Source organism: Vanessa tameamea, chromosome 17 (assembly GCF_037043105.1).
Source record: "Vanessa tameamea isolate UH-Manoa-2023 chromosome 17, ilVanTame1 primary haplotype, whole genome shotgun sequence".
Lineage (NCBI taxonomy): Eukaryota > Metazoa > Arthropoda > Insecta > Lepidoptera > Nymphalidae > Vanessa > Vanessa tameamea.
Window position 1 is genome coordinate 5594299 of NC_087325.1, and position 144179 is coordinate 5738477.

The following is a 144179-nucleotide window of genomic DNA, read 5'->3' on the forward strand; positions in this document are numbered from 1 at the left end:
CTGGCTGATCTTGAAAGTAATTATGCCATTATATGATTAAATTGTAAACTTATGAACACTTTAATTAAAATTCGTTATTAATCTAATGATAATTGTATCAATTATCCCAATTACAATAACAATGTGAAATTACAAGTGGAAAAGCTAAATAATTCGCTGCTTATTCACAAGCCCTTATCTTCTTACATACATTATTAAGACACATGTGATCCACGACTGTCTTTTTCGGTTTGTAATCAATTATGTGTAATTAGATTTGGCGGTGATGGTAAATGTTAGTAATCACAAAACGAATACATCTTCATACTTATAATATATGGTGGAAACAAATGAAGTAAGGAAAATATTTTTATTCGTAAAGATGAAATGTTAAGCTAGCATTAATTGCGAAAGGGTTGATTGTGCTTTACAGACGTTGCATAGCTCTTGACTATTTTGCTCCACTTTAAATATTTAAAACGTCCTTATAATATACATTAAAATGTGTACTTATTTTAAAAGGAATCATTATATACTTGATATTGAGTTGATTTATAGTATAGTAATTTTAAATGTCTCTTTCTTCTAGTGCCTAACCATTAAGGTAGAACCCGAGGCTAGGTTTTTAATTTCAGAAATTATCAGTAATAGCTCGGAGTTAGGACATTGGCAGTTTGCCGCGGAAAGAACGCGAAATTTTGCTTCTGTGCCGGGCATACAGGAATGGGGAATATCAGTGTTCGCGCACTTATTTTTGCACTGTAATATGTCCTTCACAGATAGCTATATAGCAGTAGTAGCATTATTTGATCACCGTGGCTGAAATAAGGGTAGAAGCATATTAATATTTTTATTACTCTTTTTGGACTTGACTTCGACTAAGCTACTATCGTTTCAGGATTCTACTGACATACACCGACTCAATACAATTGAATTATTATATATTCTATAACTTATATATTTTGTATAGAATAATATGATGTGTCGATTTATATTTTCTTCATATCTTCTATGAGTGTATTACTTTTCAAATATAATATAGAATTTAATATAGGATTTATACTATAGAATTGAAAATTATGTTGCCTCAGGAAGGACGTATAATCTCTGAAGCGACGCAGCCTTATGGAATCGTGAAACTTTTATTTGGATCGTGACCAATCGCGTACATATCTTCTGAGAATGTGAGCTAGACGGGTTTTTATTAAAGGTTTTTTCTCCTTATTTTGTAACATGTACATGACATTCTTTAATAAGTTTCTTTATTTAAAATTTACTTAAACAATTTGTATCGTAATAGCAAAATAAACGTAAACAGTTTAATTTTTGTAAGTCAGTATGGATATCAAACGTCGCCGGTAATTTAAATGCCTTTATGAAGAAATTTAATTTTCTCAAGAGGAGAATGCTGCAGCATTATTATGATATTCGCGCAGGTAGAATAATTTGAAAAGCGCATTAAATATTTGCTAATATAATTTAATAAGTAACTTGAAATTGTATTATTCATATAAAAACATAATCACGAAAGTCTTATGATCTGACCACAACCTACTATATAAATATAAGGACTGTAAGAAATATTAATCATTTCTTGCATCGTCAATGTGCCACTAACCTTGGCAACTAATATGATGTAATTTTGCCTAGTAGTTACAAAGGCTCACTCACCCTTCAGGCCAGAACACAACGACATTAAGTATGGCTGTTTGGCGGGAGAATATGTAGAAGAGGTCGGTAGCTAGTAGGTATATGTACCTACAATTACATAAAAAAAATTGCAATTAAGAAACTGATGCTTGAAATACAACAAATTTGTTTTAAAATGTTATAATCATAATATTACATCAAAGTCTATGCGAATACTAAAATTATATTGTAGCATAAAACTAAAATGTCTTTAAAATTTCAAGCAGCAAATTGATTTTTTATCGTTCAACTAACATTTTCCTTTCAACACTATAACCGCGAGTTAGCGCTTGAACTGTCATTTTCTCTAAGCTCGTGAACACGTCGTAAAAATTTTTCGCAAGCTGAATACTTTTATCTAGAGAACGAACGGGTTTTATACTCTCTATGATATCAAATTGCGATAGTCAATTTTGAGTAAATACGAGGTATTTCAAATAAAATACGTTGTTTTGACATATGAGCTTACGGTAATATATACGTTTGAGCGTACAACAAACACTTTAAACAATAAGCTATCATAATGTCAATTATTTTGAGTGATTCCACGTAGATTCAAAAACAATAGCAACAATTCTCTTCGTGGTGTTGTTTGTTACGTATAAATATAAGTTTTAATATTTATTAAACATTCTTGAAAATAGTTTAATGTTTTTAATAATTCATAGAAATATATATTCATTTATATTATAAGTAACATTTGCTCTTTTAACTACAAAAGTTTACAAATACAAGTAGCTTAGTTAGGAAGTGGGAATGGTATTTCTACGGTGAGTCAGCGAGTGTATCATCATACAACTGTAACACGAGACTAAGGCTGTTTCTTTGAAAGGTGCAATGTGGTTGGAGTTAATTGAAATCTCCTCTCTAGATCACCTATGATAATTTAGTAGTTAACAGCGAATGAAGACCAATTTTAAAACAATAAATATACCTGCAATAATATGAGACGAAAAGTTAAACAAACAGATTGTCTAATAAAACGTTTACAGAAGAGCAAATTGTTGCGAATGTATAACTTTGCGACGGAAGTTTATTTGTAACTTTGCAAACTCACTCGTTTGTCTTGAAAACTGTATTTCAACTTTGCTAGTGCTAGTTTTGGTCTCCTGAATTTTCGATTATAAATATGTTTAATAATTTAAACTTTTTAGCAAAGGTTTATAAATAAATAAATAAATAAATACAAGTTGCGAATACCCTTAAGAACAATCTTATCGACAACGAAAAGTATGATGAAAGGTGGTGCCAACACAGATATACATATATCAATGTACATGTTTATGAGGGGGCACTTGTCGGATTCAAGTCTTGCATGTTTATACTGACCCCAACCGATACTCAAGACCGACCGAATACTTAAATAATTTCACGGACTAATTGTTATTCCATTGGCACTGCACAGACATCAAATAGTAATTGTACTGTGTTCCAATTGAAGGGGTGAGTGAGTCTGTGTTATTACTGGCAAAAAATATATGTCACCCGATTCACGTATTGATTTACCATTAGGTGGCCTGTTTGCTTGCTTGCTATTATGATTAATATGAAATCTATGCGACCACAATAATAATAATCTATACTTATATTATAAATGCGAAAGTAACTCTGTCTGTCTGTCTCGCTCTTTCACTTCTAAACTACTGTACTGAATTGGGTGTAATTTGGTATGACACAAGCTCGAACTTAAAGGAACGACGTAAACTACTTTTTATGCCTAATAGCTGACGACCGACCCCTAAAACACGAGTGAAGCCGCTGGCGAAAGTTAGTAATAAATAAAACAACGTAAATTAAATAGTAATGAGGATTAAAATTTAACTATTAGTAAAGCATATTGCTGTCATTAAGTATTTTATAGAAAGCTAGATGAATGAAGATTAATATTTTAATATTTTATTAAACTAATGCTAAACCAACGATTTGAAGAAAAGTAATAAAAAATTCATACAAAAGTAAAATGGGTTAATAAACATTAAACAGACTGTTGGTAAGGAAATATGAAGTTTTATTTATTTTCGTTGTAAATTATTGTGAAAACAAAGCTTGCATAACGGAGTCTTCTTTTATTTGAAATACAAAAGGAAAATGAGTGTAAGATTCACCAAAGAAATATTACTGGGAATTATTTTTTTAAAAGAATATAACATTAAAAATCAGTTTCAAAATAACTGTCACTGTTAAATGAGTATTGTAATAAACTTATTTAAAGAAACAGCATTTGCAGTCAATTCTTTTTTATGTTATATAAATCATCATCATCATCAGTATTAATTTTTATAATGGTGAAAAACAGAAAGAATAGACGTAGCGTCAAAATTAAATATCGTGACTATCGAGGTATATTATAATATTAAAGAAACAACAGAATTTTAATTAATCAATGTTATCATTGATAAAAATAATTGTTTAAAAATTCAATTTAGTCATATTTATTTTATCTTTGTTTTGTTTTCTGAATACACATTGGCAATACAATCAAAGCCCAGAATCAAATTAAAAGCACTACTCGTTAACCTTGTTAGCAAGGAAATTGGGTGTATCGAGGCAACACTCGAATTGTTTATTTTGATTTGCTTGACAGTTAATAAATTAAAGTCTATCGATCAAGCGCTGGAAACAATAATCACGATGCCCGTCGCGCCGCGTTTATGGATTTATCACATCGATGTGTAGAGTCGATATAAGGTCTGAAGTTGTAATAGTATTTTGTCTATCTCTTGGCGACTTTTAATGGCTAAGTACTACAAGTGCTACGTTTAAAAGTAAAACAAAAAATTTTTGAATGTCATACAATGAACTATGTGAAAATTTATTAAATTATATTGGTATCGTGCTTTATTCAGTGCGAACAAAGCATTAGGAAACAAGCGGCAACGGTTGCCCAAATTTTACTCTCACTGCAAATTATGTGTCACAAATACCCTCTTTAGAGGAAACCTAGCTTTGCCCAAAGTTGCTTCTTGCATGCGTTAACTTAATCCTTTCCTTGCCGGAACAAAGGGTTACATATATATGTATATCCGTAGCCCTTCATACGAGACGTTTCTAAATTCTACCGACTTTTGTAAAAAAATATCTCGATATATAAAGTATCAGACAAAACAGAATATCTAAAGAGCAGAATAATTTAACTTAGTTCTATTGGGCATTTTGTGGTTGGTAAAATATTATCGCCAGTATTATAAGCGGGAACAACTCTTGTTTAAAGTCAATATTTTGCTAATGGAGCTCGTTAGTGTCGTGAGCAAACTGCCCCTTCGTCAATATTTCGTTACACTGTTTACATTCAAAACTCTAAAGAACAAATTTGCTAAATTTATATTGTATTTAATTCAAATATTACATGCAAAGTATAAAATTTAAATGTAAGTTGCAAGGGTGTGATCGTGGGTTAATTGTGTATATATGAATAATTTTACGTTGCCCTGAAAATTAAATTACATTATTTTCTTATTATGATAACTACTAGATCTTTATAATTACAGCACTGATATTAAATTAAACTAGCGAATTGTCCAGGAAATATGGACTTGTGCAAGGAGTACACAAATATACAAGCTTACCGGGGCAGGGGAGTTTACTACCAACTTAACTTCGATTTTATATTTGTATCTTTTCTGTTAAACTTTCACTATAATAAGTGATATGAAATTGTCATCCCCTTATTGTCTTATTTCTTTGTTTGTAGTAGCTGATTTACTGGCGAAATTTTTGCTGTATTATCAATAAACAAACAAATAATTTAATATGCCTTTCGGATAAAACTCCTTAGTAAATCACAAAGATTTCATTTAAAATAGATGGTATTAATCAAAACCATTCAAGCATATACTCACAATGCTAAATATGCGATTGTTGTTGGAGTAATGAGGTCAATTGTTGTGATATTACTGCGTTTAACATTGCCGAAATCGAGATAATTGTGTAGTGCACGTGCATTCTCGCCATTACATTAGCGATTTTGGTTAAATCATTGCTTTAAAATTACCATTATTGTTAAGCTTACAGGTTTAGCTACGTGCATAAAATGTTGTGTCTTATAGAATCAGTTTTTTTATTAAAAGTAACAACCAGTGAAAGCAAAAGGCTGTGGAAAGGTAGCCCTTACTCTTAAGGATAAGGTTTGGAGTTTATTCTACCACGCTGCTAAAATGCGTATCGATAGATATAAATTTGACAGAAATTCAACCGTTTTAAGTAAGTTTCCTCTGGACGTTGTTTTCACGAAGAACGAGATAAATGATTATAAACACATGAAACTGAACGGTCCTCGCCGAAGCATCTTCGGTAAAGTTTGACGTGTTCTAGCCCTCGGGCCATCTCGGCTTTTTGTCTTGTAACAATGCATTAATCGATTGCAATTTGTTATAATATTTACATTCGCGGTATCAAGTATTATATTACAAAGTAATTGAAAATACTCATCAGAAATCATAATTAATTTCTATACATATCATCATAATTTTCTCTTAATATTTTTTACTCAGTTTTGGTGTGTCAATTGAATGGAAAAATGTGATAGGCTTTCACAGCCAGACGCTGCCACGAATACAACGCTTCTTGGAAAAACTTTTGCTGGTTGGCTGGTTCACTATGTCGGTTGAGACATTTAGGTTATCGATTGATGGTAGGATATTCTTAGCAAAAAAATTCATTATTCGTCGCATAACACTCACGAGTTGAGAAAGGGTGGCTCTATTCTATTCTATCAGAACCTTATGAGTATTTCTTTGTGATTTGTATGTGTTATTTTTGGGTATGTACCGAATATTAATTTGCTAAACTTTTAAATAAAATATTTAAGGCATAACAAGTTACCAGATTATATATATTTTTTCATTTTCTTTTATAGACATGGAATGATCTCATTACCTGTAAAATCCACTGTTTAAATATATTTCTTATATTAAATAAGATTGAACACATTTTTATTTTGTAAGACGTTTCAATAAATCCGACAGAGTTGGAAATTAGAAAATTATGCGTTAACGACACCCTCACACCAGCCCCAGGCTTATTTTATCTTCGATGTTACGTGATGAGAATTTTTCGAAAAAGTAAACCAAGAACGAACCTGTATATTAAATGCAAGCGTGACAAAAATATTAAATATTCATTAGTTTTGATCTATAGAGAGAGAGAGGGATTATATAATAATAAATGATCTTACATATTACTTTCTTATTAAGAGGAAAAGGCTTTAAGGTTACTCCACGGTGCTCCAAATCGAGGTGATGGATACACTTTTTATTTTTTTAGTTTTTGTCAAACAAGATGTGAATAATATAAGCAGAATCAAGAGTTTCTGCCCGGGCTAACCCGGCATAGGACCACATTCTAATCACTTGATCATCTCGGTTTAGTTATAAGTATAGCTTTATGTATTAATAATGCCCAGACAGATAAAACAATGGCCAAAGTAAGAAAGCAATATAACCTATAAATTTATAAATAATGACCAGTGTTAATTCACCAAAAGTAACACTAAATACCCAACAAATAAACTTAAGTACTTAGCTAAACTTAAATTGCTCACGATTTTGGTACAAATTAAATTAAGTGTTTAATTTTGATTACGTTTCATTATTATCTAAGTTATAAAAAATTGCTAAGTGCAATATCATAGTAATATTTTTCTTGAGCTTAGCAAGGATTTTAGTATAATTAAGTTATTTTTCACTTTTTAGTCCTTTTTCTGTTATTTTCAGAAGCGATTCAATTTCTTTTGATAGCTTGGTATATAAGAAATAAATTGAAAACAGAGTAATTCTTACGTTGTCGACGATAATCGAAGCTAGTAGACCTGAAGTTAGTGTCCAAGACTGTCTCTATTTTACTAGTCGGTATTGTTACTTCAAAAGAATAGAAAGCTTATTCCTTTAACTGTTAGAAGGACTCAGCATTGCTGCATTGCTCGTCCTTTTTATGTAATATGCTCGATAATATCCGACACAGTTACGGATTTAAAATATCTTGATACATAAATAGAACATTAACATTCAACTACTCGTAACTTTCCATAATCTTATATTTTCGTGAATTAGTAACATTGTGTTTATATATTTGAATCCTAACAGGGATAAAATTGTCATCGATTCAGATTGTTGCTGCTTGGAAATATTATTACAGATAAATAAATTTGATTTGATAAATTTGATTACAGATTTAAACAGTTTTCACTAAAAAAACCATTCTCAGCCTTTTGTTCGTTTTACATATGCTTTTCGATCTTGTCGTTTTGTATACAATATCTCTGCACTTTACATAAAGAGCTATCAGTGACAGAACTGCGCATGCCATCTTTGTACTATTCCTAGGTACAAGCGGTAGCGACATCAGTGTTTAGATGTAGGGGGATTCTCGTTACTCTTAAATTTTAGTTGATCAAAAGCGCTCTTATCAAATCTGGTCATAATGATGAGTATATAAATAATAACCAATTAGATTGTTTATCGTAATAATTTATAAGTATATAATTGAAATAAAAATTGATCCATAGTGATAATTTTATATTAACCTAGTAAATATACTGGCTGGCTACTGATACTGACTGACTGATACTGACTGATAGACTGGCGCCAAAAATAGTGGACTTTGATCCAAACGGTGCACTAAAGAAGCTTAAAAAAGCTTAGGTTTTGAAAATATTAAGTTCAATCACGCACGACTTAGTTTCCGCTCTAGAAATTTACCGAATTTTAGATAAAAGAAGATCATAAACAATTACGACAAGTGAGTAACGTCGGTCAACGATTGTTTCCTCGACCTGTTTTAGTCCTGCTTTAGATCTTGTATATTATTACGTACTTTGAGAAAAAAATTGCCTTTTACGTTCCTACAAAAATGTTGAATTTACTAAATTATTCGCATGGAAATAAAATTATGGGTGTAAGATGGGACGAGAGATTTAGCAAGTACATCATGCTTTTATGCGGTGTCTGTCAACGAGGGTGACCTGACCTCTTTAGCTATATATGTGAACGACGTTATAGCGGACGATTGAATAGCCACAGTTAGTTGTCTTATATTCATATTATATGCAGATTATACGGTGCTTTTAAGCCTTTAAATTAGGCATCGCAAAGTGGGAGAACATTGTCTAAAAGATACTTTAGCGTATAAAAAAATATTTTTTTATGGTGTTTAGTTAAATAGGCGTACTGTGTTCAATAGAATACAATAGGGTACTGCTACTATTTCAAGGCGTAATACATCGTCAGACTACGCCGATCCTGATATTGTTGCCGAGGTGCTGCATAGCATACACCCGTTGTATCAGCTACAACCAGAGTTAGGCTATTTTGCGATTATGCTAAGATCGCAGTCGCATAAATTTTGGAGTTAAAACGATAAGATCCTGAGTATATTGGTTATGAATCTGAACCATTTTCAAGCAATAGTTTTCAGAGCGCAAGAAAAAATAGATTCGATACAATAATAACGTGTCTTGTACTATTCGTGATCGTATAATGAGCGACAAATATATGTTTTGAGTAGCTATAATTGGCAATTTTGGTTTATTATGTTTTCTTTTTTGTTCTTGTTGTTACTTGTGTTGGTTTTATACTTTTTAGTCAAAAATTACTACTGTTATTCAATTGTTTCTAAATCGACAAAACTAAGAAATCCTCTCTAGGGCAAATTATTTGTTTCTACAATAAAATTCCGCCGATGTTTTTTTAACATTGATGATTCATAAATTCAAAACATTTGTCAAAGGAAACACGAATAAGTAAGGCATATTATTCAACACAATATTAAAAATATATGTTAAAGAAGCGTGGAGCTAATACTTGTTGAATTTCATGAAGTATGTAAATTTCATTGTATTTAACTGACATAATTTTTTATCCCAAATATTTGAAAAGAGTAACTATTGAATTTTTCGCTTGAATCTACTTTAAGAACCGCTGGTAGCTTTATATTTAATACGAATTCGTAAAGTAACGATTCAAAAGTGAAAAATCAATTAAATAAAAATAAAAGAAATCAAAATAAACTTTATTAAAGGAAACTTAATACTTTTAATTAAGTGAATGCATTGGAATTTTAGTAAATGCTAAGGAGACGTATATAAATACAAACCAGAAACTCAGAAGTCAACCTTTTTATTTATTAAATAACGTATTTGACATTATAATTATGTTATGCTCGCTTGGAAATCAACGAATACTAACCCCACGCTTTTTATCATTTACAGAATCTTGCATAGAATAATTGGACTTGTCAGTCAAAAAATTAAATCAATTGATTTCCGAATTTCTATTGAAGTTTTGAATTTGATTGATGAAACGGTACTTAGTCTAAGCAATTGTTAAAAATTAAACTTGTATACAGAGTAATACCATAGATGATGATACTATTATTTATATCAAAGAAAATCTCACAAAGCTCAAACTAAGTAAGACAATATATGTACATGTCTTCTCAAAAGTTATTTTATCACGAATCACTACAACACTCGATGAAAACCAACCAAAAGAATAAGCTGGGTTCCGCAGCAAGTTTTCAACGATCGACCATATCCATGTTTTGAGACAAATTTTACAAAAGTACAACGAATACAATAAATGCTATTACTTAGGGTTAGTAGATTTTAATAAAGCTTTTGACTCGTTGGAACACGATTACATCTGGGAAGCCTTAAACAGTCAGGGAATACAGCACAAATATATAAGAACGTTGAGGAATATATACTCTAGAAGCACAGCACAAGTCAGATTGGAGAAAACCGATGAAGAATTCCCCATAGCGCTCTATGGCATCCGGCAAGGCGACCCTATTTCACCCAAACTATTCTCGGCAGTCCTGGAAATGATATTTCGGAACCTAGATTGGGATGAGAATGGTCTCAATATTCATGGAGAAACATTAAGTCATCTACGTTTTGCAGACGATCTGATACTGTTCTCCGAGTGCCCAAGAAAGCTACAACTTATGCTACAACAGTAATCAGATCAGAGTGCGAGGGCGGGGCTGTCAATGAATATCAGCAAGACGAAAGCCATGACTAATTCCTCAAAAACACATGAAATCATAGTAAATATGCAGAAAATAGAATATGTTGACGAATACATCAACTTAGGACAACTAATATCGCCCAACAAAACTATGGATAAAGAAATAGAAGGATTGCCAACACTTGGAAGAGATACTGGTCGCTTAGCGAAGTTATAAAGGACAGAGATGAAAGCTATAAAAGCTAAAAGAAAAGTTTACAACGCCTGTATTCTACCCTGCTTAACATATGGTAGCCAAACATGGTCATTAACAAAAATCCTAGCAAATAAACTAAGCGTCTGCCAAAATAGTATAGAAAGGAGTAGCATTGGAGTCAATAGAAGAGACAAAGTAAAACTAACACACATAAAAAACAGAACACAATTCAAACAGGCACATTCTGTATATAGAACACTAAAATGGCGATGGACAGTACATATGTTAAGAGAAAGGCAAGAGAAATGGACCCGAAGAGTAACACAGTGGTATCCAAGAGACGGCAAAAGAAGCAAAGGTGGACAAACGAAAAGATGAGAAGATGATCTGAAAAAGGTGGCTGGTACAGATTGGATCAGAGTTGCAAAGGACAGAGAAAAATGGAAATCTTTGGAGGAGGCCTATGTCGAAAGACAAGCTGTTGCAAAAAAAATAATCACCCGAACGGCGTTAACTTAGAATAATTATACGTATATTAAACTTGCATTACTGCTATGGGACTTAGAGACTCTCGTAGATTTGCGGATGATTATCGCATTCTAAGCGCAGCCAGATAATGGATAGGTTAATCCTTCAAAGTTGCCGAGGTGACGAGAGCAGATATCATCTCTGATATAAACGCACACCTCAGACCGTGGTACTCCGTCATAGCCGACCCATTCGGCTACAACCCGAAGATATGCAGTGTGGCACTACCACTAGTAAAATGTATGCTTATAGTTATATAAAATATAGAAAAAGTCTAATTTAATTATTGCAATCGCTTATATTTCCAGTTTCGATAAGTAGAAAACCTAATTTATAATTTAAGAAATCAGGACTACCCCCTTCTTGTCATAAAACTATGTTGTGTATAGACTAATATTATGAACCACCAGGGTCATATTTTGAATATTGTACGCTATAATTGCTTATATGTATAATATTGACTGTTGTTAACTACTGTTGACTTCATAATTATATTGTATAAAAAGGTATTCAAATATGTTTGAAAAAGTATTTAAAAATGTTGATTTTCCTAAAAAAAGCTACAAAAAATATATTTCGGCAAAATAAACACGCCCATGTATTTAAATGAATTGTATTTTTGGGAAAATAACGAATTACAATCGCTTTCGTTGGTTCATATTTTCTAGTTGAACAAATACTAGCATTAAAACTACAGAAAAATTGTTTATTATTTTGTTGATACCAGATGATATTTGAATGAGTGAGGAATGTTTGGTTGGAACACGCAAAACGAGATGCTTATCAACTAAAAATCGATTGTATTTATGTAAGGATAATTTCAATATAAGTAAAACCACTTTATTATAATCTAATAATACTTTGCCCTTTTTCGTGTATATGTTTGAAAATAAAGTTGATAGTAACGAAACCTACAATTACTATGAAAGTTGATAAATATGTACCTAGCTTACACTGAACTGACAGTTTTTGCCTACACAACATCGCATCATGGCGGCTCGTGATTTAGGTCACGTGATATACAGATTAAAAATCGCGACTTTTAATTTTAATATAATAAAACAATAATGTGCTTTTATGATTCAAAATCAGAATTTTTAAGTATAATTCTGTATCATTTTTTTTTTTTTTTTAATTTCATAATTTATTTTTCACTACCGAAAGTACCCTATTACAAAATATTTGTTAATTAAAGTAGAAGACTACCATACTATATTATTATAATTATTAAATACGATAAACCAATCGAACACTAGAGTACCTATTCGTGACGCTTTTAGGACACTCGTGTCTTATATTAAATTACTATTACATTCCATACATATTTTTCATCAAATAGACTATCTGAATCGAATACTTATTATTAATATTGACTGACTCGATTTGTCAATATACATACTGACCGGGTATCATCATCATTAAATAGTTCAAAACAAAGTCGCTTACCGCTGTCTGTCCATATGTATGTTTAGATATTTAAAATTACACAACGGATTTTCATGCGGTTTTTTTTAATAGATAGATTGATTCAAGAGGAAAGTTTATATGTATAATACATGCACAATATAGTAGAGAAACAATGAAGTTTTCAAAGTGATGTAAATGAACATATTTTTGCGCTTACTTTGCAAATGCTGGATCAATCCTACGTGATAGATCAAAATAATGTACTACAATATTATACACCTTAAAAAAGTCTAAATCTTAGGGACAACCCACAATAACTATTTTATATGTTTAACATTTTCGAGAAATAATTTCTTATTTTCGAAGCGATTTTAAGCAATACAGCATTAATCCTTATCCAATTAAGTATCTTAAATATATTGTGCATTTAATTTAGATCAATATGGGCCTTTACAGCATGTAATTTAAATGAATATTTTCGAAGATATTACAAACGCAGGGACATAGCGGTTTGTATTGTCTAACGCAGTGATTCCCAAAGTGGTCCTGGTGGACCCCCAGGGGTCCACGGGAGACTTGCTGGGGGTCTACGTAGGCGTGAATAAAAAATGGGGGTCTATAAGATGTTAATGGGGGTCCACGAAAATTTATCTGCTTTTGATAGTAAAGAGCAAAAATGTAAGCATAGTTTTTAAAAGGGCCTACCTACATTGTTTTAAGTACCTAACTAAGCAGATAATATTTTAATAAGGCAAGCGACTGTTACTTGTCCAAACATGCGTATTCGATATTACGTACAATTTTGTGTACAGACTTGCAAAACGCTATCCGCCCGACAATGCTTAATGCTTGTTCAAACATGAACTTGATCACCACTATAAATACTTGATGCCAAAGGTACCTTTTTATTTCCTTTTTTTTTCGACCTCAGTTTGAGAGAATCACTAACAAATTCATAGATTTTAATTGCTGAAATACTCGTAGGGTTACTAAGGATAGAATTAAAAGCACCAATATTAAACAAATTTAAATTTAGTTCATATTTTAGTGTTACTCTCAATCTGTGGTTACGGACACATGCCAATAGGTGGTCCACGAGAAAAATAAGTTTGGGAACTACTGGTCTAACGACTAAAAAACTGTGAACGTTGTAAGACATTCTGTAGTATAATTAGTGGCAGCATTGCACCCGTGCGAAGGCGGGGCGGGTCGCTAGTTATAAATATTTTACTAATGGCCTAATCAATCACTTGGTACATAACATTATTACCTAAACTTAAAATATAATAAAAAGCGATAAAACTATATAACGCAACAATAAATAGCACTGCGGTTAAGAGAGACGTTGATTTGGTATATAAGGAAATAGACTGTAATAATATATCTGCCGTGTCACGAAAGGCGCTCATATAAAAGTTTGTACAATAGGAAAAAATATGATATATTACCTTACATTAGGTCAACAACGGATGATATCAGGGGCCCGAGAATATTATTCTAGAGACGGTTAAAATTTTTCCAGACAACCCGAGTTTTAAGTATAAAATTATGTAAGTTGGTCAGTTATGTTGTCCTTTTTTACGTAGGATTGTCATGATTTCTTGTCAATTAGTGACAATATAAAATATGTAATATATTTTTTTGTTATGCGCCAGGCTATTATGACAAATACATACGAAGGTTTGTTTTATGGATTATCTGTACCGTACCATTGTCTTATTTTAATAATTTACAATTTTTGTATAATTATATTCTCTATATATAAAGTGTATGCGAAATAACACAAATAATGTCTGATAATAAACTGACTAAGAAAGGTTACAAAATCGGGTAATATACAATTACATGTTAAAAATAAAGAAACAAACATGTTACGTTTATTGACAAACACAGCGTCTTCATTTAACTAAAAAGATATACAATCTTCATAAATATTTATTAAAAAAAAAACTAAAAGAGTGGACAGTTAAAATTTTTGCTCATTCGATTTTTTTGTAGGTTTAAGAGTGGCTTAGTCATTCTTTGAAACATTATCATTTATATAATAAACTATGCTATTTTAGCTATGTTGATTGAATACATCGAAAACTATTTATAAATACAAAAGCTTATTGTGAATTAATATGTAATTATAGCTCCTGTTAGAAGTTCCAGGCGAATTAATTGAATTTATTGCTTCGCTCGTAAACCCGTCAATTGGTCCAAATTATCTCACTCGTAGGAATTCGAAATTTGGACTGGGAATCCTATTAAAAGTCCAAGTTCTCTAAAATTAAATTAAAAGGAAATCGTCTTGAACAATATTACTGTCACGTATAATTTAAAAAGTAAAGTAACAGCGTAATGTATCTGTGTTAGGAATGAAGGTAATGGAGCCTTAGAGCTTATTCCACCGTAAGCATAAATTAAGTACATAAAAACTATTGAGAGTGGTTGATCGGATTTGGACCCGCGTTTCTCGGTTAACATTGATATATTGTAATCATTTCTTAGTCGATAAAAAGTTTTTCAGTCGAAAAATTCTCAGTAATAGCCCGGACTCTGCAAGATTGAAATGGGTCAGGGCGACATTATGTTCTATCAATAAATAGCAAAAAATATAATTGGTTAGTTATTTCCATTGCCTTTAATTAAAAGGGAGCCATGATGGACATCCTAGAATACGTGAACTTAATCCAATATTGTAGGTGCGAGTAACCATAAGATTTTCATGTATTTTATTTATCTTTACACTTCATCCCATGCATGGCGGTAGAGAAAAATATCGGGGAACTTGTATGAGACGGATGAAATTATGGGAATACGCTCCATACTTTTTCCTTAAGGACAGAAATATATTATTATTTACTAGTGACCTCTGCTTTGCATGGGCATAATTTATTAAAAAAGAAATTGAAAAGATCACTTTGTAAGAAAATATCAAATGTATTATATATCTATTTAACTTGTTTTTGTAACGTTTATTTATTTATAAGTTCATTGTTATAAGCATGCCTAAATTGAAATCGTAATTTTGTTGTATAACATTCATAATAAAATGTCCAAGGCCTAAAGATTACAATTTAGGTAATTTTAACTGCAAAGGTAAAATGGAAATTGTTACAGTCAGTTTTCCGACGCCCTGTTTTACAGACATTGATTTTTTAGGTTGCACGTTATTCGGAATAGGTAATAACTTCTGAATTATTTATTCATCTAAATAAGGATTATTAATGAATTGGAGAAAATGGCTTCGCAAGTAACTATAGTTTTTTTTTTAATCTATAAAATATTTAATAGTTATTATGGGTGGGATGAGTGTTACGTGCTATTGCAGACTTTCTGTATGCCTTTTTACGGCTTACAATTCTCTAGGACATGGTTTTCATATATCTCTTAAGGTTTAGCCAGCGTTAGGCGTTGAAAAGTAGGAAAATAGTTTTTGGAATAAATCACAGATTCAGTAATTTTATACAATGCTAATTTAAAATGCTATTCTATTAGTGTAATCTGTTAAAATTCGTCGAGTGGTTTGGGAGAATTTACCGGCGATACCAACTGTTTTTTTAAACTCTTAAGGCAATAATCCCTAAAACTGGCCATTAAAATCATCTACTTCGTAATTATTATCTGCGTAGTGCTATAACAGAAAAATGTAAAAATTAAAAATGAAATAAATCAACTAATAAATAATTAATAAAAGTTAAATGTATTAATCTCCGAAATTATTGGTCTAAGGCATGAATTAGTCATATCAGAGTTGGAGTATAAAATTAATCATCGACGATAAAGTTATTTATTTCATCACCTAAAAGAGTTTTTATTTATCTAATAATGTCATTTTTCAAATATTTTCAATTTACTAAGAGCTCTTCTGTAGGTACCACCTACTTATTTAATATTCTACAACTAAACAGTAATTCTCAGAATTGTTGTGTTCTGTTATGAAGTACAAGTGAGAACATAACTGGTAACTACAGGTACCAGGAACACAATATCTTAGTTCCCAAATTTGGTAGTGCATTAATTATGTAAGGGATGCAAATATTGCTGGGAGGGATTAATATTTCCTACAGTACAAATGCCTATAGGTCGTGGTGACAATTAACGTTTATAGCCCATTTGCCAGTCTGGTCAACTGGTTCATTGCTTATATCTAACCCTTAGACAACTTAATCAAATAATTTGTCACATTTGAAAGACACTCGTTTAACACATTCGATATCCATCAAATCAACATTACATATATCTAAGCAAGCGAATGGATTGAGTGAGCGTTTATGGGCGTATATAAAATTAAGTCTAAATATATTTTTAAGTAAACGTTAATATGATGTCGCTTTGAGATTAAAAATATTTAAACATAAGTACCTAGGTACTTATGAATAAATTGCATTAAATGCTTTGCTAGGCAGTTAATTATATTAAATAGTAAAACAAGTAGGTTCATTAAAGAGATAGGTACCAATTACTTAATTGGAAATTATAGTAGGAACGATTAATATATGGATATAATGACAAACGCCATTGTGAAAGTCAAAAGCCGATTTGTCTATTTAAGATTGTTTTATCATACGTAATTTTTAAGGTACTAGGAAGTTATAAGTAAATATTTCGAATATTTACTATACAATAAAGCTGAAGCGGTTATATGAAATGCTTTTAATTAAACTATTTTATACGCTTAATAATAATGGATGTAATGGAATCCTGCGACTTAATTTTCACTCACTTGCGTCTCTTCGAATAATTTGCTATCTGCACAAGTATTAATAAAAACCAATATTTCTAGTTTTAAAACATTAAATACAGTTACATCGATCATAACAATAACATGAAAGTTCCGTGACAAACAAACATTTTGCGAAGAAACAAAGATATTTTTCCATATTTCTGTACTGTAATTCGGTTATAATAACCTCAATTTATGATAAAATGCAAATCAATAATAAAACAAAGAAGGAATGTAAATCTATTATTGGTTCGAAAAACGAGGTACTATTTAGAAATCCTTGGAAAAAATAACGCAGCAGTGTGTAAATGTGAATTATAAATTCCACATTTTTTATCATTTATAACGTGGTGTATTTTATGTTTTAGCCAAGTTAAAAATATCTTCGGAATGTTATCATGAAAACAAATTAGAAACAGACTCAGAATAGAATGTTAAGCGCATTGCAGAGATTTTCTACTAAATTAGATGCTGATCTTGTAAGCGGTTGCAATTTAATTAGGTTTTTCTTTTTATGAAAATAAAAGGAAAGATTTTAAAACAAATAATCGATTATAGCCACTCAGTTTTATATAATATATTTATTATCATCAAATTATTAAATCCATTAAATATACATTCTTTTTAAAGTGACAATGATATGATACATTTATATTAAACTTATTAATTCGATTGATTAAGAACTTTGTTAAATTGCATCATTATAATTACATAAGTAAGCAGCAGTGCACAGAACTTAATCGGTAGCGCTAAATTTATATCAAACATATGGAAAAGTGTGAAAGACATGTCATGCGTTTTCATCAAAGTCAGCAACGCTCGCGCAGTACTGCGGCTGGATTTGTCTGAAGAAGTAAGAAAAATGCTTTTTTTTATATAAATACCATACGTTTATGAGATGTTATAATTCGTACATCGGGTTAAGTTTTAAGTTTTTGGTAATCCATATTTATAACATTAATAATAGCAAATTTCCATAGAAAGATTCATCCCATTTAAGGAATGAATGTTCTAAATAGCTTTCTATACAAAATGTTATCCTGGTGTATCCAACAGTATAGCCTATGCGATTTATGTTTGTCATTTATTATTGTAATTTATGTTTTTTAAATTTCATTTTAAGTAGATGGTAAACGATTCTTATTACAAAAATATCAGAGGATTCAACAACACAACTTTAATTAAAAGTTTTAGTTGAATGCTTAATTTTATTATGAAAATTCATTTAGGTATAAATCATCGATGAGACTTATTTTTCTTGCTTTGACTAATATTTTGTATAGTAAATATGTAATAGATCTCTATAGTGCACCAGAATCAACGGTGACGCCTTCTAAAACTGAATATATGCCAATTTTTACAATCTCTTCCTTCTTATAGGGAGGATGTGGATTCTTCAAAGGCCGAAAAAACAGTGAAGAACTTGGAGATACAACATCCCCTTGTCCTGTCTCACTCCGGTGCATATGAAAACTTTAGTGTTCAGGCTTAGTGTTGTATTTTAATGCAGCGGCGAATGAACATCTCAAAACTTTGATACGTCATCGTTCGTTTTGGCATAACTGCAGGCATTTCAGAGCTGATTACAAATTGACGGGTTCGAAGGTTTAATAGTCAGAAAATGCAAAACACTTATTATACTCATCATTACTTAGACTTATCCTACTTTTCTGAATACATTTTTCACACTGTGTAACTTGAATGTGGTGTATGGTACACCAACACATCCAAAATTTCGCCTATTCGGGAGGTAGAATTTCGTCAAGTCTACGCGTGAGACAGTTCGTGTTTCGGTAAATAAGGCTAATCGAAGTACATACCAACCAACATAAAATAAAAATAAAAAACAGATGAGTTAAAAACTTTTTAAACTATCGCTCTCAATTACCTAAAGAATTTTCGTATAGTTTGCTTGCAAGAAGATCTTTTAATTGATGCACTTCCCGACTGACTTGGTCCGCTAGTATGCACGGTGTCGACAGAGGTATCAGCTCGATTAGAGTTATTGATACTTTCAGCCACAGATTATCCAAAGTCTGAAATTATAAATATTAATGTAATGAATAATAAAGTATATTGTACTTTCAAATGACATGTAAAAAAATACAATTTTATTTATATGACTGTAACTTACTTCTTTGTTTATAATGTATGTAAACATTTGATATAACAAGACCAGTAGGTTAGTGAAACTCAATATTATGGTTGTTAACATCTGTGAAATGCACATTTGATTAGATCAAAAGTTACCTAATGCCCTTTGCATAGAATAATTTCAATCTAATACTTTTCGCACAGTTATTATTGCTCTTTTGTGCTAAAAAATATTTCTAAGGCCCTTTGTAAAAAATTGGATTCTTTAAATTTCCTTCTACCGGCCAGAGTTTTAGTTTCTCGTAAGGGAAAGGTTTGAAGTTTAATCAATGTTTAATACGGTTTGTAGTTTCTGCAACGATGTTCAATTGTTGGATTTACTGATCCACATATGACAGATTTTATCGAATAAATTAATTGATACCTGTGAATTCTTTAAAGGCGTTTGTCAACATCTCTTTAAAGCTTAAAATTTGCTTGTGTGGTAAATTAATCATTTTTCAAACAAAGGTGTGTGATAGAAAATTTACATTTGAATTGCGTTTTCAGGCTATGTAAGAGCGTCACTGAAAATTTATATTGTCCAATATGGTTTGTAATTTTTATCCCTGATCAGCAATTATATAAAGAATGTGATCTTAAATGGCATAACGGCATCATCTACGAGGTACGAAAGCATTTGTTTTGCTTATCTGACTATATGATTTGAAACTCCGAATAAAATTCAAGACAATTTCATCGGTAATGACCTAATATATTACTATAAAATGTGTAATATTACCTGCCATTTGATTGCTTGGTATAGACAGTTATGTATCTGTAAAATTCTTTGGTATAACTTCATTATTTGTGCCATATCCAGATTTGATTTATTTTTAATGATTTTTTTGAAACGGTTAAGCTCTTCGTCTCTATGACTAATGTTTAATTCATTGCGTTTGTTTTTAAATGGATACGATAATTTCAAATAATTACTTATAAGAGTTATCCTCGGAATTAAAATTTTGAATAAATATCCATAGTAATTCATTTCCAAATAATGAAAAAATTTAAAGAACAACAAAGAAAATAATTGTTTTAGATGTAAACTATACCAATACTTGTAAACGCAGAAGAAGGAAAATATAACAGAGATAAACATCATTATGTTATTTATAACAAATATACGGTTTCCAACGTTTTTAGTTTCATAATTAACATCCTCGTTATATTTTTTTAATTCGACATATAATTTTATTAACCTCGAGTTTAAGACGAACGCTAATATATTACATATTATATAACGAAGAACATCACTCATTTGCATACATAGTAATAAATGCACTTTCCATTTTTCAAAAACTACACAGATTAAAAAAATATAAATAAAAACTGATAAACAGAACATTGGCAAATAATAGATTTTCTTTGTAACGCCTAACAAAGGTAGTCTATTTACACCCAGAAATAACTCAGCGATGAAAAAAATCTTGGAGATTGAATCGATGACAGGCTTGTTATTTACTTTCATAAAAGTATTGATCTGAGGCGCGGGTGGCGACATCGTGCTACCGTGGCCGTTACACTGCTACTAATAAAGTAAGTGCATCGTCGACTTCAATTTAACAAAATGTGTAATATTATTATGCTTCGTTAAATATTCATATTAATTTAAAATAAGCTGTATGATTATATGTATGTGTTACCTAACGTATGTTTTTAGTAAAATAATTATTGTAAGAGATTTGAAGTATTCAGTAAGTTATAGCAATATGAATACGAATTCAATTTTAGAGATACTGTTTGTTAAAATATAAAAAAGGTTGTTTTAAGTATTTTTTTAACTTGCAGTATTTCCCCGTTGAATAGCAATTTTTGCCACAATTTCATGCAGGCATGATTTGTATTAGTAACTATTTTTAATTCTTATTTTTATATTAGTAAATACCTTAATGTTTATGTAATAAATCTTTAAAACCATTGACACTTCGATCATATGTGCATAAATGGTAATTTGATTTTTGATTTACATTAAATAACTGTGGAATAAAACATTTTACTCTATTTCGAAGATGATTGCTGCACCAAACCGAAATGTGATTGGACTCAATTTAGCCTAAAACAACAGACACACGTATATCATTAATTATACGCTTAGAAAGTGTACTGACAACCTAGACTAAGAAAAATCGTCAATCAAGAACAACAACAGGGAACAAGAAAATAACAAAACTAGAAACCTATTAACGATTGTGTTGGTACGAATGCTTTGTAATTGTAAAAATCGGCATCTTATTCACCACTGTTATGTGTTTGTCTTTTAAAATATTGTCATGAAATTATTATTTATACTTTTTTGAGCGCCATTTCATCAAATTTATCGCAAAAGATAGTGTATACTGACAACCTATTTATTACAACGGTTTACAATTTTCATAAAAAATGACATTGATATATATTTCATAGATTCCCAACAAGCTGAGTAACTGTATGCGGTAAATCATACGATTTTAGCAATGGGAACAGTGTGCCAACATCTCTGCCTGCTAACCGAATATGCTAGGCTATTATAATTTAAAATTATAATATTAATTTAATATATATATATATTACCTTATTGTTTGCTATGTCTCCTGTTAAAATATCTCTTATTTAAAATATTTAAGGTACATATCATTCAAAATTTATAAGTTCTTGGAAAATGTAAATGAACTTGTGATGAGCTTAATAGTTAGTTTAACTTTAAGGACCGAACAAAAACTTTAAACGTAAACCTTAAAGTTACTTGGAGACTTAGAGATACAATTAAATGACCTTTTGACGTATAAAGTTTGAACGACGTATGTTCCTGACACATCAGTTCCATTATATTATTTCCTGGTAGTACCTATTTATTAAGGGCTTCTCTCATCAAGTAAGATAGTATAGAATAGAATATAAACTACATATGGTTTTTGGAAAATTGAATTTTGCCTTGTAAAAGAAATGCTATAACTTTCAAATAAATGCGCATATTACAAATTTTATTTTAATAGATATTCGGTGAACGTTTGTATTGAATAAACAAATTGATTAATCTTAATCCAAAAAAGATTTCAGGCTAATATTAAATCAATGAAACTCAATTTATTTAAAATAAATATACACTATTAAATTTTGCAGTTAATAAAAGTATGGCTGCAAGTCCTGATTTTAATAAGCCGAAAATATTTCCATATATATAGACAATTAGTTTATGTCGATTGTTATTATTAAGAATATTTTAGAACTATTTTATGTAATTATTATATGATTTATATTTTTGAATGTAATGATTGCAACAGATATTTTTTTATATTTCATTATCCGTTAAATGTCATTTTAAGGATAAGGGACAAGTGCCCATTATAGTATTTTTAATGACAAAAGTATTCCAACAACGGGTAAGGAAATTCTTTTGTGATCGGGAGACGTGGAGGCTCTTCTTTTGTGCTTAGTATAAAACATTTCATGAATTACCTCCCCTCTTTTTTATTCTACGTGTTTGCAATGACAATGAATTGTATACATTTCTCGGCGAAAAATTATACCGGGACCGATTATGTATAGAACATTACGTCTGATTTACGATTTTATAAACTAGACAATGAGGACCCCATAAACTTTATGTAACGCTAGTTAATAGTCCTCGCGCCTGGAATTAGGTGTTCGTTAACAGCTCAGCGGTCAGACAATAAGTGTTTTTCATTTAAGTATTTTTATAATACTAGCAATGCCTGTTTTTGAAGAAATTACAAATTATCCTATTCTCCCATGAATACGAAAACAATGCAAAGGATTCATATTTTTATTCATATATTTTTGAATTGAAGAATAATTAATACGAATCGAAGCAATAAGTTAGTATGCCAACATCAGCTATAGCTGATAATGTTTATACAATGTTGTGTCTTTTCATTTTGAATTTCAAATCAAAGATGTCGGAAAAAGAGTAAGTAACTATACTTTTTAACTAAACGTTTGTAACGTTGTTTATTTAATATAAATTAATATTTTAGCGATCTCATTTCTATTTGAGCAACTACATTATATCGTATATTAAATTCAACATTTGGAAATTGTTTTATTCAAAGTAAGCTGCAATTTATATAAAAGATGGTTATAAAGGAAATTCTGAAAGCAAAACCGAGAAATATTAACCCTACCTCAGGTAAGATGAATTAAACGTTTGTGACTTAGTATTGAAGTTGCCCATTTCGTATTTCTGATCGTTCACTCAGTATCAAAAGCAGTTCATTTAAAATAAAGTTTTGTGAGTTTAATTGCTTGGCATTTTGATAATTAAAATTTATACTTTGTGTTGTATTTTTACTAATTAAACAGTTGCAACTTTCATTATAATTTTATTTATTTATACTAGCGGCAAGATACGATGGCCGTTTTGACACATTAAAAAAGTGATGCGAAATGTAAATTTATTATCGATATAATATATTCAAATCTTTGTTTTTTTGCAAGTAATTTAATTCAAGTTTTTGTTCCAAGTAGTATCTGATTAAAAAGGTTTAATAAAAATAAATATAAAATAAGTTAAAGTAATATATTCGAACGAAATCAATTTAAATCAAAAATTGGAATTAGAATGAATAACTTTATAAACACATTACATACAAGAAATAGGTTACTCTAACGACCGTAGGTACGTTCTGTTGCCTGTTCTGAATACTAATATTATTTCTATTATCTTTTTCTACAATAAACATATATAAATAAAATAAAATAATATAAATAATTTATAAAATAGATAAAATATTTACTGTCAACACAAATATAACACCGACTACGAGGTCGAGTGTGAGAGTGTGACGTACACGTTTACGCAAAAAAAAAAAAAGTTATCTTCGCGGTACCCTAATATTTGTAGTTTAGAAATCACATTCGATAAATTTTATGACTAACTGCACGTCACTATTGACAATAAAGTACAACAATTTGCTCCTTTGATGTAATTATTTATTAAATACGAAACTTCATGAGCGGGCAAACGTCAAAACGGCCATCATAGCGTGCCGCTACTATAATAAAGAAGGCATTGACATTCCATATCAAATCTTACTGTGCTTATCTTAGTATGCGTGACGCGACTAAGAGTAAAGACAGAAAAATAAAGAGGGGCGCGCCTTCATAAGTGAATAGATCTATACCTGTAATGTTGAATCATGATAACGATTATTGAATTATAAGTCTAACACTTGATGGATTGATATTGGTTTTCTAAAACAGACTTTATTATGGGTCGCTACATGCACTGATTCATTGCCATGTCTCATTTTAGGAAAAAAACATTTAAAGTCAATGAGGAAATACGAAAGCGAAAAAACGGCGCAAGTATTCGTAATATAAAAACGTTACTGATTCCAGATTATATTTTTATGAAGTTTGCAATTAATAAAAATTGGACGTAGGTGTAATAGTGCTAAAACTTTTATAATACCAAGGGTCCTCCGGTTTTGCACGATTGAAAATTATTAATGAAAAAATATGCAATCTAAGGCAAATTTTTATTCGTTGTCATAAATGTCATATGTCAAAATTGGCTTGAGTCGAATTTTATATTAAAATAACGATCGAAACGTATCCACGGCTTATTGATTAAAATAAGGATAATTTTGACTGTCAAGATGAACATTTTATTATTACAGACGGTTATCCGACCACCTGTTTCGTAGTATTGTTTTTCGTTGCACATAATTAGAAAACGATGATATCTTCTAAAGTTCAGTATATCTTCATTCGAATGATAAATTGTAAATAATCATTTTAAGGTACATTAATTTACTAAGGTAACCAAGAGTTTTACCTAAAAAAATAATAACTTATTACTAATATTTTATAATAACTTAAGATTATTATTTTTATATGATTATTAAGCAATTTTCTCCTATTCATTATGGACGGAAATTGCTTCTCAAGTAACCTATTGTATTTTATACTTTTGTTAGACTTTTCTGTAGACTTGAAACGTGACAAAATTAAATGTTTAATCAAATGTGTGTGCTTATTTGTATATAAAATAATAGATGAAAACCCAGCTTCGCTCGGGTAAAATAAATAAAACTAAACAAATACGGTTTATCATTTACTTTTCATATAGTATATAATTTTTGTATATTTAATAACTGACTGACACTTTCTGAATGCACCCGTAAACGTCAAACATGGCCGCCAGTTGAACTTCATGTCATTGAATTTTATGGATTTAATATCGAAATATCACTATTATACGAATTTTGCGGATATCTGTTGTCGACTAAAAAACAATATTTTTTTAATGATCTATAATTGTGAATAGGTATCGATCGGGTCTATCGTAGACCTGCATTAAATTATTAAATATATTTAGTTGCTTGTCAAACGTAATTTTATTTATTTAGTAAAGAAGTATACCTGTAGAAGAAGGCCGGGAAAAGCCACGGGCACGTAGGCTTGTTTCGTGATAAATGTTCAACCGTATAAGAAGGAGGCATCGTTAACGAAGACGAATCACGACACCTTGTGACTTGTGACCAATGTATCTCTTGTTTATACATATTAACGTTTTAAATGAATATATTTTATTCAAATAATATCTGTTTTTGTTTCTAATTAGTTCGCGTATAATAAACTTATGTTTTTTAACATATACAATTATTAAGGATAATTTATTATATATTTAAAAATTACCCCTTGAACAAATAAAGAACATTTATAATTATAAAATTTTAAATGTGAAATCCTTAAAAAAAAGAAAGGAACATATCCTTTTGGAAAATTAAACAACGTACTATTATATTTAACACACTAAAATATGATATAGTATATTGTAATATTACAATTAAATATTTAAAAATAAATGTATTTTATAAACGAGGTTGAGTCTGTTGATAACAAGACAAGCTCACGCTGTTATTACTTCTGTGTAGCATATCTGCTCATTCCGATAACCATTTACTGACATATTAAAATAAAACTTAAAACGTCTAACAAATCGATTTTGTATATATTGTTATTGTAACGGCCATTAAACGCTCCACTGCTGGATTATATTTATAGGCCTATCTTTTTATGAAGAAGGTTTGGAGCTTATTCCATGACACTGATCCCACGCGGGTTGGTATAACATGCAGATTATATAACGGTGTGCATTGATCACCTAGCACATAAGTTAAGCACATAAAAAGTAAGTGATGGTTTGAACACGCTCGGATTAGAACCCGCAATCAATCTGCGGTTAATGTTAATGTTTCCTAACCATTGGACCAGAGCGGCTTATATTTACGAGTACACATCGTTTATATTTACGTAAATAAGAGGATTCTGTTTATTCCCTTGATATCATAACGATTTATTATGCCTGAATTCTCGTATTTTGTTAGTAATAGTGCAGCTGCAGCTTGCTAATTGCTTATCGATTTGTAGTTAGCTATGAATTTATTTTTAATGAATATAAATGAAATATAAAAAAACATATACCTATAATGGATATTTTTGTTTTTAATACAAAACTTAGTTAAAGGCTGAATTTTATGTTATATAAGTAAATTGACAGTCATTGATTGATGACATTGACAGTTAATGTCATTATGCATGCCTGTATCATTCAAATGATGACTTAGTTATTACAGGAACATGAATATATGTGTACTTTATAGTTTGGCTATTCATTTTTTTTTTTATAATTATTTGTTTATGCCTAAACTATCCCGCCCATGCCTATTTTGTTTCGCTGTGTGGTTTGCCACGAGTTTTGTTTTTGATTTGAAATTACTACTTTCCAATTTAAAATTGAAATTGTTCAATATTATAAATTTATCTAATGTTTCATTTGTTAGGGTCTTAGATAAAAGTTATAATTTTGATATATAAAAACCTCTATAGAAGGGGTATTTATTGCAAAAATAATTTTCAATTATTCGTTTCATAAAATTAATTTATATAAGAATTCTTTACATTAAACACTTGAGTACATTTATACAAATTAAAAAATTAAAATAAAATTACCTACTGAAAAACTTTTTCCCTAGGCAATTGAATAAAAAAAAAAACTTAAAACTAGGTAACTTAAGAAGTTGCGCAAACGCAGTTTAAAACTTATGTTCTTAAATCTTCTATCCAAACAAGTGATTATGATATTTGATTAATAAAAAAATTAAAAGTAGTGTTTATTAATTTATCAAATACTTGAAGTGGATCAAGATTTAAAAATGTTAAAATTAATATAAAATGCAACTAACAAGAAAACTAGTTAATCATTAACTAATAAATTCTCTTAACAATCCCTATAATAGCTCACGAGAGACGAAATAGAACATTAACTTTACCGCATAGAAAATTTAATTAAGCCTCAGTAATGGCGAAGGAGAGCATGGCGAATAAATTATTATTATGGCTACAGACCGAGACTATTACTTGTGATATGCTATTAACTAGGGTTTAAGTCAAGTAAAATAAAGGAAGAAACCCTCTTAGATTGAAAATTAATTGAGATTCTTAATTGAGGTATATGTTACCATATAATTATATTTTATTATCAAATTTAGTATCGCAAATTAGGTTCATTACTATTAGTCCTATAATTTTATTAAGGGAATTTCTTTTAACACTCTATTAACAATATTTATTACATGAAATAATGAAGAAAATTAATTATTTCTTTAGTAATTAATTAATTTAAGTAGTAGTTATTGCTGATTACTATGTTATTAATAATTAAATGTTGTTTTAATTTACAACGGAATCTCAAATCAAAGATGTCATTTACAAGAGGTTATAATTTTACAATAACTAAAATCTAATATATTTTATTGCACGTGCTTTTGGAACAAAAGTAGAAAATGAGTGAATCGTCTGCTGAAAATACCCCTCGATAAATTTAAAAACACTATTCAGTATTGTATCAGTATTACTGTTTGTGGTGTTACGAATTAATTTTTCATTCGTTGAATATAAATTGTTAAGTGTATTATAACTTCTTTGAAAGATGGAATACAAACTTTAATTCTAATTAATTGTTTTTCCCCTTGTAAGCTTTTTCAAGAGATAATCTTTGGCAAATTGCGGGAAAGAGCAGAACCTTAATTGGACGAAAGCTACTGTGCGACTAAAGCCGGACGTAATAAATTTCGTTTAAAAAACTAATTTACGACGAGCATTTGTAATGCTAATTATATATTTAATATACTATCTGATTGGAATGACGTATATGATAATACCTATGTGCTTATAATCAATAAGTAACACTATTTGCTCATTTACATATACGTTTAAGCAAAAAGCACATTCAATTTGCCGTTTTACGATTTAATTAAATTTAACGCTATCACTGGCTCGGAATGTAGACTCAGAAATGTATATAAAAACTCTGTTGTGAAATTTTTGCGGAATAAATAATATATCAAGATCGTAAATTTTGCTTACAGAAATGTTCACCCTACATATTCAGAGTTACCTGTATGCTTCGAGACTTATGTGACGTATGCAGGCAGCTGCATAAAAGCCAGGTAACTGATGTCTCGTTGAGATTGAAGTCTGCTGGTGTGAAAATGAATACTGAACGTATTTGACTTGCATATTGCAAGTTGAATACTCTTTGGGAAAAATTTAAAATCTAGAATATAAATTAAACAAAATGCAAACGCTAGGTACGTTTTCATTTTGTTTAATTTTTGTTTTAAAATATCCTATGTAAACATACACATATCTATCTAATAAGGACATTTACTTACGTATTTCAGGTAAGAAGCAAAATAATTAATTACCTATTAAGTTAAATCGTCTTTATTTAACTCGATATTATTACATGAGATCAATTTTATTGTTAGTTTCTAGTGCTATTAATCATAATTTCTGCTATCATTCTGATCGTGAGGACAAGCAAAAATATTGCAGCGGCGTCACCGCCGACCGGACAAAAGCTGCCCGTCCAGATGTCGCGGCAAAATATGATTAATGATCGATGAGGGTTTAAACATCTTTCATGAAATATTGAACACGTTAATAGATTATTTTGACAATTAAGTGATTGACAAAAATAATCGAATTTCGATAATGATGCTCAGGTTTATGTCATTTAAAATTAATACAAATACACATATTCGAACTTTCAGTGCTAATATAGCAAGGAGCTTGGGCTTATTGTAGTTTAAATGATGTTATATATGTATATAATAATATAAATATTACACAGATTACTTCCTTAGCGAGCTTACAAATATAATGCCAATATGTCATAAAAATGTATAATATTTTCTTTTTAATATATGTATTTTAATTAATCTTATAAATCATCATTTATTATGTATAATTTACTATTAATAAGATTAAATTACAAAAAGTATATATTAAATTTTAATCGTCATTTATAATGTATAATTTTATTTCAATGTGTCGATGTTACTCTTCTGATAAATAAGTTTCAACGATTTAAGTAGAATAGTTTTCAAATATACGTTATATTAAAATAAGTAAGAATTTTGTTGAAACATTTTGATTGGTATTTGTATTTTTATAAGCACGAACGATACTTTATCAACATTAACGTATTAATTTAAGCCCTAAAGGGTTGCGTAAATTTATTTATGACGTCATCGCTCAATGTCAAGTTACTTTTGTAACAGAATCCCAGTTTAATTATGTTAATGTTTGTCAAGAATGCAACATATGGGAACATTAAGTTACGTAATATCAAGTTAGTGATCAAATACTTTTGATTCTTATATTATAGGAACTATGTGACATTAAAAAATAAATAATATTATTGCAAATATTTTATATTAAGTAAGGCAAGATTGGATTAATAAAGATCTATATGATGATTAAATACACAAAAAATAATTAGATTTTTTTTGAAGATTTATCTGTTTTATAACCACAAAATGCTCATTTTGTAAATAAATTCGGTTTTCAGCTAAATGATAGGTCGCATTGTCTGTACACAATAATTTATTTTAATATAAAGCAAAGGAAGTAATGTTTAATTTTAAGTCCAGGAAATGAAGAGAAATGTCGCTTTTGATAAAACGATTTCAATGATAATTCCGGGATAATAAATATCAGTGACGATTATTATCCTCCTAGTATAATTTAACACGTGAAATAAAGCTCGTTATCTTTGGTATTTACAGTTAAAAACGTATTGTTTGGCCTAATGAGGAAGATTTATTGTAAAGTCAAGTCAAAGTTTTTGAAAAAAACAGCAATTATTGGTGATGAATCCAGATATCCCAAGAATTGGTCCAGGTTTCATCTTGTAATCCTCGATTGGGGTACATTAGGGTACATCCATGACGCTGTCTGATGATGTGATGGGGGTTCTACGCACTCCACGCCAAACTGAACAATAAATATAATTGATGTTCGGAGGCCAAAACCTTGCCACCAGTGAAACAAATTACAGAAATATGTAAAACTTTACATTTAAAATTAACAATTACGCGCCTTAAAATGTGTCAAAGACATTTGTTGTATTAAGATACAAATGCTTCTTTTAAGGCTGAATATTATGTAAGCAAGCAATGTTTGTTAAGTAAGCGAATTAAGTGACTTAGAACACGCCAGCTGCTGTTTTAACTGCCTCAAAGTATTGTGTGTAAAGTAACTAAAATATATACTTATTCTCAGTTTACTTCTACTATATTTTTCGTTAATTTTACATTAAGATATATAAACGTAACATTGCTCAAACCGTGTAGAGTTTGATAGAAGCGTACATATGTTTGTATGTATGTTCGTAAGTAAATAAAATCGTTTTTCTGTTACAAAAATTCATAGATTCAATGGCTTTAATAATAAAGAAAAATAACATAGATGAAACATATATGAGAAAAAATCCAATAGCATTTGAAAGTTGAAGTATTGAAAGTGATCGGGTATTATATTTGATTTAGCGCTTATTTTCACATTTGAATTAATGTTTCTAGTATACTTATCCAGCTGTATTCCTAACAAATTTGCAAATTCGTGCCTAAAGAACTTGTTGATAATAATGAGATGAAATGCTATGAAGTCTATCAAACGAAAACTCAATTAAATGATTATATATGTAAAATGCAGTAGAATATTAACTATTTAGGAATGAAATGAAAGGTAACAAGAGCCTGTGAATGTTTTATTGCTTAGCAAAGGCCTTCTTTGTTTTTGAGGAGGAGAACGTTTGGAGTTTATTCCAAAATGCTGCACTAATCCGTATTCGAACATAAATACACACATAACATTTTATCTGGAATTTTCCAAGGTTGGTGGCGTATTATACATGTAAAGGATTGTTAATATTCTTCTCAGCACCGATGTCTATGGACCGTGGTGTCAACTTAGCATCAAGTGGCCCATTTGTCAATCCCTTTAGGGATTTCCTTGTAGTCTTTTAACAAGGAAATCCCTTAACAATTTGAATGTATGTATGTAGAAAATATTTATGGAATAATTTTATAAATTTTTATTTTTCACCGTTTAATGAACATTTAACGTCTTCAATGAAAGTAATATTACATGTATTACAAAGTACATACGTTAAGTTCGTTGTTTTAATATTTGCTAATTCTCGAAAAAACGACTTTGTGGATTTCGATAAAAATAAGAATACAGATATATCCTGTCTCAACACAGACCTAACCTAACCTAACATCTGATCCCCCACACCTCGAAGATAGTAAAAATATTATATGTATCACCTGAATATGAAAATATATGCATATGTATATATATATATATATATTCAGTCTTTAACATTCTTATTAATATATAGATAACCCCAGTGAAAAAATCATTAGAATGGGTTTTAAAAAATATATGCACATATGAAGGGAAGCGAGAACTTTTCGTTTTGTCGTTGAAGATACGAAGGCTTGTATATCGTGTTTATTCAGTTGGTTTTAGCATTTGCCAATTATATATTTACTCTTCTACCGTACTCAACATGAAAAAAAGAATGAACGCGCAGTTTATCTAATTATATCAGGCGTGGCGAATAAAGGGCTTCCCAAGGGCCTATACAAATAATAATATATAAAAAGTCATCAAAATCAGTCCAGCCGCTTCGAAAAAGTTCAGTGGCATACATATAAAATAATAATGATATTTACGTAATAGCTTTACATTTTGTAACTTGATAAAAAATAGCATTAAAAAAATGTAAAGCTCTTTTTAGTAAAGTAGTTATAAATAACACCTGAATTGTGGAAATGCAAGCGATTCGGTAACCTGGTTTTGAAGGTAGACTAATCTCTTATCTTCATTTTCGTTTTGTGAACGAAATGTCCACTCTTGCAAAGCTGGATTTACTATTTCCATTGAATAATCTTCTTAGGATCAGTTCTTTATTTATTTTATAATAGCTTCTATAATTTAAAACGTGACAATTATTAATAATATTTTAACTATTGCTCATTTATGTTTTATTTCGTTACTATTAGATTATGTTGAATAAGCTATCTGTGTTTTGCTAAACCATTATAATTATTTTATATCTAGGGAATGTAAATTTCATGTCCCTTTTCTTAATAAAATAACATTCACGATTCCAATTATTGAAAATAGTTCATTAACTTGAATGTGTTTTTGAATATCCCGCAATGCTATCGAGTTGATCAGCTGATGGAGGTAGGGGAAGGATAGTGAAAATCTTCAGTGTCTACTAGTAAGTATTTCGATTTCTGACTAATTGGGTTTGTATTCGCAATTCCCATATCCTACACAGACAAAACAAAAGGTTTTTTAAAGTTTTTATAAACTATAATTTGAATTTTTGCATAATTTGACAGCATGAAAACTTATACTTTTAGGAGCATTAGCATACAATATGCTACACTTTGTGTTTAATGTAAACTATTTTATCAGACACGTAATTATATAAATGAATAATCGGTTCGTCGTCGGTCCAGACTATCTTGGCGAGCGCTGGTAAAACCATAACAAACTTTTAATGGGAGAATTGTAAATGTCACGAAACACTTAAACTTGGTAAACAAGAGCTGTACTGATGTCATGGAAATTTCACAGAATATTAAATTAGAGTATTTCCATCGTCTATGATAAATCTGTCAAATTAATATCCTCATTCTTTCATAGTTATATCCATACAATTTGTATATAGTTTTTATTTGTATATATTTATTATATATTTTTTATTGAACATAAGTGGTATGTATCTTTTTGTTCTTTTATATATAAAAGTTTTAAAATTGCTTTCGGGAGGCGGTAAATTTAATAGATATCACTTTAGGCGATAGCTTGCTGTGTAAGGGGATTGAAAGCGGTTGGGATTATTGATTTATTTATTATTTTTGTATTTAATCTTACATTTTATTGTAATAAAAATCATTGCATTTTTTACTGCATAAATAATTATATTATGAAACAATTAGTATCGTAATCAATATCGTACGTTTGTTGTAAACCTTCAACAACAAACTCACGTACGTTTTACATCAACAATACTTTGATTTAATTGAGATATATCTACTCAAAAACTATGCCTGGCTCCAAAATGAAAACAGAACAACGAAATATTAGTATGGTCTAGTCAAAAGTAGTTTTTCTCATCCAAAGTCGACGCAAGTCGCTTGTTATTAATATTTATACAAAATCACAGTTGTTTTTAACTTTAATTTAAAATAATATTAGCAATTTAAAGTTGCCGCTAATGCAGGTTATTATTTATTAGGATATATTAACGCACGCTGAGTACTAAGATTTTTAAGGAATATTTTATGTATATATATATATTATACGTATTCATAATACATGTACATTATACTATATTATAGACCTCTATATAATATACATGTATTATTATTGTTTGTCTTTGGACTTCGATCCAAAAGTTCTATATATACCCTTGTTGTGCCCATGTAAAGCCTGGTCGGGTAGTTAGCTACGTATAAAAAAATGTTTCATCAGTATTTGCAAGTTTAACAGGTTCGATTTCATTTGTTTTTTTTTTTCATTATGATTATAAGTATTTCATTAAACAACGAAAACAATAACAAACCAGCCAACAAATATCATTTTATAACATCAATGTTTTTCTAAGTTTGAGTAAAAAGGCAAGCGTGTTCTGCTCTTTGAAAACTAAGGAGGCGTGAAAATTCAAGGAAAACCATCTCACAGTAGTGTGAGCAAACAAGTGTAGTTAGAGCTTTTTTACGTATTATTATTTGCACATAATTCCTATTGTAGGTTGACAACTTTGTCATAATGAATCTGATTTTTGGAAGGATAAAATATTACATAGTCGTTTATTTTGAAGGACAAAAAAGTTTTGTTTATTTTTGGGAAAGGTACATTCACGGGCTATCAGATAAATACTTTAGACTTTAGAAATTCAAAAATACAACCATAAAAACAAATTATATTTATTAAGAAGACTATACATATTAATAGTAACCTAAAAAATGATCGTAATTATGAACAGAGAACAAAGTATAAAAGGCACGTTTATATCTGAGGCGTTTTGCATTCCAAATATCCAAAGTTTTACACATAAAGTATCTGTGTATATGATACATATACACAGAACATTTTTTTTTATTCCATGCGTACATACATACATATGTATGTACATACATATGTACGCATGGAATAAAAAAATGTATTATATTTCGATGCGGATACATTTTAATTACATTTAATATGCCACACTGAACTAAACTTTCATGTCATTAAATTTTAAAGTTTCTCATACTTAACAATTAGGAGGATTAGCAGATAATTAAGCTAATCTTTCACAAGCAATGACGATATAGTCTATTTGATAGAGTAATAATGGGCCTGGTACATACATAGTTATCGGGATTTTCTGTCAAGATATACTCATTAGTTATTCCCAGTGTAGCTATGTTTATACTTATGTATCTGTCTCAAGTCTTTCCGGTCGTGTCGCGATTTGTGGTCCTAATCGTTTCGTCGGATTATGCGAGTTAGTTAATAGAAGGTTCCTTCTATTAGCGCTTATACTTGTGAATTATATGTCTATTTATCTAGTCGCCCTTGAGAGTAGCCGCAAAGGCAGATATTGTTAAAATCGTTATATAATTTCCATTATAGTATTAGTTTTTTTTATATTATATATATCAATATATCTATCTATTGGACGTATACCGATATGATATATATATTTATTTGCTTATGACAGTTTCAAAATGTCATGGCTTAGACCCATATTTTACCTGTGGAAATTCGGGGCACATATCAAGTAAAATACACACTAAAAAAGATATCCTCAAAATATCTTGCATGAAAGTTTAAGGTACCAACTTTCATTATTTTTTAGCATCGTCCGCCATTAAATCCATATATATATATATTATAACCCACATAGCGTCTGGATCACGTACGGCATACAAATATATTTCCCAATAATTAAGAGTGATACAATTTTTAATGAAAAACGAGAATTAAAAAAAAAAGTTAACAATTTAAGTTTAATTGATAGTTTATATTAATAATATATATTAATATTTTAATTTTAATTATTTTTATGACAGTTATGTATCCAATATAATTTGTATCATAACTGGCTTATCAAAATGTTAATCACGTGAAAGGCGCTATGCGGCTATATGTGGCTTTACTGCACAGATTTATGTTTATTAAAACATTATACATATAGGAAAGGGAGTGCTTTACTATTATGGCGGCTGTGATGGGCACTTTGGATGAACTGAAATAACTTATTAATAATAAACGAGTATGTTCACGACACTGTCATACCGAAGGATATTACACAATAATATTATTGAAACAAAACAATATATTTTGACCATACGTCTAATCTTGCACTTTCTTAATATATTTTTAATAGCGAGATTGTCTAAAATAACGTAAAAGACCGAAACGGTATGATAATATTTATTTGCAAGTTTTTAAAGTCCGTAATTGTTCTGCAATTGAGGTAAGGTATCTTTTGCTCATACTAATAAGGTTAGAAGTATATACAAAAATCATAGCCAACTTGAATAAAAAATATTTTGATTTTGAATTTTATACATGCGCCTTAATTTCGCATAAAACCTCTCTCTAGTCATATAAACTTTAATGCCAAGCTCGAGTTGGATTATAAACACAAATAAAACATGTGCTAGGTATTTTTAGTATGTCCTACGAGGAGAAGTTGAACCTACGGTCGTCAGTTAACATCCAGTTTACTTTTCAATTCTTTATTATAAATGTAATCCTAAACTACCAAACAAATACTCACTTTTTGTATCATTAGAATTAATTCGGTGCTGGGAAGTACCGTCTAAACGTCTTTTATAAAGAAATTTTGGTAATAAAAGAGATCAAAGCTTCATTACATTATGGATTTCAAGGCGAGCGCTACTTAAAAATAATGAAAATTGGTACCTTCAACTCTCATTCAAGGTATACTAGATACGTGCCCCGACTTTGCACGAGTAATATTTGAGTCTTAAGTCGTGACATTAAATCATCATAAACAAATAAATATTTTTATAGAACTATTAATAAGTTAAATACTCAAAAGTATGCATACATAGTCTTTTACGATGTATGGTAGACGTTTCATAAATTATGTTTTGGTTTTAGCTGCGTTCATAAAATACATACACGCTCTAATAAAATAAACAAATGATCGCTAAAACAAAAATATAATCTATTGTAAAAATTATAATATATTATTTTATTATTTTTATTGTTCGTTTGTGAGTTATACTTGATAAGTTACTCTTGTCGTGATTATTGCTTTGTTTCGAATCGGTGGTGTAAAACTTTAGCGGTAAACAACAATGTTAAGTAACTTTACTTCAACTCACACGTAAGCTTTGGTTTAATTCTTGTATTACTCAATGTAGCTTTCATTCCCGCTAACATTAAGTGTAAATCTTAAGAACACGTTTACTTAGTAATACGGTATTGTCTACATTTATTTTATAGAACTGAATTTTGTATGGTTGAACGCATTAATCTCAGAAACTGCCGATTCCATTTGTAAAAGGGTTTTAGTGTAATACGGCCCTCGAATTGAAAATTGTTATAAGCTAATATAACTTTCGCAATCAATTAAAATCAAAATTAACAATTAAGTAAAACCACGGGGAACGATTAGTGTTTTATAAACCTCAGGAATTTTATGCGAGGCCAAAACAGAATAGGATTTATTTTGTATGGAAATACCACACTAACCTTAAATTGTTTGATACAATAAAGGGCTTGAACGAAACAACAGTATTTCAAAACGCCACAGACAGATATTTATCCGTGGTTGGCTTAAAATTAAAAAATATATACGTATATAATGTATACAAGTATTGTATTTTATAAAAGGAATGTATAGTGTCATGTCATCTAATACGATTTTTTTTATTACTTGTTAAAACTATTCGGTTGTTTGTATATTTGTAAGTGCCATAATACATTATCGAGGCATGTCGCGTGCGAACGCGGTGTAATTTTGAAAATGTAATTGACAATTGACGCGTATCAAAAATGCGCTCATAAATCGCGTGTGGATCTACAGCGTGCGAAATGTCGCGTAAGTGGGTTATGACTCCAGTCGCTTCTTCACACGACGGCGAAGAGTTATATTTTTAGCTAGGGCTTCGTACGATATCACGAGGCTATTCCGGCTGCCGCCTTCAGATTTAGGAAACGCAAGGACTCTTTCCCACGCATCGTACGCGTTGGCGTAGGCGTTGTGAGACGTCTTCATCGTCTCCGGCGAGCAATTTCGGCCCGTTCACATTCCCGCTCCTCCAACTCCTTCTGGATTATGGCGGTTACAGAGGAGGCTCTTCTGGACTATTCCATACAAGCAGAGAAATGTCTCGTCCAACCTCGTGGAGCGGATCTGCCTCTCCATGTCCGGATCCAAAATAGAAAGAAAAAGACATAAAACATAACCTCCCTTTCATACGTGGACGAAGCCGCGGACGGAAACTAGTAGTTGATATTTTTATCAGTGCTAACCATCACGTGATCTACTCTACATCCGCCCTATCTTAATTAAAAACATAACAAAACTGAAGCATTAAAAAAAATCAAACGACGAGAAAAATTATAAATATTAAAATTCCAAAGACTTCTAATGACCGCAAAATATTGAAGGGTGAGGAGTAAATATATTTGTTCTTTGAATATTAATTACTTCCCTCGGTGGGTCGTCTAAGAAGCGAATAAATTTAAATATAACTCGGTGAAAAGACACTTTTAAATTTTTCTCATTTGAATTCATACTTCTTACCTTCATTAGCCAAACTTATTTAAATAAAAAAGTATTAACGAGTCTTTTGTACTTTGACCTAATTGAGATTTTTTAATTTCCTAATGTTGGAAAACATTATAGTTACATCTAATATATATCGATAGATAGGGAAAACTATATTTTGCTTGTATTTTTTTTTGCTGAATATTATTTTTCGTAAATATAATAGACATGTATGAAAAATTATGATTAGTCTAATATCTTCATAAAGTATGAATTAATCGCCTTTGGCATATTATATGTTATTCACATTAATAATGTTATTAATGAAAACTAATAAACTAAATATATATTTTGAAACACTTGGACTAGTAGTGCAAAAACTTTCATTAAAAGTATATCACCTCGGCTTATTGCCTCCACTGGTGACAGGAGGGCTGGTTCATTTTTTGGAATTCGGATTGGAATTGCGATTTAACGGAGAAATGCTGCTAGAATTCATGCCACCATTCCACGCGGTCATGATTTATACAGTTAACGTTTAATAATTCGATATTTAAAAATAAATAAAAAAAAAACTAACTATGACTAACAAAACTTAAGAATGAAAACATGACATTAATTCGTGCATTATTCATATTCATTATTAATCATAATGAAATATGATAAAAATCCACCTGATTGCGGCCATGGCGGTCATTTCAAGGGAGACAAGACTTTTATTTGTATTTAAGACTAGCTTGGCGAGATAAGTGTAGTAAATTAATATACGAGAGGAAAGTTACTTAAACCATACTTCTGCACACTATTTACTTTAAAATGTATCATGTATAAAGCGACCAACCCGAGCTTCTCATGAGTGAAAAGTTTGAAAGTAAAAATTAGAGCACGCATTTGTTATAAAACTTCACCTATTAAGTCATCGAATATTATCCGTAATAGTATATTCATCTAAATATTGTTGTTGTTGAAAATATAATTTAAATTTTTCGAGTAGTTTATGAGATTTGCGTCACCTTGATATCAATAATAAGAATTTAAAATAGTAAAGGAAATAACGAAGATCTTTGTGATGAACCCGAATAAGTCCCGTATGACTTAAATTTAATTAAACTTTTATATCGAAATCGCTATAAACCCACTGAGCTTCGTTCGCCGGTTCTTTTTAGGTCTGGATATTTCTTCTCCGAACGATCAGTATAATAGCTACTATATTGTTTTAAGTTTAAATCCATTTTGTCTAACATATTAATTTATAATTATATATCTTATTTGGCCTCACTCGTAGTAAACTATTTGAACTTAACATTGCATATTGAAGAAATCTGTTAAGTTAAATTTTTAGTAAGTGTTTGTTATTTTTTTGTGTACGTGCAGAGCAGAACAATGTAGTAGTTGACTGGTTAGGGAGCTAAGTTGCATGTCGTTTGGAATTCAAGTTCAGCTAAGCTATTATGTAAGAATTCACTTTATATCTATCGTATATTACTCTCTGATATTTCACGATAATATTCTGCAGTCAGTTTAAGAGTTTTTTAACGAATTAATGTATGCAAAGTGATGTTGAGTGGAATACAAATACGTCACTTAATTAACAACCGAAATTTCGATCAAAGGCTAAATGACAAAGAGATGGGCGTCATTGCAGGTCGATGTAAAAGGCTTTTTAGAGTAATCACAGGGCTGAAAATGTGGAGATTGTGGAACGGATGCTCTTAGTGAACAATTCGTTACATATATTACATATAAAAAAATAAACGATTGTGCACATTTCTGGTTCTCCTTTTTTCTTTGAATTCTTATTCTTGAGTAGTAAGCAATAAGGAAAGGTTTCACAAGGATGTAAAAAGATGAGATAAATTTTCTTGTTCTTTTGATCATATTGTTTATTTTAATGTATTTCTTAATTTTTATATGACTTTCCATAACCATCCTGCTTTCACACTGTGATGCAGGATCCTCCGTTAAGTCAATGGTGGTGATGTTGTTCACATCAAGCAAGTCACAATTAAGTTTATGTTTTTTATATGTATTTAATTATAATTCCTGTAAGTAATACATTCTCATGTATTCGAAATGTAATTTATTATGTATATTTTTATATTAAAGTCACGTATTTCTTATGTTACAGATTTGTCCTTTGTTTGCCGTATTGTAAAAATTCTTGTCACGTTATCCAGAGGTAAATATCTACAAATGTGACGCTTAAAGGTAAAAGGACGCTCATGTAAGTAACTAATTCGTGGTTTTCGTCATTTGAAATTGTATTCTTAATTCGAAAATATTACAACTATTCTATTAAAAATACTTAGATATATTATCGTTATTATTCAAGTCAAAATAAAATAATTTCAATATATTAGTAAAGTAAAATAACAAGCTGTAAATGACGTACTGCTGGTGTTTACTTACTTTGGGGCTACTACTTTTATCTAATGAGGGTTGGATCTGACACATCACTTGACACATGTAGCTTCCTTCACAAGACGATTTACAAACTAAAATTAAGCTTATTTCGTTAGTGATGCTTTGAAACGAAGATTAAGATTTGTATGTCCTAAGCCATATATGTAGTCATCTTACATCTATCTGATCCTATCCGATTAGTCGAATAAATTTGTAAAATTAAAAATGCATTAAGCTATTACAAATCATCATTGATCTATATGCCATATATTATGTATAATAAAATAAGGCCGTTTTTGTGTCTTCCTTGCGCTATACGTCAATTGTAGATGTAGACAAAGGTTTACCTCCACTGTCGTTGTTATTGGGACTAGCTCTTTGCATATTTTTCCATGTTTCGAGCTAATGTTTACAGTGTTGCTTCTGTGAAATCGATCAATGCACACGTGTCAACCCGCATCTGCATTCCAATAAACGTTCGTGTTTTTCAAGATCGATGTTTTCGTTTTACCATTTGTCATATTATGTAATATACTACCTTTAATACCTTTACGTTAGCGGTTTAAAATAATGACTTATAATATTCGTATCATCTAGATTACTCTACTATAAAAATAATTATCATAAATATCTTTATAAAATAAACAACACAAGTATACAAGTATTAGTAATAAATATTCATTCAGTACCTACTTATAAAAATATAAGCATCTTCCTCGCACAACCACTCTGTGAAACTAACATTCACCGGCATTTATTCCGAACTGATACAATTTGAAACCTTCAAGAAAAGATAATACGCATTTCTTAAAAGCCAGCAATGCACCTGCAAACCTTGCGGTGATGCAGATGTCTATGGGCGGTATGCAGGTGGTAGTCACTTCCCATTAGGTTAGTTAGTTCTAGATCATATAATATTTCATTATGCTATCGACTTCACGCACATTTTTTTAAATATAACGAAAATATGAGTATAATAACCAAAGAAAAACGAGATAATTTATCTTTTAAACCAATTTTCCAGCTCGAAGACAGGGATTTAGCATACGTAATACAAATTTGGAAACAGAGTATACGATTTATGGAAATTTAGCAAAAGGCGCGCCGGAGTGAGACGCCGTGCTCGATGGATACAATTTGTATGATAACTAAGGGATGCGGAATGATACGCATTTTCTTCACTCTTGACATAATATTCATAAGAACGCAAATTTTATGATAATGAATAACAAAGTTTTAGTTTGAGATTAATAATACGTTATGGTATACCAAACTATATTATTTGTAAAATATAATTAATAAACAATAGAAAGTTTCTAACATCAACATAGACGTTAAAATAAAAAAGTTGTATCCGTACAAGCCCTTTTTAATCGTAATTTTATAAATACCCGGAAGAGACCAAAGAACTTATTGCTAAATCTTTTCTACTTAAAATAAACGATAAATAATAACGCTTCTATGTAACCTTGTATCAAGTTTTGTACTTAATTGAATAATTGTTATTGCATCAGATTTACGGTTATTAAATTTAAAGATATGTGTGATGGAATTAACTTAATCAACATTTGTAAATTGAAACAGACCAGTGATGATGACTATAAAATAATATGAAATAAGGCATAATACTTGTACATACTATAAAATGAGCAAAAAATGCTAATAAGACGGGTATCCATACCTTTTTCTTCTATATTCTTTCCTTATTTTTATATTGCTTTATCCACGTTTTAAAGCCAGGACCTCCTGATCTGCAGCTTTATAAACGAGCTACTAATAAGCAAGTATAACACTACATAATTAACAGAACAACATACAACCATATTAAATTGTTACACTTTGATGTAATCGTAAAATTATAATAATGCATGCAGCATAAACATATTTCGAAACAAATTATTATTATTAAAATGCAAGCAGAAGTTCCGAATTGTCATTACTGGAACAGGCGTAAGCAAGTCTCGAGCCGAACTGCGTTCTGTAATCCTTAATACATGGGACCCAGCGCGTGCTGGTAAGCCTTTGACCTATTTAACTTAGTTCCTAGTTAGGAAATGATTTAAATGCAAATTCCATGTACAAATATATGGACGTAGCTGGGTGCAATTTGCGAGTATTATTGAGGGTAATTTTAATAGAATTCTCATGTTCGTAAACATCTCGGCGAGTTTAACGAGTAACTTATAAAACGTAGACTCGTTTTTACAGAAGTTAGAAATTGCAATTTAGATGTGTGTTATTTACTTCAATTGAGAATTTTACTGTTCAAGTAAATTGCGTCGTTGTTTTAAATATAAATAAATTGGTATAGGAATATAAATAATAGTATTCATAAAAAATAAATATTTAAATTAAAAATTTACAATTAAAAAAGGCAATCAATTCCTAAAGAGGTAATTATTAAAGATTTGGTATAACTAAGTATGCTTACAAGAATAACTTTATATCTAATTTACAGAAAACATAAATTTCCTTTGTTGTGTTGTATGTTTGTATAAAAATGGCTATATTTAAACAAAATAAGTTTTACTTGTATACATGGTATCGTTACCAGAATGAAAAACCTGTGGCGCAAACCTTAATCGGTACGAACTTGTTTAAGCCTTAGACGTAAATTATTTAATGTTAATTTTATTGCCTGATATATACGTAATTTTTTATATAATTATTTGTATTTTCTATCATATAAGATTCGTTAGAATATATATGTATTTGTAGTAAGTATTTTTAAGAAACAGAAGCTTGTAACATTGACGGATCAACGCTCAAAGTAAGCAAGATCATTGTATAGTTAAACTCAGTCTTTAAATATATATTTTTTAATCTTTGTACTTATATTGGATTTGTATATATTTAAATATATACAAATCCAATATAAGTTATATATTTATATATTTAAATAAAATAAAAACTATCTTTGTCAATAAATACAATTGAAATTATTACCATAACACTATCTTACTGTGACTGATAGTCTATATCCTATATTTTAGTTCAATATTTTTAAAAACATATCAACATACAAGACTGAATAAGTCAACAAACTACATTTCCAGTTATCAATTCGTTTGGAAACAAATTTGTTAATTAATTTTGTTTATAGTAACAATTGTATGTGTCCCTCATTCATATTATACAAGAAAATACGGTCTATTCAAAACGTCCTCCTTTGTCTCCTGTTTGTACTATCCATTAACAGCGATCCATTTCGGTACAGCTATCTTACTTAGGTTATGCCAAGAGCCATTAGTCTTGCTTTCAATGTGATGACTGTGTTCACGGTTCGTATCAATCTCGCTGGAATTCTTTGTCATCGCAATTATTTGCATAATACACTTTCAAATTTATTTTTAACTCTTCTATTTGATTTACACAATGAGATTCATATTTATGCTCGTATTCTTCGGGTAGTATTTAAAATTAAATTTTTCACGCTGTAATACTCCGCGTTGGATGGTTAATTTATGTATGTCTTCAAGATATCTTCTTTCGCAGTTGCGCATAAAATTAATTGCTTATAGAAAATGAACATTGTAAAACGGACCCTAAACGTAGAGCGTAATTGTATAAGATGTAGTAAAAATATACTTTATTCAAAGACATTAGATAAATACTACTAACACCGGTTCGAAATGTAAATCCTCTGATTCTACCGAGAGGAAACAGTAAGAAACTGTAGCTATTTTTTCAATATGTAATAATTGTATTGTACATTAAATTTATTTGTATTGTATGTATTGTAAATTAAATTTATATATCGAGTATGAAAATCAACGCTTACTAACTCTTACCCACTTTATCATCTATATAATCTTGTACAGAATAATACGCCGTATTTTTTTAATACAAGCTTTAAATGTTTTTTTTATAAATATAATATGGTCTGCGGGATTTTATAAGAGAATCGAATACCCTGCCAGGAAAGATGTATTAACTTTGCGAAGTTCAAAATTTGGTGTCACACCTGTTTATCTTTACTTCTGGTGTTTATAGAATGTGTGTCTGTATTGTTTCAAGGCGTTTGGATAAATCTATAGCAAAAAAATATATATATAAAAACTTAATGTGGACAGACTGGTTCAAAATTAAGATAAGACAAAAAGGTTATCCACTGAAGGGATTCGCAGTTGCGGATGGTAATAGCATCTTTAGTGCAGATGGGACAGTTTCAAGATTCGATGGAGGCGAATTACACACTGATTCCCATTGAAGGAAAAGTACAACTAATATTGATACGAGTTTGAACCCTTTTCCCATGTAAGAAGGTTTATTAGCGAAATCAATATCTATCGTATCTAGACTGGAAGGTTTAAAGCTGGAATTTCCTTGTCGCAACTTCCCGTCGTGGAACCAGAGAGTATGTTCGTCTGAATTTACGGAACTATTGGCGAGCACATAAACAATGACACGGTCTCTGTTTTTAGGCACCCGTAGTTGCTTTTTATTTAGTTACACGTTGTCGACGTATATGTTTTTTTTTTAAATCAATAGATAATAAAATGTCTGTACTTTTTAGTTCTCAATACAAGCCCAGTAGATAATATACGTATTTAGATTTTAACCGATAGTTAGCCAAGACATACCAATTTTTTATGTTATTTGTGTTTAAAATGAAACTCGAGCTCGGTGTTGAAGGAAAATTCGAATAAAGCTGCACGAGTAAGATGAAATTCTGCACGTGTTTCTAACAACACGCAACGTAAAAAACTCTTAATCTAAGCCCCCTTAACAGGTGTAGCTAAAAATTTCGCGAACTGTTTCTTCGCTTAACAATTAAGATACTCGTAATCTAATATTTATGATGATAAATTGTTTATGTGTTTATGTAATTATTCAGCAATTTTAAAACCTTCGAGCGACGAAGACTAATTAGGTTTTCAACTATTCAGTCAAACGAAAAACTGAGTAGTTTGTAATTAAGTTCTATATTTTGAAACGATTTGCAAATTAAGACAATTAAATAGCATCTGTACCGCACCGCAGCGAAGCAACTTATTTAAAAAAAAATGTCCAATGGCATATTATACTCAAAATATCACTACAGCGAAATTTTTTTTTTATACAATTTACTCTATAATATTGAATTTTTTGTTTAATCAAAAATGTTACTAATGTCCAAAATAAATAAAGATTACATACACTGTAAATTGTATGAGAACGTGTATTGTCTATTTTAATCTCGATGAAATGATCTTAAGCTCACTTCGATTCAGTTCACACAACAAACTATTCCCAGTTAACCGTCGCAATATTCGATTCAAACGTCTGTGAAATTACGTTTTCGCTATTCAATTAAAGCCCTCGTATCTTAATGGTTGCTAGGACCTCTAGCTTCGTTCATTTCCATCCAAATAATCATATTGTAAAAACATTCTAATAAATTTTGGTTTTCAAAACGATTTAGTTCTTTGGTATATATATGAATATGAATATTCTGTGGTATATATTAATACTTTTTTAATAATATACATTGTTTAAACACATTCCAAAATTCACCTAAGACGGTTTTAGTTTAAGTGGATTTAAAAAAAAATAATAAATCATATATTTCCTTAATTCTTTAATTTGTTTTTCATCAATAAAATAGTAACTGGCATATAGCAAAAAACAACAAATATCGCAACACTTGAACATTGACATCCAATATACATAAAATACATTGTAACAATAATAAAATAAAAATCTTTAAAAACAATTATAATTATCTTTAATAGTATTCATATAAGTTACTAAAATTGACTTTTATTTTTATATGTGGTACATTTTCATAGTATTTTTTTCTGATATATAATAGGAAGAATAGTTAATTAAAATGTTTATTTAAAATAATATTATACATATAGAATTTCAACAGGAAACGACTGTTTAGAGAATTATTTAAAACGGTACTTCATTGAATACAATTTATAGCTACAATATTAAAGGTCCCACATTTATTTCAAGAATTAGGAAAGTTTTCTAAAGTAGCCTACAACATTCTATTATAATCAATGTTAAATTTTATATTACTAATGAACAATTCTTTTAAATTAACGTAAATATAATGACACGTATGGATTAGAGTGAATAGATTTTATTTGTACCAAATATTCATAGTTATTTCACCAATAGTACGGATATACTAATCTTAATCATTTACTTTAATATTAATGTGATTTCATTTTTGTATATAATTTTAAGGTTTCAAGAAATAAATTTAATCCCAAATTAAATGTAATGTTTATTTTCGTAAGATTGGTAATTATTTTAATAGTTAATGAATACAAAATATGCTAGAATTAAGAATTTTAGGAGTTATAAAAGACATATTTTATCTAAAATAATTAACGTTTTGAGAAAGGTAAGAAGGTTTTAACGAAAACATGAAATTAATCATCTTTAAGTAGATCAAAAGAAAGAGGCTCACGTTTGTTTTTTTTAAATTTCCTTTACTAAAATAAACATGTCTGCAGGGATAGGGCAGATTTCTTTTATTTACTTGGGTGGGACTCTCGTAATAAGACTGTTTATTGCTCTTATCCGATCCGATCTATCACATTGACGTTAATTACAAATAACTACTGACAAAAATATTTACAATTCATTATTTTATACAATAATATCTATAGTTAGTTCACTCGTACATTAAATAATTAAAGATATCACTCAAAAAATGTATTAAGACGAAGTTGATGTATCATACAGATGTAGTGATCTGTTCTATAAGATGATGTTCACGACGATGGCAAGGAGCTTTGCAGGATCCAGAACGACTGAATGTACTTCCACGGCGTGCGAGACCTTCGGGCACGCTGCGCGACGGCCGCAATAGCGCTGCGCGACGACAACATTCGGGGTAATGCGGTGTGCAACAAGTGCGGTTAAGCGGCGCGGCGTATGAAAGAGACTTCGGCAGACGGGATGAGCAAGTCGGTCCCGGCCACGCGCAATACGCCGTCGCTCCCCCAGCGCTGCACGCACACCAGGCCGGTTCACATCGTGGAGGCGGCGTCATACACAAGCAAGCTTCCGATATTGTTGGAGCCGGAACCGGCGGAGGAGGTTCCGGGTCACGTTTTGAGAAACCTACAAAGAATAATAGGAGAGCCCCAGCTAAAGTAGCAGCTGTGGAGAAGTAAAAACCTGCCCTCGGCGCTTGTTGGTTGATATAACCTGTCATTGGTACGCCGACAATAACAGGAATTGCCTCGGCTCCTTGGACGAAACCTGGTAAAATAATGTGGATTACTTCTTAGTTCGATTAATACAGATAATTTAGTACTGTTTATACCACTCACTCCAAACTTTTGTGAAATGTCTTCCCCGAACTCGCTCCATTGTGAGCATCTTCATCGAGTATAGAAATCCTCCTAAACATAAGCCATACATCCATGCAAAAAGTACGTATCCGTGATAACCTTCGACGCTACTTAATGCGAGCATTGAAATTCCTGCAAGTACGCAGAAATTTTGTATTATAATATAATATAAATATTAATTTTAAAAAAATATGTTAAAAATATAATCGGTACCTATTCCTAGCATTGCCGTTTGACATAAGTATTGCTTTGAAACAAGACACTGGGCTGATGGTCGAACTAACACGAGTCCAAAGCCAGCACAGCCTAGTACGGCAGCGAATCCAAGAAATGTCTGAAGCAACACTAATGCACTCTCTTCTAATCCTTCCTGGAACCCTTGCAAGGCCTAATATAAAAAATAAATATATTAAAATATGCTTTTTTTGTATAAAGGTATATTAATTTAGTACATAGGTATATCATTGATAGATTTACTTACTAAAAAGAATACGGGGGTGTAAAGTCCAAATGCTGCTAACCCGGCTGATAGTAAAAGTACTTTAGCGGATCGGGAGTGAAGAGGGCTTAAATCGATGAAAGGGGGCGTTTTTAGGCCTTTCTTTTCTTTAACCTGCAAAAGATTTTTTAGACGTTAATCTTCATGCAATATTTTATGTTGGCCAATACATACAAATGCAATATATTTATATAATATCTACTTTCTGTCTGTAGTTACACTGACTCATTCCGGAACACAACAATACTAAGTACTGCTGTTTGGCGGTAGAATATACCATCCAGAATAATTGACCCGGACGAGCTTGTAGAAAGCTACTTCTATCAAAATGTATTCATCCTTATCATCATAAATAGGACGCGCTCACCTTCCGGCGTTGGTTTTTAAGGTGTAAGATAGCTCTTCGTTGCGGGTGATAGAGGGAGGCGCTGCGGTAAGCGGCACTTAGAAAAAACGCTAGCACTAACACACCCGTCACCGCTTGCAGTCCTAATCTCCAACCTAATTTCCTGTCAAATATATTTAATATTAGAAAATAATTGTAAAAGTCTCATCTCCTGATCGGTTACTCGATCTATAAATCGATTTATTATATTATTTATTTATAGCAAAATACTTACCCCACAGCTTCCTTGTATGCGACGCTAAAAAGTGCGATGCCAACGCCACCTCCAGTGTGCGCCACTAATTCCACAAATTGACGTCGACGCCTGAAGTACGTGCCGAGCACGAGTCCGGCCGCCTCGCGTACTAACCCGCATCCTACGCCTAGAACGACACCTGAAAAAAATGATTGATTTAAATATCTTGAATAGTGTTTTAATTACAACATAATTTTTCTTTTTTATATTTTTTCAAATTAGCATATATTTTTCTATGTGGTCTTTAATAAACTAATAGATAAACGACAGGATACATTATTATAGCAACACATTATTTTATGTACCATAGCTTAAGAGCGTTTGATGTAGCTGTGTAGCAAAGGAAGTGAAGAGACAAGCTAAAGGCAGCAACAGTCCTCCGACCAATGCAGCGAGCCTTGGCGACTTCCGTCTCGCCGACACGAGGGCGCCAGCAGCTCGCGAGACTCCCACACAGATTGCACCCGCCCAAACTAAAGAAATAAATTATTTAAGCTTTCAGAAAAAAAAACATTGTCAATTGTCATTAAAAAATTAAAAATAATCATAGTTAGTGTTTAATAAAAATGAACACACACCAATAAAAATTACGTTCCAAGTTCGAAAAAGTATGTATTGCAAATTGGTTGGATTTAATTATAATAAATTATCTATTAATTAAAAATGTTTATTATCATTCCGTTCGATTATAAACTCAAACAAGAATTTTAATTGCTCTATAGTAAAACGTTTGCTTACTAACTTACATCAGTTGTAATATTAGTTTGGCCCGAAGCAACTGAGTCATTGCTCCAGGGTTTCATTTAACACAATAGCGGTGAGTGCTCGTTATATCTTATAAATAATATGTTTGCTTTGTTGTGGGAGAGGATCATTTATTATTCTCCACTTACTTATGCGCTTAGACTTAAACGATGGATTAGTACATTTGAATAGAATATGAGTTAGGATAATCTGGCTTAAATAGTTTACTCAATTCAAATGTAAGGTTATCCTTTTTATAATAAAAAGCTAACTAGTATTAAATAAAGAAATAATAAATCAGAATATATGTTAGTTAATTAACGAATATACTACTACAAACTGCTACGATAAATATATCAGTTTTGAAATTTTGTCACATGATAAAGGGATGTTATTTAAAAAAGATGCTTCTGTAAAGAATTCTTTATCTACGTAAGCATACGAAAATAGTTTTTTGGATCAAAACCCGTCGTTAGGTTGCCCTTTCTATTAGGGAACACCGGATCAAAATCCTTTGAGTAGTCTGGTTAGTGGAAATATAGAGAGAACCAGAAAACGACTTCGTTTTATACTTTGTATTTAGTGTTTTTTTAACAATTACTTTCTACGTTTGTAGGCATAACAGTTCATTTAATTTTACAGTAGGTAAATGTATTTATAAGCTACTATACGGATAACCTGACAAGGGCTATTTTAAATTGGTTATAATCAAGTTCTAATTAATATGTCAAAGCAAACATAAAATAGAGTGTCCTCGGTCTTTGTGCCGCAAAAGCAATTTATAACTAAAAATACTTCAACCCCTTAATATTCATAACCAGACGTGAATCTTACGAAATTAATTCAATAAGTCAACCCTGTTCACGAACCGGGGTGGACATTATCTAAAATTAATAACTAATCTTAGAATTTCTTCTATGGGTTTTGAATTAAGATCATTAATTATTATTTAATGGCAATTGGTTGAAGGCATTAAATTAAGTCAACAGAAAAGTGTAACAGTTATATTCTAAGGTGCGCAGAAAAGAGGCTTTAATTAATTTTAATAATAGTAATATTGTTTCGCTGCCTTACTTATACACATAGTTTAGTGGATGTTTAAATAAATAATGATTTCTTTCTTTTTGTCATCATTGATTTGTCATTCGAAAAAGATGACACAGTGTTGTTTAACCAATCACCTATTGATATAATTTGTAGTATAAAATAGGATTTGCAACTTAACTTGAAATAATTACTGAAAATTCTAAAAAAAATGTATTTAAATCAAGTGATAATTACTACTACTACAATACTCGTAACTTCTGCAGTTTTCACACTATGAAATTGAGCAGCTGTTATGTGAAATAGTTATACACTATCTTTCATGACAAATATAGGAACCAAATGGTTATCGTGGTCTGGGATATTTGTCAGTATTGTTCGATTTCCTGGAAACATAGTTTGTTACAGTGGTAGCTGTATCAGATGTTGTGTTTGTTTTATTATTATTACAAACTGAATGAAATTCAATTCTAAAAATAAATATTCTACACGGACGGAGTTGCACCTGAAATGAATAGTAATTAGTAGAAGCGTAATATTGAGAATAAGACTGCACCGTTTGCGCCAACTCAATGTTACGTAGCCCTCCTCAATATTTTAATTAAAAGATTTTGAATTGTATAATATATAGACGAGTTGAAAGGACGCTGTTATATATGTATGTATGTTGATTTATATATTTGTTTGAACATATTTCATTATTATATTGTAAGAATTATTAATATTAAGTCTTTAAATATATACAAACTAAAGAAAACCCGGCTTCGCTCGGGTGAAATAAATTAAACTGGACAAACACGGTTTATCGTTTACTTTTCATACAATTTTTTTATGAACATTATGATTATCATCAACATCTATATTTTCTTCTGTTATAATTATTCTTTACACACTTTCTAAACGCACCCGTAAACGTCTTGAAATATCTTGATTATACGAATTATAGTTTGTTGTCGACTAAAAATTATTATATTTAAATGATCGATACGAATACATACGAATTGCGGATACGTTTCGGTCCTGTCTATCGTAGACCTGCACGAAATTATTAATAAGAGAAGAATATTATGAATTCAAATTTGTTATTAATTAGCATTTCCCCGTTGAATCGTATAAATAATCAATAATGTTTGAACATAAAATAATCGTAATATAATATAAATAAGAATTTTTACCGTGTTATCAGTTTCATTGTGAGATCGACTCTCGAGGAATACAAAAGTGCATACTAGAAAGAAATGGAAGTTTGTTTGATTTCGTAGTCTTCTTGTTAGAAAGGATTTGTTAGTGCAACTTTAATGTAAATATTATTTTGTAGTAGTAAAATATATTTATCGCAGTTTTAAATTCTAAAATATTAAAATACGTATTACTTTATTATTACCTTTTTCGACAAGAGAATTTGAATTGCAGGAGAGTGAATTGGAGAAATTCTGTTAGATATCTCACCAGCTCTTGAAATCATAATTTGTAGATAAATTATTTGTAATTTCAATTTGTATATATTTATTTAAGTTCTTACTTTAACTTCTTGAGATGTTATTAAATTTTGTTTATTGCACATTATTTACTTTTAAATATCGAATGTATCCTTATATACTTCAAGCTTCCAGTTAATCACCAGCTTTTCTTTATATTACGTTACCGCGTACGACATTATATTACGTCCAAATACATAAAAATTCTAGTACTTTAACAAATAACAATTTCTTAATAAGTCTTATTACAATTGAATGTCTTATATCTTAAACAGGTGCCAAACAAACGAATAATTAAATTTTATAAAGCAAATATATTCGCAAATTAAATATAATATATGTACGCAGATTCGAAATAAAATATTTTCATTTCTTGTTTCTTTTTAATTATTTCTCAGTAGTTATTTTCTTTGTTTTGACACCATGGATTCGATAAATATGTTGGAAATATTACAAAACCCAATATAAAAAAATTAAATGATAAAATTTCCATCACTCGTACTAATTCATGTAAAAAAAGAATATTAAAATACGCATTTATATTAAAGAAATGATATAATGAAAATTCAAGGTGTCTTCGTAGTAAGTTATCTAGACTTCATCAACTGTTATACGACGACAGTCACAAAGACGAACGATAATGACAGTACTATTCATATTATGGCAGTCTGGCTGCACGGAAATTGGAATACAGATGAACTGGAGCACTAGATCGTTAGAAAATATAAATCGTAAAAGTTAGAGAAAAAAATATGAGATGATTTTATACGTTACTGAATAAAGAGATTTGCCAAGTCTTTAAATTATAATAGTGTAATAATTTGTATGGGTGTGTGTGTGTTCTATCTGCATGTATGTTTGTGCGTGTGTCTGTGTTTGTGTGAGATGAACCTTTAGCCGGCTGTTTAGGATTCAGTTTGTGACGAAAATGCTTCAAGAAATCTTATACAACCCTTCATCACCAACACTATCCCCATAAAGGGTGAAAAAATAGCCTACGTCGGTTCATCGATTAAGTAGCTAAGCCGTTTAAAAGTAACAGACAGACTGACAGTCAAAGTTACTTTCGTTGTTCTAATATTAGTACAGATTAAAAAAAAATCCAGAAATGATTTTATAACTCATATTTATGCCTTTTGTTGAACAAATAACATAAACCGAAAAAAAAAACTTTTTCATCTTATACTTTTTATAATGTATAATGACTTTTTATATTCTACGAAAAGTATTTTACGCGCATTACGTTTTTCTAATCTCAATAAGATATAACTTTCATTGTGCTTGGTGTGTTAAAAAGAATGATACTTTGATCAGATCGACATATTACTTGAAATAATTATATGTTAAATAGGATTTTTGGGTGAACTTTAAGATTGCGGAATTGTACCTTCCCCTTAAAATCATATTTGCCAAATCGACAAACATACGACATACATTTAGGTTTATTTTAACTGTTATAATGTACTGGCATGGGGGCAATGAACGCATACCTCACTACTTGCGAAGGTTGCAGCAAATGATAAATGAAGTGGGAGTCGAGTAAACATAGTTTTATAGTCGTAAGACAATGTCAAACATGAAAAATACTTATGTTAAGTAAGATAAGTTACACAATTACAACAGAATCCCGGAAAGCGTACAAAAATGCTTCTGTTGGCAAATTTAAAAAAAAATGTTAAGGAACCCTTGTGAAGGAAGTGAAAGGAAGTAGTGTACTGCTTCTATATTGAATAAAGGAATTTAAGTTTGTGTTTGAATATGAGTAATATAAAAAAAAAATTTTTTAAACAGAACATTTCAAAAAATATCTATGTTAATATTAACTAAAAAAAGATATTTTTATCGTGTATAAATACCTGTTGCATAAAAATAAATGTATATATAAATACATGTTTATTCCTCAACGTATTATAGCCGCTGTAGTGGACATAAATCTATGTATGCGATAACTCACCTGCGTGGTCGGCGGCGGGTCCGAGGTGACGAAGCGCGTAGACGTGCAGCGCGCCGTAGGCTAGCTGAAGTCCAGTTGACAACAAATGCGCGAGGAATGCAGCACCACAAACGATCCAGCTAGATTTATAGCGCAAGTTGTACTGTTGTGATGTGATAATACTATGATATATCAACGAATATTTCGACTTATTCGAACCGAATGATCAATACTCAAGTGTGACCTTTTTAGTCAGGTAAATTAAATAAATGAAATCATGCTTCTCTCTTTATATAACAAGTTACGATTGTACCAAAACAAATAATAGGAACATTTATTTCAAGGAGCGGTCAGAACCCAGCGCAAGACAATGTTAAAAGGAACCGTGAAGTGGACATTACGCTCTTCAGCTCTAAGATACATTTATTGTTGACTCTGATATTACGTTTTTAGTTTTACACAGAATCGAGTTACTTTTACGAGTAACAATATCTTGACCGCAAAAATATTATTAATTTTTTCTATCGGTTTGTAATTGAATATACACAGTGAAATGTAATTATATGTCTTTATCTTTGTATGAACAACGATATACGTTTATATTTTAATTATTATTCTGTATTATATTTATAATATTTAAGGGTTTATCTTTTTTTTTTGAAATTCAACTTAGTCTTTGTTTCTATTGAAAATAGTAAATTATTCCGTTTTACCTATTACTTTTTACTTTCGCATAGGTACGGTAGCGTTAGGCAGGTAATAATCATACTAATGTACATATACAAAATTGTAATGTACATATTCAAGAACCAACAATAAAATGTATTTTATAATCAATATTTTTTTTTATAAATAAATAAGATATTAATATACATACATTAAATTAAAGTAATAGCCTATGCTTTTCTCAAGTTAAACAATTTCAATATTAAATAGTTCAACTTAGATTGTTTAAGTTATCACTTCTGTCGGGCGTCCCGAGCCTACACATATATTTTTTTATAAAATTGTTTAATCAATGTTAGCTTTATTTTTGGACAACTATTAACGTAAAACCTATCAAAATATTAATTTCATTTAATGATTGACACTTCAAACATTTTTATAAATTTGTTGGGTGTAAAACTAGTTATTTCTACTTTGATTTTAAAATTGAAAATATGAAAGATAAAAAAATAATATCATTTACAATTATAGATATTCATTCTCGTAAATTTGTAGTGAAATAAAATAAAATTTAGATTTTATTTAAAGATTACGAAACACAATTTGGTATTTAGTTGTCGAATCAAATATAATAGAACCTCACCCCCACCCGCCTTCAGGATAAAAGTGGTGTTTGATGGCACGAGTGTCGAGTTCACGACGACGCAGTGCGGGCACGGTGCGGTGGAGAGATCGCAGCTCTCTTTCCCGCAGAGCGCCGCCTGTTGACTCATCTTCCAGGTCCGGCCATCCGTCTAAATTATTATGACAAATCACTAACAATGTTCTCCGTTTACGACGACTTTAAATTAAGTTGTTTTGACATCCTCACTAGTGTACGATTCTGTCTATACAAAGCCTATCGTTTCGAACTCAAGCATATATGATTAGTCAAAATCGTTGATTGGTGGCACATTAAAAAATAAAATGACGGACTGATGCCTTTGTTTTTTGAAATAATAGTAATATAACAAATTTGCTTAAAACTTCATATAAAAAGGTTATACCATAGTGCGGCAAGCAGTTGTAGCTGTTGGAAAGTGGTCTACAGCGACAGCGCGGCGGCGGGGCGCGGGGCGGCGGCGGCGGTGAAGCCGACGGTGACGGCGACCACCAGCCCGCCTCCATCAACCCGCCATGGCTGCACTCGCACCCGCACCCGCGCCCGCACCCGCGCTACCTGGTTGTGTACAATTGTGGTTAATATAAAAACTTACCACTTACCAACCGGATACTTACTGTAATAGTAAAGGTTTATATAGAAATAGCTATATAATCTCTTATAGTCTGAGATAAGCGCGTTAAACAAAACGAATAACTTCATCTAAACATAAAATTATCTATAAGTAAAGAAGTATATTGTTGTTTTAATTATTAGTTGTCAAGTATTTCATATCGTCTCTCACTATATTGCAGGTAACATCAATTTCACACCGAACAGTTTGGCTGTTATTAAAAAAGTTTTGCTTTTGTAGACAATCTGTAACAATGTTCAATGTATTTTCTAAAAGGCACTTATAGTACTTTGTAAGCGAGAAAGCTATTAATTTTATTGTGACTAAAACGCGACAGCCATTTTCCACGAGGTAAAATGTTGGATTATATCTAATGAATTGTGAAAAGCAACAGGTAAGCGCTTGGACGTAATACAATTCCTACAAAGTAATTAGCGCATTGCTTGGAACAACTGCTCAATTGGAATGTAAATAAAATAAACGCTTTAAAGACATAATAAAGTATTTTTATGGTAAACTATAGCAAAGATAAAACTTGTGACGTAAGAATAGGAAATTATGTTATGTTTTCATTTTATATACATTCACTTATTAATTTAAAATTTAAATTCAAATTGATAAAAGCTATTGTACAAAAATACGACCGCCTGGAAAGGTGACAAGAATGCTTACACCATTTTCCCCTTGATTCACAATTCTGATCATATACGTGAAAAATGAACCATCTGTCACCAGTGAAGGCAATAAGGTGTTTTATGTTTAATAAAGGCTTTTGAAAATGGAACAAAGACAATTTCAGATATATATTATTTTATATTTTATACTAAATAAAGCGTTGCAATTAAACTTGATTTTATTCGTTTCATGTTTTGCGTCAAGGGGCATTGCTAATTAAACTCTGCGACGGAGGGTTGCAACTAGTATATAATATGGCGTAAAGCAGCAGTGTCCGAAGTTATAATACATCCGTTGATTATAACTTTAAATAGGATCTTAAAAGCTCTAAAACGGTAAGCTCCTCTACTAGTAAAACTTCCTTAAATTTTAGTTGCTTTTACATGTTCGTACCGAACGAAAATAAACTTTAATATAGCTTCAGCAATATTAAAGACATTTTCACAGTCAGTTAGTTAACCTCACAATCAACAATAATAACGTAAAGTACGTTTGGGTTCAAATAACAAAAATATGTGATTAAGTGCAACCTAACCAGACGGTAAAAGAAAAACTTTCCCTAAAAAGTATGTAAACCTTATAAAAGTAAGAATAATACTAGAAATGAATGTTAAGGTTCATCAATGAATATGTTTTCCAATAGTATAATAAGATCACCTAGTGCAGGTGCACCGCTCCACGCCCTCGCTCACACTGTACACGCTGCCTCGACGCATTCGAGTCGATTCGTTGTCACACGCGCCGTTTCCGCATCCTCGCCTCACGTCTCAACTCAGCACGGACACTTCACTTCACTTCAGTTGCTAAACACGAGCACCACTCTCATTTTCTCACCTGTAAAATAAAACAATTGTTATACTCCGTTAAATTCTCACGATCAGAAGAACATTTATCCTATACATATAGAGTTATAGAACGTCCCGTTGAAACATTGCATAAGGCGAGTTTTTCATCTTCAATTTAAGTTTATTACTACAGTTTTGTGAATACCGTTATAATCATTAGAGTCATGTGGGGCAAGTGTACTCAGTTAAGCTTTGTGATGCTATAAAATCGAAAATTATGAGTAAAATAAAACATAAAAAGGTTAATCAGTTAAAGTATTTATTAATTAACAAAATTATAAACAGAACAAACCTTGTTTGTCACAAAAATCACCAAAAAGATATCAAAACGAAGGTTATCAAAATGCGTACAAATACCCCAATGTGCGGGTAAATGTGCGCTATCCTGGAGGTATGTGTACGCAACTTCAAATTGAGGTAATTTTGTATTGTATGTATTATTTTTTCTACTCTGACTAGGAAATACTGTTCTTATAAAATTTCAAGCTCACAATCGTCGCTTATAGTAACAACTACACCACAAAAGAATATAATAATTAAGAATGAGATCAATCAACAAAACCTAAAACTCCTTATTGCAAAGGTCATATACAAAATTGCCTTTCTCAAAGCTAGTACATTGTTCATGCCACCAATTTTCACAAACGCTGCATTGAATCCAGTCTTCATTCGGTGGCTAAATATATTTTTCGCCACAGAGGGGACAAAAGTATTCACTTTCTTTATTCTTAATTCTAACAGTCTTAGTTTTCTTAGTCTTAGTTTCATTCATTACAGTATTTTTTGTTGTTAGCTTCTGTTTTAAATCCAATCGTATTTTCTTTAAGGCTAATTTTTCTTCTTCTTCTCTTTTCTTTTCTTCTAAAGCCAATTTGTAAGGGCTTTCAGTAGCAATTATAGACTTCTTACCTTTTTTTCGTCTGTTTTGTAAAGTAGCCTTAGGTTAGGTTGGATAGTCGTCAATGGTACTTGTGCCTTGCTGGTTGAATGTGCAGAATATAGTGAAGGTGTTAAATTAGGTGGAATGATCGTTGTTATGTCAGTCGTTGTTTCAAATAAAGAGGTGTCACAGTGCACACATACACGACAAGCTTCTGCGTACACTTAACCCAAGCGGTCATATCGGGATACGACCAAAATTGTTCATAATTGCGTCATCCAAGCAATAAAACATTAACTCTTAATAAAACACAAAAAAACGTGCTATACGAAGAAAGTAAGCAATTTTTCAAAAAAGATTTCAAGCTATAAAAGATTACATGACAAACTTTACAAAATAACGTAATAATTTGTGCAAAAAACTTTACTTAACCTTGAATTCAAAATGGAGGAAAGAGCGGCCGGCGTCACACATGCGTTTCGTGCCGAGTCGCGCGGGGTAATGAAGGAAGGGGATCGCGCTCTGTTACCCGCTGCGTACACTTACCCCACATGACTATATATTTGTTTTTGATAAATATTAATTATATATAAGATAGTTATATGGAGTAATTACATAATGTAATGTCGTAAGGGTCATTTATACGAGAAGCCAATTGAAAACGAAACGAAAGTTTAAAATTGGATAGCTTTGTCAGAGTCTAACCAGATGTTCATGCTTTTTGTTAAGTCGATGAAAAGGAGCTTGCAAGTTACACAATTTATTATCCAACAATGCAAATATCATATCGATATCGGCTGCATTATATGAAAGTGGAATGTCATATATTGTATACTACGTACAGCTACTACGTTAAACGTAACTTTAATAGGTTAAATGGTAAAGTAAGTGCGGAATTTTATTAAATAATCGAAAGCCTTGCCTTAGTATTGATATTTCGGAGTCGGAAACAAAGCGGTTGAAGTTTATCTGTACTTGTCGTGAACATTTCTACGCTGTTAAAATTCTAAACGGAGTCTCGAGCTCTAAGATTATAGAGTATAGCGACCAAAGATATTTTTTTATATATAAAGAAAACAATTTTGATATCTGATGTATTGCCCAAAATTGTATACCATAAAATATAATACTATGAAAATTATCTAAATAATAATTCGAGCTTTCTCCTTGTTATCAAATTAGTTGTCTAACTTTTTCAACCACGTAGGCTGTGTTTTCCTGCACGAGATAACAATTGAGAATTCAAATCGAATTTCTAATCTAAAGTAATTCCTAAAAGAACTTGTATCAGTTACAATAAATTATTTACTTTACGTGTTCTATAATTATGTTAACAGGAACGATATTACCATGTTTAAACTGCTTTCATGTAATGCAAAATTAATATTGTCGTTAAGGACAAGAGCACTACAGATTATAGGATTACATAACATAATCAGCCTGTAAATTTTCCACTGCTGGGCTAAGGCCTCCTCTCCCGTTGAGGAGAAGGTATGGAGCATATTCCACCACGCTGCTCCAATGCGGGTTGGTGGAATACACATGTGGCAGAATTTCGTTGAAATTAGACACATGTAGGTTTCCTCACGATGTTTTCCTTCACCGCCGAGCACGAGATGAATTATAAACACAAATTAAGCACATGAAAACTCAGTGGTGCCTGCCTGGGTTTGAACCCGAAATCATCGGTTAAGATGCACGCGTTCTAACCACTGGGCCATCTCGGCTCATAGGATTATAGGATTATAAAAACATTATTAGATATGTGATATATGTATTTTTTTATTTTTAATAAGATTTTTAAAATACATTTTACTACTATCAGATATTTAAGTATTATGCAATGTTATGTAATAAAGTTCGTTTGCGTTTGACGTCTTTCTGGCAAAGTAACGCCCGCGGCTAATCTCAAATTAATACGTAATTTTAGGTAATTATAATAGCTTAGAATATATTACAATGCACAAGAGTGTGCGCAACATGCAGTTTATATCTTATAGTCTCATGGGAGGACAATAGTTTATGGTAGAAGAAAGATCAGGTGCAGGATTCATAGTGTACGTACTTTCCGAGGCAAAGTTGTTTTATTGGCCCGATACGAAACTCGAGTCCGAAATATGAACTGAAGTCGTATAAACTAACCGGACCCACGAGGCAATTTATTATATTAGTTAAAATTATAAGCAGAATTCAATAATACCTATTGGTCTTACATATAAACCTAGTTTGTCGGGTGTTTAGTTAAATAATTATTTCTCTCTTTCTATCTGTATATGACATTTGAAAGAGGAAGATAAAACAGTGTTTAACTAATTGTCCTCTATGCAAATTTTCTAGGTTTTACTTACGGTAAAACCAGTGTAACTACAGGTACAATTATTTTTTTATTGTAAAGATTGTCGGACCTATAGGCCACCTGATCGTAAGTAGTCAGCACCGCTCATAAACAATGGCGCTGTAAGAAATATTAATCATTCTTTACATCGCCAATGCGCCACCAACCTTGGCAACTAAGATGTTATGTCCTTTGTGCCTGTAGTTACACTGGCTCACTCATCCTTCAAACTGGAACACAACAATATTGAGTCCTGCTATTGGGCGGTAGAATATCTGATGAGTGGATCGTACCTACCCAGGCGGGCTTGCACAAAGCCTTACCACCAAGAACGACTACAACGGATATAATGTCCCAAGGTTGGTGGCGCATTGGTGATGAAGGAATGGGTAATATTTCTTACAGCGCCAAATTATATGGGCGGAGGTGACCATTTACCATTAGTTGACGATTATAATAAAGCTGTATGAATATTACCCTCTTCTTATATCATACTTCCTTTGATTATTTGACACTTGTCACAGATAATATTTTTTTTTAGAATGAACTAAAACTTATCTTTTTATATTCAATACGATTACGTAACAGCTACTTTGTGTGTTTATTATTATGATCAATTTTATGTTCTATTTTTAAATGTTTGTAATGGCAATGACCATATAAAACAGAGTAATCAATTACTATTTAATAGCTACTCTTCGTGAACTCGTTATAACATGCAAATACAGTAGGATTCCGTTTTAATTAACTTAATTTGATTTCATTTATTCCGAGTGCATTAAGTTAATTCTATTTTTAAATTAAAATAAAGCGAGTTAGTTGTTCTGAGTATTCAAATGAACGTATTAACTTTAGATATAGAATCTAACATTATTAATAGGTATGTAATTAATAAATTATAATATTACTAATAATAATAAAATAAGCATTATTTATGTAGGTCAGCGTAGTCTATAAACTGCATAAAAAGAATTTGTTTCCATGATGCAGTTTATTGAGGTTCTTACAGCTTGATTTGATGCGCTTAACATAAATTTAACTTTGTTGGTTCATACGATGTAATTACCGCTTTGCACAAATGTATATAAAATGCTTATGTCGTAATATATGTAACTCTATTAGGTTACGCACGCCAGTGAAGCTCCAAATCGGCATGACTTTCACACTTTCGACGAACGAAAGCGTCATATTTCAGACAATTTACTTTGTGTACAATTTATTTCGTGAATTATACACCTAAACCTTCCTCAAGAATGACTACGTCAATTTACTGAGTGATTCTTGATAAAAACAAGGATCCATACATCCTTCTTCGGACTTGTAGAATTTATATTTTACACTCGATATCTTAACTAAATTATAGGAAAAAATACATATTTTTAAATAAAGTATTTTTCACAAATCGTCTAATCTCATATTAAAATTACGTCAATTATGTAACGAAAAAATCTTATTATATAATTAATTAATTGTTACTGGGACTACAGAATACCCCGAGGAGACAATAATTAAGCCCCGACACGTTTCTGAATGAACGATTATTTTTCATTGTAATTTGCGTCTAGAACTACCCACATCACTTTATTAACATAATTTCTTAACAATTTATTATGCTAATAAATTTATTTATTACATATTTTATTTTTTTCGGGAAACAAACAGTAATATGAAAAAACGATAAAATAATACATAAACCAATCAAGTTTCCACTGATATCTATTACAAATTAGAAGCAGAAAGTAATAAGGACTAGAGTAGTTATTTAAAGATATAAAAAAATAATTACAAAAACAAAAAACAATTTATATTAGTAATTAAAAAAATTAAAACATACAAAAAAATAAATATTAATTACATAAGACAAAATTAACATTCATTGATTTAACAATTCATTAATGTTCTTTTTATAACTTAAAAGGGAACATGAAAATATATCTATAGTACTAAATTTTTTATTATACATGTTACATGACCGATGGATAAAGCTATTTTGGGCATATTTAGTTTTAGTACAGGGCAAATCGAAAAGAGGATTTTTTCGCTTACAAAATTTAGGGACATTAAAATTTAAACAACCTCATAAATAAGAGCTGTAGATAACATTATTTAACAGTTTAGAAAGAAATATTTGATCTCTGAGCATACGTCGAACTTCTACTGGACTGAATTTAGGCTGACTATGATAGTTGTAAAACTTGTATTGAACATGATTCATAAATTTTATTTGTATTTTTTCTAGAGAATCTATATAAATTTTGTATTGAGGTTTCCAGATTGACGAACCAAATTCCAAAAGAGAACGTACCAAGCTATTGTATAAAAGTGTGATGGTATAAAATTTTTTGGATTCTTTACCAACTCTCAGTACAAAGCCAAGCATTCGATAGGCCTTAGCGACGATATGGTCTATGTGAAATTTAAAAGTTAATTTCCTATCTAAGTAATACCCTGGTCTCTCACCTCAGTACCGCGGTTAAAAATTTCGTCTCTTAGACGATACTCATAAGTGATCGGTACTTGTTTACGTGTGAAAGAAATAATGCTACACTTTTTAACATTAAGATTAGATTGTTGCTACAATATTTACATAAACTGTTGAGGTCGTTCTGTAACAACGAACAATCCGAAAGTCCAGAAAAAATTCTAAAAATTTTCATGTCGTCCGCAAACAATAAAACCGAAGAGTGCTCAAAAATTTTACAAATATCATTAATAAAAATATTAAATAGCAAGGGACCGAGGTGAGATCCCTGAGGTACACCAGATGTAACAGGTACGAATGACGAACAAAAGCCCTTCATTGTCACCGCCTGGCTTCTATTGCGTAGGTAAGAAGATAAGTAATTTTTTTTTTAATTTAAATACTGTGTTGTGGTTTTTTTGCTGTAAAATTTTAATTATAATTTATACATATGTGTGTATTTTAATAAATTCATAATTCAATTTTTTTTTTATTATTATGATATAGGTAGGCGGGTGGACAAATGGACCACCTGATGGTAAGTGGTCTCCACCGCCCATAGACATTAGCGCTATCAGAGATATTAAATATTTCTTACATCGCAAATGCGTCACTAATCATGAGAGTTAAGATGTTATGGCCCTTATACCTGTTACACTGGCTCACTTAAACTTCGACTGTAAGTAGATGGTACCTACCCAGACGCGCTTCCACAACTACCACCAAGTAAAAATAAGTATAATATTATTAGATAGAAAGTAGTTCAAAAATACATTTTACTTAAGACTTATTAATCATAATATCACAATATCAATATTAAAGTTAGAAGGCTAGCTAAAATATTCAGTGTTAATATAAAAAAAAAAATTAAAAATTCACTAAAAAGTAAATATAAATATAAATTTAACTAGCTAGCATTTGATTAAATTTGCTAATATATACTAAATATAGATAAAAGAATCACTACATATAATTAAACGCAGTTAGTTATTAAATCGAAGGATAATTAAAAATATTTTATAAATGCATAAATTCTCAGAGTTCATACCACATTCAGTTAAACGGAAATGTGAAAATTCAAATGCGCAATCAAGTCTGTACAAAACTCGGGATTTTCACATTAAGTAGGCAGTTTTCTCTTTTAATTTAATTAAACGGAAAGATGAAAGCAAGAATTTTGAACGTGGCAACATAATGCTTAAAATTTTCACATTTTTAATTTACTTGTAGGTTATATAATGTAGGTTCTATTTAATTTAGTTTATCTCATTATTTTGAGTTTTCATTCATTTCAAATAAATTGTTCGTATAAAGCTTTTTTAGCTATTAGAAAGTATATATAATAATTTTGAACTAAAATATATTTTTTTAAAATATGAATATAACCTAACTTCTGTTGAGTTCTTGGGTTCTTTGGGTTCTTTTTGTTGGGGTTGGGGCCTTGGTATATAATTTGTAACAATAAAATACTCAATAGCACTCAAATTAAAATAAGGAAGGTAATTAAATTAAAATGTAGCTATAGGATATATCATATTATTTTTATAATAAAATATATGTGGAATTTCTCGAAAAAATTTCTAACAACTTACAGTCGCTTAACTACTGTTAACATAGTTCAAAGTTAAAAAGGAAACTACGTTTTCAATTCTCATATAAAATATAAGTAGAAAATATATTGAACTACGGACTTACTTTGGCAAATAGAAATGGCTAAGAAACACCGATAACTGCAGAATGACTTTTTCGAATCACGATATTGGCGCCATTTTGAACACTCATTTACAAATAAAAATGTTACTTACTGTTAGAAAAAAATAAAAATTCCTTTGATTTCTTCTCCTTGCTGCCAGGGCCATTTGAGTATCAGTATTAAATAAGTATAGTGCTAGCTTTTGGGGTCGTCAACTTACAAGTCGAGTGAGCAAGCGTGCAGTTAAAAACATTTTCTTTATTTTAACCGCATTTATAAAATTTAATATGAAAGGTTTCTTTTCGTTAATGGTTTCATTGTGAAAGTTACTTACCAATAAGTCGCTACTGGCACTTAGCCAAGAATTCTGTGTCTACACAGGTGCTTTATAATGCGTTTATTTAAAATTTTTACAGTACAAAATTGCTTCTTATTCGTTACGAATATTAATATAATAAAGTAATTTATGGCTAGTATACATTTTACATTTAGATACCTTTTGCTGTTATGTTATTAGTGTTTTTTACACGTCTCTGAGAGCACAGTAAGCTATGGTTCCTTTTAATAAATAAAATAATCATTTCCGATAAATAAGTGTGAATCTTTTTGAAATATTATTAACATGCCCTGTTGATCTAGCGATTAGCTTAATAGGGCGTGGCCTCAGAGAAGAATGAGGTGGTGGCCCTGATCTGTTTGTTTCATTTGACCGTGTGAATAGCAGCTGGTATAGACATGCGCTGCCGTGCGTGCTTGGGACATCCCTCCCAAGATTACAAGATTGCTCTACCACTTGAGGTGTGCTCTGTCTATCCGCCATTGGAGCAGGAATGGAATTTGAAAACGATCCAACGGCTTCTCCTTATTGAGGCCATAAAAGATTTTTTAATAGGTAGAATTCTACATAATTCGTTCCACTCGAGAGCGCGTTTATCATTTAAAGATCTCCTGCGTCAATAAAAAAAGACTTAAAGCTTATATTACTCCAGAACCAGATGGTCAAAGATAATTTCTAATTAGCAATTTGAAGTTGGAAAGTTCTTGGTGTGTCTTTTTTACTCCCTTGCAAGCTTGTAAGTCCGATGGCCTTGCTTCGGACGTGTTAGATAATCGTTTCATTGAATTATAAAAGTGAGAGAAATAGAGTACACCAATATTTGCACACTGTCTAAAAATATCAGAAGTCAATGTCATAAGATAGAATCTCACATACGAAGCCCAAGAAAATGACTACTTTAATGATTGTAATAAAGAAGAAAAATAAAAATAATGTATAAAATTTATCTTAGAGCTCAGTAAGCGTGTGAAATTAATTTAAATTTTAATCACTGGGCAGTCTTTCGCGCTATTACTAAGAGCAGAAGCTGGTGTCTTCTATGCAAAGATATTACTTAATTAAACGGAAGTATAAAGTAATTTAGATTAATGTTAACATTATAAGTTTCATTACTAACGTGTTTTTATATTTAAAAAAAACTTTTATTTTTTCATGATGTTCATAATATACGTTACATTTTGTTACTTAAGTTCTTGTTTGTTTTAACATCACGTTTTCAAAAGTTTTTTTTTTAAAGTTTTTTTCTGACTTAATTGACTTACATGTTATCACATTTAAGTTAAATAATATGGCGGAAGTTGAGTCTCTCAATATTATCATTCGAAACAATCTGTCTCCCAACATTTTGGCAAATTAGTATCTTCCCTAATGTATTTCCCTGGTTCGTGTTTGTGTTTGTTCAATACCCGGGGTATATATACTCGTATAGTAACAGACTCGGGCCTTGCTACCAAGTAATGAAGACGCACCTCGTCCGCTTAATACGAAACTTTATGGTTTTATGGTACAGATTTATGATAATTAAACCAAATATGGGGTAAGGTTGAGGGATTTGGTTTTATAACTGTAACTAATGAGCACGCTAATGCGTGGCGTCGATTTTGATAAAATTATGTACAGAGTTATGAATTGTCCATAGGATAATGTATTTAAATTATTTTGTTTTTCTTGGTAATGTTTTATCTAAGAATTTTATAAATAACTAGTCCCGTCCCAACTTTGTACGTATTAAAAAAGAATTTTATTTATTTTATTCAATCTAAGCCACTTATCAAATTCAAAAGAATTATATATAAAGGTGAAGATGTTATAGGTATGATCTGATACTGTTTGATCATATACATGTGTTATCAATTTGTTGATACTCGCTACCAAATGGTTCTGTAGAATGTTAACTTCTATACCGTTCAACGCATCGTCATCACAATTAGTATCGATTACATCTGCCAGATATCTATTCCAATAACTTCGTAAGTCAATGTGAGTTCTAACACGAGACATATATTTCATACAGTCGTCACATAGGCTTCGGTTTTTGCGGCAGCGTCTCTGATCCTGTCTCTGATACTGTCCCCAAACCGGAAGCACTGAAATAGCCAGTACCAGTTGGTACCTCACCACCAATATACTTAATTCTAACATACTATGGAAGACGTGTGATATTGTAATACTTCAAAATGTCCAGGACATTCTACCGCCAGTCAGTTATATATAGTATTGTTGTGTTCCGGATTAAAGGGTGAGTAAGCTAGTGAACATAAGGCACAAAGAATCTTCAATCCTAGTTTCAACGGTAAGTGGTGCATTGACAATGTATGGAATGGTAAATATTTATTACAGTACCAATATTTTTGTCTTGTCTCGTCGATCTCTGTATCAGTCTATGGGCGTTGGTGACCACTTACCATCAAGAAACGCACTCGACAGTCTGCCTTCCTATTTAAAAAAAGCTGGTATGCATATAAGCTGATCATATTATATTTAATAAATGAGTGTGCAATTTAAAGCTGATCTTTTGTAGAAATATAAAAGGCGTCGGATATTTGAATGAGGCGGACACAACCACGCCTCTATCAGAACAATGGTTGTCATAATACAGGTTACTCCTACGACTTATTCACTGTACTGTTTTTGAATTGAATAATTTGCATTGCATATATTATTTTTAAGTTTAATGTCTTACAATATAATTTTTATTTCTGTATATTTGCCGATGCAAAATACACAGTCTTAAAACGGACGCATTATTATATACATAGGTTGTATGTATTTAAAGTATATTTTTATTTTCCAACAAATACTATTGATAATAAAATTAATTTTAATTTATCATAATTGCTTATATATTTGAAGTAAATTAATTTCGTTTCGTTTTATGGAATATTGAATTGAACCGCTAATGCAGTGTGAAAGTTTAATAACTAGCTTAGGATGCTAACGAGTTGTTACAGAGATTGTTTTTAGATCCTTTATTCATTCTTTACGCCTCTTAATGACTGCCTCGTCTTTGAGATTGTTAGGCTGCCGATCCTGAGGTCTAGAATTCAATTAAAGGGTTCAACAAAGTTTACATATTGACAGTGTTTACGCTCTCGTACCAGATTTGTGAACGGATTATGTGAGTGAGGGAATACGGAGTACGTTTGTGTTAGCGTCTTATGAACTGCGCAGTCTTCCCCTTGAGAATGAAGATGTCAGCATACCTTAAAATTTATAATCACTTTAATATTTATTTATAATCTATGTATTGTGGTATTATGTTATTAACCTTCGTTATTACGTCTATATATATATATATATATATTATATATATTAATTTCTGAAAACGACATTTTTTGTTATAATATTCTGCTAATTCTATACTATTTACCGAATTTAATGAAAAGCAAAAATTATTTGTTTTTGTTAAACAAGTACAGGATTTTATTTAAATTCACGAAGTATACACAAAATATTTTTATAAAAAAATTGAATAATTTTAAGAAGAAAAACTTTAATGTGAGAGTTTGTAGTAATTTTCCGCAGTTGAAGCTCTTTTAATGTGGCGGAGATGCTACAACGGTGCTCCGTTGCGGATTGAAGTGTGAAGTACTTTCAGCATTTCATATATTTTTTTTTCATTTTAATACAGAGTTATATACCAAGTAATTTTTAAGGAAGAGTTTCACTTCCATATTTTCTAAAGAAAACTTTTTTATGAAACAAAAGACTTTTATTTAATTAATTGTCTCCAAAATCAATTTGAGACAATCGTAACTGCGTGATCGCAAAAAAGACTAATGACTCTTGAGCATAAACCAATTAATCTTCACAAAGGAAATGCTTCCGATGTTTTTTAAGTCAGATAATTTAGAGACGCATCATTTAACACATTTTTTCCGAGGAATTTCAATGCTGCGGAAACTGACGTTATCAATTTTATGTTATTACTAGCTACGCGTCCTGACTTCGTACGGGTGAAATAAAAATTTAATTTATTTTTAAGGTTCAAATTTCAACCATCCTGGAACTTACATCAGACCAGGGCTCAAAATACAGAATATATACATACACCAGTTCAGAAGAACTATTTAATATACTAAATAATTCAATAACGTAAACACGACAAGTATATAATAATATAAATTACTAATTAACATATTAAAAGTGTTAGTTTTCAGTTACAGTATTCTATTTGTCTGCGTTGTCCTGTTAAGAGAATATGTGCTAAGCGATGGTTGTGGTTTAGCGGACTGAGTGGTAAGTTTAGAGTTTAAGATAAGTATGTCAGCAGTAAAGAACAATGTGGGAAAACATGAATTATAGAAAATATATTTCGAGAGATACTACATGTATATATTATATGTATATATTATATTAACAATAAGAAATATAATTTATATCTGTTTCATCTGTAATTAAATACTCAGTTGCAAAAATAAATTAATCCAATGGTTAGCAAACGTCAATCTTAAATGGCGGTATATGAACCAAAACATCCTCCTCTAAACTAGAGGAGGCTTTAGCCCAGCAGTGTAGTATCATATGAGAAAAAACCTATCTTATGGTCTTAAATAAATTCATAATTCATAGTGGCTGTTCCCTCATCATTCAAAAATAATCTGATATCAAGATACTTTCTTTTTAATTTTTGTAAGAATATTTATATTTAATTTATTATATTTAAACACGATGTATCAACAAAAATAAATAAAGTTTTTTTTTTAAATAGAATAATATGTAAATACAAAATTCGTTTCCTTATTGCGCTCATTTGTACAGGGTAACCTGCATGTAATAAATATATATATACTTACGAGTACGTATATGTATTGTCGACATTATACCACCAAATGTCGTTTCGACCATGATCCTACTACATCCCTTATGTAGTTCAAGGGAAATAAGATAATAATATAATTATAGAACGTCGCTAAAAATAATCTAAAGGGAAATGCCAAAATCAGTAAGTATTTTCCCAGAAGATTATTATAGATGACTTGGAAAAATTAGATCATGTAACAAATCGGTAAGTCATGAGTCGGCGTCAAACTTCGAATAATATAGTAAATGGATCTTTGCAATGACATAACAAACCCAATCTGGGTTGAGTAATCGCAATAATGTCATTGTTAGGATTTTATTATATTTTGAAATATATTTTCATTAATTGGTAAGAGCGTCTCGTATTCCGTGACCACAAATGGGATGACGCTCTCGTACTGGTTGCCGGCCGCGGCTAAGCTCGCGTTTTAGAAGTTGGCTGTCAGGTTTTAGACATAAAAAATATGGCATAGCCTATACGTCTGTCCGTCCTTGGGATTTAAGCTTGCTTTGTATGTATTCAATGGTTTGGCAGTGAAAGAGCAACAGACGGACAGGACGACTTTCGCATTTATAATATTAGTATAGATAGATAAAAATGTATTAATTGAATGTATTGATTTGTACTTGGATTGCCATTTGCATCTCATGAGTAAGCTCTTCAGTAAAAATCTTTTAAACTGTATTTTTTTTAAATGTCACCACTGAACTTCTTATCAATTTAGAAAAACAGCGTGTACAAGACGTGTAACTTTCTGTAACTCCTAGATAAAACCGACAGTAACATTTGGGCCAACTGACAATAAGTGCTCGGGACAAACCTCCGGCATTACTAATGGTCTGTTAACCCAAGATTGAAGGCGACAAATGTAAACAATTACATAAAGCATTATGTGTAATACTTAAAACTTTTAGACACTCATAAAACGGGTACTCGTACTCGTATATGGTGGTAAATTACACTTTTTAATTAATGAACTGTAGCAAAATTATGTATTAATTAATTATGGTATTGGTAGGCGGACACGCCAATGGTCCACCTGATGGTAAGTACGCTATATGAAATATTAACAATTTCTCACATCGCCAATAACTAACCGTGGGAACTAAGATATACTGGTTCACTCGTCCTTCAAACCAGAAAACAGCAATACTGAGTATTGCTGTTTGGTGGTTGAATATCTGATGAGTGAGTGTATTTTATAGACGAAAAAATACATGGGTGGTACATACCCAGACGGGCTTGCACAAAGCCCTACCACCAAGTGAATAATAATAAAATAAAAAATATATATGTATTAAGAATGCTCTTGAAAATATATTTAAGAAGGTACTTCCGAGACAAAAAGAAATAATATCTAGAATGAGAAAGAAGCGAATTATTTATGAACAACAGGTGAAGAATCGTCGACAGTTTGATCGCGATTCACAATTCGGAAAATGTGACTAAAGACCATCCAATATCACGCGATTCGCGCCCATTCCTATTTATTCAGAACGCAATACATCTCATTCTGTCGCGTTTTCGCTCACCCTTTATTATCCGGGCCGGTAATTCCATTTCTCACGAAAATAAAAGCCTTGAATCCGACAACTGAATTATATTATCTTCGAAGTTTGAAGGAAATAATTCATACGTAAACGTTGATCCAAAACGATCCACATTTATGAAGTGTGTGATACTTATTATCGTTGTTGGACCTACCTTTTATTTTATGAAATGATAAATGTTTTTATTTTTATAAAGAGGAATCATAACATAAGCCTATTAGTTCTAATGACTGGGTTCAAACGAAACGATTGACCAAGAATAATGAATATTATAAGCGTGAATATTTTACGGAACATTACGCTTGAGTTCAGATTGAAATGAAAGATTGTAAAGCACAACTTTCTATCGAACTGTAAGTCCTAACGAAGCGAACAAAATTGTTATGTGCAATGTTCTTTTGTAAAACTTATTCACAATTCCCACAAGCCACAAATGATGTACAAGCGGGAATCAAATCGTAGTCTGTATACGTGCAAAGTCTGAATTTAAGCAATAATAATAGTTATAAAATAAAAAGTAAACATTACAATAAATATTATTTATTTAAATCTAAAAATGGTATAATAACAACTGGCAACACTGGTGAAATATTATGATTCCGACCAGAGATTTTGCATAATGAGCCGAATCCTGATTTGGGATTAATAATATTGAACCTCGATTTAATCTTACCATATAAATCATGATATTTGATACGTAATATCAATTTGTGCAGAACGAACAAGCCCAATTTTGTATGGTTATGGTAATTTTTTTATTTTTTAATTATATATGTTAAAAATAGTTTTAAGAGAAATTATACTAAAACATAATTATCCTATATTGTACAGAACGATTATTTGTTTATTTTTTAATATAACCAACTATATATGTATATAATTTAAAAATAACAAAAAAGAAATAACTACTCGATCATATAATTTTTTTTTAAGCAATTTGGTATAGTTTGTTATTAATATTAAAATGCGATACATAAAACATAGCCTTAGTTAAAAACTCCCTTTGCTTATTCTCTTTCACGCATAAAGAACACGGCTTGTATATTTCAAGAGATTTGGCCAAAAGTTAGCTAAAGTTCTTTATTATGTTTGCACGAAATTTGGTTTCGCTTCTATCTTTGTTTCTAAATTTCTATGCTCTTAAAGAAAATTCCTCGGAAGTCGTTGATAAAATTATTCGCAGGTTAAAACGTAATCCAGACGATAATGTTCTATGTTATTAAGACGACGATACGAACAAGTTGAAATACGGTGTGAGACGTAATTAAAAAGTTTACTTAAGTTCATTTCATCTACACAAATGAAATATTTCAAATTTCTGTGTTAATCTTTTATTATAGTTATTATGTTATCAGTATAATTGCGTAGTTAAAACGTTTTTTTATATCCTGTTGGTTCTAAACCCCACTTTTTTTATTAAGTAAATAGTATCCTTTGTATTGTTTATTTTTTATCAGAGAAATCTAATTTCAGTTATATAATATACTGGAAGTAAATATAATTCTTTCATTGAAGTTCAGATTTTTTATTTCGTAACTATAAGCACAAGGGACGTTACATCTCAGTCCCCAAAGTTCCCAATGTCACTAGAGTTAATGAGAACTGGCAAGCTTATTACTTGACAGAAAGAGAAATCCTGCCATTTGAAGAGGGGACAATTATTCTATTGACATATACAAATTAATATCCTCATATTAATGAGTGATTATAATTATACCGGTAAAATCATATGTTGCTTATAAGAGCTACCAGAGGTGCCGATTAACATCATATTTCATAGATCGAACATAAATCAAATATCTTTTTTTAAATATTTCTTCGTATCTTGTACGAAAACAAATACTTTTAAAAACTTTATATGGTTTTTCCTTTATTATGATTAACCATTTGTTCATTACAGACCGCAATTTACCATATCTTTTGGCGCTTCGGCAATTTTATATTGAAATCTTAATGATTCAAAAATGTATGCATAAAATGAATTTTAACCATTTCTGTTTACTATTTGAAAAAACAACCTAAAATTCTATTATTTTCGAATACAAAACTATATAAGTACATATGTCCGTGAATTTAGGTCACAGGCATGACCAATTTATATTACGCCTACGGTGTTATTCGACCCGTAATACAGCTTAAAGCCAAATGTGGCTTAATTAAGTTATCGGCACGTGTAATAAAGGCGAACCAAATCTTGCCAGTTCAATGGACATCAAAGATTTATTATTCAGTTTTAACGAAGACAATTGTCTCGCATTTAATAAATAATAATAAAGTCGTATCTCGTAATGTCATCTCGGTAGTTATAATGTTATTAAAGAGTAGGGTTTTTCAGAATCATATTGGACACATTTGCAAATTCAATGTTGAGCATGAACGGCGTCTGCGACTTTTTTGTTGACACGACTGTTAAATAAGTCGAATAGAATTAAACAGGACCACATAAAGGGGTATTCATATAATACGCCTATTTCTTTTTTCCCGTAAATCCCATCATATGCCCATGTCTTTATCCAGATCCCTTTACCTACAACGTCAAATTTCATTACGATCGGTTCAATGGCTTACTCGTGATAAGGTAACAGACAGTTAGTTTAAAAGATCATAAGCAAAAATTTATATTTTTTATATTTATTTTTTATTTATATATATATATTTTTTTTATTTGTATTATAGGTGATAGTAATTCCGTTACATATCTATTTTAACATTTTGGTAGAATATTATGATATAAAAATAAATTGCGATTTGAGCTGAAATATATTAATCAATGTTATATTTTATTTAAATAAGTTTAATGAATGAAGAACTTATAAACACATACTCATGATGCGATGTCGCATCTTGTCACGACACGATACCGTATCGCAACTCAACGTCGCACTGAAATTGCAACCGGAGTAATTTAAAAAATGATTCCGCAATTAACGTAAACATCAATTACCTACGCTTTAAATTAAGTTCGATAAAATAATTTCATTATCTATATTTGTCTGTCCATCTACAGAGTCTGTAGATTAAAATAAATATTTAACCATCACGTAAAGTTAAGTGGATCGCACAAATAACTGTATCGTATAATCTCCCTGACCCGAATAATTATAAAAGCAATATCATAATGCAACGAGCTCACACACCTGATAAAAATATCTACTACGCATGAATACGATATTTATGCGTAGTAGATATTTTGCGACTTGAAAGAATATAATTCGTGATTTATGTTTTTTTTTTTAGTTCAATCTAAATACTCTACATTTCATTCCAAAGACTTGTATTTTTATAAAATTGTTTACAAAATATGCAACTTTCCGCCATTTTAACGAATGCCGCCATCTTGCGGTAACGACAACCTCGAGAACCATAAAAATGCTAATAGAATAAGCCTTATAGGCTGTTACAAAGGGAAAGGCAGGGTAATACGATACTGCGTATTAGATATATATTTTGTTTCTTTCATTTTTATTGTCTATTCCTGTCATCAAAACGTTCATTGTTATGACATTCCTTATGTACCGTATATGTCAGCACAGTGTTTAACATTCTAGTATTGCAATCATAATCACGTATTGCATTGTGTAAAAAAATGTATATGTTTCCTTATTGTAATGGTCATGACATAAGAAACAAAATATAGATACCTACACGGTTTCAGGATTCATACATTATGTATATACGTAAATTTCTTTATTCCACCATAATCTTTAAATGTTTGTACATATTTGAGTTTCTTGACACTGGCTTTAAATTATATAAATAATTCGTATTTTTTAATGTTTATGGTAAAATGTTTTGTTAATTTTATATAAATAGGTTTTTAATTAATAAAGCCAAATTATATTTAAGATAAATTAGCAGAAAAAATCTTTAAACGTATATAATACATTCTGTAATACAATAAATAGACTAAGAGTTTAACAAATTCATTCCGCTACTGTGTACGGCTTACGTATCCAAGTGGAAACGCGAGATAAGACAAAACCTTTACAAAGCTATTTGCATTTAGCCTCTTTTGTGTCTTTTAAAATTTAGAGCTCTATGGAATAATGACACGTAACGATTTCGGTAATTTGACCTAAACTGGAAATAAGATGTATTTTTAAATGTTTTGGTAACATTTAAAAGAACCAAAGTGTCATAATAAAGTATGTATTATAATAATTTGGTTCACATTTTATTATAAGGCACGGAATGCGTTGCATATTGCTCTTTTAGTTGTTTTGAAATTTATAAGCTTATCCAAAACTCTGTAAGTATCTATATGCTTGTATTTATGTAAATGTATTCATCAGAAACAGTTGAGAATTAAGATGGTATGTCCCTTTTGCTTGTAGTTACACTGGTTGACTCACCCTCTAAACTGGAACACAACAATACTAAGTATTACTGCTTGACGGTAAACCAAGTGATGAAAGAGATAACTACCCAGACGGGTTTGTATAACTATCTATCATCAACCAGAATTTAATAACTTTGAAATAATATTCGATACCTATTTTTCAAACTATTTTTTTTCTAATTACAGTTTATCTGTTTTTTAGCGAATCATATGAGTAATTAAACTGTGAAGTTACTTTGAAAATAGTAGCTAGATGAGTCAATTTTTAATTTCGAATGATAAGGGAAACTACTAGTCAAGATTGAAATCAAAATCAAAATATACTTTAGTCGAGTAGACTCTTACAAGTACTATCGAATAATCATATTAGGTACAAGGTTAATTTTAACACAAAACTATTACAACTTCAAACATAAACATAATTAATTATATTTACTTAAATTAATACAATTACAAATTCATATTACTCACACTTTATTGTGACTGGATTATCTCAAGAGAGAGGTTCTATTTTGCAATACAGTATTTGTTTTACTTTTTTTTATGACAATTAGCACATGAGTAATAAAAGAAAAAAACAATAGAAGAATTTCACCGAAGGTAGCTAGTTTAAGCCCTGGTAGCACCTATGGATTTTCATGTTCTTAATTTGTGTTATAATTCATTATCAGGTGATATTCTTCTACGTGAGTATCTACCAACCTGTTTTGGAGCACCACGGTGTCTCAAAATGTGAAAAGAAGGCTTTTGCCGACCAGGAAGACATTTACAGGTGTTACTTTAGGAAATAAATAAACTCCACTTTTATTGGTAAAGGTGAATAAAAAATAATTTAATCTAGTCCGTTTCAACTATTTCGTACTAAATTTATTTTTGATATTTTTCATTTTTACTCACATTAGGGAATTAAACATTGAATAGACATACATGTCTACATAAATAGATGTCTTTAAAAATGTGTATCTGAATTGTGTAATCCTTTAACTGCGGTTAAATATTTATGCGATTATTCAATTATATTGTTTCCGACTTAGCGTCTAAAGTCGGATAACTCCGACTTATACGGATTACAGGATTACGTGAATAAGGAACATGAAGTATTGTTACCTGTAAGCGTATATTGAAAACTTTTGCGGGTATTTAATATTTTAAGATCGGGTAGGTTTTATTTGTTCCATTATTCCGGATTAGGAATAGTTTCAAAACTCACAATGATTATGTTTATGTATACATTTAAACCGAATAATATATTTATAAAAAAATCTAAAGAAAAATAAATTTGAACATGAAGTCACGGTTACAGCTAGTAATATAAATGTTTGTGTGATAAAGCTTGTATGTAGAATTTGTAAAGCAAATGTATATGTACTGATACTTTATTTATGTCAAAATTTGTATGAGGATTAGTAGATGTTAAAAACGTCCATAACAAAGCCCACGAGCGACTTCTAAGGTAAGTATAATGATTTTATTCAATTATAAGGTATTTTAAATTCTTATTAGCTTATAAGACAAAGTAATTATGAATATTTTTATTACCAAAGTTAGTATTAAGCTTGTTATTTAGTCTCGTTGTTTCAGATATATAGTAGGTATTATAGACGTTACACTGTTACATGGCAAGAAATATTGATTTAACAAAAACTTAATAGAATCTCTATGAAGTCCTCTTGTAAAGAACTCTATACCGCGTCGGATGTATACTTCATAAATGTATAAGTTTGTTATATTATTATCGACACCAAAAATCACAATATTAATATTTCTTATTGCTTCCGCACTGGAATCTTGTAACCACGTTTGTACATATTTTCCATCGTATGAGTGAACATATGACGTAAGAGCTCGTAAATTCACAATACTTGGTAAATTCTTCTCTTTCACCTTACTATTCCACTGGTGCATAGATAAATATAAGATGTAGTACGTAGCTGACGAGCATGTCATAATATATACCAATTAACGTTTGATAGATTTATACAAATCAAACAAATGAAAGTCTCAACGAGTCAAAATCTGACTCCGTCATACTAAAGTGTGGAGTTGGTCTCAAGGATTGCGCGATCATTGTGAGAAGCTGACTACTCTTTATCAGTATCTAACACGTATTTAACACCAAAATATTCGAATATAATCCACGTTCTAGGTCTATATATTACCAATTAACAAATACATTTATTAAAATATCAAAAATTCTGAAAAATAAGCTCGTTGAAAATGTTTTTCCCGATTCCGAATCAAAACATTATCCAAACGATTAAAGTATCCTGCGCAAAATCTACTTATTAGTTTTAAAAAACTTATGTAAATATTTAAAATTGTAATTTCAGACACATTTTAAAATGATAATATGCTTGAAACCGTATAAGTCCCTGGCAAATTATAAGTAATCGTTAGAAAGTCGTCATTTAATTTGAGTCGTTAATAATTATTTCAAGAAAGGAGAATTGTTCGTGACGTCTAAGAGTATATTTTAAGTGTCTAATTATCAGGTCGTTTAGGCTCAATTTATATTTTGAATCTCTAACATTTGAAACACGGAATCCTCGAGCCATTTGATTCTTCTTAATCAAAATAAAGACAATTAAACGACCTTAAAATAAAATTGTCACATTTGTCACAAAAAAACAAAAGATTTAATATGTCTTTGTATTAGTACCCAATATTAATTCATTAGTCATGACATAGTATATTAAGTAATTTCTAGAAAATACTCAATGTACTACGTATTATATATTAGTATACTGGTATATATTTTATTAAATACTTAATTAATTTAATGATGTAGTTATTAAAATGTTTACGGTTTGAATAAATTTACTATAAATATTTTTATATATTAACATGGTTATTGGTATATCTGATCGAGATTAAAGTACTTCGATGATGATGGGTATATAAGTATTTCTTAATGGTGATTGGTAGTTTTTATTTTACCTACTTTATTGTAACTCGTCACAAGATACCGTAGCAATACATCCAATTATACACCGATCAATCGATCGTAGTGACAATTAGTATACATACGAGTATATACAAGGATAGAAAACGTCTGAAGGGAATAGGGATACACTCCTTATGGATATAGAGTTGATAATAGAATTCGCGCCATATGTGATTCTCATATCTACAATAATGTGAAATAATTATATTCATATATCATATGATGTTGCTACAATAAATAGTTTCCCTTCGCCTTAAGCGCTCAAAATACAATAAAAAAATAAAATTTAATTTGAAATGTCTTTATTTGGTTTCCGCTACGAATTATACCGTACAATTTAATATTCCTTTCATTCAATTAAACTTATCAGTATTATAATAATTGTATAAAATTTAAACGTCGAAATTTGAAATTAAGCAACAAATTGCGCTTACTTTTCTTTGATACTATTATGAAATGATAAAAAATTTAATATATATTTAATTAAATTGTTGAAGTAAATTAAAAAAAAAAGATTAATATAAATCCGTCCAAGCTCGGTATAAAGCTCGGTGAGTAGATGATTAGAAATGTGCCACGGTGACCTCTTTCTTGAGAAGTTCTTAAGTTGATGCTTATGCAAGCGTTACGCCTTAATATCTGATCTTGAGACTGGGTATCAATGGCTCTCGAGACGTGAATTGTATCCACGTCAATCATATAGCAAGCTGAAACTGCCAATATTGATAATTTAAAGGTATAATGTACGGTAATTATACAAAAATCAAATAAAAAATAAATACTTTTGACTTTCACGAAATGATTCTTACATATTTTTTCTTGTATAGAGTTTATTTTCTTTTATTTGTTCAATTTGTCTGTATTGTTGGACTATATAATATTATAAATAGCGCCCCTCCACGGCGTGATGCTGTGAGTGAATAGATCTATACTGTCATTGATATAGGCGGATTATTAGGAGGTTAAACTATATGTGTAATTAAAATTACAGTACATGCAAAATTATTTTATAAAAAAATATAAAAATTAATAGAAACTTGATAACGAACCAACTTTATTTAATGAAAAAGATATCTACATCTATCCAGAGACAAGAAGTGTAACCATAGACTATAAGCGTCAGATGACACTAGGTTGCTTATTTAATGTTACCATTTGTAAATATACATTTCCAACAAAAAATCATATGTTCACAGACTGACAGTCATTTAGTGTATCTTTTCAATTATTTAGATTTACATATTTTTTTATGTTCATGCAACTTAGTACATGCTGGCAAACTTACCTCATTGTATGTGGTTCCCTTTAAATTGGTACTGTAAGAAATATTAATCGTTCCTCATGTCGCTTATACTTTTAGAACTAACAATAATATGTTATGCCCTTGAGCCTGTAGTTACACTGTCTCACTCACTCTTCAAGCCGAAACATAACAATACTAAGTATTACCGTTTGGCGGTGGAATATGTTATGAATGGGTGGTACCTACGCAGATAGGCTTGCACAAAGCCCTAACACCAAGTGTACGGGCTGCACATAATACAAGTGCAACCTCTTTGCGTCAGGAACGTTGCAAATAACTTGTACTCACATTCGGTCTTTAAATTGCACTTTTATTGCACTCAAAGAAGCTTCACTCTACAAGTTCGCTGTTAACCTAAATAATTGCTACATCGCAAAGAGAGAAACAATCCCTTACTTAAACCCATTTCTAATGAAACACTGCTTAAAATGCTCATAAAAAGTGAACAAATGACTCTGCCGACACTCTTAAAACTGCGCTCGAGATAAAAGCGGAATCCTGTATGCAAGTTTTTGTTCGTTTGTAACTCAATTAAGCTCTAGCACCTGAACGACTTTGAATGAAAAATTTCATGTGGTTCGCGATATCTTTTTGTTGCGTCCGAAGTTTGCTTACAAAAGATAATTCTTTATTTATTTTACGCTCGAAAAACTATTCGTTGAAATATTTTTAAACTTTTAGTTTTTATTTATACCGTAGTTAATCTATTTCTCTACAATGGTATTGTTTAAATAACACCGTTCGTTGGTTTTATGGTATTGTTGATCGAAGTTTTAGGCATAGGTCCTTTTTTTAAATATACAGGGTTATTGGTAATTCGACGTATTCCCGTTAGGAGGTAGTAGGGGTGATTATTTGCGATAATTTTAACCCCATATGCATGATGCAAAAGTGAACCATTTTTGAGTTATCACGTTTTTTAGAATTTTTCAAAATAAGTAAAAAATGCAACTACAAAAATTTATTTAAAAAAAAGTATCAATTAATTTTTTTTTTTCTTTTGAGATATAAAAACGAATAAACACTGGTTATTTGTCAATATTAAAACAATAATTATCAGTCCAAATTTAAAAATGCGAGACGGAAAAAGATATTATTTTAATTTATTTATGATTTTTTTTCCAATTACCAAAAATATTAGCCAATGAACCACCAACCTTGGCAGCTAAAATTGTTCCTTGTGCCTGTAGTTAAACTGGTTCATTCACCCTACAAACCGGAACACAACAGTACTAACGATTGCTGTTTATCCGTAGAATATCTGACGAATGGATGGTAAATAACACCAATAAAAATCAATAAAATCATAGTTATCTTTTATTTTTGTTCAATAAGTATTTATTATAATATAATTATAAAACAGAAGTTATGTTGTGTCGAATAAAGTTAAATATTAATTATTTAGCTTTGCTCCTTCTTAATTTGGGGATCCCATTGAAAAGTTCTTTTGAAATCAAGATGAGGTTTCGTTGAAAATTTTTCATTTCCATATTTCGCTTCGGAAATTAAGGACATCAAAGGAGCTTGCATTTTGTCCGTCCCATATCTTCTTGACCCTATTTATTAAAATTTTAACGAAATATATAACGAAACAAGAGGTCTTATAATTAATTATAGGATATACAAAAAACATAATACTACTGAAAAAAAAAATACCCGAAACATTTTCACGACTGCAAAAAATATTTATAGCGCCTATACAATGAAGTCACAAATCTTTCTACTTCTTTTATTTTAGCCGATACAATGTCAAATATAAAGAAGATGTTTTACAAATTATTTAGATATTCATAAAGGCCCACCTATATTGTACGCAATTTCCTACATTTAATTTTACCCATAACTTACAAGTTATTCAATGGAATACAAAACCTCAACGCGTTATTCGTATAACATCTAATAAAATATCTCTAACAAACCTACCTAGTAACATTTCACAATTAGTTTCTGCTAGGTTTGCTTTTATATGATGAATAGATTTGCACATACATGATGACATCCATAAGTTGGAACTAGCATCATTCGCTCCAAGCCCGACTCCACTGTACGTTTACTATTGATGCATACAGCTTATGTCTTTGTTACTTTATTCATATTCAGTGAACGGGTTCATTTGTCATTATCTAAGTAGAAAACTCCATCAGTAATGTTACACAATTAATTGGTATAATCTAGGATATTATATGTTAGACTTTTTTATTATTTATATTAAATTCGCAGACTGGCAAATGTATCGCTTCATGGATACTGGTCACCACTGCCCATAGACGTTAGCTTTTTAAGAAATATTAACCTTTCCTTACATCGCCAATGCACCATCAACCTTGGGAACTACGAAGTTCTATCACTTGGGTCTGTATTGACACTGGCCCACTTATCCTTCAAACCGGAATATGTAAATATTAATAGTTATGTTTAGCGATAGAACAAGTGATGAGGGGATTTAGCTGCGCAGATTGGCAAACACAACATTGCTGTATTAATTATGCATTTAAATTAGTACAGTAATTAAAATATTAAGATTGTATATAAAATAAATAAATTTTAAATTTAATCTTTTTATTTAAAATTGTGTTCTTATAAGAGTCGATACTAGTTTTAAATTGAAGTCATTCATTGTACAATGTATGACTTGTTTTGTTATGTAGTTAGTTAATATAATAGTCAAATATACTAAATCCAAAGATAGCTCGGAAGCAACCGTCAGTTATGTTTTAAAATTGATTACATTATAAATTAAAAAAGTTGTTTCATAAATTTGCGATAATTATTTCGTTATAATTTTACAATGATTCTAATGTCATCACTATTATTGATAAGGTTACGTACTTGCGCATAATATTTAAGCACATATTCAAAACGTGGAGATGGGAGTAAGCGACGCGGAAAATGTATCGCTGAAGCAGCATATTACCTTTTAGTTGAAATACACACAAATATGTATTTGAGATAACAAAGATCGACGATTCCTTAAATCCACAATATATGTAACTATGTGTCATGTTTCGGAATAAATTATCACGAGAAAAATTAAACTGTTACATATTATATATGAGAAGTTTACATATTTTGTTTACGACAGACCGAACCCTTTTTTAAAGCGAAATTTCTTAATCGACTATTCGATAAAATCTATAGGTAACGAGAATTTAGAATGGATTTTTAAGGATGCATCACGGTCATGCAATATATATTACGGGAGAGAGAAATATACATGACGTAGATAAAAAGCGAAATAGAACGTATTTTTGTTACTACGAGAATACATCTAAATGTAGAATGCTACAAATAATATAACAACAATATTTCTATAACAACTCGGCTGTTAATCAGATATATTTTTTCAATAACACCGCTATATAAAATTTGTATTATATCAATGAAAAAGTCATAATAATATACGTCATTTTTATTTGATTAGTTATTGATCGGTTTTTAACGCCTTACAAAAACCTTTCTCGGTGAAAAGAAGTTTCAACATCAAAGGGTATCTGTTACGAAGCAATATTCGAGTAGCGTAGTGTTGATTTCACTTGTTAGGGTCGGAAGGAAACCCAGATAGGAAAATTAAATAGACGTATCATAAAATGAAGCTAGAAGTTATTTATGAACATTTTCTATTTATTTATTAAATCTATAAATATTAAGAAGTAATTTAATATAAGTATAACTCTTTAGGCAACATGACAGAAAATTTAAAAGGTCGATTTCAATTCGACATTTCATATGTGTAATATTTATTGTTTTGCTAGAATAAGTGAATCTTAATCTATGATTGCGTGTTCAAGGACTAGCAAGTCACACTGTAATCTCATGTGCTTAATAAGTACTTGTATTGTATCGCGTGCCTGATGTATCTGAACTAAACCCGCATAAATATATAAATAAATAAATAAATATTGGACAACATCACATACATTACTCTAATCCCAATGTAAGTAGCTAAAGCACTTGTGTTATGGAAAATCAGAAGTAACGACGGTACCACAAACACCCAGACCCAAGACAACATAGAAAACTAGTGAAATTTTTCTACGTCGACTCGGCCGGGAATCGAACCCGGGACCTCAGAGTGGCGTACCCATGAAAACCGCATGTATCTGATGAAAATCATCAACGTGTGTTATCTAATACGAATTGCCGCAGCGTGGTAAACCATGATCTATATATTTTGCTCAAAAGGTGAAAAGGCCTTAGACGACCATTGGTATATTTACACAGGTTTAGTTTAGGAACTTTAGTTTTTTTTTTTACATTTACTGATTTGCTTATTATAGGTAGGTATGTCCTACTAATGGAAACAGACGTAATCTTCAAGCCTTTATTAATAATTCACGGCCGCCGTAAAAAACAATGGTCACTGAATTGTTAAACAAAGTATTTTCCTTCGGTATACTCATTCTAATTGATATTTAAAATTAGTTATTATCGGAATAATATTTTGAAATAAATATGGCAATTGCAAAAACAAAAAGAAATTGTTTGCCAATGTTTGTTTTCAAATAATTTATGTTATAACTAACTAACATTCTCGAAATGATATCTTGGACAAACAAAACTAATATAAATCATTCATGTTAAAAAATAATTAATGTAAAAATCATGACCATGTGAGATGATGACAAGGATGTAGCATTTCGCAATGAAATAAAAGCAGTTCTTGCTTAATTTTAATATAACCTATTCAAAAGAAATGTACAAACTGAAAAGAACGAATGCATGTAGCTTTTGAATGGAATTTAAAGTATTTCGTTTACGTCCGGATTTTGAATTTTATATTTAAATTATCACCAGTTTTTTAATAAGGCTATATTAATATAAACGTAATGGACACTGCGTTTCTGAATACGCAACGATCCGTTCAACAATTATGAAATTTACGAATGCACTAGATAGCTCATGTCAAGAAATAAGAGCCTTAAATTAATTCATCACAGCAAAACAAATTCGAATTCTTGCAACATATTTTATTCCTCGAAGCACACTACACACGACTTCATACAACAATATTTTTTCTATATCCAGTTTTATGACCATTATAATTTATTTTAATGTTATATTCACCAACCCAAGTGTAGCGTGACCTTATCGATGAACTTTGTGGTCAAACCACACAGTAATTGAGCGAAACAATAGAAGGTTAACAGCAATTTCAAACAAAGCAAACATCTATAACAATCCGTAAAATTATTGACAGATCAATTTTGAACACACATAACTTTTGTCATGCCCATTGGCATTTTGAGCTTATATTTTACTTTAAAGTGATAATTAAATATGATATACACGTCGTATGCACAAACAAAGTTACCTTCCCAATTTTTTTTGCTCCGATGGAAGTGCAATCCGACGCGTCCGGGAAGCGTTTAATCTTATTTTTACTCCATGATAGGACTCTGTGCAAGTCCGTCTGGGTAGATACCACCCACTCATCATATATTTTACCAAATAGGAATACTTAGTGTGTTCCAATTTGAAGGGTACGTGAGCTAATGTAGTTGATGGCACATTAACGATGGTGATGGTTGAATTTTCTTAGGATGGCAATATCTATTGAGCAATACTTATCAGCGAGTAGCCCATTTGTCCCTCTGCTATATACAAAAATAGGTTTCTGAGGAACTCAACTTTCCAGATTTGGTGAGCTACTATTTTATCAATGGAAAAACTCTATAAATTTATCTTTATTTCTTATTAGACTTGAATATAGAATACAATAGGACTTTGGGTTCTGAATACTTCTTAGTCTTTTCTCTTAAGGAGAAGATTCGGAGTTTAATTCACCACCCAGTTGCTCCAGTACAATTTGATAGATGTACAAATAGAAAAGAATTAATCTAACACATGCTAGTTCGCAAAATATGTTTCCTTCTTCGCCGAGCACGAGATAAATCACAAATTATGAAAACTCAGTGATACGTGCTCAGGTTTGAACCCTCTTCAGTCTACGTGTTCATTCCACTAGGCCATCTACGCTCGTACGTGTAATTCAAACTTGGAAAAGTCACGCTTTAAATCCCTGCATGTTAATGCGAAGTGAAGTTTCCAGGTCCGAAGATTTTTCTTTCAAGAAAAGCATAACTTTGAAGTAAAATATAGTCCTCAATTAAAAGTTACTCACAAATCTATGCATATACTAAAGCTACAAAAGAATCGAGCGTGTGCATACAATTTCGTATAAAGATTAATATTTATAAATTTTGCTCGCTCAATACATTTCATAAAACAAAATTGTCTATTTTTCTTTATACCGAAATCGATTTATCGTCTTGACACTCTGTTTATCTGAATCAATCACGCAAACGGCATTTCGGAGATGGATTTTATTGTAATTTTTTGTTGTGTTAGCTGATGTTCAAAATAAGATAAAATTTTATTGCACAATTAATTCCGGGAAAGTGTAGACCCAGACTTATATAGTTCGCGAACACTTGGATTATGAGTCATAATGAAGTATAGTTCAAAATAAAAATGTAACCCCACCACGATCTTGATCAATTTATATATTTCAAACTTCACCGTTACACACTTGCAATAGAAAATTAAAAAATAGAGATATATATTAAACAATATGAGAATGGACAAACATTTTCGCCGCAAAAATTCAAATGAATTAAAGATATTTTCGTAAGCAGCGACCAAAATCGAAATAACAGTTCTTCGGGGAAATCCAGAACTTAGCTGATTGAGTGGAATACATCAGCGGAAAAGGTTTTTTGCGTTTACTTTCGCTTCGAAATAAATTACTTTATTTATAAGTCAATCGGCACGCGCCCTTGTATTTTACTTAATTTATTACTCGGAAGACTGAAAATTTAGCTCGAATAATTTTAAAATACCGTGACTAAATAAAAAATGGTTGAAACATGACATAAAATAAACTTATTTGTTCAATATTTAAATAAAATAAATCAGTTCAGTCCTGTAGCTGTTCAATTTAAAAGAAACAAAATTACAAATGCTCTCAAATATTTAACAAAACTAATATCATATTACTCTATTATAATAGTAAATAGTTTTTTTGTAAAATATATTTACTATACCTAGATAGAAAGGCTTAAAATATTTCTTTTTTTTAATCTAATTTTTCTATCACTTTTAATTCATGTAATTTTCGGCATACATGAATGTCAGACAATTAATTAATGTAAATTTCAAAGCTCGTTTAACACTTCGATCATTTAGCAAATTAAATTAAAAAAATACCGGAATTCAAAAGCTCATTGCAGAATGGAAAGCACACATGCCTGCGACTTTTTCCCCCGAGAAATAATTAATTATCCCTCTACCCGTATAATTTTACGTTTATGCCTCACACGACTCGCTTCGGCGTATCCGTTAAGGAAATTCAGTTCAGCTCTGCTAGAATTCAAATATCATTATCAATTTTATATTTTTAGACTATACGTTGAATGAACCTTATAAAAGACTATATGTATTTAAAAAAAAACTAAACCATAAAACTTAACCTTTTTTTAAAATAATTCTAGTCCTCGTCTCTTTGTGGTCTTTTTCAGGCAATAATGGGGGCAGACAGAAGGCTTACCTGATTCGAAGTGACTTTCACTTAGTGGTCCTAGTATGTGCAAGCCCACCTGCATAGGTACCATACGCTAATCTACTACTGCTATTATAATGTTCCGGTTTGAAGGGCGAGTGAGCCAGTGTTGCTACAGGAACAAGGAACAGAGAGGCGTATCGGCGGTGTAAGGAAAATTCAATATTTATTAGAGCGCCAATTTCTTTGGGTGGGGGCGGCCACTTGTCTGCCTACAATCTACATATTTTATAGAAATAAGTGACTACCATCGCCAAGCGCCGCTAAGTTGCAGATGCGTTACCGGCCATCCCAGTTTGCTCGTCATTATATTATTATGAAAAGTACAAGACAAAAATAATTTATTTAAGCAAAACGACGATAACGATTGTCGTCCCCACTACTTACTCCTGATACAATGTTTACGACGACAAATTAGTGTTTGTGTAATTTCTTAAACACTGACTTTACTTATCTAGTCTGGTATATGTATGTATTTCGATTTAATAATATAATTATTATTTTGAAAAACTTTATATTAGCAATACTAATTAAATATTTTAGCAATGATCTAATGAAAATTAAATTTAAAATATAAAGGTAAAAGAAATATCTTAATCACTCCGTATCTGCAGTATGTTCTTTAGGTCAGACGGGCTATACATTACGCTCCGGGCACACTTCCAATCCTAGAGTCGATATAATCGCAATTTTATGGGATCTCAGTGACAATCGTCCTTATGTGCTTCTAGGTTACCTAATTCTATTAATCTGCCTTCTTCACCTACTATCTAGGCCGGTAATCCAATTTTCTGCTAATATAAGAGATTTATAGCCGACGATCAAGCATTATCCACAGCGATCCTGGAAATTATATCGTAGTTTGTACTGCATTGCCTCAAGCTACGATGATAAGCATTTGTAATGACTGAAAATGATTCGCGGTTTATATATTTCATATAAAGATATATTAGGTAATATATATACATTGCCCCATTGACTTTTTTTTTTAATATTGTGTAGTTCTACTTTTTTTTTTGTTTTGTTACAGTTGTCTTTGTTATTTTGAATGCATTATTATATTGTTTTTATATATTAGAATTGGGTATTGTATGAATAGTAAAAATTCTAAAAATCAATTTAAAAAATAAAACCATTCAGACAAATAATAGAAACAAAAGTAGTTCTAACTGAGTTCTTTCATTTAAATTCAAATAAGTTTTTTCATTTTACTTTAAAAACGAAATTAATTTTATCTTTATTTATAACCAATATCGGTAAACACCGAGGTCGTCGAGCTTGTTATTATCTTCATGTCAATCACTCAAATGCAGAAACTGCTAACTACATACTAGCACATTGACATCGTTTCAATTTCCAATCATCCGGTAAAAATAAAGATCACAAATAATGTTTAATTAAAGCCATATTACGAAATATTATCATTAAATCTTATTATATTTTTTATGAAAATTATAATTGGAATATATGTATATTAAGACAGAAGGAAGACAAGCAAATGAGCTGTCCGGTATTAAACACCATCGCCCACAGACATTTGCGTCAATTTTGAAAATCCATGTTCCTACGTTCTAACCACTGGGCCGTCTCGGCTCAGTGGTTAGAACGCGTGTATCTTAACCGATGATTTCGGGTTCAAACCCAGGCAAGCACCACTGAATTTTCATGTGCTTAATTTGTGTTTATAATTCATCTCGTGCTCGGCGGTAAAAGATAACATCGTGAGGAAACCTGCATGTGTCTAATTTCAACGAAATTCTGCCACATGTGTATTCCACCAACCCGCATTGGAGCAGCGTGGTGGAATATGCTCCAAAAACCTTCTCCTCAAAGGGAGAGGATACCTTAGCCCAGCAGTGGGAAATTTACAGGCTGTTAATGTAAAATGTATGATATATATGTTCCTACTTGCGTTAGACTTTCTTAACACGGATTAAAGAGACTGCAGGGTCGTTTTTACAAACACATCTGCTACTCATGCCGTGCTCCGGTCTTGGCTCGGTGGAGCTCTCAGGATAGAGAAAGAGAGTAATCAATATTTTGTTTTGTGGCGGTAGAATCAAGGGAATAGTGAGAAATGAAAATTCAACATTATCAATAAACGGTACCTACCCAAGTCAGCTTAGAAGAATCTTTACCACTATTTAGTTATGTACGTAATGTAAACGTTATTTCATAGATATCTTATGAAGATATTTATATACATAAATTGTATGTAACGTTTATAAAGACACGAGACCGTGTTCATGCATAAATTAATTCCACATATATGTTTTATATAAAACACGAACTCTATTATGGAAGACTTCATTTCCAACCTATCTTAGACGAATTGAAGACACGTGAAAAGGCATGCGAAGGAAAAAAAAATAGTTAAATACATATGCATTATATAGGTATGTTATACAATTATGCAAGCGTCGCAAATAATAAATGTTAACAAATGTGAAACCATAAACGTGATAGATAAAAACTAAAAATAACTATTAATTTCCATTTTACATATACAGAGAGTAATTAAAAAAATCTGGGCAAGTGCGAGTCGGACTCGCGCACTGAGGGTTCTGTACCACCAGACAGAAAGACAGATGAGATGGTGATGTAACAAAAAATTAACGGTTTTCGGATTTATTTCTTATACTTTTCCTACAAGGTATTAAAATATTAAGACTTGGCAAATTTGATGATGATGGTCAATGAAGTGGGATGGAACTTATAGGTTTTAATGTGATGTGAATATAAATGTGACAATAATGGCCATATCTTTTGATTGCGTAGATTTAAAGTTTTGATATTTTCACAGCTCTAAGGGAACGCAGAATTTCACTTTTTAAGCAAGTATTTGGTATTAATTTCAAATTTGATCGTTGCTGAAAAAGAGTTTCTTGACGGACAGACAGACGGACAAAAGTACAACGAAGTTATCTTATAAGGGTTCAAATTTTTGTTTTAGAAGTACGGAACCCTAAAAAGATAAATACAAATCATGAATAAAATCAGTGCCATTAGTTAAATAGTATTTTTATATAGCAGAACTAAATTCCGTAATGAGGTACCACAGGCAGTGCCAATCACTAAAAGCAGACTGATTTTATTCAAAATTACCATGTATTCACTATATGATATCTTGTTGGTAGGGGTTGTGCAAGTTCGTCTGGGTAGGTATCACCACTCACATATGAGCCAGTGTAACTACAGGCACAAGGGACATAAACTTTTAGCTTCCAAGCTTCCAAGCAAATTATTTCTTACAGCGCAATGAGCGGTGATGTTCATTTACCATCAGGCCTATTCGACCGTGGGCCTACCTATAACGCACACCTATTAAAACCTTTCTCAAATATTGGTCTGTACATATTGGCCTAAGCCCCCCCAGGCCGTTGCCTACGCTGCCTAATAGATAATCCGGCCCTGGAATCGTATCGTTATTTTTTACGAAAATGATAGAAGTTATAAATAATGATAGGGGCATTAGTCAGCTTTACTATGTTGAATTGGTATCCAATTCTAGAATAAAGTTAATAGTTATGGGACAAATGTGTGGCAGTATTACTAAACTGCTACATAAAATGTAAATATAGGGAAACTACCTGAATTTTCATTCATGTAGTTTCCCATATAAGACATTATTAATCCTTTTAGAAGTATGTAGATTAGTTTAAAATATTGGTAATTTTTTACAGTTATCTATTCTAGTTACTAAAAAAATATATTAAATTGATCTATTTTTGTTCCAGGTAACCAAATATTAACGAGCAAATGCTGCTGTAACTATTACCCCCATTCGATTTTAAATTGATTCGTAGAGTAAATCATTGAATATAACTTTGATCATTAGTATGTATATCTGGTTCAATTTTTGCTGAATTTTATGCCAGCGATTTAGCTGAAATATTATCTTAATTACGATATGATTTAGCAAATGAGTAGAGTTTCTAAGCCTTTAATACAGTTCACGTACAGACAGTAATAGCCATATCTATAATTGTGTCTTAAACTAATAATTTTTGGCAAGTATATTAGGTTAAGTCCTTTGGTCTGTATTTTTAAATAATTCTCTTATCATACATTGATATACTACAATAACAGTCTCTATTAATAGTCTGTCTGAATTACAAAAATAAAAGGATTTCAACATTTAAATTCATCAATTTTAGTTTACAGATTCATCGTAAATAGATTAAGAGCTGGAGTATCATCGTAGTTAATCGTTATATAGCAGTGAGTTTCCGCATTCAGAGCGAAAATTGCGAAATATGTGGGTGCATCAACGTGAACGCAATCTAAATGTAACAAGCCATTTCATCCACTTACGAGCTTCATACTTTATGAACGTTCAGTGGATAGCTTGTTTGCCACAAAAACACTAAATTACGTCATCAGTCTTCCCTTAATGATAAAAACAAAGAGCAATCAGCCAGTGATGTATATTCATTGATTTCGTAATTAAATTGTTATGTAATAGGAATTCAGGCAATTGCTTTTTCTCATCCCAATGATGCTTAATGGTTTTTTTTTAATGACGAAAAAATGTCTGTATACGGGTTAATTATAACAACTTGGTGGTAGGGACTTTTGCAAGCCCATCTGGGTAGGTACCACCCACTCATCAGATATTCTACCGCCAACAGTACTCAGTGTTGTTGTGTTCCGTTTCGAAGGATGAGTGAGACATTGTAAGTACAGGCATAAGGGACATAACATCTTAGTTCCCAAGGTTGGTGGCGCATTGGTGATGAAAGAAATGGTCAATATCTCTTAAAACACCGCTGTCTATGGGCGGTGGTGACCATTTAACATCAGATGGCCCATTTCCTTTTTCGCCTACCTATACTATAAAAAAAAAGATCTTTGTATTTCAATGGCCGCTCATGGTTTATATCAATTATAGAATAGAAATAATTGGATAAGATTAATTCGGATACTTATTGTTGTGCTTGGAAATGATGTATTTTTTCAAAAAAGTCCCATTCTTTTTTTTTGGGTTGTAAATGGAGTTAACAACGACCTTAGGCTCTTAGACCTTCAACCTCACCTACCCGTGATGCATACTGCTGGTCAATGAACGAGGCTCTAGCGACCGAAATCGTGGCGGCATAAGCACACAAATTCTAGAATCCGAAAATGCAAATCCTGATAGCGGACAGCAGCGCTATCAGTGAAATATTTAAAGTTACTGCGGTCACCAACCCGTCTGCCAAGCGTTGTAACTAAGGCAAATACCCAAAATAGTCTATCTTATTTTTACATTACTAATATTATAATAATGACAATGTTGTCTTTATTATTATGTTATTAATGTAGCTTTATTTGTTGAATTTATTCGGCTTCACTACAACTACACTGATTACATTTATATGAAACTTATATATATACATATATATATGTAGCTTATTATTTCAACTGTCAAGGTAGTAGTAGATATAAGCAATTGCATTTAATATTTTTAGTCCAAAACGTAACTTGGACTTATTTACAATAAATGCAAACATTATTTGATAAAAAAATTTAATGTTATATCAGCGAAACTCGTGGCTTTTGTCTTGAAGGTGTAATATATTTAATGAGCGAATATTTATTCTTTAAATTAGAATTGATTGGTTTATAAAAAGATATACAACATACAAAACAATTATAATTGGCTGCAACGCATACATTATATTAATATTGGACAACATCACATACATTACTCTGATCCCAATGTAAGTAGCTAAAGCACTTGTGTTATGAAAAATCAGAAGTAACGACGGTACCACAAACACTCAGACCCAAGACAACATAGAAAACTAATGAACTTTTCTACATCGACTCGGCCGGGAATCGAACCCGGGATCTCGGAATGGCGTACCCATGAAAATCGGTGTACACACTACTCGACAACGGAGGTCGTCGTTATGAAAAGATTCTCGATATTGTATTCATTCAAGGCTACAGACATGTTAATGTCAACGTCTAATAATTGCAACTTCACGTTCTTAAGATTTGGATCACAGTAACATTTATCGCTATGATCATACACGACCCATTAATCGATTAAAATCACTTATGATAAATAATTATTCACTTTACTTATCACTCATCATGATTATTTGTAAAAATACATTTTTTAAAACAAAACAATGCTAATTAGATTTTTTTAGGTAACAATTTACCAACGAACTAATCCTTAAAATAAAAATGTTGGCAATGAATGATATGCTTTAAAGTAAGAAAGTTAAATTAACACAAAGATTAAAATAAATCTAAAGTACCAACCGCAGACTCATTTAGTAGAAATATCCCCAAAAAACTTGCATAAGTAAAAGATTAATGAACGTTCCAACTAAAGAGATAGGTAAGACTGATAGCAGTTAGTTCTGGCAAAGCTCTGTGTTATTGAAGTAAGGTCGTATTTGAACATTTAGCACTGAGCTCGTGTTGCGTATTAATTATTAGGCATTTTGATCGTCACATGTTTTATTTAAAAGAACGAGTTAATTAAATGAAAAACAAGTATATTCATTTATATCAACAAGTATATTTAGCTACTTACGTTGGGATCAGAGTGATGTGTATGATGTTGTCCAATATTTATTATTATTATTATATTGTAATTGTTTAAATGTATTTTATATAATATTTTTACACAATAATTATTTATTTCGGTCTAATATTAAGAGGTAAAATAAACCTAATAAAATAATGGCCATTAGACTTGTCATAAACGTTTATCATTGTAGCTCAAGGCGAGGAGAAGAATATCATTCATGGAAACTTTGTTGTTAATATCATCGAGACGGTTACAAAGTTTTATTTCTACGAAAGATGGGATTATCGGCATTCGGCCTAGATAGAATGGGCGGGGGCGAGGACGCGATAGAATGAGATGTATTGCGCACAAAATAAATAGGAAAACTAGTCCTACTGAGAGGCCGATCTTTAAAGGTTATTACAGATAGAATAAGTTATTTTAAAACTGTTGACATAATGAAAATGAAATATGTTTTGCGGTCAGGAATTTGGAGGTCAATTATTTAGATTGTTTTAAAATAACTGTGTAAACACATCGTGTAAGAAATAGACTTTTATATTGAATAAATAAATTAACATTAAAAAGCGTGAGTTATACGAGTAATTAATTATTTTCATAGTTGTGTTTAAATATTTTGATAAACACAAAAGTGTTTTCTTATCATTCAAAGATATTTATTTGTAGACACAGTGTAGTTTTCGCGTTCTTTTAAATCATAAAGTGAATTCGCTAATTCATTATTCATTTTAATGTTGTTTGCTCAGATAAACCTTTAGTTAGTGAATATACAAACAAATTATGCAATAGATACACAAAACTTGCTCGTACAACAGTAAATCAGAGAACCACTTCGTTTTACCTGTTTTTAGATGCTGGGAACACTATTTGCAAGATTCACGCCACTATCATGTTCCTACCATCTGTCACTCGTGTCGGGTAAAATTTACTAGCCATAGTATAAATTCACTGAGAAAACTTTCCTAGAGGTCGAATTCTCAAATGACTGCGCACTTATTTTCAGAATGTGCTAGGAATTGAGATCAGACACCGGAAAAATATGATTATTAATTTTTTTGACGATTGAATTGTTTGTCTGTTTCAGAAACTGTTGAGATGCATAATTAATACAAATCAAAATCAAAATAGATCGCCACCACCGGTTGGAAAAGTAAAAATATATATAAAAGAGAAATTGTCTGTATATTCAAACATCAGGCAAAAGACTGATGATGTAAATGTCATCTTTCACATTTTAAACTATAAAATAAATTTTTCATAACATATTTTAATTTTCATAAAATATGACGTCATTGATTTACAAAATCCTCATTTTTTAGAAATGTGCAATCAGAAACGCCATTATAAAAACCGGCAATAAGAATGGTTACACTATCATCTCGCTTAACAGTTTTCAATTCACACGATAAGTACCAAATATTTTGCAAATTAAGAAGCCCAAGTGAGTTCAGATATGAAAACAGATTTCTAATCCGATCGTGGTTTTTACAGAATCTTATTATTATATTATTATTTTACGTTACTATGACGGAGATATAGCAATAAAACATTTTTTATAATCAAGTCAAGAAATCAATAAAAAATATATAATTTCATTGATGTCTATTCTAATGAGCATATATAATTAAATCTGTTTCGAATGACCCTTAGCACAGCCACGCGAATGGAGCTGTTGATTAATTAACTGCTCCGCGAGGTTCCAACCGCGTTAAATGATAGGATATTTGACGGTTATACGGACCGTAAAGAGACAGCTATTTTTGTCTCCAAAAATGTTTTGTAGCAAAGACCCGGATAAATTAACAATGATTATAAACTTATAAAATTAACAATTTTATAATAAACCCCGTAATACAATTAGTAATACAATTTAGTCTTTTTTGTTGATTACTATGTAAGTAACTTAAGCAAACTTTAACACGTTTTGTTATTATAAAAAAACACTATGTAGGTATGTTAAATATCAAATAGTGTATTCCAAATTAATTAATTAATCGATACTATTTTAATAGTATACTAAATCGTTATTAAATAAAAGTGTTCTATAATTATTTTTAATTATAGCACTTAATATTCAGTTTGTTTTAATAAGGTCGTGGGATCAATACTAACAGTATTAACAAAAGTTACGAGCTTGGATTAGCTTTAATAGTGAAATATGAGCACTTAATTACGTAGCAAAGTAACTAAGCCGATAGCACGTACATTATTAGTCTAAAACTTCTGCCACACATTCTTCTTATAGTCTATATATTATTATAGATCGAAGCTAACACAAAAAATTAGAGCGTGAGCGTTCAAAACTATAATTTATATTATTGCTTTCCAAATTACATTTGACAGCTTGGTTGGTCTAGTAGTAAGTAGGTTAAAAGTATGGCCGCAAACGCCGAGATGTTAAATACAGGTTCAGGGTCGAGTCAATTGGGAAATATTGGGATTCTTATTTCGGAATGCACGTAAATCCGTTGCCTATATTTTTTCGGGCCATTTCATATTTGTTCCGTTGGATTATGAGAGTGAGGTGGTAGGTGTGCTTGTATTCACGCACATACTCGTGCTCCTTGAGAATAGCCGCCATTACTAAAATTGATCACGTCAGGTCAGGATGTCATAATTACAAATGGATAGAGAAAAATAGTTGGACAGCATAGTTATATAAGCATGCCTGTACCGAATTCTAACATTTCCCAATAATTCTTCATTTCCCCTACACTATTAAACAATAAAACAAAACGAGGCTTTCGCATCTACAAACACGATAGCAATTAATTAGCTTAACCATACTTTGTCTCTGTCCTCGACCCAAGTAAATATATTAGTCTGAAAGAGATATAATCGAAGTGAATTACCTGATTACTTTCAGTTAATTAAGTAGTCGGGTAGTTTAGCTAATGGCACGCACAAAATGTAGCTCAAACATTGTGACCGACTCGCTACATAATCTTATTTGTGAATACTGAAGTAAATCGTTTGGTCATACTCAGGAAGCCTGTTACGTCGTTATAAAGTATTTATAATAATAGTAAACAAAGAAAACCATTTTTTTAAAATAAAATAATTCTATTTTCTTTTATAATACCTAGATAAGAATTACTAAGAATTACATTTAAAATCTGTAATATATAAATGAAAGCGTGTGGAATGTTTGCAGACCGGAAGTGGTTGGTTATAATAATTATTAAATTGTTAATTTAATTATTTTATCTTCTACTCATTAAGGCGCTAGTTTAAATTAAATAAATCTTAAGAAATAAATCAAAAATAATGTAAATTTGTATGTTTGTCCTTCAATAAAAATGTCTATTGAAGATACTTATTCTATTTGTGCTAAGTCCGAAAATAAGTTTAAATAATCTATATTAATATTATAAATACGAAAGTAACTCTGTATATCTGTCTGTCAAACCACTGAACCCCTAAAACGCAAGCGAAGCCGCAGGCGACAATAAGTATTATATAAAAGAAAGGGACAGAGAGGAAGAGAAAGAGATAGAAAGGTCTCCTGGAGGAGCATTACGCTTTTTCCGTACATGACGATTTCTACCAGTTCACTCTTTTGTAAGCCGGGTAAAAGAACCAAAAAAGATGTTCCAATACTAAAAATAACATCGTTTGAAGATATATAAAGAAAAATATCGCACTAAGGGACACGAATTTAAACTTAATTTATATACAGACTATTAATAAAGTAAAGTTGTCTGTTAGTTTGTTATCGTATGACCATAAAAAAAATGCATTTAATGATAAATAATAGGAGATCATCGAATTTATGAAAATAATTTCACGCGCAATGGAGAACTGTTCCAGCTAGTTATTAATTTATTCCATCACATTTCAACTATTTACGATCTTATTATAATGTTAGTCAGCGAACAATTAAACTCATACATAATTTAGTTAGAATGTGACTATACGTAGCAGAGAAAGCGCAGTTGATGGATTACATACATCTTAATTGAAGATAATGAATTCAATCCGAGTTACCAAATGCTTCTTGTCTATAAAGGCATTTTGTAAAATGTATTCAGATAGAAATCAAACCGCGACGAGGTAGCTTGGTGAAATAAGCTCCAAAGCGAAGAGGGTCATTTACGAGTTGTCATTTATCTAATTTTACTATGATTACATAATATATTGTTTTGACTGCCTTTTATGGTATAGTGATTAGATATATGGCAACAGGTCCCAAAGTTTTGGGTTCAAACTCCAAGTCGGGCTCCTAAAATATTATTGGATTTTCTCTAGAAAATTTTTAGTAACAGGTCCAAGTCTGGAATTTACATTAACAGCCTGTAAATTTCCCACTGCTGGGCTAAGGGCTCCTCTCCCTTTGAGGAGAAGGTTTGGAGCAAATTTCACCACGCTGCTCCAATGCGGGATGGTGGATACACATGTGGCAAAATTTCGTTGAAATTGGACACATTCAGGGTTCCTCACGATGTTTTCCTTCAACGCCGAGCACGAGATGAATTACAAAGACAAATTAAGCACATAAAAATTCAGTGATGCTTGCCTCGGTTTGAACCCGCAATCATCGATTAAGACGCACGCATTCTAACCACTGGGCCATCTCGGCTCTCGGCGTCTGGGATTTGAAAGTGTATAAATTCTCGTTCCTCGGAAAACAAGTAAATTCGCTGCTCCTACACTCTAACTCTTTTCGGTTGTGTCGTATTTGCTGTTCTATCGGATTACGAGAGGGCACCTGTGCACACACACTTCTGCACTGTAATATTTCTTACCTAATTAGCTGGACTTCTTTGAGGTTAGCCGTCATGACTAAAATCTGTCAGGACGAGATCATCAATATATTCTAAGTAGTTAACGACGATCACTTAATATTTATATTCTTTTCTTTCTTTATCTACTCGTAACATATATTCACAATGAAGCGAAGACTACCATATTATTTAAATATTGTTCTTAAATCCATGATTCAATACAGAAAACATAAAATAAATTTCAATTAAATTATTTATAAGCAAGTAAAACTTTGAAAATCTTAACGCCTATGTAATGTAATTGTAGTCAAATATAATTCCAAGCTTGCAATAAGAACTTTGCTTATTACTTTGAATCTACGTTTGTTTCACGAAATAGTCCAATTAAACTTGTTAGTGCCTTATCACTGACGGCGCTATTAACAGGGATACCGTATTAAGCTTGGGACTAACTTCGCCGACAATGATTATAGAGCTATTTTCTCAAATAACAATTACAAACGAATGTGAAAAGAAAATAAAATTCGTGGCGAAAGCAATAAATACTCTTTCGTAACATTCACAAAGGACGTGAGATAATTTAATCTTTTTCGATTGTATAGGTACATCAATAAATAAAAAAAATCACTCGTATAAATGACTAAAAAAATTATAAATATTACAACAACTAAGCGTTTTAAAATACAGTGTACCGTGTATACATAATAAAAATAATGTAAAAAACATTTTTTTTCATAGGATATATAATATTTGCCATCTCATGTAATAAGCAATAAATCAAATCAAATATTCTTTATCAAGTAAGCTCATAAAGCACTTTTGAATCGTCATGTTACACTGTTGAATTAAATACAAAGCTACCACCGTTTCAGAAAGTAGATTCAACCGAGAAGAACCGTCAAGAAACTCATTAGTTACTTTTTTCCACCATTTTAATTACAGGGTATATCTACAATTATTATTTTTTATATATCCTGCCTAGAAGCCAATAAATACTAAGTCCATGCATTTTTATCTTTAATATAATCTTGTATTGAGTAATATGCCTTATTTATCAATGTTTTTTTTTTTATATGAGCTTTAATATTTTTAATATGCCAAGTTAAAAATAGCTGTGGAATCTTTTTGTAGAAACAAATACCGTGGCCCAGGAAGGATGTATTAACTTTACGAATATTACCATTATATCCCCTTGGAAATGGATTGCAACCTTTTGATGACCAACTATAGCAATGCGCGCGCTCATCGGTCAAATCAAATAGCGCGCGCTTCCCCGACTTCCTGTTACAGAATTCCGTCCCTTTTCACGAAATCAATCCTATAGATCACAGGAAAGTGAGAGGATATTTCACATCGATAAGTAGTAAAAAGTAACACTCATTTAATGTCCCACGACGGAGGCAAAACCTTCTGTTGAATAGAATCTATAGAGCTTTTTCCACGTCACTGCTCCATTTCTAAAAGTGGTCACTGCTCCAAGCGATCGAGATGCATCGAGAAGCTTTAGTCGTTTGTTTTTTATATTCTTAAACAACGATTCAGTTACAGTTCGGTTGAAGTTAAATTGGTATGGAATCGGGAATATTTCGTAACAGCTATAAATTAGTAGAATTAATCCCAGGTTACATTACGTCGTGTTCTTTCAGCACCGAGCAGGAGATGAACTGAGCAAATAAAATTTGCGCAAACGTGTAACTTTGATCTCGACAATATATTACAAATATAATCTTTATTATTAAGGTTATTGAAAGTAATAAAAACAAGTGCAAATTGTACACATCGAAATATTTTCGTTGATATTTAATATTTCGCCCGAGGATAGAAACAAGATCGCAAAGTTTTTTGTTTCGAGTAGGGAACTAATGTATACAGTGTATACAAAACAATACCGCCTTCGTCTTCGAAAGTATTTGAATTATCGAAGAGAAAAAAATCTTATAAAAGATTCTTGAAAGTATGACGGGTTAGGGAAGCAATGACAGTCAATAAAACTTGTTAGGAAAACTCCGGCGAAATCCAAGGACGTTTATTTATTTCTTATCAAAATATAGCCACTCAATATTAACTTACTATTATTTGAACGAAGTGTTATGGATTATAATGTTACGGAATTAGAGTCTTCATTTATTCTTCAGTTATTCAAACACTAAGTATATTAATAAACATTAATAAATAAAAAACTTACGAAGATTTTGATAAAAACCTATACGTAAATAGTAAGCGATCACTTCGAATAATTATTTTTTATTACAGAATCATTGCCGATTCTATGTCATTAAATGAAGTATATCTCACAAAGGGAAAACACACAATGACAATCTATATTTGTCCCATTGTTGGACAAAAGTCCCAAGAAAGAGAAGTTGTATGTGGCGGATGAGAATTTGCCAAGTGTATCCTGCATTGGAGCAGCGTGGAGGTTAAGTTTCAAACCTTCTTTTTCCCAAGGAGAGGAAGGTTTAGCTCAGCAGCATTTATGATTGTTACCTTAAATTTTTATTTCCTCGAGATGTTTTTTGTTGAAAAAGTGACATGAGGTGAATTAAAAACATAAATTGTGTGCATAAAACCTGAGTAGTGCTTGACCGGATTTGAACTCGCAACCCTCAGTTAAGATTTTGTCCTACACACCTGGCCATCTCGGCTCAGTGTATTTTTATTTACTTAAAACAATGACACAGAGTAGGTTATATAATATAATACGTATAAATATGAGCCCAACCATGCAGTTGGTAACTAATTGCGTTTATAATTTCATGGCGTGAAAATTATACGAAACGATATAATTTATCAAATTCTCGACATGCATTTTGTTTGACTAACTACCGGTAAATCCGATTATAAGCTACGTTTAAATGGACATCCTAACCCGGTTTCAAACTCATTTTATATAAAATGTCTGACGCTTACATTTAAAATTCGAATAGTATACTACGAGTTTAATCATTTCATCCGTGATGCTTCTGTAACACAAAGTTGATTGAATCACCACGATTCCTTGTCGCAGTGTCCTTTCAGTCTTTATCGTAATCGTAATTGCAGACAAGCATACATACCAACATATATTCTCAAAACTATCAACTTGTAAATAATTAAATTACTTTTAAAATATATTTTTTTAAATTCCCTCCTTCAACTAAACAAAGGAAAGTCAAGTATTTAGAATTGAACCAGCGAATTTCATATCACTTGGCTTACTAATGTAGTAAGAGCTATTACTGTACTTCATTAATATTGACGGTTAACTTTTTTAAAATATACCAGTACATTATAATTTTGATATAAGTCTATTAGTATCACAACAATAATAAAAAAGTAGAAAAATTGTCTATGTTTAAATTTCTTTGATAAGAATCGATGTAATTAGTACGTTAACAAGAATATAACTTTATAGTTATAATAATACAGATTAATATATGCGTCGATTACAAACGGAGAATATTTGAATCAAATGTAATTATGGCTTCTGAATCTATAGCAATGTCTAAAGACAAAAAAATCTTTTAAAAATATCAATTTACATAAACAATAATTACAATTTTATTATACCTTTGCGGTTTTTGATTGTTAAATGAGGTTTCCGAAATGGGTAATAAAATTTAAATAGTTACAAAAACCTCAAATGATTTTTAAATAACTTTCAATGATACCGTTGGTACTCTATGGAATTAAAATATTTCACACTCAACTTTATGTGACGTAGCGTTTACTAATTATAAATACGGACGCATGTGTTTTTAGATGTTAATAACAATAATTATTATTTCATAATATGTTGTTATAAAAACGGTTAGGTATATTTTAATATACGCCCAGTTAAGAGTGGTTTTGTAAATGAATAATATATATATAGTGAGTATTTAGACGATTATTTTAATTGCACGAAGATTACTTGTGATAATAGTGAATAAACAGCATGGTATATGGATTGCACGTAAATTACTTTTCAGGTATTGTATCAGGTCGTGTATATACGAATATTATTTACGGAGTTGGTTTAGTTGGTCACTCATAAGACTGCACATCCCAGGTTCGAACCCTGGGTCGTGCACATGAAAAGTTTTTGCTTAGTGTTTGTAGGTGGTCAAAATATAACCGTGCCACGTATACTACGTAAACTATGTCCATTGGGGTCAGATTGCTGCCCCATCGTATTTTGAAAGAAAACCTGTGTTAGCGAACATAATCTAACACTATTATAATATCATTTTGTATAATTGACATCATGATTATAAAAATAAATACAAAATATATGATAAGACCTATAAGGCTATATTGAATCGATATATTTCTTTTTTACGTGACTTGCAGAGACATTTTACACCTCATCCCATTCCTTATATACAGAACTTTTGACATAAAAAGGGTAGATCCGTAGCACTATTTGATCTATGTGGATATGTCTGATTTCACTTGTCAGGGACGCGAAGTACGAAGTGAATATGAAATGAAGGATAATAAAAGGACGAGCTTCAAAGCCTACGCGAGATTCATTCCTATTCTGATGTTTTATTGGCATTAATACATTCATTTTTTTTTAGATTTACGTTTGTTGATTCAACCTTTGAATTATATTTAAAATTATTTATTATATAATCTAATTACGTCTTTACATTATACACATATAACAAATTAGCATATTAGTGAGGTTAGAAGTTAGTTATTTTTTACAGTAGAAACTAAAATTTAAAATAATTTCTTCGTTTTTAATCGTGTTTTGTGTGGTGGGTAAAAATATTTCTTAAAAGTATAGTAACGGCCTCTTAACGTCCTTTTCTCATTTTGAAGAAATGTTTTAGAGGATATTCCATCCACTCTACCCTGATTCGCGTTGTTGGATACACATATCACAGAAATGATGGCAGGTGGCCACCCTGATGATAAGTGGTTGCCACTGCCCATTACATTTTTTTTAATAGTAAAAATAATAATTTATTCCCTCCTACATTACAGACATTACATTTTAAATGAGCCTTAATAATAGGTACATTGTTACTATAAGAGCTGTTGACCATCTATATTCTCTGATATTGTCAATACGCCACCAACCTTTGGAACTAAGATAATTATGTTCTTTGTATTTTTAGTTTCATTTGCTTCACCCTTCAAACCGTAACACAGCAGTGGTTAGTATTAATATTTGGCATTAGAATATGTGATGTGTAGGTGATATATATTAATACAGGCAGGCTAAGTAAAGCAGCAAAAAATCATATAAAATGACGTAAATGTGTATTTAAGTTACTACTATTCGGAAATAAATAATACGAAAACGCGTGCGGAATACTTTAGGGAAATTCGGGAAAAAAATCGAACATTGCAAAATATATGAAAGTAAGGGATATTTTAAAGTTTATTCCTTTTCGTTGAATTCTCTTACATATTTAAGAAGAAAATCTTTTAAGTAAATTCAGTATAAAAAAAGTCTATAATAATAAGTTTTTCATTTAGTCAGTTTAATAAATAAAATAATAATTAAATATTAAGGAGGAGCATATTGTTATACGGTTAGATTTATATAATATAATTGATAAATTTAGAAATGTTACACAAGTCAGCTATTATTTAAGTAATAGTTATAACAAATAGGTTTTATCTCAAAAGTATGTCATGAACTATTGCCAATATATATTAGTATATATATTGGCAATATATATTAGTATATATATTGGCAATATAATATACTATACTATACACTACTGTTGAAATTAGGTTATATTATCGTTCAGATCCTGTTATATCCCGTACACTGTACATATATTGTTGATAAATATTAATATTATTTTATTATTTATAGACAGATGCTACCAGTGGTAAAAATGATTTTAACCAATAATAGCGGAAACAAACTTATATTTTATGTGGTTATTTTTGTGTATATAATTCATTTGGTGCTCGGAGGTAAAGTGGAGTATCGTAAGGAACCTGCTTGTTTGAGATATAAATCTTACACATGTGTAACCACCATCGCGTATTGGAGTAACGTGGTGTAATAAAATCCAACTGTAGATAAGAATTTCGGACTAAAGAAATATTTTTTTTGTTTTCAGAGCGCATTCTTTTTCAGTATCATGTAATAATCTTTATATCATTATAAATATAAATAAATAATATATTATCATATATATCCCGTAACCAAAGGTTATACTATTAAGCTGTAAAATGTTCAGTGGTTTGTGCATACACTGAGGTTTCCACTTGTTCGTAGCATGAGTGAAACATATTACTTTATCATGTTTAACTATGATTTACGTTAAAACCTCAACAATATTTATGTCACATTTCATAAAAAAATGCATTTAAAATGTTACTAAAAGGTCAGTCGTAAATAGGAACACATGCTACTTTTTCCCGGGAGAAATAATAAATTTTGCCCCAACCCATATAATTTCACATTCACACGTCACATCCGTATCCCACTTTACCCGGAGCTGTAATATTTATCTGAGCAGAATTGAGCCGATGGCCCAGTGGCTAGCTTATATCGCTGCACATCCAGAGATTCCTGGTTCGAATCCAGAGGCGGTACCGTAATAGTTGTTGGTTTTTTTTCGTCAATAAATGCTTAGTATCATTACAGAATTACACTCCTGTGTTTGTGTGTGGAAACACGTAAATCTTATCCTGGAATGAACCTGATATAATTCCAGTCTAGACAGGTTGCCATCCCATCAAAATCTATATACACATATTTATATATATAGTAAATTCCACTCAGATAATATGTTTTTAATCGCATTAGACAATTTTGAATCCCCATTTGAGATTAATCAAGATATTATCATTACAAGTAACTATCATAACCAGTTCCTAAAAATTGTTGCTTCAAAACATAGTAAATATGGACGTTTATAGTATTCGGTTAGTCTTTTTTTAATATCAGCGAAAGCAAACATTTAAATATAAGAGTTTAATACCATGTCTAAATATCGCTTCATTAAAAATGTTTTATCTTAACAGTTGCCTTTAAAACTTCGCTTCAAGTGACACAACAAAGTAGGGTTGCAAATTATAATATTTCTCTGAATATTTTTAAAGAATAAATTATGTAAATTAAACTTACAAATATATTTACAACTGTATGACAAATAATTTTATTTCCGTGATGGATTATTAAATAGAACACGTTGAACACATCGTGTCTTCAAATTGAGACAAGAATTTCAAAGGAAACCATTGTGAGGATACCTGCATGTGTCGGATCAAATTCTGGCACATTTGTATCCACCAACCAGTATTAGAGCAGCGTGATGAATGGAACTCTTAAGGCTTTACAAGACAAAGAGCCTCTGCCCAGCGGTGGAATATTAATGTTATTCTATTAGAAGCAAGAGTTAAAGAAAGTCACCGAGTTATATCCCTGAATAGAAAACTCTGCCTTGTTTAATTTTCTTTTTAAATTTTCGAGCGGACAGCTTGTTAACTTCGTCCTAGAGGTTTATTTAATGAACAACTTCTCGTCACTAACTTTAGAACATTAAATAGACTTTCCATTTATAATGTAAGTTCTGAGTAAACCAAACTTAAACAGTATTTCAAATATTAGTCTTTTTATTATCACTATACATTTTGCGTATACCCTAGACTGCGACTAGGTTTGTATACGTTGAATATATTGCTAATCTATTCATCTTCCAGGATAAATGGATATCGAATGCATTGACTGATGGACCTGTCACAAAGCCGAATTCATTGAAAACCATTCAGTAGATTCCGCGAGATGCATGTGACAAGCGAATAAACTGACAGACGCATTCAAAAATTATTTTTTCTTCTATAAAATACACCCACTCATCAGATGTTCTACTGTTAAACAGCAACACTTAATAATGTTGTATTCCGGTTTGAAGGGTGAGTGAGTCAATGTAACTTGAGGCACAAGGGACATAACATCTTAGCTCCCAAGGGTGGTGGTGCGTTATTGATGTACAGAATGATTAATATTTTTGACAGCTCCAATGCCTATTAACTGTGGTGACCACTTACCATCAGATTGAGCATATGCTCGTCCGTCTGCCTATCACATAAAAAAAATCCCAATAATTATTTTAAAATAATTACATGGTTTTTTCAGGACGACGAAATTGATGTTTATATGGAGTGCATGAATTAAAAACATTGTTTCATTAATAATAAAATTAAACATACCTATTTTGCGTCTTATTTTAATATGTTATACCATCGAAGTATATAGTACACGCACAAGAGAGTTAGGGACCAGTGGTGCCGCCACAGTAAGCGAGTCGTACTTACAATGTCCAATAGATATTACAAGTTAAAAGTAATATAAATATGAATCGTTATATTTTTATAATATTTATAGTTGCAAGGATAACCGTGTTGTTTCTAAAATATTATTAAATACAAAGAACGTGGGCGACTTATGATAGAGAACGTTTGGAAAACAAGGTCTGTATCCCGATTTAAATATTAAACATTTATACGATAACGATTGTAACGACATAAACTGTTCGTACACAATAAAATACTTTGATTATTACTATCAGCAGCCGTCAGTTGTATTTATAATAATCTGGGACAAGCTTTATTTATAAAGTAGTAATGCTCTATAAATATCACAATGTACATTCTAGCCGAGAGGGCCCAGTGATTAGAATACGTCAATCTTAATCTAAGAATGTGGGTTCAAACCCGGGTAAGCACTTTCATAATTCATATCGCGGTCGGCGTTGAAGGAAAGCATCATCAGCAAAATCTGCTACAGCGTTTCCAACAAATCGCATTGGAGTAGTGTGGTGGAATAAACTCCAAATCCAGGGGTTAGCCAGTAGAGGTACAATTATAGGTTGTTACTTTACTTTTATATTCTAGTCGAAATGTATCTGTGAGTCGATACTTCAAACCCAAGCAAGCTGCACGAAGTACCTGCTTTATTTCTAGTGACAACATCTAGTGATAAGCGTTAAAGGCAAACAACCTAAGCAGACTCTACCATGAAATTCTGTGAACCAATCCACACTGTGTGGAGGAATAAGTTCTAGATAACTTCAGACTGTCAATGAGAGGTAGTATTTATCTTGACGGATGTCTAAGGGCTGTTACTGAATACTGATTGTGTTTTAGTTGCTTACGTATTTTATTACGATCATAAATGCAGGCGAGCAAAAGGGTTCGAAGTAAGTTACAGGTGGCAATGATATTTGCCTTTGAGATTGCTTATACTTACAAAAGAATATAAACTTGTGATAAAAGATTTTTAAATTTTGTGTAGATACACATGTTCAATGTAACAAATCATTACATTTTTCGAAAAAAAAAATAATAGGTGCTTTATTTGAAGTACTTTTTATTATTTATTCGTTTCTTCTTGTACTACAATTAGCGACGTGTCAAGACTGGTACGATATGAGTAATACGATTAAAAAATGTCAAGACTGTTGTACCCAATTAATATATACCGTTGGCAGAATAGACGGTTCATTTTTATTGTGAAGAGACTTGGAATTGTGATTCCATGAGGTAATAAGGCGAGCATTCGTGCTACCAAACCACGCAATCATAATTAACGCAGTAAGTAGATCCCTTTTATGTCTTTCTCTATTTTAAACGGCCAAGGTTGACTATACTCCCTCGGGTTTACTACAATTTTATATACAACAATTAATCCCAAGTTGTCTATACCAGAATACTTAAAATGTAACCATTACAACCAATCAACGCAAAAATGTAGGTATTTATTAAATGACAGACGAATAAAGAAGAAAACGCTCTTCCAATAAATTTTATAATTACCTTTTTTCCGAGTTATTAAAATTATATTTTTTTTTTTTAAAAACTGGCGCTTTCTGTACCTATAGACAAAAGGTAAAAAAATGTTTTTAATCTTAAATTGATAACATCTATATCATGTATTAAGTAATTCAATTAAGCAAATAGGTAAATAATAATTACAACGCCTCCAGGCAATTGGATCTTTTAATACGCACGAGTCATTTAACGAAAATGTAATTGTCTTTTACATAGGCAACGCGCCCTTACCTAACCCTGTAAAAATGTTGTATAAAAGCACTTCAATTTTCTATTGGTAATATTAGTATTCGTAACCTATCACAGAACGCTTTTATTGTGCCCTTTACTACAAATTGTACAATCGCTCTATCCAAAGGTTGTCTGGAAGAGATCGCTACTTCAGCGATAAGGGCGCCTTTTACACCTCATGCAACTTTGAACAAGATTATTTAATATTTAGTCGTGTCTACGTACGTGACAAATACATTTTATGAATAGGAGTGTAATAAATAAATATATATTGTCCGCTAAAAGTTTGAGAAACACAATGATAACAATGAAAAATGCGAATTTCACATTTTAAAAATGTCACATCGCTAAGCTGTGAGACGTGATTAAGTATGGTGGTTCTAACTCAAAAGGAACAACGAGAATTGTAATAAAATAGAAATAATCTCTTCATTTTAATCATTTGTTATATTTAAATGTTTTTAACATTCGCTTGTCTTATTTAAATATTAAATGAAAAAATAATGTTAAATTTTATCTATATTTTTTAAATCTAATAATAAGTTTATAAGAATTTAGCAATTAACAAAAATAAATGTATACTAAGACTGCTTTAAAGTTCAAGGCAATATGGGAGAATCTCTATTTTAAATCTGTCCACCTATATAAATTAGTCTATAAAAAAATACTACCCAATGAATATATAGAAATAGAAATCAAAGCTCTATGATTCATTAAAAGTATAAAACAGTTCATAAAAAGAAAATAACTTAGCCTAAAGAGAGGCGAATTCCATACATTTCTTTAATTAAAGAGTACGCCTGCCTGATGTTACCTTCCATATTATGTCGAGTTGGCGCCGCACAATCTAACCCTACTACTAAAAGTAATATTTTACAGTAATCTATATTAAGAAGAAAAACGTATTAATAAACCGTGTATAATATAAACGAAATAATTACATAAGTACTCATAACTTAAACTGAAGAGCTTTGTCATAATTAAAAATATATACCAACATAATAATCATCATTTACTCGATTCCTTCATTCTTACTAGCACATCTTCGTAAAATAGTTTAAGTAGCATAAAGAAATAAGCTTAATAATAATAACAAAAAGATATATCAAAATTATCAGTAACAAAATATTAAGTAACTTATAAATCACTTACTTTTTTAGATAAAGGTTTTGAATCGCCCAGTCAACACACAACACTATATTGAGCAATCAAAAATGCTTAGACCGGCAAATGTCTAAAAGTGCGTACCTATTTCAATCAACAGATCGGGAAAATTGTTATGAGTGCGCGCGAACAGTTGTAATACGTAGTGATGTTCTCTCCACGATGGCTAACACGGCACTGGCCCAGCCGCCCCGGGCGAGCGCCCCGCTTTCCGCGTCCTTGTCACAAACCGAACTTAACCCTATGATAAACCTTTACCTATACTTAAGCGCTGGAAAAGCGCTTTGAGTTATCAAAACGCTCAAAAAAAGGAATAGTGATTTTATAAAATACTGCAACTTAATATATATTTTTTATTTTTAAAATACAATTTCCATATATATTATTTTAATTCATAACGGAATTGAAATAACTATAGATCCTCGTAATAAACATCTTCGCTATTCATACATGAAATATCTAGAAAGTGCTTCTGAGAAGTAATTAATTTCCTAGAGTCATAAATTATAATATAATTTAAAAATAGCCTATCGGCAATAGAACTATTAAAACAGTTGTCGGTGAAACGAAAGAACTTGTTTAATTATGCATACAGCTTGAAGTTATATTGTTTTTCTTTTAACAGGAAAAGTTCTTCAAATTTTTAGTTTAAAACCCTATTTTGTGATAATAAGGAGACAGAAGAATAAATAGACATCTTACTACATAGTAATATTACTTTCTGTAAGTATCCGAGCGTTTCTGTAGGTACGAGTATAATAACTTACTTCTTTCTTTAAGTCTTTGCCCTTTTTTTATTTTTATATGTTTATTTTATTGTATAATTACTTATGTGTTATTAAAAGATTTAGAACAGCATTTGATGTGTAGATTAATGTTTGATGATACAAAAGAAAATAAAGCTGCCTTGTATTCTATTTCAAGTAACCTATATGACCAATAGAAGCTTTTCAGTATTTCCTTAATTATTTATTGTAATATTGGTTATAAATTCTCAATATGTGACCAGCGAGGATTAGGATTATGGCAGTGATGAACTCGCATGTCTTGGAAAGTACGAAAAGCCGTTGTTCCTGCGCCTGATTTCTATTCGGTCATTTATTTATCGTTCGAATTGCCGTCCCATCGGATAACGAGAGTGTTGGAATAGAGACTGCGCCAATGTTTGTATACACACTTAAGATTGGCCTTCCAGTCAGGGGATTTTATTTATTCTTAAAACTATGGCATTATGGAAGCATCAACCTTTTCTTCAGTTTTATTAAGCTATTAACCTTGAGATCGTCGGTGTTAAGCTCCTTGTGTCTGAATAATTACACTACCTTACTTACCATTCCAACAAAACAACACATTACTCATTAAATGAAGAATAACTTCACCCACTCAGTCATACGGGTCTCACCAGTAATCTCTTGGATCACTTACTTCCACTTATCTATCCAGTTAGTTGTCAGATATAATATCGAATTAAGTATTCCTGCTTCGTTCTTGAAATATCCGTTGCGTTGGCGAAATAATTTGCGCACGAGTCAAAACTTTTTTAATTATCGGCTCAACTCGACCCCTTTTGCTTAAGTCCTTCATTCAACGAGTGGTTTAAAAGCCATTATTTTTTGGAAAAGTTGACACAACACAAAACACATAAATAGAATACTAATGAACTTTGAGATTTGTTTTATTTTGTACCAGTTGATATTATATATATCATTAAATTGAAAAGGTACGCATATTTTGACGTATGATGTATATGAAGGTCTTGACATTTTGTACAAATCCGACGTAAACTGGTAATTATATAACGAATAATATTGTTGTTGTCTTTAAATTTTAATACTGATTTGTTTTTGTTTTATACCCCGCTAAGAATATTTTCCGTTTAAAAATTGTTTCGTTTCACAAGGCCCTATGGTTGGAGTGAGTTTTTAAGCCCTGTTTATCGTGGGTTTAAGTAGCCAATGGGTTTTAGGATAAACCTTATTTTTAACGAAAAATTTTATGTAAATTTTTGAAAGACGTTCTTATATTATTTGTTTTCATAATTAAAATTAGCCTCCAGTATTTATCTTCATACGAGTCTTAATATGCAATTTAAGTCCAATTAAAATTTGTACACTCAGTAAACTTTATTTGTTTATAGCAAGATAATGTATAAATACAAGCAGTAGCTATGCGTATATATATAAGAGTATTGTGTTTATCTATGCTAAGTATACCCCAACCTTTCACTACCTCTGTTTCTTTCCTCTACCTTATGGTTACTGGGAAGAGAGCGCTCTTTTAACGCCGCCTATTGTGCAATTTTTCTTGAATTTGACTTATGTGTGTGTTTATTGGTGTACAATAAAGAGTATTTTGAATTATTTTTTAAACCTTGTTTTAATTGTGATTTAGCCTCGAATAAAAACAGTTAATCTTTTTATATCACTGTAAAATATCCATTTACGCGTACATGAATTGGTATGATTTGAGTTACGACCCTCTGCGATCTCCGCAGGAAAACCTTATTCCGAGCAGTGTCAGCGTCCACACAATCGCACGTAACGTACAGTTCGATAGACGGTAGGCCGCACGAAGCCGGCTTGCAGATACCAGCACGACAATCCGACTTACCTACATTTGGTAGAAGGCGGCCTAAGGCGGCAGCGCCCTTGACGAGCTTCGAGTTCGAGTTGGATTAAATGCTGCCCAGCTTCAAAGTCACGCCTCTTAATCAAAAACAACAACTGCACAAAGTTACAACTCAATAGAATACGTAAACAAACAGCATTAATTTCCATGTGTTTTACTTTTAGTATATATTTATAATAACGATTTAAGATTATAAACATTTATTGCGAATATGGTATTATAAACCTGGTTAATATTTTGTTAATTGACGTTTATGAAATTTACTTCATGACTTAAAATGTTAAAGTTGACGTGTATTACACAGATCTGTTACTTTTAAATGAAATCAATATAGTGATATATCGTTGTTGCGCCTGCAAAAGTATCTATGTGTTATTTTCTTAATTTTAGATTATTATTCCGTTTTAATCGTTATTTCAATACGCACGTACTGTAAAAACAGTTTTGTGATAACTTCAGTAGTTTGAAAGTTTTAAAATTTAGCTATGTGACGTTCATAGATCGGCAGCTACATAAATTGAAATAACGATTGAAACGGCATAAAAATCTAAAAATAAGAAAAAAACACATTGCGAGTTTTGCAGGTGCAACGACGATATACAAAACATTTAAAAAAATTATAAAATAAAATACATGATTGACCCGCATCATAAAGGCCATCTATGTTGAAGAATTGCCATTGTTTCAATAAGAGATCTCATTCAGTGTTCTGTGTACTCCGTTTGTCATAATGTATGCTCAATTTTATTCCACAGGGTAAAAAGTAACGTTAATATTTACATATTCTTGAAATAAAATATTAAAAACAATGTCTTTTTTTGCCAATTACTATCTTTTTTTTAACTTAAACAATTGATATGGAAAACTTCTTTAATTTTTCAAACTAAGTACGTGATATGATTCCTTTGCATTCTTAGATCATTCGATAGATCTACGACTAGTACAATATAATTTGAAATGGATACCCTCATTTCTTACTCATTCTGTATAATATAATTACAACGCCCCATGACAACTTTAATTTATTGACGGGATAAGTCAAATCTCTAATTAAAGTAATAATTGGATTAGGTTATTGTAATAATCAAATTCGGACAGGTCGGTGAAATGGGTTTCCGAAATTAAAGACATTAATCAACACACTTTCCCGCTTTCGTTACTTTGATATTACAAGAAAATGAACAAAAATGTAGTCAACGACGAATTCTTTAAATGTTACTTTTCTTTTAAGATTCAGTAAAATGAAAACAAAAAAATGTCAAAATATTATTCAGATTATATTTAGTGGATAACATTATTAAAGTAATATATTATGCTAATTAAAAATATATATAAAACATTAATAGATTAAAATAATAAATATGCTACAAATAATTTTGTTCACTTTTTTAGTTTTCAATTTCTTTGTACAAATTAGAATGTATTCTTTTTTATAAAATCTATACAAAGTTGCTTAGAAATATTTATTTAAAAGTTATTTTAAAGTCTATCCTAGTTAAATAAATTTAAAATGAGACCCACCTAGATACATTCCCTTAACGAATGAAGTTGTTACTCGTATTTGAGTTACACGTTGACTCCATCAATGATTGAAAGTTCTTCGAAATCAATAAATCGTTTCCGTAGAACCAACAAGGTATGTATCTACCTAACCTTTTGCTTGGTATTGGTGGATTTCATAGTGTTGATTTACACAAAATGTATTAGTTTTATAACTAAACTAGCGACCCGCCCCGGCTTCGCCAGATGCAATGCTGCCACTAAATATACTACAGAATGTCTTACAACGTTTACAGTTTTTCAGTTGTTAGAAAATACAAACCGTCCCTGCGTTTTAAATTTGTAATATCTTCGAAAATATTCATTTAAATTACATGCTGTAAAAAGCCATATTGATCTATATTAAACGCACTATATATTTAACGTACTTAATTGGAAAAGGATTAATGCTGTATTGCTTAAAATTGCTTCGAAAGTAAGCCATTATTATTGTTAAAGGGTAAGGGTTATTTTAAAGATCTTAGCATACATAGGGACAGACAGCGGTAAGCGACTTTGTTTTATACTATGTAATGATAATGATAAAGACCAGTAGAAAGTAATATATGCTGGTTTTTTACGAATTGTTTTGTTATGTATAGTTTTGATAGCGTGTGAAAATTCCCTTGAGGTGAGCTCCATTGAACCACTGCACGGGAGCAGCCGTGGATGCGTTCGAAACGATCCTGCAGCCTCTCCGATCTGTTCCGTCGCAGTGGGTAGGAATTCCACTAAAACCATAGCTATGGTTTGGTTTGGTTTGTTTGTACTTACCGGTTATCGCGATCGAGCGAACGACTGACATGACGATGGTGCCACACCAGTTGCTCCTGATATTTCTCCATTTAACAGTCTGAGTTCTGACAAATTCGCGATAAGCACAGCACGGGAAAGAACGTGGATGCAATAACGAACCCATAACCCTTCCGATCCGTGCAAAGAACGGTTATCTCAAGGATTTCAATAGCTAAGTATCCCATATTGCCGTATTTTCCCCGAGAACCCAAGTAGCTTTTAAAGTTTTCCCTTGAGTAATGAAAAAGGGTTTGAAAATGTAGCCGAAATGAGTCCGGTGCATATTTTTAATCTATAAAGTTGAAGAAATTATGTCTTTTAAAAATATTTTTTATCCTTTGGAGGATATACTCTGTTTCATTGATAAATATTTTATCCATTCAAAAAATAACAATAATTATAAAACAATTTCTAAAAATGAGGTTTTATAATAAATTCATTTTTCGTTGAGGAGTTCCATCGTCTGGAATTAATCCTGGGAGTAACATTATTGTCTGGTTATTTTAAAAATGTATTATTATCGGAACTGAGTCATCATGTAAAATTCAAACTATATGGGACGGCTTATAAGATTAGACCTAAACAAACAATCATTGCAAGTTAAATAAAAGCCTATAAATAATTATGAAAGTCAGGTAAAAATTAACAACCTGCAAATATCCCACGGCTGAGCTAAGGTCTTCTTATGAAGAATATTCATATATTTGGCCACGTGATGAATTATATGCACAATATAAATAAGAAATTTCAGCAATCCTTGTCAAGATGAACCCTCAAACTTGGGTCTTAAAAAATATTATAAATATGTACCATATTTGAAATTCGTTTCATACGAATATATCGCAGTTTTATTTTTTTATAAGTTTACTTGGTGGTAGGGTGGTAAAACCCCCTCTGGTTAGGTATCATCCATTCATTATATATTTCACCCTCAAGCGATACTTAGTATCCTCGTGTTCCGGTGTAACGGGTGAGTGAGCCAGTGTATACTACAGGCACAAGTGACATAATATCTCAGCTTCAAGGTCATTCTTTATCATTCATGGCGCATTGGTTATGTAAGAAGTGATTTCAATTTTATACGGCACCAATTTCTATTGACAGTGGTGACCACTTACCATCTGTTGCCATTTGCAAGTCCGCCTAACCTAACCTAATATATGACATAAATAAGTATAATATTAAATTCGTTTTGTACGTAGTGCAAAATTTACCTATACGCTATCAGGTATGTTTTGACAAAAAAATTATTAAGCAAAACGTTTAGCACTTTAGGCAAATACTTACATAAATTGCGTTACTTAAAGAAGTTTTCAAGGACGCAAACATTTTAGTTTGAAGTCGGGAAATCGAAAAAAGTGTTGTTTTAATGTAAATTTTTAAAACGAGTTACAATTGGTTGCCTTATTATAACCAAAGAAATAGAAAAAAAAATTTGCCCAACCATAAAATAAATTAAAACACCAAATATCAATCGATCAATCAAATCATACCTTATTCGAGCACATTTGAATCGACATTTTACAGGATTACCATAGCTACAAAACTTACCAATTAAAATTATGTAACACCCCGTTTATCGAATTCATTGCAAGCGCTGTTAATAAACATTGAATATCGCCGGTTTGATCGTGGGTCATTTATTTAATAGGCTCGTATCCGTAACATGACGACACCCATATCAGAGCTGCCATTACTTTTGTCCTGCCCACGATCTGCCCACTATTTAAATAAAATACCGCTTATCATTTTGATATCTAGCTCATTTGAATGTACTATTGAAATTATTATGCACTATACAAAGACATTAAGAGCTATTAATAATGTTTTCGGGTTCTGTGTGTGGGCAATCTGTAATCACAGTTTATTTATGTGTAAAATTGATAATACATTGTGTGTACGTAATTATAATCATTTATGCGCTTTTAAGGGCAATCATGACTATCCATATAAATTTGGAATGTACATATTTGTATAGTACCTATATTATGCTATTTTGTAACATAATTAGGAATTTATAAATAAATAAAATATTTCACATCAAACCACATTAATGCGTTAAATAGACTCAAAACTATATCCTATATAGTAGGAGAACAACATTGTCCCAGCAGTAGGACGTTAATTTTAAATATTGAATTAAATTAAATTTATTATAAAAAAATTAAAATGAAATAATACATTTTACAGATTATTATTAATATCCTGAAAAAAATATATATTCATGGATCAAATAAAAGAAAAATCGATGCTGAATCGTAACATCAATTCTACATAAATGTTTCGTAGCAGTGGAGTATCTGATGAGAGATAGGCATTAACACGAGCAGGCATTTATACCAATATATGACCCATTAATTCAGCAACATTTTTAAAATTCTTTATCATTCATTTTCTTTTTTATATATTATAGTCTACGTTTTGATAATGTAAATAATTCGCAAGAAAAACAATGTGAACGTAAAGAACTAAACCAATATCCATAACGAATTATAAACTATCACTTTTAAAATTAATAAAAATGACTACCTTAAAATTCCATATTAAAGATGTGAGGGGTTTTGATTAGATTGCTATCGACTGCATCCATTATACATTGGCGATTAGTGGTTGTCGCTATCACGTCTCAACTCTGCTATTAGGCGACGAACTCAATCTCCATATTCATCGTCTTCAACATCCCACCGGATTATGGCTTCATCTAATGAAATTACGGAAACTCTTCGCTAGCACCTGAGTCATCGTCGTATGCATTTTTCATTTTTTTTTTATTTGGGTGAATGTACAAAAATTTTATATCCTTAAGGCATTGCATTTAAACTATAGAGTAGAACCTTTTTTTCAAATAAAGAAAGAAGTAAAACAAGAAAAGGTGTATATTTATAAAACATTGTAATGACGTGTATTATTGCGATATATTTACTACACAAAAGCTTACTTTATCGAGTTCAATAATGCGTACACCTGAGACTTCATTGTACGAGAAACAAAGGAATAGAATTTGTGCCTTGAAATGTAATCAGACAACAATATAGCAAGATAAGTTTAATAATCGTTAAATTACATAAATGCGCGTAGTTATTGAAATAATCAATAAAAAGCAAATCCAATTTCAATGCAATAATTTTAAGAATGAAATACAATCATTGTTATCAACTTCTATTTTATAGTTTACAACCAAAAAGTTTTTATGCTTATCCTTACAGCTCATAAAAAATCAAAATATGTAATCTAGAAGGATATTAAACTAGAAGGAGTTTTTGGTTACTTTTTATTTTATTTTATTAATTTATTTAAATATTTAGGTTATTTTTGATACATGGTTATTATGAATATGAGCGTTGAAATTATTAAAAACACCTGTTTATATTCAACATAACTGGGAGCACTGTCATCAAGAATTTAAGTCCACTGTTAGCGATAAAATTTTATACCGTCTACGTTCAACGTGCATGAATTTTAACCTGAACTAGTTTTTGGTTTATATTCAGTTTGCATAGATTAAAATATATTTAATATATATCTTAATGTCGTTAATACTTACATTGTACGGCTTTATCGCCGGAAGCAAAACACAAGTGCCTTATGGCGCTTTGCAGTCTGGGTGGCGAGTGGTCGGCGTGCTTTCAAATCACTTGCTTAGTAAACGTTGGTCGAGATGTTACTTTATTTCGAATTACTCAGTATTGAGTGACTTATGATTTGTGATTATGTGTCTTAATTATTGTTTGATTATTTAAAAATACGGTTTTCAAATTATCAAAGTTGATTGTCCTACATAAAAATTTTTAGATTATAAAATAATCATTATAGTACTTTGTTTATAAATGTAATGTCAATTTTTTTTTATGATAGTCATATTTAATCTTTTGTTATATCTATTTTAATATTTTGGAAGAATAAAAATTAAACCAGCGATTTTGTTCCATACAGAAGAATCGAACTTAAAGCTTAAACGAAAACTCTTTGTTTAAATTGTCGTGTAGTTTTATACTATTTGGGTACATATTTTATTCACTTTGCTGGGTTGACTCAAAACATATTCTCTGATATCTATTTAGATATTTAAACAATTAATTATTTTCACAAAAAATATATACCTACTGAAAAAAAACCAACGCAAAAGTAACATCAAATCTGTTCATAAACAAAAACAGTTATATCTACTCGACTATACATAAATAATATTTAAATATATACATTTATACAGACGAATTAATAACAATCTCATTTTTTTAATTCGATCAAAATAGAAATGCTTAAACACAAGATATAAATGCGCCAAGACAAAATAAAATCTATTACAGAAGTCTTTTAAATCGGCTCATCGCAACCGTCACAATCGTCCCTGGTGAAATGACTACTTACATTGCCCATTTCCGTTTCTATTTTAAATGCATCATGCATTTAAATATCTTTGAAAGTTTTAAACAGAAATATATTATTTACTTTTTCTACATGTATATATTTTAATTTAACGGTTTAAGTTGATAATGAATACTACCTTTTGGTTCGGTTCGAATCCGGAAAAGCTCTACTCAGATATGATTTTTTTTTCTAGTGTTCATCGGTAAAGAAAATTTTGCAAGCATATGTTCAAAATTTTTTACTGAACATACTAGGAATCCTAGTAGTATGATATGCACGGGCTGCTATTTTATAGAAACTTGATTATCATGGAATTTATGAAATTTATTCACCTATCAAATAAAACCTTTTTATTTTTCATTGCTTAAAATTTAACATCATGAGATTAAAACAAAAGTATGGATTGATTGTTTTGTTTTTTATCAATCGACTTTTATATGATGCAGTTATTATTTAAATATACCTAACGTATAAAATAATATATATTTTTTTGCTAAATTAAAAAAATATTTCAATATTTAAGTATATTTTATGGATGTGATTCAGTTCAGATTTTGTCCTAAAATGTATTATTACACGGCGTTAGAACCGTAGTGTAATGAACTATAGTTGTATAAAAATAGGTTTTTTTTTTAAGAAATAACTAATAAACATTATTTACAAAAAAAAAACTTCTCTAAATTTCCTTTAAATATATTTACCCACTTTATTTTAAAAGTACGTGCTCAATGCTAAGATAGTCGGATTTACATCTGAAATGTAAAGTTACCATCGGTTCAGAATGTAGATTATACCGAGAAAAACCCGCAAAAAATCTCAGTAGTGGCTCTTTTACATGGAATAATAATCATATACAATATTTTAGGTATATCATGCATGGAAACAGACGAATTCTAGCTCTATACTTTTTACCTTCTGTATCATATTGCAAAGAATAAACATCACTATTGTATTTTTACTTAAAATTTATGAAATGGTTAATGTAAAACTATAGCTGGGCTTTATTTCATATAGAATCGAACACCTTGCCTCATGAAGGGTTGATTGACTTTACGCAGACGGAAACATCGTATTACTAGGTTATCTTTACTTCCGGCGCTTATGTAACATTTGACACGGTTTCTATCAAAATAATCGATTTTGTCACAGATAAAACACATAAGAAATTGTTTTAAATTTATTGTAATGCTTTCAAAATAACATCTCAATTTTTTTATTTCACGTCTCTAAGGTTGTCTGGAAAAGATCGTATCTTAGCGAAGTGTATCTATATTATTTAATATTTTTCTATACAATAAAGCACATTTATATCAGATTATAAACAGCAAATATCAATAATCGTTATTGATATTTATAATAATTAGTTTTACATAGTATTGACACGTAATTGTTAAAGTATCAATGCAAACATCCAATAGTAGACCGATATTCTTTGTCAATTTTTCACCTTAATTTTTCAACTTAAAGCGGTAAAAATACATATTCAAAATCAACATAAATGTTCAAGTATATAAAAATTCAATGTATATTATTTTTTATATATTTTTTTATAATTGTTATGCTGTTTAAAAAAGGATACAGGCATAAACATCAAAGTCAATGAAAATAATGTAAAAGATAGCGAAAACATATTTAAAGAAAAATTGTACTATACTTTCTTTTGAAATTAGCAGTTTAACTCAATAGTTTATCCTGCTTTACGCTATTGCTCTTTAATATCAGGTTCGTATTGCGCAATTATTTATCGAACGGTGAAATATAAGGGGCCATCGATTATTAATTTTCATTTCCTTTCTTATTTTTATATCCGTGTAATGGTGACTATTATCATTTGTTATAAAATAATGAACCTTGATTTTAATCGTGTAATACTCACATTGTGGTATTAAAAGTTGATTTTGAGTACGTTAGTTAATTAGTTTTAGTATTTTAATTGAATATTGTTTCTAGTGCACAAGAAACGTGCAAAAGGATAAAACATCTTAACTATCATTGAATTGCATACTTGCTCTTTTTTAACGACTAAAACCTGCCCGATGGGCATGCTCCACATGAATCGAAGAGTCGCGGAACTATTTCGTTGTCCTCTAATGCCGTACTTTGCCTCATTTCACGATCACCCAATCCCACGCGGCGCACTGGATTTAGCATTAAGACGTCATTTAAAAATATTTAAGATAGTCAAGGCTATAAAAATACTAACTTGTAACCAAAATTTATCGTAAAAATCAGCATGCAATGAAAATAATTTGGCAGACTTACATTTTCCCGCTGTCCACTCTTGTGACACACATGGGTTGAGTAGGGGTGACTCTATTCTGCTCTGCCGATATGAACTACGTAGATAAATGTTGTTACCATTTCTAATATAAATATAAATTCATATTAGGTCGTAAACTGTCGTTATTAAATAAGTATAGTAAGTAAATGGCACATTTTTTTAAAGATTGACATTTCGCAAGTGAATTCAACTCCTCAAAAAGTCCTCCTTAAAGCATAAAAACAAAGTCCTCCTTAAAGCATAAAAAGAAAGAGATGGTTAGTAGTTTGAGAATATAAGAAAAAGCCCTGTCTCTATTTAATTGGTTTTGGCTTCCTTTAACTTAGATGAAATAAAAACGGAATATTCAAAACCCATGAAGCCAAGCTGCCAACAATATTTTATAGATCTGTTCACCCACGAAAGCGCGCACCTCCGCTTTTAATTATCGGCAATAAAAAAATATAAACAATTTTATTTGTACTTTGCTTACATTATTGTTATTATTATTATTATTGTCTTGCAAGCACAAGCGTCACTCTTACTTATTATTATTAATAATTATTATACGACATAATTTAGCGTGGACGTCCTCACATACACGTCTTCGTCATGGAATGGTTCGATACGAATTCTGCCATTTTGAGATGAATTTTATATGCGTTTTACATATTATATTACATCTATATTATTTATCTATACTTTAAATAACTATTATAGTGAGAAGAAAGTAATCCCAAGACGGGAATCGTAGAGACGGATTGGGTACCGCTGGTTTTTTATTAGATATTTTGGAACTAGGCCTACAGACCAATGCGTGAGAAACGCATATGCGTTTTACCATCGAAAAAGTCAACTCATCCAAATGTAATTAATATGGATCCTTTAAATAATTGTATTTAATAGTTTCTTGTTGTAGGATGTTTTTTGAGATACAAATATAATGTCATAAATTGTGAGTCCGGTCGATTTTCGCTTTGAAATCCAAACTATTATTGATACAAGAAAATCCCATAAGACAGATTTGTAAATCTAAAAATTGTTCCAAAAAATCAGCGGTAACATATTTATATAACAAATAAGGGTTATTTTTTTTATAACGATAGCGGGACTTTAATTCAATTGGAACAAAGTATGGATCTTAATATTATGACATATTTGAATAGGCGCGAAAATATTCCTACGTTTTAAACGGAGTAACACAGAACGGGAGAAAAGTTCAGTTTGCGAATGTATCTCTAATTATCTGATAATTGGCTAAAAAATGGCTCATCTAACTCGTACGCAGTCGAGACGGACAGGTAATATAAATCTTCTATATTATTAATTTCGTGCATGTCTACGATAGACCCGATCGAAACCTATCCACAATTAAATTTATAGGACGACATATGGACAATTCGTATGCAAAATTCGTACAATCGACATATTTCAATATGAAATCCATAAAATTCAAGGATATGACAGTTCAAAGGGCAACCATTTTTGACGTTTACGGGTGCGTTCAAAAGTGTGTTCCAAATAATAATTCGTGCAGAGGTAGACTCGATTGAAACTTTTCCGCAATCTATATAGTTATATAAAAGCGAAATACTTCATCACTCACTGATTCATCACGAAATCTCAGAAACTATAATCTTTAAGGGGGTAAAACGGTGTTTGAAAGTTTGCATGAAAGTCCTATGTGTTTGAAGTAACAGACTGTGTGAAGAGATAGATTGTGTGGAGGTGTAATGCATCTTTAAAAATCAACCCCCTTTTGGGGTTAAAACAGTGGATGGTAGTTAGGATTCGTCTTTCGGACGTCGTTGAGAGAGGTTGTGTTTCTTACTGCGATAAGATTGTTCGAGTTGATGAAGTTAATAAGCATTTTGTTATCGTTTGTTGGTTTTTTGTTATTGTTTTGTTATGTCTAATGCGACACATCTGGTCTCCCAAAAAGACGGAGTGGGTACCGCTGGTTTTTTAGTGGGTATTACGGCGCCTTTAGCGCCGGCGAGACCCACATATACCCCCCCCCCCACACAACATGTGGGGGAAACGCGTTATGCGTTTTTTCAGCGTAAAAAAAAGGGGATGGTAATTTGTATGATAGTCCAATGTTATTGAATTTAAAGTAATTATGGCAGAAGGATTTTTGAGAATTATTGAAAACAACTACTTACCATTATAAGAAGGGATGTTTTATTATATCAATAAAAAGTATTTTAGCGTGGACCGTGTTGATCGAGTCGTACATAATAATATTATGAATAAAGATTTGTTTGTTTGTAAGAGATAAAATCTGAATCTGTTGAACCGATTATCCAGCAATAAAATTTTATTTTATTTCAGTAACAATAAGATTCTTACAGTTACAAACTGAAATAACTGCTAGCTGGTAAATTGCAGATCAACGTTTATGGAAAACTTATATGTTATATGAAAAGTAAAGGATAAACTGTATTCGTTTAGTTTTATTTATTTTACACGAGCGAAGCCGGATTTTCATCTAGTATCTACATAAATATTTATAACCGTATTTCATGTATCGTCTCGCTTTTTTAAAAGTTATTTAATATACCTATATTTTTGTAAACGATATTATTTTTTATAAAAATCTTATTAATTGAGAAAAACAAGCAAAACAACATATTACAATAAAAAATGGGTTTGTTGAGCTATACAAAAAATCTTTTTAAATACTTTCAGTATGGTTTTCTTTCACCGCACCGCGTCAAAGCAAAAGGTACATAATGCGGGACGTGGAAAGCCTCTGGTATGCATAAGGCTGAGACACATAGAGACATGTCGGCTTCTTTCAAGAGTTTTTTTTATTGATATTAAATTTTATTATTGTTATTAAATTTAGTGCTTTTACATATATTTTATATATTTTTATATGCTTATAGATAGCATTTGTTTTTTTTTTAAATTAGTTCTAATTGGAATGTTACATGCTTTATACATAAATTATAAAGTTACTCTTACATTTTAACACATAACAATAACCACATAAGGAAAACTATACGAAACAATTATTGCAAACATAAAAAGAAACAATAAATACAATAACATTATTTAATATATTTCTATTTCAATGGTTTTAAATCTATATAAACAAAATAAATAATTAAAATTTACAACTAAATATGCGTGAACGCACAAATAATTTCAGTAATTCAATTAATATGTTCATTGTTTCTTTCTCAGATGAGCTATCATAATCAATTTAAATCAGGAGCTTTTAGTCGGTATCATTTCTACCCTTTATTTTAAATGTGAAACTGCGTGTGGTTGCTATTCACGTTTATAAACAACAAAAAAATCATATAATGCAATTTGCAATGAGGTAGTACATGAACTGGAGTAACATTGACTACTAATCCCAAATATATATACAAGAGCATGTGTAATTAAAAAAAAATGGACAAAAAATTTTGATACCCATACCCTTTAGATTGATGCACAAAATGTACGCGTCATTATTCGTAGCTCGTGATTTTCAGCAGAATTGAATACCACTTATATTGCAGAATTTCATCAATAGATAATAGCGATGAAGGTTAATGAAAGCACTAATTGGACAGAAATAGACTTCCATATTCCATTTAACAGCCGTTACAATATATCAAATGAAAATTAAAATAGTTCTGTATAAATAGCAAATGTATTAATTACTAAACCAAATATGAATGCATGAACATTGACGTAATTTAATATTTATTACAAAACACGAATGAATGGAGAAAATAAAAAATAATAATAGATAATAATAGATAATAAAGAGCCGAGATGGCCCAGTGGTTAGAACGCGTGCATCTTAACCGATGATTTCAGGTTCAAACCCAGGCAAGCACCACTGAATTTTCATGTGCTTAATTTGTGTTTATAATTCATTTCGTGCTCGGCGGTGAAGGAAAACATCGTGAGGAAACCTGCATGTGTCTAATTTCAACAAAATTCTGCCACATGTGTATCCCACCAACCCGCATTGGAGCAGCGTGGTGGAATATGCTCCAAACCTTCTCCTCAAAGGGAGAGGAGACCTTTAGCCCAGCAGTGGGAGATTTAGGCTGCTAATGTAATAAAAAATAATAGTAAGTACTACTAAGTAATTTCTCTGAAAGATTGCATCAGAAATGAAGTGATTTCACGGAAAACCAGACTGACAGACTGAGCCCAGAGGGTAATAGCGTAAACGTAGACAAAGTGGCTGGTGGTGGTTGGAGGGTGAAAGCCGAATATCAACTTTATGGACGCCATTGAGCCAATTAGGTACTCTGAGAGAGCCTAGTAGCCGAATACAGACTGATGAGGATGATGATAATAGAATTTTAATGAATTAAATTAAACTCTAAATAATTTTTCATCATGCGTATCTCTTCAGAACTTCGGAATAAATATCGCATTAAAAATAATAATTGTAAAGATTTATAATTGCCTTTTTTAACAATTTGTATGCCTTAGGGACGTTCGATACGGATTGCGAATTATATTTAATATATTTTTAAGGAAATCTTTATAATCCCTAGTATGTTAATTAATCTAAAATTTGGTCCTTACTATTTTATGAAAAAGAAATCCTTGCCGTGCCTTTAAATAATATACCCTAGTAATCGTAAATATCCTAAAATGTATAGTTTACTTAAACTTATATGTTGGAGTATTTATTGTTACAACTCCGAGGGCGAGGTGGCTTACCACCACTATCCTCTAAACATCACATATAAGATTTCTATTTGTTAAATGAAAATAATTGAATAGTCGGTAGACAAAATCTTCGGACAAGAATATTTTTTGTTTAGTATTTATCATGGCTCGATGTTTCCATAGTCAGATTATTATTACCTTTTAATAAAATGAAACCATTAAGATTTCGTAATATTTAAACTATTTTGATTCTTTATAAATATTTTTATTGGACAAAATCGTTTAATGCTTTTTTTATTTCTAGTATTGTTTATTGCGAATTAAAAAAAAAGTCTTTAAAAGTCGATGTTATGAACGGTTGCTCAAGTAGAGTTTTTTTACGAGCAACAAAATGGCTGGCGTGAGCTCGTTAAATTTAATATTTAATTTATTCTCCCCCGTTGTCTTCTGAGACTAACTGTGATAAAACAACGAATGGAAACGACAATTACTAAATATTCTCTAACTTTATGAGTTTTTGGTTTCATTATTTTACTCGTGAATTACGAACTGGATTTACTTTTAAACGCTCATTTCAATATAACAAATCTTCAATATAATGAATTAACAAGATGCTTAGTCAAAAAATACAACACGAGTTTTAATTATGTTTAGATATTATACTTTTTTGTAGAGTTCTAGTTAACATAAATCAGTCCTAAAAATAATCAAATTTTTTGTTCCAATATTTTTTCTATGGCTTTAAATATTTATTATTATTTAATGAACAATTTAGTAAAAAACAACTACACAAAAACATTTAATTGCCTTTTTTCATAACATTTTCATCTATAATTTTTTCTATATTAGCTTAATCTCAGTCCCAATAATTGTTGTGATGGGCTCAAGTTCGATCCTAACATTATAAACTATTGTCGCATCTAATCCTCGGGTGACAAAAAAATAGTGATTCCTATAAAAAAGGCTTAAAAATACTATAATGCATCATACTGTATGCATTTACTATTTTCAATTATGAGGTTCGTCCATATGAAGTAATTTAATTCGGAGCTTATCACAAAACTTGTCCTTTGAAATTTTGCATGACAAATTTTACATGGTCTCGTGAGTAACGGATATGTGACGGTTCACGGTACCCGAGCATCGGGGTGAACTGGTGTTTGACCAGACTTACGGTTATATTTCGTATTCACTATTTTCCGTTTTACTAAAATACTACACAATATTTTGCGTTTTGATCACAACAAATATTTCAAGTATTTGTAATTTAACAGCCAATAGTTGTCTAAATATTTTTATTTGAAATTATTTTATTTGAATTTGCTGTCGAATCTTTATATATTCCCATTGAAAAGTTATATTATAAGGTTTAATTCTGTCATGTCAATTGCATATGCAAAATTAATCCGGCAGTCACGTCGCACATTGTTACCTAAATTCATTTACCAGACGAGAAGTTACGTAGAAGTTACTAAATATTGGTTTGTTCCGCGTTGCTCTGGAAATTATATTTGTCTTTTCAACTAAGGTTTTAATGACATTCATAATTAACTTTATAATCATCTTAAACCTTCAATTTTCATAACAAACCATCTGGTAAGCAATTCGTTGATTAAGGGCGTTGGTTACTTTCTTTTGGTACTGTTAAACTGTTACTGAAGGTTAATTATAAATTACAATTATTCGCGTATCAAATCATACATTTCTCTAATGCCAAATAATAAAACAGTCCGATATTACAAAATATACAATTACGTTACAATACCAATAACATTGTGTTCTATTTTGGCAAATAAATATCTGGCGGTTGCAAGTTTTATCAAATACTATACGGAATTCTAAAATGTTTCAATAACAGCAAAGTTGGTACAGTTATCTGGCTATTTTCCAAATCCCCGGTGGCACTATTTTGTTTTTTTTAACTTGGGAACCTTAGACTTGCAATATGCATCTATTCATAAAATGAATTATTAACCGTTATAAAATCTAATAACTATCGTTATAAGGGATTTTTCGTTACTTGCAAATTGTATAATTATAAAAAAAAATATCTGTTAACTAATAATTATAAAAATAAGTACTATGTCAAGGTTGCCCGATCCCTTTATGTCCCCGCGAAGAGACGGATTGGGTACCGCTGGTTTTTAGTGAGTATTCCAGTGAACTGGGGCGCACCAGGCGTTCTCGGCACCGGCAGTCTGTGTCTCAACAGTTTTAATTCCCGACGACTATACTAATAATTTCAATAGAATAGAGTAAAATTTAACTTTATCGCCCCAACGTTTAATAATGTTAGTTGGATACTATAATTACAACTTGCTAGATGCCTTTGAAGTCGGTGCACGTGATTATTTAACTAATGTATATAATAATTGCTGTGTTTGAAGGGTGATTAAGCACAGGGGACATAACATAATATCTTAGAACTATTGGTTGGCATCGCATTAACTTTGTAAGGAGTTGCCTATAATTCTTTGAGTGCCAGTGTCAAATCAATACAACCACATGCTATCAGGTAGTAAATTTGCTCGTCTGCAAATATCTAAATAGCACGCGAAATCTCTCCCTGTCTCTCTGTCCCGTCCATTCCCTAACCTGAATGCCCTACAAAGCTACGAGCTGCCTCTGACATACAGCACTTGGACTGGACATGAATCCAGTCCTTCTTTTGAAATATTTCCCTAGCATTTTTGATGTTTACTATTATTATTCAGAAAATAAAAGTAAAGGTCTCATTGGTCATTTTGAAATTCTACTCTCTAATATATAATCACTTGAAAACTATCCTTATAGAAATAACGTATAAAGATATTTTAACAAATCTTGATGGTAGGGCTTTGTGCAAGCCCGTCTGGGTAGGTACTACCCACTCATCAGATATTCTACCGCCAAACAGCAGTAATCAGTATTGTTGTGGTCCGGTTTGAAGGGTGAGCGAGCCAGTGTAACTACAGGCACAAGGGACATAACATCTTAGTTCCCAAGGTAGGAAGCGCATTGGCGATGTAAAGAATAGTTAATATTTCTTACAGCGCCATTGTTTGTGAGCGATGGTAACCACTTATCAGGTGGCCCATTTGCTCTTCCGCTACCCGATATCATAACAATAAATAAAAAATAATGACAAAAATAATTACAATTTACATATTGTACAATTTTAAAATAAAATAGCTGTATTTTACAAAGCAAGAAAGGACAAAACATTTGTTGAATAATGTCTTTGAATTTATTCACTGGCTATAAGATCATATTGCCAAGCTACTGTTTTTCTAGAACTCCAAGGAATAAACAATGTAACGTATCTTTAGTCGTTATTAAAATACAACAGCCGAAATTACAGTGATTAGAATTCGTTAATCTTAACCGATGATTGATATTTCAAACACCATTGAATTTTCATGAGCTGAATGTGTTTATAATTCATGACGTGTTCGCCAGTTCAGGAAAACATGTGAAATGCATGTGTCGGATGAAGACGTGTCTTATATGAATCTACAAACATGCATTAGGGCAGAGTGATGAATTAAGCTCCAAAGCTACTCTTCAAAAAGGAGAAGAGGCTTTAACCCAACAGTTCCTCTCGGATCATGGTATTTATTTCCCTACCAGGTGGTTTTCAATTTGACAAGCAATAAGTAAATATTATACTTCTAGTTACTCTTGATTTTAAGGTGTTTTAAAAAACAAACAGACACTATTTGCGACTTTTTATACAATTTAAAAAGAATGTAAAATTTTCATATTGCACTCGTATTCATGTTGTCTCGGGTACAATTTACATACATAAATACAAACAGATACATATAGGTAATACTATTTCTGAATATATGTACTTACGCAAATATTTAAATGTTTTTAATACAATTTCTGAGTCAGTGTTTCGATAATGAAGAGAAAATAAACAGGAAAATCCTTTTGACGACAGTGTACGCTGATAATGATGAAAGTAAAAATCTTGGAGGGAGTCTAAGCTTCTTTCTTATATAATTTAGTTGCTGAAAGTTGAGAAAGGTTGCCGTCAGTATTTATTATTTTTTCTCTTTGTCTCAAGTCAGCGTGACATTTATCTTTTGTAATGGAAAATGTTGAGTTTATATCGCAGTTTTATGGTAAGCAAATGACTTAAGAGTAGTCGAGAGTAGAAAAGTTATGACTTTAATCGCAAAATCTTTATATAGTATTTTGTAATTTAATATGTTTCAGGTTGCTATGAATATTAGTTCATATTTTGTTTTATTTATCATTAGAACTAGTAAAAATCTATATCATATGTATAAACTATGCTAAATGCATAAAATAAAAATCTTAACAATCAGCTTTAACTGAATAGAGACTAGTGTAACGTTACCAACGTTAAGGAGTGCGGAATATCTATAATAGTGTATGAGATTTATTCATTTCTTATAGTAGACGCAAGTATAGAATTTGTATGAAACGCCGTCGTCAAGAAATCAAAAGAAACGTTTAAATGTACATTTATAATAGAACCTTTAAAAACTTTTTAGAACCTTTTTAGGTCAACGAGAACCGGTAAGCGCAGTCGATGCACTCAAATATTTTCACCATTTACTGAAATCTATTGAAAAAATCAAATTTAGACGAAAATATAGCTGGTTAATAAGTTAATTGCTTATAATATATTTTTATGTTAACTGAGTAAATATATATTTTTAGTCAGTTTGTAAGTAAGTTGTATTTACATTGACATTTCTGAATCGCGATGGCAAGATTCATTAATTGTTTTATATAGCACAATAGAAAGATACATAATAAATGTGGTTATAAGTGGCATCTAATAGTGTTATTCATAAATATTAGCGTTGTTCAGCATCCTTAGGATCGAATGGGCCAACTGTTCAAGTTTAGTATGACTTGTGTATTTTACAAGAGGCTTGTATACTAAAACATGGAAATATTTTGTATAATTCAACTCGCGTTCTATTTTAACAGCCAGTAAACCTGCATATATCAGTTAATCTAAGACATATATACACGAACCCTTGATAAAGCATTGAGGAGGGTTAAGCTGTAAATCCTCGTCATTAACGAGGGGGGAGCCTTGTCCCCAGCTATGGAATGTCGCTTTGATTGTATATGGAGTCTAACAGATTAAGACTTTTATTAAATGTTTATTAACATAACAGGAACAGATGGTATTAGGCCATTTAAACCACATACATTTATGTTACTAAATTATGGCGATGACAAAAACTAAATGTGTTTACTTGATTTTTTTGTGTGATAGAAAGATGGCAGGCGATCAAGTAGGAAAAAGGCAAATAGTTACAATGTAATTCGATCTATGAAGAGTATTAACCATTTTTTATGAATTAACGTCCGATTTGAATACATTTAAATTTTAATGCTAGCCCATATCCTTGTGCAATAACTGTGCTGTAAATAAATTTCTGGTGGTAACTTATTATCAGAAATTTAAAACTTTTATTAGCATAGTCCTTCATGTTATTATAAAAATATAACAGGTAGAGTCAGCGGTAAAGCTTTGAAAGATGTAGTCACTCAGTACGGTAATATCTTAAACACGCTTTTAGAAAAATCTTAGTACTACATGCTTTATTTAATAAGAAAATTCCTTCCTAAGAGAGTTGAAGATTAAAATAATTACTGAAAGTAGGCTTTTATATTAAAAAGGGCTCACTAATACTTTAAACTGGAACACAGCATATCTGAAAAGTGGTATGCACCCAGAAAGTGCTACCACGTAGTTCATCAAGTCATCCGAGAGACAACTTGTGAGAGAGATTGTAACCATCTAAGGATTCAAAGGATGTCCGGACCCTGATATAATTTCATACAATAGCACGTTATAGCGTTATCGAATTATATGGGTATAATCAGAATATTTAAGCGATATTCCCAAAGTTTTGTTACCGTCGCAATTGTGAAATGAATTGAAAGCCACGGTATTGTAATTCGAACGTGTATCGGCAGTTCACCTTAGAACGATTCAGATATATATCACCGTAAGTGCCTTTTAGTTCCAACAAACACATTAAAGCTGAGCTATTGACTGTATCTTTGAACTGGCTCTGGCTGCGTTTTTATGCAATTCCTGAGCTTAATAAAGCTACGACCTCACATACTCACTATATACCAATTCGTTGTAATTCGTAATATTTTCCTATACTCTTATCTTACTTTTATAAAATAATATACATTTCGATTGTATGTGCGCACAATAATCAATAACGGGTAATTAAAAAAAAAAAAAAAATTAACGGGCAAAATAGATTCCCACGTATTTGTAAGCAGCTAAACAGTTTATTATTATTACAAAGTAAACGTGAACTTTCTATCCGAAGTGATTATTGACAACTATACATTTCATAATATTGCTTTAAATCCCTACCAGTACTGTCACAAATAAATATACCTGACAGCGAATACCAAATTCAAATTAATTATAATTGTGACTGTCTTGTCTTCATTATATACTTATATAGCTCCTGTCGTACTTACGACTAGGTCGTCGTAGATATTTTATTTCAACTCATATTGATAACAGGGTTCACAGTCACAGATACAAAATGTTTTTAATAACTCCCTGGCAGGCTATTAATTCTGGATAAAAATCCATATGACGTATGCGATATCGCCAGAGGTTCATTTAAATTCTTTCAGTGGTTTCTACGTAATGTGTGCAAAGATAAAATGACAGAATATTTCAAGAAAATGAATGATGTTAAAGAAGGACCATCATAGGTGACCGTTTTGTTGTTGTTTTAGGCAGACTGGCAATATGGCCGCCTGATGGTAAATAGGATAAGAAATATCAACTATCCCTTACATTTCAAATTCGCACCTATGTTTGACAACACGAAAATAAAAAGTATTACATTATAACGGTATAACATGTGAGGATTCGCTGATACCTACCCAAATGGCCTTAGAAATAAAACGAATTTTTGTATTTGTTTTTGTTGATCTTCATTTATTTTTGTTACCTAATTTTTAATACTGAAACAATATCTACTTTATGATATATTTATATTATACAGTATGTTGATTGAAGCTTTCTGTCAGAAGTTACTATTTAGTTACATGGTTTCCTGATGAACGATGTTTCACGGTTCTCGAGCATTCGGGTCGAGTTAATCCTTTAGTTTTAGTATACTAAATATATATAAATTTACAAAGTTAAACTATGCTTTTGTAAGGTTTCCAATACTAGTCCCATTAAATTAACAAAATTATACAGTGTATTGGCTATACAATTATATAATTTTCTGTACTATGCCCTTATCTAAAACTACAAGAAATATAAAAAAATACTCAAAGGCGTTTCGGGCATTATTTTGATGAAAATGAAAACTGGTTAATTTGGCTATCCAAGCCCAATTGAAAAATTCACTGTATATAGTACAAAACATTGATAATATATGAGAATTACTAATATTAAGGAAAGCACACCCTAGCACAAGCTAGGAGTGGGGACGTTAATAGCCCATCGGGTCAGGAGCGAACTATGACTTTTATATCGCCAGGCAGCCTGTAAGCTCTTGCGCTATTACCCTTTAATATCAACGACAAGTTTGCGTTTCTCCCAATCTAAGTGTAAACTACATACATACCTTTGTGGTACTAATTGGACATTGCTAATTAATTCTCAATACATATTATCATAATGATGTCCAGCTGACCGATTTCAGAGTGGCCATTACAACGGAGACTATGTATATACGTATGTGTTATGATAATATACTGCATAGGTATGATAACAAACACATTCTCAATTTCTTTCACTCAACAGCCAACATAGAAAAGACGTTACGTGCTTTTCAAAGAACTGCTACAATGAAATTCTTGACAAAAAAATTCAATAACTTTTGGTACAGCCCTGGACTTCGGAATCTCCAGAGTTTTAAAATAGCCACTAGACTAACGGGAAAACTGTTATATCTCAATGCATGCTATAATATAAATCAATACACACATTGATATGTGAATAATCATCGTCACCCACAGGATCGTAATGTTTTAAAAAAAAAAACACCGTCAACAAAACAAGCGATCCGATCTTACCTCTCTCTATATTTAGGTATCTACTCGAAGAGAATCTTAATAGGGTTTTGAAATAGCAGGTTTCGGAAGTACTAGTCTAAATCGTAAAATGGAAAAAGTAAAATTTATTTGCAGGAAATAAAGTTAATGTTATGTTATTAGTTTTTATAAGATTTAATATTGTGCCATGTTATTTTAACTAAAATAATTCGCAAGCTGGCAAATATAGGTGAGCGTGCATTTATATAAGCTGTATAAATATAACGCAGCTTAAATAATCAAAATCGATTGTCAGGTTTTTAAAAAAAAAAAAACCATGAAAAGCATATAAATGAGGTCAAAGCATACAAATATGGATACGATTTTCTAAAGAAGAATATTCTCATCTTTGAATCTTTCTCATTCTTATATTTGACTTTTACTCGGTGGTTTGCGTCTAGGTAGTTACCACCCACTCATATCTAATGAGTTCTGCCACCAAGCAGCAATACTTGGTTATACAATATTAAATATAAAAAATTAAAAATTAAGAATTTTAATAAATAATAATCAAAGAGTACCAATAAAATAAAGATATGACGAAAAACTAAAAGATTGCTTCGTTTTTAAAATAAACATCTAATTACGCGCCACGTACACGCAAGGGAGTTGAGAGCGGATGGGTTGGGGGACAAGACGGCAGAAGAGCGTCTAATCGCTTGCCGTCACGGAATACAAGTTAATCTTACCTCAAGGATTGCGTATAGATCCCATCAATTTTTGCATTTTAACAACTTATAATTATTATGATATTTGTAAATGTCTTTAATTATTTTCTGTGAATATATATGTATATATATATATGTAAATATCGCGAAATTTATAAAGTAGATTATGCAAATAGGAACAAACCATATCACTCATTATATGCTGTAATTTTAATATCATTGTCCGAACATTGTCATTATGTGACGTCACGTACGTTTTCCCAATTTTATATCGGTTTGGGTCAAAAGACATCCAACAATGATCGTATAACTAAAGTAATATCCATAAACTTAAAAATTTATGGAACAAGCGTACCTTTTATAGACCAATGGGGATAACATTTTTACCTTTACAACATAGTTTTACATTATAGTGAAATGTAGTCTGTAAGTAAAACATAGTGAGAATAAGAAAATAAATAATATATTTTATTTAGATTTATTCTGAAAGAGGAATAATAGTTAAAAACATTCAAGACTTTCCATGTATTTTATATACTGTGCTGAAGAATTTATTACAAAGTTTAAGTATTTTTTGTTTTTAATACAACAATAACAGATTTAACTCTTTTCAGCTAAAATAATGATTGATTTTCGTTTTTTTATACATATATAATTACTGTATTGCAATTAGAATTTTGTTTGAATCTTATACAATACAATGACAATGATTATTTGACGCTATTTTTATGTATCATTGTTCTTTTCATTTAAAATCCATGTATTTGTTAACTATTTTGTTTTGTTCGCGGCACAATACATAAAAACTTAATTGGTGCACGTTTAAATATAATTTATCTTTTAATTGTATTTGTTTCCCTATCTATCTACTATAAATATAATAAAATTGGAGTGCATGTTTGTAATATTAAAATAACCGCTTTTTACTAAATGCATATGTATCTATGTTTACACGGTACATATACCAAAATATATTTTTTTACAATTTTTGTCTGTCTGTTTGCTCCGGCTAATCTCTGGAACGGCTGAATCGATTTTGACGAAACTTTCACTGGCAGATAAATTATGTAATAAGAAGTAACTAAGGCTACTTTTATTTTAGAATTGTATATAAAATAACAATAAAGTCACGCTGCAATGTCTAAATACTGTACCGCGCGCAGCCCTCGCGCACCATCGACTTAATATCACAATAGCTGCCTAACACAGAATTAATAAGTTATAGTAAAATTTGAGTACTGAACAATAACTTTTTGTTAAATTTAAAAGCACACGATGTCGCGGGCACAGCTAGTGTAATATAAATGTTATATTACAATGGTAAATGGAAATATAAAATGGCAGTCAAACCTTAAAGAGGCGGTATAATCAAAGTGAATAAGTAATCCAAGCGACCTTCTAATACGTTCTATATATTATTATTTATTTATCTTTCAAACGTAGTACGTAGTACTCGGAATAACAAACCTAATTTATGAACTTCTGTGATAATTTTCATATACAAATCATTAAACTAAGTTTTGAATTGTTAATAATTATACGGATTCTGTACTTTTTGCGTTTAACAATTTCATAATTAAAATATTTTTTCAACATTTCACGGAAAAATTACGCAGGAACACAGATGTTCCAATTATAGAGGCATGATTCCATTACGAGACGACAAACGAATCCTTTATAACTGGAGGCCACAATTACAACCCTTTCTGTATACGTAATTAAGTTTAAGTTCTATATAATTTATAGCGATCTTAGTTGACTGCCTCGTTGGTGTAGTGGCTAGCTTATTAAGCTACAGATGATTTCCTAGGCTAAAACGTGTCGAGCCAATAAAAATCGGCTTTCTCTGTTAATAAATTTTCTGTAGCAGCCCGAAGATTAGAGGTTTGCAGTGGACGTTCTTGCGCCTTAAAAAATACATAAAGCTATTGGTCCTGCACCTAAGCACCTGCTGATGCTGAGAAACTTCTTAATAAACAATTTAATTAAAAAGAGGCTATAAAACCTGTGTATTCATTTTATTTTCTAGCTCCTTAAATTTGACCATGAATCCAAATTTCGAACTGAACTGAAGTGGCTTCCTTTACGGCATCGCAGGGATAATCACATCCCATGTCTTCTTAACAATATCCTATTTAATCATTTGAAATCATAACTATATACAAAAGCGATTTACTTTCCAATCCACACAACTCTCAGTTATTATTCCAATGTCTAACTTATCTACTGTTCTTTACTGTTGCACTCGCAAGAGCAAGTTTTTTTTTATTTAAAAGTAAAATTATAAGCATTTACTTACTTAATGTGTTATGTATCTGTGCATAATATATATAGTATACTGAATACAATCTATGTACAGTATTTATTTGTAGTATAGGCCTTATTACTTGTAATTATTATTTTATTACTGTATTTGATCTTAGCAGTGTTATGTAGATTTTTTTAAGATTTTACATGTCTACCTGGAAATTTTCTGCTATGATATTTTTCTTTCCTTGTTGTGTGCTGGAAGAAATCTCTTCAAGAGTTAACCATGGCGTTTAAATTAATTTATTTTTCCGAAAAAAAAACCCTTTCAACTTTCAACAAAGAAATGTTATGAAAACAGTTTAAAATATATCATTTTAAAGTGAACGTAAATATTGACATTAATCACAATAAACAAATATAAGAATCAGCATAATTTTATCTGTGGCCTGAAATAATTTGACGTGCTTTTAATATTTCACTACCAAACCGCGATTGTTCAGAACCGCAATTAATTTTCCAACTGCACCCGTCCACTGTTTCATTAGTAGTTTTTGCCTTCGGCTTCTCTGGAATTATCTAAGCTTCTTGTATAACTTTTCGATTATTTATTTTTATTTGTAAAAAAATGCTATGCCTATATCAAATATATATTTTCGAAATTATTTCAATTTTTAATATTTCTAGATCGTCATCATTACATAAGAGGCGAGATGACAACATAACCGATGATTAAAATGTACGCGTTCTAACCAGCGGGTTCAAATCGAAGCAAGCACCGCTAAATTTTCATGCTTAATTTGTGTTTATAATTCATCTCGTGCTCGGCGGTGAAGGGCAACATCGTAAGGAAATCAGCATGTGTCTAATTTCAACGAAATTCTGCCACATGTGAATCTACCAACCCGCATTGGAACAGCGAGGTTGAATATGCTCCTAACCTTCTCTTCAAAGCGGGAGAAGGCCTTAGCCCAGACGTTAGAAATTGCAGGATGTTACTATCTCATCATCATTTATTAAAATCTATTTATATATCCAGTAATATGCACACAATAAGTTTTCGTACCGAGTATCGGATATCTCCCTTATTATATAAATTCTCAATTGTGTAGCTATCCATCGAGAAAAATTAACACAAAAATGTTGAATTGAAAAACTCTTCCCTTCTGAAGGTTCAACGAGTCTAATTAGTTGATTGAAATACTTTTTATTCATTCTAAAGGCTTATTATATTTTCAAAAGTACGTCCAACAATAATATTATGAAAATCTGATCTTATTCAATTAGGAAAAATATTTATCAACAGTTTTCCAATTTTTGGCCTTCCTTGGTGCCTAGTCCATTTGGAGCATCTAGGAAGTTGCCCACACCGCATAATGGATAATCCGAATGGGTAGTGGTCAGACTAGACCAAAATCTCGGAAACTTTTAGAAGTGTAAACTTTTCTTAACACCGTTGGAAAGTGTTTCGACCCTTTTAGGTGTAATTCCATTGGCTCACACTGGTTGACCCATGCACTATACAATATTTATGTAATAGTAAAATCACAGATATATATTATATTTATTTATCATTATATTTATCATCAGAGTATATTAACTACATATATTGCCTCGGAAAAAACATTATCACCAGTAATATTAACCGCGTGAAATTTATAAAAAACAAACTTTCAAGCGCCGTTTTACCCCCTTAGTCTCGTTAAATCCGTTCTTAGCGGATGTCTACACCCTATATGGAACCTACTTAAATTTCAAGTGTCATTGTTATATGTAGTTTCTGAGATTTCGTGATTAATCAGTGAGTGGTATTTCGCTTTTAAATATATAGATTAGATATCAATCAGGTAGTTTCTTGAAAGTAAAATATAATAAAAGCGAAGTTTATAATAACTTAAAAAACATGAAAATCACATCTTATTCTAAAGTAAACAGTAGTGTTAAGGCGTGTAGCCGCATTAACCTACTGGCACTTCAAATCTCGGTCTGCGCCAAGTCGCTCGCGGCTTCTGTCGCTCTATTTCGCTTGTGCCACATTTGCACTATAATCTTATCTGTTCACTTACATTTTAAATTGTAAGAAATTTTATCCGCACACAATAAAATCGGTAAATAATACTTTGGATCGAGATGATTCATTGTTTTATTTATTGATTAATAATATCGACATTTCATTAAGAGTCAGTGTAAATACAGATAAAAATGAAATATATTATGTTAAACAAAAAAAATAATAATAAAAAACTATAAATTAAAAAAAAATTACGTGTTACAAGTTACAACCCAAATAAGTAAGTCTGATATTTATTTTACTTTGACATTTATTTTTTTTATAATAAGAAGTATTTTCCGATAAAGTAAATGGATCTACACGAAGGAACACGCCAATTACGCTTAAATGACTGCTTTATTCTTACAGTATAATAGATGAATGGACCACGATCGCTTACATAATTAAATGAATGAAATAAATCAGAGAAAACAGAACTTGTCTGAGGCCATTTCGAAACCTTTTTCAATTAACGTAAACAAAGAATTACGATTATTGAACTTACAGGTACGGATCTAATTTCATTATGTTGATATTTTATACAATGCTATTGAATATATTTTTAAATATATATTATATTGAGGATTTCAGAAATTAAGAAACCTATCGATTTCATTCATAATATTTTATACCTATATTGAATGGCTCGGTGGTGTCTTATGAATTCTTAACCGAAGATTGCACGGCCAAGCCCAGGCGTGCACAGTTTTTTCACGTCCTCAATTTGTGCTTATATTACTAAATTAATCTCGTGGTTCACAATGACGGAGAACATCATTAAATTTATCAACCAACTCGCATTAGAGCAGCGGGTATATATGTGCCATCAATATATGTGTATATATCCAAATATTCTTCTTTTGTCCAAATTAAGTCTTTGTCCTTTTTTACAATTGAAACATTTGGACCTTGGATTAGTAGTGCAAAAACCTAAATTCAAAGTATAACTTCGCTTTATTGCTTCCATATATAAACGTATACGAGGCATTAGCCCTACAGTGTGGCATTTCTTGTCAATTTCTAACGATTTACAAATTAACTAATAACAAATAGATATACAGTTTCTAATGATAGTAGGGCTTTGAAAAGGGGTTTTATTGCCTAGGTGAGTGCCACCGACTCAGCATTTATTCAACCGCTAAACAGTAAAGCTTTGTATTGCTGTATTCCGGTTCAGAGGGGGTGTGAGTCAATGTAATTACGAACTCAAGTATATGTATATAACGTTATAAGTTGGTATTGTGCAATGTGCATTGACCTTTGAAGAAGTGATTTATACATCTTATATGCCGTGCCAACGTGAGTGTATCAAGAAAAAATTAATAGGAAGGCAAACAAATGTTATGATAAAAAAATAACATAACATTTGTTTGCCTTCCCATAAAATAAAAAAAACAGTTTCAATTATTAGTTTCAAGGGAGCATTTTATCAACTGGGAGAAGTAAAGGAAACAGTTGGACGAGACACTCTTGTATTTTACATTATAAATGAGGATATTCGCGAATTCTTTCGGGTGGACGTTGACATGTATGTCATTTTCTTAACATTCCCCTTGCGTGTCCTTTTATTTTAAAGGACCCGAGGTTCTGTGTTCAAACTCTCATGTCGGGCCGATAAAAAGTTGTTGAGTTTTTCTGTTGAAAAATTATTTTTTACAGCCCGGTGTCTGGAAGTTGGTAGTGTACACTACTGTGCCTCGGTAAGCACGTAAAGCGTCAGGCCTGCTCCTGAACTCTTTCCAGTCGTTCCTGTATTTCCGGATGCACTATAATATGTCCTGCGTAGTTGGCCACCCTTGAGATTGATTTGAGAAATTCATCTGTCAAGTTTTCCACGAGCCGGTTGATACACGTCTGCTATAGTTCATTAGGTTCTTTAGTATTTTAGTACTAAACTCGTGATACTAAAGTATCTAAAAAGAGAATTTTATGAGACACGGTAGTCTAATTGGGTTAAATATGCTTACTCACGTCATCATCATCGTTTCGAAGAAGTTTCCTATTATCGATATATATAATCATAAACAAGCTATGGAATAAAAATAAATAAATAGCCAAAATGACCCAGTGGTTAGAAAGCGTCCAACTTAACCGATAATTACGGGTTGTAGCAGTTCAAGGTGTGAATATTAATTACATAATCCATGTAAGCCAAATCGCGTATTTATATATTTCAAACACCATTCTTTGACACGAAGAATTATATCATCGTTCGTATATTAGTTCAAAAATATGAGATATTATCAGCGTAAATTAGACGAATTATCCAAAAAATATATAAAGTGAATAATATTACAAAGTCGCAACAATAAAAACAAAGTTTCAGCAAGAATTTGTGCAAATATTTTCTACTCTCAGTAAAACTTCAAAATACGGCACTTCGACCTTAATCCCTAGTTGGCCGCTAAGAGTTGGCAGGAAATCACCTCGTGTGTCCTCGTTTCCTGATCTCAGGTGCAGGTTGGTTCGTTGTTAGCTCTGTGGACTATTTACGATAGAATGTGCTTTATTATACCTGTATACAACGACATGAATGGTCGTCGATATTATTGTTATTTTGTAGTTGCAATTCTTTTAAAATTGCTAAGAGACACATGTTTAATCACCAATCAGTAGTTTAACTTCAATTTTTCAAAGATAAATATTCTATATTAAGCTGTAGTGCCGTATGCATACATTCTTTTATGAAAAATTACAGTTTATTCACCTTTTTGGCAGTTTATAAAATTCAAATGCGGAGCTGTTGTTTTGTGCTCTCGTGTGTATGATTTGTCTGACAAGCGTAAAGGTGTGATAAATTTTACAGTCTCTATATTTTTAACGGTGTGAAATATTTTGATATGATATGCATGAGTAATCATATTGATCTTCCTTAATTTTATAGGACTATTTACGCATATTTATTTTTAAACATTCCTTGTGTGTAAATTGTATGTTAATTTTTTATCCGATTTATAATAAAAATAGAATAACAAAAATAGCATTAAAATTTAGTCATTATAGTCTAAGCCCGTACAAATTTTACGAAGCTTAACGCAAAATCCTGAAAAGATTGTTAATTTTCTCCATGACGTGTCAAAGTCATTGAGGATTTTGATAATTTTATATATTTATCGCCTTCCATCATCAATGAAGGTTACGTCTACCGAATATATTAGCTACAAAATTGAATATTACCTTTAAAATATATTTTATCAAACCTTAACGTGTGATTGAAATTAAATTGACAAAGATAAATAAAATATGCGTAAAAAAATCATTACGTAAGGATAACTAAGTAAATACAAAATGGATTCCTGCAAAATATAAACATACTTTATACAACAGTATATGTTAGTATTAACGTATAGCGTAATGAACATACTAGAATAAACTAATTGATGGATTGAATTGAGTAAATTAACACTGAAATAAATGAGTAAAAATTATATTCTTAGTTGATATATTATTGCAGAACATTTACATATTATACATATGATCAAATAACAAGAAAATTCTCTAAGATAAATATACTCGAAGTAATCTTCAATCACGCAAATATGTGTATTGAAATTAATAAATAAATAATCGTAGGTACGAATATTTTTTGTTTTTATTTCTATTGTTTATTTCGTTTCTAGAAATAATTTACTCAACTCATAGCAGTCTTTACGCAGTTACGCAGGAAGTAGCTGATATTACGGAGCGACTTATCTCCCGGCCGGGCGGGAGGCCGGAACTCTGCTCATCATTTCGTCTGCTTCATTGCTATGCTTGGTGAAAACCGAGACTACATTTTGCCAAAACATGCCGAGCTTGTCGGAATATTTCTTTTTGATATAAAAAAGCCTAATGCTTATTTGGCAGACGGTAAATTATCGATACTGTAAATTGAAATATTTAGTTTTTTTTCTTTTAACGCTCGCAAGGTTTATTCCTAAATTACCAAAATACTGTAGAAGTATGTGGTAATTCCGTAGTTTATCAATTGAGAAAGTTCCATTATCGTCTCTACGTAATTCTTTTAAGCCCACTAAGGAGCACAAATGTTCTGTTTAATATTTAAAATTATTACAGAAATTGAGCGATACAATAAATATATTTTGTAC

The 144179-nt window shown here is 30.9% G+C and overlaps 2 protein-coding genes across 3 annotated transcripts; both read right to left on the reverse strand.

Moving 5' to 3' along the window:
- Positions 1 to 18136: 18136 nt before the first annotated feature.
- Positions 18137 to 21110, reverse strand: LOC135193755 (uncharacterized). Its single transcript, XM_064217574.1, has 4 exons — positions 20953 to 21110; positions 20349 to 20484; positions 19362 to 19509; positions 18137 to 18318 (listed from the first exon to the last, which is right to left on the reverse strand). The coding sequence occupies exons 1-4, from the start codon at positions 21108 to 21110 to the stop codon at positions 18137 to 18139; spliced, it is 624 nt and encodes a 207-aa protein (XP_064073644.1).
- A 26303-nt stretch (positions 21111 to 47413) lies between these two features.
- LOC113400555 (monocarboxylate transporter 4-like) lies at positions 47414 to 111016 on the reverse strand. Of its 2 annotated transcripts, XM_064217427.1 has the most exons (13): positions 110832 to 111016; positions 58036 to 58212; positions 56476 to 56648; positions 56073 to 56223; positions 54785 to 54903; positions 49870 to 50037; positions 49544 to 49703; positions 49291 to 49432; positions 48906 to 49037; positions 48638 to 48812; positions 48404 to 48556; positions 48279 to 48332; positions 47414 to 48191 (listed from the first exon to the last, which is right to left on the reverse strand). In XM_064217427.1, the coding sequence occupies exons 3-13, from the start codon at positions 56594 to 56596 to the stop codon at positions 47803 to 47805; spliced, it is 1764 nt and encodes a 587-aa protein (XP_064073497.1). In that variant the 5' UTR covers positions 56597 to 56648; positions 58036 to 58212; positions 110832 to 111016; the 3' UTR covers positions 47414 to 47802. The 2 variants fall into 2 exon arrangements, with proteins under 2 accessions (XP_064073497.1, XP_064073496.1); XM_064217426.1 differs by having other exon boundaries at positions 47414 to 48332.
- Between the last annotated feature and the right edge of the window lie 33163 nt (positions 111017 to 144179).

What these genes read in the sequence shown, in the direction of transcription:
- LOC113400555 (XM_064217426.1), bottom strand. Translation starts at nt 56,596, where the DNA reads ATGGAGGCGGGCTGGTGGTCGCCGTCACCGTCGGCTTCACCGCCGCCG. An exon ending in CAACTGCTTGCCGCACTATG is followed by an intron (nt 56,224 to 56,475) that starts GTATAACCTTTT and finishes ATAATAATTTAG; the next exon opens with ACGGATGGCCGGACCTGGAA. An exon ending in AACGGCAATGCTAGGAATAG is followed by an intron (nt 48,557 to 48,637) that starts GTACCGATTATA and finishes GCGTACTTGCAG; the next exon opens with GAATTTCAATGCTCGCATTA.
- LOC135193755 (XM_064217574.1), bottom strand. Translation starts at nt 21,110, where the DNA reads ATGTCGCCACCCGCGCCTCAGATCAATACTTTTATGAAAGTAAATAAC. An exon ending in AAAATCTATTATTTGCCAAT is followed by an intron (nt 20,485 to 20,952) that starts GTTCTGTTTATC and finishes ATTAAACATTAG; the next exon opens with TCATAGAGACGAAGAGCTTA. An exon ending in ACTATACGAAAATTCTTTAG is followed by an intron (nt 18,319 to 19,361) that starts GTAATTGAGAGC and finishes TTACTTCTTCAG; the next exon opens with ACAAATCCAGCCGCAGTACT.